Source organism: Ascaphus truei, chromosome 5 (genome assembly GCF_040206685.1).
Source record: "Ascaphus truei isolate aAscTru1 chromosome 5, aAscTru1.hap1, whole genome shotgun sequence".
NCBI lineage: Eukaryota > Metazoa > Chordata > Amphibia > Anura > Ascaphidae > Ascaphus > Ascaphus truei.
Genome location: NC_134487.1, coordinates 253,349,585 through 253,493,763, shown reverse-complemented (window position 1 = coordinate 253,493,763; position 144,179 = coordinate 253,349,585). Strand labels below are relative to the sequence as shown.

Genomic DNA, 144,179 nt, shown 5'->3' with positions numbered 1-144,179 from the left:
TGATAGGCAGTACAAGAGGCAAATCAGAAAAGGGCTACAGAGGACGGGGGGACAAGTTGATGAAAGTTACTGATAGAAGGTCAGAGTTTTAGGTTACATGCAATTTCTTAAGTATGCAGGTTGTTTAAAAGTCAGGTTTGGACTAACAAAGTTACTAGTTCATCGGCTGAGACGGCGGTCCTACAGTCGTCATGCGTGTCTACCCTGGGGCTGGGGCAGCTGCCCTAGAACCCGAGGAAGTCCTGGGGACGAGGTGGGGCAACACGGCCCTTTGGAGGAGGAAAGAGTTAGAGGGCGTGTTCCGGAGATCCGCAGTCCCACAGGCAAGGGAGAGACGGCGGTCCTATGCCGCTGATCAATCTCCCCAGTTGATGTGTGTTGTTTACGTGTTTTTCTTTTCCCTTATGTGTCCCACGTACCTACTGTGTCCACCCTCCCCCACATTATCTCCTATACGAGTGGCCCCCCGCTGAAGCCCTGCACAGAGCTGAGTACTGCAGAGGAACAGAAGCGGCACCGTAGCGACCCGATACATCCAAGAGCAACACTAAGAAAACAAGGTCAGTTCCCCACACCAACATGCCTTTAACCTTTATATCCCACAACACTAAGGGTCTAAACTCCCCATGCAAACGAAGGATAGCACTCACTAACTACAAAAAAAAGGGAGCGGACTTCATCCTACTCCAGGAAACACATTTCAGTACCACTAGTGCTCCCAAAAATTTTGATAAACAATATAAGCAAGTATTCCTATCCTCCGCTCCAGAAAAAAAAAGGGGAGTAGCAATCCTAGTCCATAATAGAGTAGGCCTAGTAGTGGACAAGGTAAAGAAAGATCAAGAGGGGAGGTTCCTGATGCTCATAGGGTCCATTAATATGCTCCCCATAACAATAGCCACGCTGTATGCCCCTAACACCCATGAAGCAGAATTCTTTACGAAGACATTCGGCATTATAAAAAAGTTTAGCGAAGGAGCCCTAATCCTAGGTGGGGACTTCAACGTGGCTATGAACACAACCCTGGATCGCTCAGGTCCCCACAGGCGCAGAACCAACCCCCGACCTTCCGCACTAGAACAAGGTCTGAAAGACCTTCAACTAATAGACGCATGGAGAGAAATCCACCCACTAGAAAAACTTTATACTTTCTACTCACACCCACACGACTCATTCAGTAGAATCAATTACTTCTTTATCTCTAGCAGACTGGTCTCCACGGTCACCCACACGGGGATCCATGATATTTCATGGTCGGACCATGCACCGATCGAGCTAAGGTGCGCGCAGATAGGGCTGGAAAGACCAAGAGCAAACTGGAAACTAAATGACTCCCTCCTAAAAATCCCAGACCTTGAGAGAAAGATCAAAGAGGAGATTAAATACTTTTTCAGTGAAAATAAAGACAGCGTTGACTCACACATAACCCTCTGGGAGGCTCACAAAGCAACACTGAGGGGGGTTTTGATTAGTATGGGAGCCCGCAAGAAAAAAGAGCGCAACGCAAAAATTATTAAGGTGCAAGCAGAACTAAAACAGCACTGGGAACAACATAGGCGGTCACCCGATGCAGAGACCCTGCAACAAATTAAAGACACCCAGACTAAGCTGAATCTTCTGCTCACCTCCCAGGCTGAGAAAGCGTTAAGTTGGTCAAAGAGAAGATTTTTCGAAAAAGCAAACAAACCAGATACCTTATTAGCCAAAATGATTAACTCCAAAACGCACAATTATAGTATCCAAGCGTTACGACGCGAATCAGGGGAAATTACTGCCAACCCCAAGCAAATTGTACGGGAATTTAAAGATTTCTACGCAAAATTATATGACGGGGATAGAGTAGCCAGATCACCAGCGAACAAGGTGGCCCTGGAGAACTTTCTAGCAAGTTCAAATATACCCTGTTTGAGCGGGGTGGACAGAGAGGTGATGGGCAGAGATTTTACAATGGAGGAATTATCGGAGGTTATGAAAAACCTGAAACCCTCTAAAGCCCCGGGCCCCGACGGGTACTCAAATCTTTACTACAAAAAGTTTAGGAAACAATTGGCCCCTTATTTACTACGTATGTTTAACCAAGTGTTGAACGGATCCCCATTCCCTAGCCAAATGCTCCAAGCATCCATTTCAGTAATACACAAAATAGGGAAAGACCCGCAGGACTGTAAGAGTTACAGACCTATATCCCTCATTAATTCGGACATCAAAATCTATTCCAAATTACTGGCCAATAGAGTGAGTCTAATCCTACCCAGACTGGTGCACCCAGATCAAGTCGGGTTTATCCAGGGTCGACAAGCATCGGATAATACCCGACGAATTATTGATCTGATAGAAATAGCCAATCGCAATGACATACCAGTTATGGCGCTCAGTCTGGATGCGGAAAAAGCGTTTGATAGGATAGACTGGCCATACCTGGAGGCCACGCTTGGAGCGTTCGGAATGGGCAACAAATTAATAAAAGCTATATTCGCACTATATTCGACCCCGTCGGCAAGGGTGACCCACCAGGGATTCGCTTCAGACCCCTTTCAAATTAAGAGCGGTACGCGACAGGGATGCCCGCTCTCCCCCCTCCTCTTTGCTCTGTGTATGGAGCCGCTGGCGGCCCAGATCCGGGATAGCAAAGACATTTCAGGTATTGCCATCGGAAACCAGACGCATAAAGTGGCACTCTATGCGGATGACGTGTTCCTGACAGTATCCAGGCCCTTCACCTCTCTGCCGAACCTGTTTGAGGTATTGGGACGGTTCAATAGGGTCTCCGGGTTCAAAATAAATCAGAGCAAATCGGAGGCCATTAATATAAATCTCCCCAAACACGTAGAAAAATTAATTGCCCTTAACTTCAATTTCCGCTGGCAGAAGCAACAAATCAAATACCTGGGAGTCAATATCACACGGACATATAATACCATCGGCCACGCCAATTACCCGCAACTGATGCGGACCCTGAGAGAGGATCTCCATAAGTGGGCTAAAAACAAGATCTCATGGATTGGCAAAATCCACTGCGTAAAAATGAATTTGCTCCCTCGCCTCTTGTATCTTTTTCAAATGCTCCCAGTGCCGTTAAATTTGAAGGAAACTCTCTCCCTCCAAACTGAGATAGATAAGTTTATCTGGGGAGGCAAAAAGGCGAGAGTGAGCAAACAGATAATGCGCACACAAACAGGGGCGGGAGGACTAGCGGTACCTTGTTTGTTATCATACTACCAAGCGGCTCAATTATGTCAAATTGTGCAATGGCACACTAACCCCGACTCTAAAAGATGGGTCGCGTTAGAGCGAGAGGCATGCTCACCATTGGAACTAGAGCACCTGATTTGGTACCCTAAGAAGGTGCGCAATAGCACCAAACTGCCGCTATCCTCAATGACCAACTCGCTATCTATCTGGGCAGGCGCCAGGCTTAAGTGTGGCCTGACTAGCAGGGCATCGGGTATGACACCAATTTGGAATAACCCCCTCTTTGCTCCGGGCCAATCCAGCACAGATTTCTCTATCTGGAAACAAAACAACATAAAGCGTTTGGTGGATCTGGAGGGGAGAAAGGGCATAACATTTTTCGAAATAGTCAAATCTGACCACCATATTCCTAATGCCGAGATCTTTAGATACCTCCAGATCAGGGCGTTCTATCAAAAAGTTCAGCCACAGTCCCCTATGACAAATTTCGAAAAGCTCTGTCGATCAGGGACATCCACGGTGAGACTTACATCGCAGATGTATAAAGAAGTGACCGTTTCTAGCACGACAGTGAACGACAAAACCAGATATATGACCCAATGGGAGACAGACCTAGGCGAGGAGCTAGAGGTAGAGGACTGGACAAAGATAGTGACGGCAACCTCCAAAAGCTCTATGTGTACAACCTTAAGGGAGAACGCATATAAGGTAATGATGCGATGGTACCATACTCCCGCTAAATTAGCTAAATTCCTGCCCAGTTACTCCCCATTGTGTCCGAGACAATGTGGACAGCAAGCAGACTTGTTGCACATGCTGTGGTCCTGCCCCAAAATCGTCCCAGTCTGGGACTCAATTAAAGACTGGTTGAACATAATTACAGGTAAACCCGTCCCATTAGACCCATGGCTGTTCCTCCTGAACAGGCCAGCAATCGGGTTCACCAAAGGAGAAAACAAACTGATAGCTCACTTTGCTATGGCGATGAGGGGGGAGACTGCAGCACGCTGGAAACAAAATATAATCCCTTCAATTCCAAACATTAGACATAGAATTTGGACCGTATGCCAGATGGAAATGCTAACAAGCTTAGTCAACGACACTGGCGAAAATTTTGAAAAAGTATGGGCACCGTGGTTAGCCCAGAAAGAAATTCGGGAAGTGGATAGGTCCTCAATTTGGCTTTAATAGGAACAAATGCGTTCTCCCTTGAGGGAATACCTAACGACGGAACCTACACCACACTAAGATAGGGATGCCCCCCGCCCCCCCCCCCCCACCCCACCCCACCCCACAACCCTGTATGACCAAGATGGGTCACACAAGACAATGAGAGAGACAAATCAGTTACGAACCAGATGGCCTACAGGGTACGCAGAAAGTCCTCGGACGCAGAGAACCAGCATGGGGGAGGCAGAAGCGGACCCACGTAAGGAGACCCCCCCAACTCCCATACTCCCTCCCCCCCCCCCTCCTCTCTCTCTGTCCTTTTTCGCGCCCCTTGTCTGTCTACCCCCCCCCCCGGCTCCTAGCAGGGGATCCCCTCCCCAGTATGTCTGTCGGTCTTCCCAGTTTGTCCAAAGACATCCACCAATTTACGAAAAGGATTGTCACATGCAGTAAACTGTTACGGTACGCTGCCGAGAGATTATCTACTGTATGTATATTATGTACTGAACAAAATAAAAAAATTTAAGTTGAAATTTTTTTTTAAACTATTACAGACACTGCACTTAAAGCATTCCTATGTTAGGATTTCTTAAAAAATGTGATTTGACATAATACTCTTTTAAATCTGCCTTAATTAACGTCTTTTCAATTTTGGCCTCTGCGGTAAGTAAACCTTGGCTGATTGACATAATTTCCGCAGTATCTCATAATTTTTTAGAATTTCCCAGTGTTAATTTATACTTTTCTTGATAACATTGTGGGCTGTTGTAAATTTTGTGACAATCGTCATTTCTATCATTGTCTTTAGCCAATGTGAAAATCTTAGGCACGTTCAATAGTGACGGGCACGTGCTAAGCCGTGCGCGCGCGCGTAATTTTTGTTGGCTGATGTTAGTCAGCCTTTCTATACAAGGGCCATGTGCGCAGATGGCAGGGAGAGGGGAGCCGACAGACAGCGGCGAAGATGAGGAAATTCATCTTTTCGTGCCGCTACCAGCGCTGAATGTATGTATATGTGTATATGTATGCATGTGTATGTATGTATATGTGTGTGTGTGTATGTGTGTATGTATTTGTGTCTCTGCACAAGTCTAATACATTTTTTATTTTAACCAAGTTTTTTTTTTAATAAATAATAAATTACACATAAACACACACACACACACACACACACACACACACACACACACACACACACACACACACACACACACACACACACACACACACACACACACACACACACACACACACACACACACACACACACACACACACATACACATACACACATACATATACACATAAACACACACAAACACACATAAACACACTCAACACTGTATACTTAAGAACACAGTATACTTACGAAAAGCATGCGGCACGTGCACGCGCGTTCGCATAGGCACGCGCGGCCGCACGGCCGCATGCTGTATATAACAGCCCTTAGGTACCTGATTGAAAGATTTTTGTATAACTTCTTTTGTATGCCCTCTTTCTAAGATGTGTTTCTATGTCTTTCAATGTTTTGTCCAGTTGTGGTTTTCTGTCCACTATTCTCGTTGCCCTTAGTTTTTGAGAAAATGGCAACATGCTCTTAAGTGATGTCGGATGGAAGCTGTTAGCATGCAATGTGCATGCAAAATGGCATTTCAATCCATTGGTTTTCTGTATAAATCAGTGGACAGTTTACCTTCATTTTTGATCAATAAAACATCTACAAATGAGATTTTGCTCACTGCTCCAATTTTTTGTAAAACATACCTTTATAAGCAAACCGTCTATGTACTCAAAAAATTGTGTTAATTCTTCTGATGTGCCATTTCAAAAATAACCATATCATCTATATATCTGGAATAACAAAACATTGTTTAATAGTACAGATGCAGCAGCTATTATTCGAACATTTCACGTGTTGTATACCTCAGAATACCCATGTCATGCCGCGTGATTTTTTCAAACCTTACCGCCTTAAGACGCGTGTTGACTCAAGTGCAGAAAATTGCATTTTAGTGTTCTGGTTTTAAACACCTGCAAATTGACAATGTAGCACAGTAGCACAGAACTGTACACATTACAATTCATTTCTGTCACGGAAACGCGAAGAATTACACCCAAAGAAATCAGAATCCATGAAATTCAAACAAATCAACCGGGGTAAACACAGGTGTGCCTGGTGTGATTGGTGGCATGAATGCCACATGGAATAAAGCAGAGCACACGAAAACGGCTCCATGAAATTTTCGAATAACATCCGCTGCATCTGTAAAAAGTGGGGAAAATGAATCTCTCTTCAAAATCTGTAATAAAAAGATTAGCGTAGGAGAAATGAATACACAAAAGAAAAAGGACTCAGCTGGTAGCACGCTATGGGGCCGATTCACTAAGCTCCGTTATGTGGCTTTAAGAGCGCAAAGTACCCTTTAAGCCCGATAAGGATGCAGTGAGATTCACTAAGCAGTGATAACTGTGCTTTATCGGTCTTAAAAGGGCTTTTTTTAGCCCTCTGCGCAAAATGCGCACGATCAGGCTATTGCGCTGCTTTTTGCCAGTACTAGAGATTCACTAAGCAGCGCTAAGTGAATCGGCCTTAAAAATCACGCCAAACAAATGTGCTAGCTAAAGGCAGGCACAAAATAAGCTGGACTTATAAAAAAATTCTTTGTTTACCTTTTTGCAGGCACACCATCCTTACAACAGGCCCGCGGGGGTGCCCGTGTAATCCCTGAGGGACTGTGGGGATCCCAGGGGGTCCACGGGTGTCCAGGGGTCCCCGCGGGGGTGTCCGGGGGTCCCCACGGCCATCCGCGGTCCTGCGGTACCAATGGGGTGCCCCCAAAAATTAAACAATACTCTAAAAAATACCCTCGTTCCCTAACACATACACTACAGTAATGGGCAAAATTACTATTATCCACATATGGATAATAATGTATTTGTATTTCAAACAATCCAGGAGGAGCAAAATAGAGGGAAATAAAAACAGAAAACAGTGCAAATTTAAGTGCAGACGTTGAGACTATGATGAAATAATAATGACAATATCTTGGCTCTGCCGGTCTATCTACTCACAAGATGTAAGTGGTAAGTATGCAGTTGGCAGATTGGGCTGCCACCCCAGGTAGTAGCTGTGTATTGTGGATATCCCTCCAGGCTTATCTCGTCAGGGTAACCATGGTGTACATATGGGAGGAAACAAAGCTACATAGCGCGATCTGTCTTTCCAAAAACTTTATAAAATGAATATGAGCATATAAAATGTGCACTTACAATGTGCCAGAATTAAAAATGCATTTATCACAATCACAGTGATTCTAGGGGTTTTTTTCCGATCTCACCGCCTCCTCTCGGGCTCTGGATGTCAGCCGTCTGCAACCTGGAACGCTCAGCTCCGTTTCTCCTCCGGCGCGTGTGACGTCACTGCTCAGTGGAAGGTACAGCTACGGATCCCTCACTAGACCAAAACACCACTATACGCGTTTCGCCCAGCTCAGCAAGCTGTCAATGGCTTCGTCAGGAGTGTGTGAGTTGTGGGGTTAATGAATATCCTTATATACCCTCTCTGGTCTAATTATACAATTAATGCAGATAATTACATCAGCGCTATGGTGACCAATCTTTACATGATTGTTCCAATTAGGATTTCTATATTACACATGTTACATACTTTGATTCTTGATGAAACATCATTCTCATAGGTGTTAATCTTTATATAGTGTTATCCATCTACAGGAAAATTATATCTATTCAGCACTTAGAATATATATATGGAGTATCAAGTGCAGTTTAATAGTATTTTGATTTATAATTAGCAATTTACATTTTATAAATGAAGTTAGGCTGATTTCTTTTAAAATTTTCCTTGAGACTTATGTTAGTCTCTATGTATACAATAGAGGCTGCATCACAAAAAAGGGGGGGGGTGGGAATTCGTTTTTGTTCAGGAATAAATGTATTAAGTCAGCAGTTGACAATGGGCAATTTTAGTTTATTTTGATGTAATTGAATAATTCAAGTTGCTGCTGTTATATTGCAACCTGATTTATTGTGACCCAATTTATATTCATGTCAGTATTAGTTTCATTATTATTTCATCTAGCTAAATTACTTAGAATCTGCTTCTGTGTGAATAATCCTAGACAACAATACAGATGCTTCTGGGATAGTTAAATTCGTATCTGGTGTTATAATTAATTGGTTTTAATGCTAGCTGACATTAGGGGGAAACTTCAAGTAGATATTACTTATAAGGTAATTAGGTTCTTAGTACTCATTATATAATTTTTAGTGTTTTAGTGTATATAAGTGACTACAAATTTGGGTGGAGAATGACATTTCATTTACATTATAATATACATATTTATGCAATTTATATATTTTTTACATTTTTAAAATTATGTTCTCAATGCATGTTTTTAACACAAACGCAACATACAACAGGACATGTATAATCTACTCTAAAGATCTATAATGATAGAGACTCATACACATTCCAACAAGTTTATACATTATGTCATATCAAAAGGTGTTATACAATCTCTGACTATCAGTGCTAATACACATAGTGTGATGTCACTATCTGAAAACACACGCAGATAGGATATATTGAGCCTAGAGGAGAGGAAAAAAGGAGAGGCAAAAAAAGGAGGGGAGAGGAGATTACATTCAGTTAGATATTCAGACTAGGAAGGGTGTCAGATCTATTTCTGCATTCAGGCCCCTTGGTGTCATAGTTTTTAGGCGGTGGATCCAAAACGCTTCCCTTCTCAATAGTTCTAAACCTCTATCGCCACCCCTCCAATGTGGCAGAACATGCTCTATAGCTTGATAATGCAGGCCTGTCGGTTCACCAGCATGGAAGTCAGAAAAATGTTTTGGAATACTATGATTCTGCAGCTTCCTGTGAATCCCACTAATATGTTCCAATATTCTTGTTCGTACAGGCCTTATGGTCTTTCCAACATATTGTAACCTGCAGGAACATTCCAAGAGATAAACCACATGGTCTGTCCTGCAGGTTATGAAGCTTGATATTTGGAAGCTTTCGCCTGTAACGTTTGATACAAATTGGTTTTGGTTAGGTGATTTAAACCGACAGGCTATGCATGTCTTGCATCCATAAAACCCCTTTGTATGTAGCCAACTATTATCTATACAGTTTTTCTTACTTCTCAGAGCACTTGGTGCAAGTTGATCTTTGAGATTCTTGGCTTTTTTATATACTATACTAGGTCTATTAGGGATGACTGGGCCTAAGACAGGGTCATTTTTTAATATATCCCAATGTTTAAATAGGATTTTTTTGATCTCATTTGCCTCCCTATTGTAACCCGTAAGGAAGGCATATTCAAAGTTCCTGTTCTCCTTTTTTGTCTTATCTTTTACTTTCAATAGGTCAGATCTATTCATGTTCCTAACTTTTTCCCTAGCACCATTTAATAGTTCCTCATTGTAATTCCTCTCCAGAAATTTGCTCTGGATCCTATCTGACTGTGTTTCGCACTCTTCTACATCGGTGCAATTCCTTTTAATGCGTATCAGCTGACTGATTGGAACGTTGTCCATCCAATTAGATAGATGGCAACTATCTCTCCTGATGTAGTTGTTTTTATCAGTGTCTTTGAAATGTGTTCTTGTCTTTAACATTTTATTTTCAACATAGATGTTTAAATCTAGATAGTTCACCGCTGTGTTGCTCCACTCATTGGTGAAAGAAAGATTACATGTGTTTACATACATATTGTCCAAAAATGTAATGAGTTTGTCTTCTCCCCCACTCCAAATAATAAAAATATCATCTATGTAACGGCGATAGGTGACAAGATCCGCGCCCAGCTCGTTATCACTCCAGATGTTGTCATTTTCCCAATCTGCTACAAATAGGTTTGCGTAGCTGGGCGCACATCTCGTCCCCATAGCCGTTCCACATTTTTGCAAATAAAAAGTGTTACCAAACAAAAAATAATTGTGGTGTAATATAAACTTAATGCTATCTATAATAAAATTAACTTGTGATTCTAATAAAGTGTCATCTCCTTGGAGGAACCCTTTCGTGGCAGCACATCCCTGATCATGCTGTATTACTGTATACAAGGATGCAACATCGCATGTCGCTAAGATAAAATGATCTTCCCATGTCACATCCTTTAACACATTTAGCAGATCTGTTGTATCTCGCAGATACGATTTCTGTTGGGTCACATACTTTTGCAAAAAGGTATCTATATACATTGAGAGCAATGCATTGGATGCAAGACATGCACAGCCTGTCGGTTTAAATCACCTAACCAAAACCAATTTGTATCAAACGTTACAGGCGAAAGCTTCCAAATATCAAGCTTCATAACCTGCAGGACAGACCATGTGGTTTATCACTTGGAATGTTCCTGCAGGTTACAATATGTTGGAAAGACCATAAGGACTGTACGAACAAGAATATTGGAACATATTAGTGGGATTCACAGGAAGCTGCAGAATCATAGTATTCCAAAACATTTTTCTGACTTCCATGCTGGTGAACCGACAGGCCTGCATTATCAAGCTATAGAGCATGTTCTGCCACATTGGAGGGGTGGCGATAGAGGTTTAGAACTATTGAGAAGGGAAGCGTTTTGGATCCACCGCCTAAAAACTATGACACCAAGGGGCCTGAATGCAGAAAGAGATCTGACACCCTTCCTAGTCTGAATATCTAACTGAATGTAATCTCCTCTCCCCTCCTTTTTTTGCCTCTCCTTTTTTCATCTCCTCTAGGCTCAATATATCCTATCTGCGTGTGTTTTCAGATAGTGACATCACACTATGTGTATTAGCACTGATAGTCAGAGATTGTATAACACCTTTTGATATGACATAATGTATAAACTTGTTGGAATGTGTATGAGTCTCTATCATTATAGATCTTTAGAGTAGATTATACATGTCCTGTTGTATGTTGCGTTTGTGTTAAAAACATGCATTGAGAACATAATTTTAAAAATGTAAAAAATATATAAATTGCATAAATATGTATATTATAATGTAAATGAAATGTCATTCTCCACCCAAATTTGTAGTCACTTATATACACTAAAACACTAAAAATTATATAATGAGTACTAAGAACCTAATTACCTTATAAGTAATATCTACTTGAAGTTTCCCCCTAATGTCAGCTAGCATTAAAACCAATTAATTATAACACCAGATACGAATTTAACTATCCCAGAAGCATCTGTATTGTTGTCTAGGATTATTCACACAGAAGCAGATTCTAAGTAATTTAGCTAGATGAAATAATAATGAAACTAATACTGACATGAATATAAATTGGGTCACAATAAATCAGGTTGCAATATAACAGCAGCAACTTGAATTATTCAATTACATCAAAATAAACTAAAATTGCCCATTGTCAACTGCTGACTTAATACATTTATTCCTGAACAAAAACGAATTCCCACCCCCCCCTTTTTTGTGATGCAGCCTCTATTGTATACATAGAGACTAACATAAGTCTCAAGGAAAATTTTAAAAGAAATCAGCCTAACTTCATTTATAAAATGTAAATTGCTAATTATAAATCAAAATACTATTAAACTGCACTTGATACTCCATATATATATTCTAAGTGCTGAATAGATATAATTTTCCTGTAGATGGATAACACTATATAAAGATTAACACCTATGAGAATGATGTTTCATCAAGAATCAAAGTATGTAACATGTGTAATATAGAAATCCTAATTGGAACAATCATGTAAAGATTGGTCACCATAGCGCTGATGTAATTGTCTGCATTAATTGTATAATTAGACCAGAGAGGGTATATAAGGATATTCATTAACCCCACAACTCACACACTCCTGACGAAGCCATTGACAGCTTGCTGAGCTGGGCGAAACGCGTAGAGTGGTGTTTTGGTCTAGTGAGGGATCCGTAGCTGTACCTTCCACTGAGCAGTGACGTCACACGCGCCGGAGGAGAAACGGAGCTGAGCGTTCCAGGTTGCAGACGGCTGACATCCAGAGCCAGAGAGGAGGCGGTGAGATCGGAAAAAAAAACCTAGAATCACTGTGATTGTGATAAATGCATTTTTCATTTTTAATTTAATTTTTAATTCTGGCACATTGTAAGTGCACATTTTATATGCTCATATTCATTTTATAAAGTTTTTGGAAAGACAGATCACGCTATGTAGCTTTGTTTCCTCCCATATGTACACCATGGTTACCCTGACGAGATAAGCCTGGAGGGATATCCACAATACACAGCTACTACCTGGGGTGGCAGCCCAATCTGCCAACTGCATACTTATCACTTACATCTTGTGAGTAGATAGACCGGCAGAGCCAAGATATTGTCATTATTATTTCATCATAGTATCAACGTCTGCACTTAAATTTGCACTGTTTTCTGTTTTTATTTCCCTATATTTTGCTCCTCCTGGATTGTTTGAAATACATCTTTCTACTTGGAACCCTGGAAACAGGTTCTACCAGAGGGTTTGAGCAGGGTTTATGATTTGAGCACTAATATTAATTTTTATTGCACTTGCACGTATCACTATTGTATGTATTTAAGTTGTTAGTGCCTTATATTCACAATAATAATGTATTTGCCCATTAAATATACATTAATCGCAATAAATACAAAAAATACATTTTGTACTCACCCTTGTCCGGCACCCACGATGAAGGCCACCCGCATATTGCTCCCCGTCCATACACTAGGGTGCTGAAAAATATACACAATAAGAATAGAGCCAAACTAATGTCCCCTAACCCCTTAATGACATTAGCGGGTTTTAACCGCTACAGTAATTAAGGGGTTAAGCCACCCTGACCCGATACCCACCCTTCACCCATTTATTTGTACAGTGGCTTCATCATGTATGTATATATATATATATATATATTTATATGTGATAAGAAATATTGGAGTTATGTGCTGTATTTAATATATTTATTTTCATTCAACTGAGTGCTGTCTCTTTTTTGCTGCTATGCGGTAATGTATACTCTTATATATATTTATATATATATACAGTGGCTTCATCATGTATGTGTATTTATATATATATATATATATATATATATAAATATATATATGTATATATATATATATATACCTATACACCTATAGGGACCACATAGTATCCACACACACTTTTAGTTGTGCTACAATCTCTCACATTTCCACACCTACCCACACCATTTATATCCACTCCCACTCCACACACACCTTTTGTAGAGCACTGTATATACTGTGGGCTCTCCATTCATTTATATTCACACAGATACACACACATACTCTTACATCACTTGCTTTCAGGAACCTTTTGACACCTCTAGCCATAAAACACATCCACACCGGGGGAAGGACTAGCACAGATAAAATTCCAAGAGACACTGTTTTTAAGTATACATTTTGCTTGCTTCATTCATTGTAACATCGCAGGAAAAAGAGATCAGTGTATCTCGAAAGCTCGCACAAATAAAAAGCATTTCGTTAGCCACAGAACGGTATCATCTATTTATTTTTTGATTATATAATATATAATACTGAAGATCACAGAGGCAAAATCTCACGAGAGCCGTGCTGGGCCAGACCACCTGATGCGGAAGCACCCGCCGGTGTGAGGAAGACTGGAAGTCGGCGTTCTGTACCACGAGTGTGAGAGACTCGCAAAATACTCTCTACTGCCCGTTTTTAACTCATAGAATGTGAGTTAAATACCTCTTTTTATCTTTAATTGTTTTTATTAAAAGGTTTTACCCATATGTTTCTCCTTTTATTCCCTACCTATCCTCTTGTATGAGATCCAAGTTCAAGGTATAGTCTGTTAAACAGACACAACGCGATTGCTGCAGGGATCCATAAGGACAACTTTACCAAAGACTCAGGAACCAAGAAAACAGACGGACTACAAGAGTTGAGTTTGCGAGTCCCCAAGTGGATTAAAGGCTTTAATTTACTTCAGTAGTGTAAGTGCATATCTCACCAATTTATATCTGATTGTTTTGATATACCCTATGATTTTCCTCTCTTGTTTTTCTTCTCTTCCCCTGCATATATGCGCCTAGGTCACTCTTCGCTATACATTCACAGCGGCATTGTGGAGCCGCAGACCTAATTTGGCTGCAAGTTTGTAGGGTTAGTAGATTGTAAGGGTATATACCTTTTTAATTGACTGATTGGGTAGTAGTGTGGTTTTTCAATATATTTTAACCATACTTAACATACTATTATATATTTGCGCTGTTGTCTCTTGTTTGTATGTATATATATATATATATATATATATATATATATATATATATATATATATATATATATATATATATATATATATATATAAGTATACATTACCGCATAGCAGCAAAAAGGAGACAGCACTCAGGTGAATGAAAATAAATGTATTAAATACAGCACATAACTCCAATATTTCTTATCACATATAAATATATATATATATATATATATATAGTCAGATAAGGCAGTTGGCACTCCAATAGGTGCTGGTAATCCACAGGTGCACGTCCCATATAGAGAATGTAGTTATACGTTACCATTACAAGGATTGGTAAACAAGAGACAGCACTCAATGTTGAAAATCAAAGTGTATTAGTGAAAGCAAAAATACATCCAGAAACCCAACGTTTCGGTCCTACAGAATGGGACCTTCCTCAGGGGAGTACTTTTGTACACCCCTGAGGAAGGTCCCATTCTGTAGGACCGAAACGTTGGGTTTCTGGATGTATTTTTGCTTTCACTAATACACTTTGAATTTCAACATTGAGTGCTGTCTCTTGTTTACCAATCCTTGGAACGGTAACGTATAACTATATATATATATATATATATATATATATATATATATATAAGAAGTAGGGAGGCATACATTATGTCAAACTTTTTTTGACAGGTACCATGCCCCTTTTCCCCCTAAGCCCCACCCCTTTTTGGCCTTAAACCCGCCATATGTCCCGCCCCTTCCGTATCCAGTCCCGCCCCTTCCGTATCCGGCCCCGCCCCCTGCGCCAATTTTTTTTAGGTTGACGCCCCCTGCGCAAAAAAACGCGGTTGACGCCCCATGCGCCAAAACAACGCGGTTGACGCCCCATGCGCCAAAAAAATTCCGTTGACACCCCCAGACTCCATTTTTTATTATGAGGTGTATTTTTTATTCTTTTTTGTGATTGGTGCGTACTGTTGACGTAGATTGGAGGGGGCGTATACATACGCGGGGCATGTCCGGGCATGTTTATAGGCATTTGGGGCATGCCCGAACATGTTTTTTTTCATACGGGGCATGTCTGGACATGTTTATTCTGAAATAACGCAGTGTGCATGTCAGAAAAGTTCAAAAGACGTTGAAAAGAGGGCATAGCATTTTTTTTTTTAATTCAGACAGAATACCGCTTTAAGAGGATAAACCCCTTAAGGGTCTGGGTGGCCGAGTGGTTTAAGGCGTTGGACTCAAGATCCAATAGACGTATGTCCGCGTGGGTTCGAATCCCTCCCCAAACATAATCTTTTTATATATTTTTTATTTGTATAGAGTCGGTACAGGGATTAGCCGCAACAGGGGCTACATAAAAATAAAAAGTACAAGTGTATAAGAGTCAAAAATATTTTTTATTTTTAAAAGCAACAACAGTTTCAAGCAGGAAATAATTACAAGACGTATTTACAAGTAAAATGGTAAATAAGGTATTAAACGACATTTAAGGCCTTAATAGACTAAATACATCTAGAGTCGTTAAGCTAGTACGATACATAGTATAGAGGGACAGCAATACAATGTCTTATTTTACAGAGGGAAAAAAATTAAACAGCTTATATGTCTTATTTTACAGAGGGAAAAAAATTAAACAGCTTATTTACAGTTTCAACCAGTCAGCCGATGGCATTAATAGACTACCCCTCCTCTTGTTTAGTAAATACCCCGGCGGTGATGTTAAGCCAGGGGCACTTAAAGAACTGTAACGCAAATCAGAGGTTCTTTTCTGAGGGGGTAAAAGGGTTGATGAAGGAGGGGGCGTTGTATCGGGGGCCCGTATTTTTAAGCGATCCAGGCTTTCTCTATTTGTCACATTACCCACAACCGATGAGGGTATATTCAGTTCAGCCATCGCAGACAGAAAAGGGCTCCATCCCTGTGGTATTTTACGCTTTGTAACAGTGTGACTTTGTGTAACACCGCGTACCAAATCCAGTAAATTAGAGCCCAGTATAACCTGTTTTTTATAAATAAACTCCCCTTTGTCATTCCAGCTTGTAATATGTTTAGCCTGAAACATTTTACTGAGCAATAACTCTGCATTTTTCTTGAAGCGGACATTCACATTAGTAACAACCTCACAAATCAAATTGTCAGTCGTATCTGATGAGGCAATATCCTGGAAGTGTAAAGGGTGAGAGGCTGTTTCATCAGTAGGCATTAAAAGGGTTATGCGGTTCTTCTCCCCTTCGCTCTGTTTAGCATGCACCAAGTATTTCTGCAGGACAGTAGTGTATCTTTTTATCTTTTCATCCTCTGATAAATTATTGCTGTTTAAGATAGCATTAATGTCTGTATCTATGCGATGCATGGCAACTTCACGTATGTCACCCTCTCGCTGTGGGGGGCGCTGTAAACGATCCATATCTTGTTTGGGGACCAGGTACATTTTCTCAGCATATTCCATTAGTGGTTAGTGAGAAGGCCAGTCAGCAACGGTATAGCAAAACCCAAAAGAGAGCCAATAAAGCCACGGACTGCTTCACCAGGCGTTTCTTTTTTACAATTGTAAATTTTTTATCGCTCAGCTTTTTTATCATTTTACGCCACTTTTTAAGTATGCCAATTTGCCGCTTTGATAAAGGTATTTTACCTTTTAGAGCATTGAGGGCTATCTCGCATATGGCAGTGACTAAATCATTAGACGCTGAACACAAAATAACTTTTCTTTGCTTTGGTGAAGCCCTTATTAATGCTTTTAAAGTATGCCAATTGCGGCGTAGTCGGTTAGACATGTTTACAACAGCGTTGCGGCTACAAGTAATGACAATTTACAGATAATTATCTCTTTTTAGAACCGTTTTTTTTAAAAACATAAACTGTGGGGTTGTCAGGCGGAAAGATACCGGTTCTTAAGCGGTACTCATCAGGGGTCGTGGCTCTTAAATCTACTAACAAAAAACCATAGGGGGACCGTGTGGCATCTTCAAATGCCTCTAAAAAGAAGTGTGATTTACCAGGATACATTTGACGAGCTAAGGTGTTAATTTGTAATTTATCCCTTGGATTTTTAAAAAGAACCATATATTTAGTCTTTAAATTTATGGTTCTGCTTTTTTTTACCCTGGCAAAAAACATTTTGTACGAGGTACATGATACTGAGGTTTCTGTGATGCACATACTTGGTGAATGCTTTTTCAATTTCAGAGCTCTGACTGGCGGCTTCCATCAAGTCATCAACGACTCTCAAATTCACTTTACCAGGGGGAAAAAGATCATCGTCATTAAATGTAGCGGGTATACCCTCGATAAATCAAATGTGGGGCACAGTGCTTAACAGTTCATCATAAAGATTTTGCCAGCAAGCATAAAACCATACGATATTATCAGGCCGGTGCGACAAGTGAGTGCTAGAATGTTGCAAAATCTGTTTAACAAAATAGCTTTTCCCTGAATTTGATGGTCCGGCTAAAATACACGAGAAAGGATGTTGAAGCCTGATATCCATTACAGATTTATAATTAGTAACCAAAGGGTAGGGTTGTGAAGTCGTTGGTCAGCTGTCGTTTCGTGTACACACACTTTTGTGTTTTCTGTAGAGGACGAGTCTCAATCTGCCAGTAACGTTTATTTCGGACAATCCCCGCCTGTTGTACCACAATCTTTTTCTGATCTTCAGGATCAGAGTGTAAGGGGTAGTCTAGGAAAATATCTTTTAAAGTGTCAAAGTTAATCAATTCAGCGTTTGCAGCGTTCAGTGTTATACCTTTAACTTTTAGACACGTTTTACCAGTGGAGAGCTTGTAACCGTAAGTCTTGGGGCCGGCGGAAACAAATTCTGTAATGTATGTACCAGTCGGTAGTTCACTAGTCAGCTCCCCTAAGTAGTCACCCAGAGGCGGATTCCAGTCACCTGTTTTGCTAACAAAAATGACAGAGTCAGTGTCATGGTAGAGACACCGCTCTTGTAGCTTGTCCAAAACATTGTACAGTTCAAGACGGGCATAGGCCGTCGTAAAACAGGCAATAAAAATATTGACATTACGACCTACAGTGTATCCCTCCTTTGTATACTTCCAGCTAACCATGGCCGTGTCATCATCTAGGAAGTCTAAAGATGACACATCGTATTGCGTTGAAAAGGCGTAACCAAAAAGTTCATCAGGGCTTGTTACAATGCTTGTATTTTGTAAATTAGTCTTTTGACTGAATTTACCCCACAAAGAATTTAGAAACAGTTTAGAAATTTGTCTTTTTGCCGGGTTAATGTCTATTTGATCAGCGCGTAAACGTATACCCTCTTTTGAAAAATACTCGCTGATGTATTTTTTTTTTTTGGCCTCGTCTGTACACCAGCTGGGGTATCCAGATGCCTCCTGTTTGTCCCTGAGGTGTACCTTAATGTATTTAGCAAACAATTTGTCTGTATAACATTCAAAGTGCCAAATTTCAAAAATTTTACACAACCGGTACCCTTTCTTCAACGCTGCCTGAATTTCAACGGTACACCACGTACCGGTCAATGAGCGCTCCTCATCCGTATGACAGCAAGGCGTCGTCTGGTTGGTGACGGCGCATGTGCTGCATAGTGGAAACATGAGCTTGCCATTCATTTTAACAGGAAGGATGGGGAAAAATAAGTCTCTAGGCGGATAGACTTTTACTTTATCAACCCCAAAGTACCTGTCAAAAGAGAGAAAATTCTCATAGATGATCTTAGGGTGACCGGTGGGATACATTTTGGTTTTGTTGATAAAAGGATACAAGCTGGTAAAATCATAGTAATGTATACTCTCACCGGGCGCCGCTTTGTGGTACAGCTTAATAGCATTTGTGCGGCCGCCGTAAAGTGCATCACGGGGGTTCATGGGTTGTGGAAAATCACTTTTAAGTAGAAACGCCTTTAGATCCGTATCGGTCTCTAACATGTGTTTCCACTCGTGCTCCCACAGCTCACGCACCGCATAGCCACATTTGGTTTTTAGAAAATGTGTTTTGATGGCTGTTTTATGGTACAATTGACCATATGTAAGAGATGTAACAGTGTTTGTATCTTTTTCATTGTAACACATGGGACAGCCATGGTAAAAGCAGCCGTTGAATTCAAAGGCTGTTTGAACCCCATTAATCACCGCAAAACTATCCAGAAAATAGTTACCCACCTTCTTTTCATCTCCCCTTAAAGCGTGTTGTATAACTCCTTGTTGTATATTCTCCTTGTAAGACACATACAGTAGCCACTGAGTGGCGGGCGTAGAGAAGCGTTTTTTTGTGATGTTGTAATTGTCACGGGGTACAATGGTGATGGTGTTACTTGGTAAAAATTTGAGCCAAAACATAGCCATGCACACAGAGGCGAGGGTTGTCAGCTGAAAGGGGTCCACATTATAGACATCGTCCTCACCAATCTGAGACTCACGGTCGCTCATTACCGTATGCTCTGTCATTTCTACACTGGCGACACACTTTATTCGAGCTCGGCTAGTCCCACGAATTCGGGTATACCCGGGTGTATTGAGGTTTGTGACTGTTTTCTGCCCGAGTATATTGGGTTATTTTCCAGGCAGTGATTAAAGCATTTTATTCCCACTGGCTGCAATACTGCACAGTATATATATATATATACTGCAGTACAATTCATGAATTTATGCCATCTGGTAGACACGCGAAGCATTGCAGCCTATTAAATCCTAATCATTATCATTTAACAGATCAGCCGCCCGTCAGCCAGGCATGAACCCAGGCTGGGAAGGCAAACACAACGGGGCTTGTCAGAGGTGAGGAGCGGCGCATTCCAGGTATCTGCCAGGTACATACTGGGTATTTGCTCGAATAAAGTGTGTCGGTGCAGTATGACTGTTTCTAAAGCAGATACAGGCTTTCTTCAAAATTTTTACATCCTCAATGCAATAGCTTTTAAGCTCAGCCTGAAAGTTGAAATCACAATGTTTGTTCGCTTCATACCATGTCATGAACCCCGTTTTCTAGTCGGCCATCATGTACTGGGGACCGTAATGCTCTATAGAGGGCATAGAACCGCTGTAATTTTGATTCTGTACAGTGTTAAAAAAGTGTGGGAAATGTCCTTTACTGCCTGTAAACTCCAGGGCCTGTGGCAACTTACTGAGCTTCATGGGGAGGAAATTTAAAGAGTCGATAAATCTGATATTCAGATCAGGTATTGTTACACATAATAATTTACCGCCTTGTGCTAATAATTCTATTTTTATCTTCTCTTTAAGCAGCTGTTGCACCACAAAATAGGAATCGTAACGGCCGGCATTATGTGCGATGAAAGTGTACTCCCTAAAGGGCCTGTCTATGAATTTTTTTACAAAATCAGCCAAACACTCTGGACCCTGGAACTCCCAACCCTCAGTGCCGTCTAAAGAATGGGCACGACTTTTTTCTTCATCATCCCTTAAAGGCATGGCGTAGACATAATTTGGTATGTTTATGCCCGTCTCCTGCATGCACTCAAAGTCATAAAAAATGTAGTTGTTAGTGAGGACCGGTGGTTTGTATGGGAGCATGTAGCATAGGTGATTGTCAAAACTGGCGATGTAAGCATAACAGACTCTACACTGCAAGCCTCTGCATTCCTCATGATCGTCATCTGTGTAGCGACCGCAACGGTTGCAGTATTTCTTGCGTTTACAATCTATTTTAACAGCTTGGGCTAGTTTCTTGTGTTCACTCAAACAATCCTGTGAATGACAAAATGCCCGACACATAGGGCACCTAGTCATGTCTGCTATGACCTCAACACAATTCCGTCTGTGGCACGATCGGCAAAAATAGCGGCATGAATGGTTATTTTTGTGAGCGAATGGAGTATGACAAAAATCGCAGAAGTAATTGGCACCGATGAAAGCGTTTATTTTTTTTACACCAAAGTAATGTGTGTCTTCATGGTATATAAATAAAACCCGCTCTTTGCAGGGCTCACTTGTATTAAAAAACGCCATTCTCCCCGATTGTGGTAGAACACTTTAATGGTTACATTCAAGTGCTTTTCAAAGTCGGTTATGTCGCTAAAACTGACTAGACGATCATCAGGAATACCCAGGGTGCGATGTATCAAACGTGCTTTCTCCAGTAACACCGCGTCAGCCGTATCTCTCTTTTCTAACATGGCACAAAGACTGGCTGCTAGACACAAGTTATGGCTGTCGTTATTTAAGTCAAAGAGTAATTGTCTTTTTTTGTTTACTATGCAACTGTAAGGCGTTGAATTAATTCGTCTACGGTGCATCACACCACCAACTCTGTTCTTAACAGTTATGACCAATAGTCTTAAAGTACCGTCACCAAGAACCTCTGCGTTGCTTTGTAACATGTTTGCCACATGTTCCAAAAACGTCTCAGCGCTTAAGACGTCCTTAGAGCGTTTAATAGAGTATAAAGCTCTATTTAACGTGTCACCGTCTAGACGTAATTGCACCATGTCATGGGGTCCTATGTCGGGCAGTAGTCTATTCAATGTACACTGTATAGAATCATGTACGCCTGTAATGCCATTGAAAATGATGTTATACGATCAAGATTTACAAATTGAAAATGTTCAAAATGTTCCACAGCATTAAAATTTTGTCGTACTCTTTGGTACTGCGCTACACGTTCCAAAAATACAGAATGATCCACCGCATCATTAGGGGGCTGTATTATCAGTGGTGTATGTATTTCAACACTATTTTCAACCGTCAGTACAGGTCTTTCAACATTAATTTCATTTACAGGCGGCTCTGTCTGTACAGAAATTAATGGCCGTATACCCCTCTGGGGCTGTTCGACCGCAATTAAGTTGGGGCTCATAACGGGGGTCGATAAATCACCTGTACTAACGGGCGTTAATGAGCTTTCTGGCGTGTGTTCTGGGTTGGTGTCTACAACATAATTTATATGCTGGCCGCTCTGCGTGTTTCTGTTTAACGTGAGGTGTTGATCTAAGCCCCTGCCCACCATATTTAGTCATGAATTGGTTAGTAATTGGGCCCCGTTGCTAAATACAGTCGTTAAACGATCAAGTTTTAGTTTGAACGCCGGCTCCATACACATGTTGCGTTCGACATGAGGCACCCAACAATGTGAATACAGTTCACGCATAAATGCGTTGATAGACCTCTTTACATCCACACAGAAAAGGTATTCAGTGCACCCCCGGCTCTCAATGTCAGATTCGTCCTCTATACACAGCGTTGTTGTGGCTTTTGGGTGTGTATTGTCAGTACACGGTGTTATTATTATTACGTCGTGTTTTATGTTTTGGTTGTTGGCACTTAAATCCCCCTTTAGCTGCATTACACCCTTGTGAAATATATCGCTTGAACGGCGAAGCCTTAATAACAAGGCTTTCAAGCGCTCTAAATCGCGTTCATGCTCTTTCACAAATATCAATGTTTTCAAGTCGCTTATTACATTTTCTATAAGCCGATTTAAATCTATCCAAAAAACAAAATGATTATAGAACCATCGCCAATAATGCGATGTATCAATGTCATTAATCGTCGTGCAGTTAACTGACTGACCTTTCTGCGCCCCATGATCATTGTTTGTGACAGTCGTGATGTCCTGTAAAGGAAACCCATGGCTTTTACTGTTTGTGACCGGTGTTATGTCATACAAGCATTGTAACAAGCCCTGATGAACTTTTTGGTTACGCCTTTTCAACGCAATACGATGTGTCATCTTTAGACTTCCTAGATGATGACACGGCCATGGTTAGCTGGAAGTATACAAAGGAGGGATACACTGTATGTCGTAATGTCAATATTTTTATTGCCTGTTTTACGACGGCCTATGCCCGTCTTGAACTGTACAATGTTTTGGACAAGCTACAAGAGCGGTGTCTCTACCATGACACTGACTCTGTCATTTTTGTTAGCAAAACAGGTGACTGGAATCCGCCTCTGGGTGACTACTTAGGGGAGCTGACTAGTGAACTACCGACTGGTACATACATTACAGAATTTGTTTCCGCCGGCCCCAAGACTTACGGTTAATAGCTCTCCACTGGTAAAACGTGTCTAAAAATTAAAGGTCTAACACTGAACGCTGCAAACGCTGAATTGATTAACTTTGACACTTTAAAAGATATTGTCCTGGACTACCCCTTACACTCTGATCCTGAAGATCAGAAAAAGATTGTGGTACAACAAGCGGGGATTGTCCAAAATAAACTTTACTGGCAGATTGAGACTCGTCCTCTACAGAAAACACAAAAGTGTGTGTACACGAAACGACAGCTGACCAAAGACTTCACAACCCTACCCTTTGGTTACTAATTATAAATCTGTAATGGATATCAGGCTTCAACATCCTTTCTCGTGTATTTTAGCCGGACCATCAAATTCAGGGAAAAGCTATTTTGTTAAACAGATTTTGCAACATTCTAGCACTCACTTGTCGCACCGGCCTGATTATATCGTATGGTTTTATGCTTGCTGGCAAAATCTTTATGATGAACTGTTAAGCACTGTGCCCCACATTAGATTTATCGAGGGTATACCCGCTACATTTAATGACGATGATCTTTTTCCCCCTGGTAAAGTGAATTTGAGAGTCGTTGATGACTTGATGGAAGCCGCCAGTCAGAGCTCTGAAATTGAAAAAGCATTCACCAAGTATGTGCATCACAGAAACCTCAGTATCATGTACCTCGTACAAAATGTTTTTTGCCAGGGTAAAAAAAAGCAGAACCATAAATTTAAAGACTAAATATATGGTTCTTTTTAAAAATCCAAGGGATACATTACAAATTAACACCTTAGCTCGTCAAATGTATCCTGGTAAATCACACTTCTTTTTAGAGGCATTTGAAGATGCCACACGGTCCCCCTAGGGTTTTTTGTTAGTAGATTTAAGAGCCACGACCCCTGATGAGTACCGCTTAAGAACCGGTATCTTTCCGCCTGACAACCCCACAGTTTATGTTTTTAAAAAAAACGGTTCTAAAAAGAGATAATTATCTGTAAATTGTCATTACTTGTAGCCGCAACGCTGTTGTAAACATGTCTAACCGACTACGCCGCAATTGGCATACTTTAAAAGCATTAATAAGGGCTTCACCAAAGCAAAGAAAAGTTATTTTGTGTTCAGCGTCTAATGATTTAGTCACTGCCATATGCGAGATAGCCCTCAATGCTCTAAAAGGTAAAATACCTTTATCAAAGCGGCAAATTGGCATACTTAAAAAGTGGCGTAAAATGATAAAAAAGCTGAGCGATAAAAAATTTACAATTGTAAAAAAGAAACGCCTGGTGAAGCAGTCCGGTGGCTTTATTGGCTCTCTTTTGGGTTTTGCTATACCGTTGCTGACTGGCCTTCTCACTAACCACTAATGGAATATGCTGAGAAAATGTACCTGGTCCCCAAACAAGATATGGATCGTTTACAGCGCCCCCCACAGCGAGAGGGTGACATACGTGAAGTTGCCATGCATCGCATAGATACAGACATTAATGCTATCTTAAACAGCAATAATTTATCAGTGGATGAAAAGATAAAAAGATACACTACTGTCCTGCAGAAATACTTGGTGCATGCTAAACAGAGCGAAGGGGAGAAGAACCGCATAACCCTTTTAATGCCTACTGATGAAACAGCCTCTCACCCTTTACACTTCCAGGATATTGCCTCATCAGATACGACTGACAATTTGATTCGTGAGGTTGTTACTAATGTGAATGTCCGCTTCAAGAAAAATGCAGAGTTATTGCTCAGTAAAATGTTTCAGGCTAAACATATTACAAGCTGGAATGACAAAGGGAAGTTTATTCATAAAAAACAGGTTATACCAGGCTCTAATTTATTGGATTTGGTACGCGGTGTTACACAAAGTCACACTGTTACAAAGCGTAAAATACCACAGGGATGGAGCCCTTTTCTGTCTGCGATGGCTGAACTGAATATACCCTCATCGGTTGTGGGTAATGCGACAAATAGAGAAAGCCTGGATCGCTTAAAAATACGGGCCCCCGATACAACGCCCCCTCCTTCATCAACCCTTTTACCCCCTCAGAAAAGAACCTCTGATTTGCGTTACAGTTCTTTAAGTGCCCCTGGCTTAACATCACCGCCGGGGTATTTACTAAACAAGAGGAGGGGTAGTCTATTAATGCCGTCGGCTGACTGGTTGAAACTGTAAATAAGCTGTTTAATTTTTTTTCCTCTGTAAAATAAGACATATAAGCTGTTTAATTTTTTTCCCTCTGTAAAATAAGACATTGTATTGCTGTCCCTCTATACTATGTATCGTACTAGCTTAACGACTCTAGATGTATTTAGTCTATTAAGGCCTTAAATGTCGTTTAATACCTTATTTACCATTTTACTTGTAAATACGTCTTGTAATTATTTCCTGCTTGAAACTGTTGTTGCTTTTAAAAATAAAAAATATTTTTGACTCTTATACACTTGTACTTTTTATTTTTATGTAGCCCCTGTTGCGGCTAATCCCTGTACCGACTCTATACAAATAAAAAATATATAAAAAGATTATGTTTGGGGAGGGATTCGAACCCACGTGGACATACGTCCATTGGATCTTGAGTCCAACGCCTTAAACCACTCGGCCACTGGCAGCAGCGAAAAGCTCCATATGCACCACCTTGAAGGAGAATGCATATAAAGTCCTAATGAGGTGGTACCTCACCCCCACACGATTAGCAAAGTTTGTCAAAGGTTACCCTCCATTGTGCCCTAAACAATGTGGGGAGCAGGCAGACTTGCTTCACATGCTGTGGGGTTGCCCCAAAGTGGCTCCTTTGTGGGAGGAAATCCAAGATTGGCTAACGAGTATTCTCGGACAGTCGGTCCCCCTGGACCCTTGGCTGTTCCTGCTGGGCAGGCGCACTCGGGGAATAGGCAGACCGGCTCAAAAATTGATTGCACATTTTGCAACAGCCATGCGGTGCGAACTCGCAGCCTTGTGGAAGCTCCCAGACATACCCACCATTCCGAAAATCCGAAACAGAATTTGGTATATTTGCCGGATGGAGCAGTTGACAAGTCTGGTCAACGACACCGGCACAAATTTCCTAAAAATCTGGACAAAGTGGCTAGACCACTCCGATATCCCAGGGGTGAGTGCCACCACCATCATGCCATAATACACCTAAATGCATTCTCCTACGATGTGCCAGTACGGCCGGCGCACAATAGGGGTACAGGTAGGGACGACATCCATGGAATTCCCGTAGTTGAGAGCTGCTCCTAAATAGGACAGAAAGAGGTGAGACGGTGAACAGGCAGAAGACACTGAGCGCCCCCCCCCCTCCCCCACCTTTCCTTTTGTATGTCTGTGTGACGTGGTTGATATGTGAGTTGGTCTACCCAGTTTGTCCTTGTAAGACCGGAGGAAGGTGGAAATAAGAAAAGTTGGATGTTGGTACATTAAAAAATGACATTGGGTTGGTAGACACTGTATGCAATGTACTGTTGTCCAACAATAAAAACCTTTTTGTGGAAAAAAAAAAAAAACACTCGGCCACCCAGACCCTTGAGGGGTTTATCCTCTTAACGCGGTATTCTGTCTGAATTAAAAAAAAATGCTATGCCCTCTTTTCAACGTCTTTTGAACTTTTCTGACATGCGCACTGCGTTATTTCAGAATAAACATGTCCAGACATGCCCCGTATGAAAAAAACATGTTCGGGTATGCCCCTAACACCTATAAACATGCCCGGACATGCCCCGCGTATGTATACGCCCCCTCCAATCTACGTCAACAGTACGCACCAATCACAAAAAAGAATAAAAAATACACCTCATAATAAAAAATGGAGTCTGGGGGTGTCAACCGTGTTTTTTTGGCGCATGGGGCGTCAACCGCATTTTTTTGGCGCATGGGGCGTCAACCGCGTTTTTTTGCGCAGGGGGGTCAACCTCAAAAAATTGGCGCAGGGGGCGGGGCCGGATACGGAAGGGGCGGGACCGGATACAGAAGGGCGGGACAAAGGGCGGGTTTAAGGCCAAAAGGGGCGGAGCTTAGGGGAAAAGGGGCATGGTACCTGTCAAAAAAAGTTTGACATAATGTATGCCTCCCTACTACATATATATATATATATATATATATATATATATATATATATATATATATATATATATATATATATATATATATATATATATTATATGCATGATTAACCAATATACAAATAAATACTGTACATGGCCAAATACAAATCTCTCCAAATATCAAACAGCACCAAGCATAATCAATATCTAAGAAATACAAATACAATCACTCAATTTGACAATGTGTACATGATACAATTAATCTGTGCATCATGTATACTATGTCAACCAATGCTCAAAATCAAATACACTAATCAAAATAAGATACAAATACAATTATTAAAGAAAAACAAAGCATCAACACAATTAAATTACCATCAATTAATCCAATCACCAATCAATTACAATCCATATCAATTACACACAACAAATCCTACAAACAAACCATTGTGAAAAATAATCTATGTCAAAGTAACCATCACACTAAATCTATCTTCCAAAAATAAGACAATAAAATAATCTATAGCAAACAGCCTTTAACTAAACATTTGAAAAAATGAAATGTTCATTAGCAACACATTTTTACACAAAGCAGCAAATTGCAATTCCAAAAAACATCCAAACAAGGCAAGCCAACAAGTTTTTATTATACCTGTATGTATGTCCACCTATAGTTTACAGACAAAAATACAGGTGCAATAAAAGAGCATCAAAAACAATTGAATCACATTAAAAATCAACATATAATACAACCACTGATTTGTCCTGTACGTATGTATATCCATAGTGATATACATAAATTCAGGGAAAATAAATGGACATAAAAATAAAATGGACGTCAGGAAAAAAAAAACAAAAAAAATGTAAAATAAAAATAAAATACATTTATTTTGTTTACTTACCATTAGATGAACCACTCATAGAAATCAAGGGGAACCGGAAGCACTGGAACAGGTAATCCAACAACAGGAACCAGGTAACCATAAAATAAAAAACCCTTACAATCCATAAGTGTCTGTATCTTCTTTCTTCTATTTGTAATCCATAGTGGGGGTCTTCTCCGGATTCTTCTGTCTTCTTCCGGGGTCTTCTTATCTTCATCCGCCACGCCCTGGTCTTCTTTCTTCCATAGGAGGTCTTTCCTAATCGGCGTCTATCTTCAAAATGAGACGACATAGGCTTTTATAGGCCTATGACGTCACATTTTCATCATATGGTTCTCACGGTCCTGATTGGGCCATGAAAACCATGTGCTTTGGCCGACAAAAAAAATGATGACATCATTTAAAGGCAATGAAAGCAGAGCCAATCAGAATGGCTGTGCTTCAATTGCCTTTAAGATGACGTCATGAAAAGAAAGATGGCCGGCCTCCATCCCAACTCTGATTGGCTCAAGTAGACTATGTGACAGAGGCTTTGAGGAGAACGGATGTGACGTCATTTAAAGCCTGTCACATGGTACTTTAGCCAATCAGAGTTGTGATGTATTTCCCATGCTCTAATTGGCTACCGTACCATGTGAGGCCAGCCTTCTTTCTTTTCATGACGTCATCTTAAAGGCAATTGAAGCCACTGTACAAATAAATGGGTGAAGGGTGGGTATATATATATATATATATATATATATATATATATATATAGATATATATATATTTATATATATATCTATATATATATATATATATATATACATACATACATACATACATACATACATACATACATACATATATACATACATACATACATACATACATACATACATATGCTAAGAGAAATGATGAAGCCACTGTACAAATAAATGGGTGAAGGGTGGGTAAGGTCCTATTCCAGGACCGAAACGTCGGATTGGGTGACTTATCTTTTCTATTCAGATGCCCAATACAATTTTTCATGATTACTGAACCGAGTGCAGTTTTTCTTTACCGGACGAGAGAATGGTAATGTTGTTTTTCTATATATTCCTTGAAATAAAAAGTCAGATTTTATGTTCCTTGAAATACAAATTTTATTATGTTAATGCACTAGGTGTGCGCCTGTTTTTTCTTTTCTTTTTTTTTCATATATATATATATATATATATATATATATATATATATATATATATATATATATATATAATATATATAATATATAATTGTCCCCAATAAACATGCTAATATGCCTTAACCCCTTCATATCCTTAGCGGATAGCCGCTAGGGTAATGAAGCTGCTTTAATGTATTTTTAATAATAGTGTGCGGGAGCAGGGAGTCCCCTGAGCTGAACCGCATTGATTTGTGGCTCAGGGACCCCCTGCTTCCTGAGTTACAGGCCCCGGTAAGGGGCATCGGATGCCAGTGTGGACGCCATCTTTATTGAGCCCACATCGCGTCTTTTACGCTATAAAGATGGCGCCGACACTGGCACCGATGCCCCATACCGGGGCCTGTAACTCGGGAAGCAGGGGGTCTCTGAGGCATTAATCAATGCGGTTCAGCTCAGGGGACCCCCTGCTCCCGCACACTATTATTAAAAAGTACATTAATGCAGCTTTATTACCATAGCGGCTATCCGCTATGGTAATGAATTATTATTTATTGTTATGTGTTTTTTAATACTAGTGTAGATGTGCAGGGGGTCTCCTGAACTGAACTGCATTGGTTTCAGGTCCGGGGGGGCCCTACTTCAGGAGATACAGGCCCCTTTATGGGGTGCCGGTGTCCCCAAGCTCCCGCGTCACGTGACCGGGACATTTAAATTCTGCAGGGGATACCGGCACCCCATAACTGGGCCTTTATCTAGCGAAGTAGGGGGTCCTCAGACCTGAAACCAATGCGGTTCAGCTCAGGAGACCCCCTGCTCATGTACACTAGTATTAAAAATCATATTTGGACAGCACGATCGCCTGTAAGAGCCATGCATTGAGATGCAGCGTCTCCATGCAGTTCTTACAGGCTGCTTTGTTTATAATAGTTATCGTGCTAAATAACTTTAAGCACGATATCAGGGGGGGAAGAAGGTGATTGCGCAATATGGCCCTTTTGGGCAAGGCAGGCCGTAAATGCGCCAAACAGCCTTAGTGAATAGCGCTTATGGCTTCAGCCTTTTGCGGCCGAGCGATATAACCCATTTCAGCACTAATTAACGGAGCTTAGTGCATAGGCCCCTATGACTCTAAAGTAAATAGTAATAGTAATGATAAGTGATAAGGATTAAAAATAATTTTAATAGTATATCTCTTAAAATAAGGGGGTGTACATAAATGAGAATAAAATGACCGTATATCCCAGTAAGAAGCCTGCTATAACCAGGGTGGGATGACGTACGTGCTAAATAACTGTATACACTACCGACACACTTTATTAGAGTGTGGCCGGTACCGCAAGCCGGGAGATTTCCCGGCTTGCTAGTGGCCGCCCCTCGGCGTGCCGCGCGTCATAGACGCGCGGTCACGCGTCTTCGGGAGCGTGCGCCCCCTGCACGCGCGTCCAGGGGCTCCCCGAGGGAGCCCTGGTGTCCCGCGATCGCGGGACAGCGGCAGGGGGTTCCGGGGGACCCGGCGGACCCGGCAGCGGTAGGGAGAGCGCCCCGATCGGAGGGCGCTCTTCCGCTGCTTCGGCGCGCGCCCGTCACTCTCGGGCGCGCGCCAGGCTACTGCTGCTGCCAAGAACGGGCAAATGCTCGAATAAACTTGGCCGCAGCAGTAGTTAAAAAGCTTGACAAACAGACCTGTACCACCATACACAGTGTATATGGGGTAATTTATAAGCACTAAGTGATCCCTCCTTATTGTAGTGTTGGAGGACTATTATCAAAGTTGAAGGGATATATTCCCTCCTCCTTAATGCAGCTGAATTAGTTAAATCATTTGTCAATCTGCTGCAGAGAAAAAAAGTGCAATCTAGTGGTAAAGTCTTCACTATTTGGAGGTAACTATGCTCTAGCGTATAAGCCTAATATACCCCTGGTTATTATAGGCTAAACACTTTAAAAAGATCCTGGATTAATATCAGGATATTGGATTAGATCAGTATTGCATAGGAACCACATACCATTTGTATGATTAGGCAGTGGTTACAAATGCATCCGATCAGTGTATCAGTTGCAGGTTCTATATACAGTATTGTCCTGCTAGTTCGAGCTCCTCTCAATAGATTGGGTATAAGTCTATGTGGTGTTCGGAACCACTAGCCACAATCGCAACATTAACTCATACATACGTAGGAGGGAGCAACACTGCTCCCCATTGCTGTTCATGCAGTCTGTAAGTAGAACACATTTTCAAACGTACAATATTTATATGGGTATATAAGACACTTTAGTATAAGCCTCTCACCACTTGAAAAAGACCACTTTGGTAGAAACGTTGCTAAGCTTTTGGCTCATTAAATAGCATTTAAAATCCGCCATGCCTTGTGTTATACTTTCATTTCTTTCTAGCTGGCATTCAAGACATGCCTCACCTAATTTGGCGATATCATTATGCATCCAACTTCAAACACCATATGCTGCAGTAAGTCAGCGAAGATGTGGGTGATCTGAATAGGCTTTTATTCAGTCAAAAAATTTACAGAGCTTTTCATTCAACATAGATAAACAAATGAGGAAACAAGTCCTGAAAAGGGTTTTGCCCCTTTCCCAGCAAGGGCGGTTTAAGTTCAGGATACACGAACAGCAACAAAAATGGAGAAAAAGCAGCCAGGAGCCCCTCAGCGATGGGACACATGACCGCAGGGACTAGGCTCCCCTCTCTTCCATCCCCCTCCCCAACACCTTTGGTGCTGGTTCACATGCTGCTTCCCCTCTCCCCTCCCAGCTTGGCTGGATTGCATGCTGTTTCCCCTCCCCTTCCCCAGTGTCACAGGGGGCGGAGCTAAGGGGATTCAAAGGAGCGCAGGGGAGGGAGGGCAGTCTGGTCCCTGAAAAGAAGTTCCCGCCCACCCACCCCTTTGTTTGGGTAATACCATGACAATCGTATAATATATTGTACATTATGTTGTATTTTCTTCTTTTCAGAAATAAGCATACATGGGAAGGATGTTGATCCAGGGAGTAATCTGATTGCCAATTCTTGGAGTCAGGAAGGAATTTATTTTTCAACTTGTGTTATATCACTGGGGTTTTTTGTTTGCTTTCCACTGGATTAAATATACTGTAGGTGAGGATACAGGGTGGAGTATCTGTCTGGATTTAGCGTGGGTTGGATTTGATGGACGTATATCTTTTCAACCTCATCTACGAGGTAACTATGTCTGCCATGTTTGAGGTGGGCACTGCATGGCATGTGTTGCCTATGTCACGGCGGCTGTTGCGGGGGGTAGGTGTTCGGTAACCTTGCCAGCGGGGGCTATATGGTGCAGATAAACCCTAAAGCCTTGTGGTGGCTGGGGTTAGTGAGTTGGCAGGGCTCATTTGTGCGTGATTCCCTGTGTCCAGTATCGCTTAACGGCCGGGCCATCGGACGCCCGGCTTGGTGGGTGTGCGGGCCATGGTGGTGTGCCATCGCCTTTTACCCGGGGGGAGAGCACGCTGGCAGGGTTGGCACTTACCAGGGTTTATTTGTGTAAATAAAGCCGTGGCCTTTGTACCTCCAGACCATTTGTTGTGTATTTATTTATATGTGGGTTGGGGGAGGGAGGGGGAGCTTCCTCACCGGCTCCAAGGTCAAGTATTCGAAGCCACTACAAATGAACCGGCAAAAAGCAACTAAAAACCCAAGTAGAAAAAGGCTTTTTATTGATTGCATAAATGCGAACAGGTAATACCATGTCCTCCCTCTACGTGTTTCATGCCGCAAGGGCACTTCGTCTCTCACTCTCTGTAAGGAATCGGGAAGCATGTCCCCCATGGCGTGTTCCCTCCTTACCTGCTGCTACACAAACCTCTGCGCTTCTTACAGAGCACGCGTGCCCACGGAGAAATTTAAATGTTTCCACGGAGCTTGGCTCTGCCCCCCGCTTGCGACGCACACCCGCCACGTGCGGCACGCACACGTGACATGCGTGCACTGCTCCCCAGATGTGGGTCAACCTTAATTATCATTCACACCTGTCTCCTGCATCTCCCAGCCTATCCCCGCCTCCATAGAGGCCGCTTCTCTGATCCACCCCCCCTGTCTCATTGGTCACATCCCTTCATTTATGCTCAGCCATTCCCTTAACTGCTTTGGCTCAGCATAGTTCTTGGTAGCCTTGTGTTTCCATGTCCCTGTTCCTGCTGCGTTTGTGTTGTATCTTGCCTTACCTTGCTTTGCTTTCTGATCTCCTGTGTACTGACCCGGCTTGACATAAGATCCTTCTCTTGATACTGACCCCGGCTTGCCTCTGACCTTCCATACATCTCCATCATTGACCACGGGACTCAAACACACTACTATCCTACCAGCTCCTATCTTTGACCACGGCACCCCGGACACCGACTACTCTCCTGGCTCCGACCCCAGCAAGTATCTAGTAAAAAAGTAGAATACTTCCGAGGTTCACAGCACCTTCACTCAGCCAATCATATGAATGTAAAAAACTTTATTAGCAACCAGCAATGTACAACAGCATGATCACTCTACCGGTACCGGTTTTCCAGTACCCCACTCCCCTTGTTAGTATCGGAGGTGCCCTAATATTGGTTTTATTACCTGTATCACTTATTATACTGGTGTCCAACCCTCGTTCCTAGACACACTCCATAGTGCCTGGTTAGTGGCCTCGATATATTGGGGTCCTCCCTATTTTTTTCTATCCAGCAAGTATCTACACTATCTATCTTCACCAATCCCGCCCCAACCACCTTGATTATCCACTCTCCAGACATGCCTCCGCTGCTGTGGGTGGCGCAGTATACTGCTGCGGCACAGTTTATTCGAGCATTTGCCCGTTCTGTGCCGCAGCAGTAGCCTGGCGCGCGCCCGAGTGTGACGGGCGCACGCCGAAGCAGCGGAAGAGCGCCCTCCGATCGGGGCGCTCTCCCTACCGCTGCCGGGTCCGCCGGGTCCCCTGGAACCCCCTGCCGCTGTCCCGCGATCGCGGGACACCAGGGCTCCCTCGGGGAGCCCCTGGACACGCGTGCAGCTGGCGCACGCTCCCGATGACGCGTGACCGCGCGTCTATGACGCGCGGCACGCCGAGGGGCGGCCACTAGCAAGCCGGGAGATTTCCCGGCTTGCGGTACCGACCACACTTCAATAAAGTGTGTCGGTAGTGTATACTTTCCTACCTCAGTACCAGGGCCCCGCCTTGTTCGTGGTGAGCGCATGCGTTACACTCTTTCTCTCTCTCTGTTCCCAAGTCAGCGAGTTCCTTTCATTTTACTGGACATAGATCAAATGTTGATCATTCTCCCTCCTAATAGAGGTACATGAGAATTTTAATCCTAATAGAGGTATTAGTATTTTATCTGATAGTGTTAGGACCTGTGGACAGGTGGGCGAGTACTGCACCGACACACTTTATTCGAGCAAATACCCAGTATGTACCTGGCAGATACCTGGAATGCGCCGCTCCTCACCTCTGACAAGCCCCATTGCGTTTGCCTTCCCAGCCTGGGTTCATGCCTGGCTGACGGGCGGCTGATCTGTTAAATGATAATGATTAGGATTTAATAGGCTGCAATGCTTCGCGTGTCTACCAGATGGCATAAATTCATGAATTGTAATGCAGTATATATATATATACTGTGCAGTATTGCAGCCAGCGGGAATAAAATGCTTCAATCCCTGCCTGGAAAATACCTCAATGCACTCGGGCAGAAAACAGTCACAAACCTCAATACACCCGGGTATACCCGAATTCGTGGGACTAGCCGAGCTTGAATAAAGTGTGTCGCCAGTGTAGATTGTTTGGCTCGGCGAGTAGATTTTTGGGTGATTTGTCGACCACTGATGAAAGAGTCCCAGTGTACTGGCTCTGACTTCTTCAGGGGTTAACCCCTGAAGAAGTCAGAGAAAGTCTGAGGAAATGCATAGGGATGGTATTATTGTACATGATTCAGTGCTCATTTGACTTTTATTAGCAGGCAAAAGGTTTAAGGAGGCCAAACTTTGCTCCGCTACACTGGGACTCTTTCATAAGAGGGAACCTACGCCACAGGACTGTGGTTGATGGAGGAATTTGAAACCAGTTACACCACTGATGAGGAGTGACGACATCCATTCCCAGCGGAAGAGCAGAGACACAGCGGCACCTCGAGGCTACTCCTGTATATGAGTATAAACTTATACAATGCTGTTTTATATCGTACTCTTGTGAGTTTTGAATTGTCTTCACACATGTTTTATAATTTTTTTATACGTTATCACACGAAGATCGGGCGCTTTTTTCTTCTCTTTTTTCTTATATATATATATATATATATATATATATATATATATAATTTAGTACCATTCTTTTCTTGATCGTAGATATCTGAATTACAGAACCCTTACCTTGCTCAGACTAAATTATAGGGTCTGTAACAAGGCTGAAACGAAAGCCTAGGAGTAGAAATGGGTGAATCTGTCCAAATCGTTTTCCCGGATTTTCTGACATATTCTCCCCAAAATCCGTTTCGTAGTGTAAAATCTGCAAATGGATTTTATTGGATTAAATCCACGCAGATTCATCAAAAGCTGGCATTTGATACAATTCATTGACGAATTTGTAAAATCCAATCCATGGATTCAGCAACTCATTGATGGATTCTACAAATCCATCAATGGATTGTGGAATCCGCAGAGTGATTTTTGAGATTGAGCTGCTGAAATCCGCAGACCAAATAAACCGGCTGATCCGCAGTGGATCCAAATCTAAACAAAAAAATCACCCATCTCTACCTAGGAGTATACAATATATGAGATATGTCTTTTTAAACTTAGTCAGAAGTGGAAAGAGATTGCTTAGCATGCATTACCTCCTATGGGACCCACCTGGAGACTTTGATGCAGGGACGCGTTCGGTGCTGAGAGCACAAGCAGACAAATTGCCTGCATGTGGGGGTAGCTATGGGGTTCCTAGGAATGCTAGCAGTAGTGCACAGAGTTCAGTTCACTGCATCAGAAGAGCTGGAGCAGTGGCAATTACGTAGCTTATCTGAAACTGGAAGTAATATATTTGGCGTCAACATTTTGAATTCTGTCTCACAAAAAAAAACAGTGTATGTGACACTGTTTGTATATGCTTCACAAAGAACCATGTAAGCTTGAAACAACCCAGATTTTAACCTTTGAAGAATTGGATACATTCAATTGATAACTTTTTAAGTATTTGGCGAGTGCTGTGGCTTCTTGGATGTTTGATATTTTCTTCAACTAGTAAGATATTCTTGGTTCATCTACTGTACCCCAGACATACTTTGGCTCTTTTATCATTTTTTTTAATGCACCAAAAGTAAACTTTCTTTTGGTATACAAATATTAAATCTAATTGAAAATAGTATTAGAATGTTATTCACTAAAATGTTAATTGTATAGTAATCATGTTTCAAACTTTTTTTTAAATGTGTTTATGGATGAGTGGGTACCGCAGATCCCAGAAATAATTCAATCTAAGGGTGTGCACTTGAGCATTACTAACTGATTAAATTGCAAGTGCTACAATTACTGATGAGCAAAAATACAATCCTGTGTACTTCTTGAGATTAGGTTATCCCCGAGACAATGCAAGGCATTATTGTGATAGGTTGCAAACAGTATTAGCCTTGGTTAGAGAAAGAGGAATAAGAAGGTCATATTCAATTCACCAGGGCTAAACATATATATAAATATAACTTTTTTTTAGATATAATGGAAACAATATTTGAGAAATCATTATAGTTTATTTGTGGGGGAAAAAAATATAACTGCAAAGGCTCAATTTGTATGATAGTCCCAACTTACATTTTGCTGATTGAATGGTGTATGAGTTTATAAAAAAAACACCACAGATTAAAGAGGGTAGCTACAAAAAAAAAAAGATTGACAGACAGTTTGCCTCATACTGTAGCTCATACATCACTGTAAAAAGTTATAGAACATATCTCACAAGTTCCTTTTAACAACAAATTGACCCATGTTTCATTAGACCAGAAAATCATGCTCACTATAGGGTGCAACTAATTTCAGTTTCAATTTTAGAACCTTTGATAGTTAAATCAAGTGGAAAATGTATTTGACCTACCATGTCAAGCATAACCATAACATCACACGAGAAAAGTCAAGTGGTATAGGATTCCACTTGCCTTTAGTTAATGAGTAGAAAGTATGACTTTTGTACATACCCTCCTCAACAAGATATTTATTAATATAGATTCTTCCACACTTACTCCTACAACCATAAAAATGAATTGATTACCATGAAAGGAGTGTGAAAGTGACTTTACATTGCTAGTCCAACGAAAAGTCGGAAAATAACTTTACTGTATTTCATTCAAATCAAAAATGAATGGAAACTTAGCAAGTTAACTTAAAGTTATTCTAAAATACTGGACACATAGTTGTTAATAATTGTAATTTATTATTTTTAAAACAAAGTTTGTCTGTCGCAGCAGTTGCAATTTTTTTTAAAAATTATTATATGGAAAGTTCTGTTCACAGGACAGTAAAAAAGGGTGGGTGTGGCAATCACACGCGATGTACTGTAAGTGAAATATCGCAGTAGTTTGTAAATTAAATAAAATGTACATAGGCATTTTGACGGATTAAATACAGACTGGTTTTAATGTAATCCATTTACTGTAGTACTGGTATTCCAGTTAAATATTATCATTTTGAATACATGAAATTGTAGATGTATGATAACTAAACTAAGAGACATTAATTTGGGATTGTAACGTATCGTGGCTGAAGAAGTATAACATTTGTGTCAGTACTATTGGAAATTATGGTAAGTGAAGTTATGAGATTTGAAAGGAGAGGCCCGAAAGGGAAGGATTGATAATGAGTGGTGTGTGTTGAATTTTTATTTTATATTTTTGTTTAGATTGAATTTTTGTTTTTGTTTGTAATGGTTAATATTTTTTTGTGTGTGTTATTAGTGAAGGAAAGGATGTGGTTGAGTGTAAGTTTGATTTTAATGTTACCTAATGTATGTTGTGTGGTTTAATAGGGAAGGGTGAAAGTATGACAGTGAAGGTAGTTTTAGAAGAAGAAATGTTAATGAGGTAGTGTGTGTGTGTGTGGGGTCAAAAATGTAGGATGAAGGTGGCAAATTGTGTTTAGGCAGTGTAGTTGCTGGTATGAAAAAGACACAATGGGAGGTGGGGTAATTCAATGGTACTAATGTGCTCTGTTGTGTAGCGCTCTGTCCAGAGTGGTTAGAGAGTGAAGGAGTTATATGAAGAGGGGCATCAGTTTGGAAAGAATGAAGTTAGTGAGTGTTTGAGCCTGCACAGAGAATGTACAGGGGAAATAGTACACAGAGGGGTATGTGCACACATGTGTGAATCGCGGGGTGCATTTGCCCATGTCCAGACTTGTGGGAAGTTAGGAATCTGTCTGCGCATGTGTCGTGGGGAAGGGGAATTATCGCGCTTGCATTGAGCAGTGACTATTGGCTCGATGCAGTAAGCACCGAAAAAGCACTTTCGGCAGGGGTTCAATATCGGCATGATTTTGGCGTGTTGCCCTCGCAGTATTCAGGAAGGGCTGAATCCCTGGCGAATCACTGCGAAAGCAACACGCTGAGTAGCCGGTGGCGAGACAGTCTGTCTGCCGATAACCAGGCGATACGCAGTCTCCTGCCGAGATGTGTCTGCAGCAGAGAGAGATCCGCTGCTCTCTTTGTGCAAACCTCGGCAAAATAAAACATATTTGAAATTAATTTTTATTCATAGTGTACATGGGCAGGGGTCTCCGGAGCTGAACCGCATTGGTTTCAGGTCCGGGGACCCCCTGCTTCCCGAGATACAGGCCCCTTTATGAGGTGCCGGTATCCCTCTGCATTTAAATGTCCCGATCTGGTGACCGCAGAATGTAAACAAAGCAGAGGGATACCGGCACCCCATAAAGGGGCCTGTATCTCGGGAAGCAGGGGGTCCCCGGACCTAAAACCAACGCGGTTAAGCTCCGGAGACCCTCTGCACATCTACAATATAAGTAAAACACACATATCAATAAAGAATAATTCCTTACCTTTGCGGCTATCTGCTATGGTAATGAAGCAGCATTAATGTATTTTTAATAATAGTGTACGGGAGCAGGGGGTCCCCTGAGCTGAACCGCATTGATTTGTGGATCAGGGACCTCCTTCTTCCCAAGTTACAGGCCCCGGTATGGGTCATCGGGTGCCAGTGTCGCCGCCATCTTTATAGCATCCCATACGCGACGTGCCCGCTATAAAGATGGCGTTGACACTGGCAACGATGCCCCATACCGGGGCCTGTTACTCGTGAAGCAGGGGGTCCCTGAGCCACAAATAAATGCGGTTCAGCTCAGGGGACCCCCTGCTCTCGCACAATATTATTAAAATACATTAATGCTGCTTCATTACCATAGCCAATACCCCCTTCCCCCACCCCCAGTACCCACAATAAAAACAATACACAGCCCCACAATAAACATCATTATATTTATTAAATACATAACCCACCCCCTGTGCCCCCCCATAAATACATGATTTACAATTTTACATAAAGGGTTAATACCCCAGGCCCACGGAAGTCCCCGGTTGCCCTGACGGGTGTCCGTAGACCTCACAGTAGCCCAGCACATGTTTAAAACAGGGTCTGGAGGTATCCGGGTGGTCCCCACCAGGCGCTGTGGTCCACCAGGTGGTTTCCGCGTGTCACCATGGGCCACAATGGGGTCTCCATGGGTAGGCCCGTGGCTGTCTGGGGGGCCCTGGGTCAGACCCACAGGTGTCAGAGTGGCCTCAGGTGTTTCCCACAGGGGTCTTGGGGCCCTCAGGTGGCCCTACGGGTCCGCGGTATACCCACAGATGTGGGGCCACCGGTTCTTCCCCGCAGGTGTCCCCCGTGGACCCGGCAGCCGTTTACCCATGAGAAGTCTGAGGAGACCTGAGGTGGTCTCCAGAGGTCCCCCACAGACCTGAGGAAACAACCCTGTATGTAAAAAAATAAACATGTCCTATACATTACATACATCAATCCCCCCAAAGACATACAGTACAATAATGTGCAAAATAACTATTATCCAGATAGGGATAATAGATTATTTGCCAATTATTAAACACATTAACTAGCATAATAAAATAAATAGAGTTCCACTAACCTCATCAATATGAAGCCCCCTCGACAGCAAATTCACTGTGTCCTCCGTTGCCAACAAAATACATAGCCAATACATTGCAATTACATTCTAATATCAATTAACCCCAATTAACCCCTTAATCACCTTATCGGATAATAACCACAAAGGTAATTAAGGGGTTAAGCCACCCTGGCCCGATACCCACCCTTCACCCATTCATTTGTACAGTGGCTTCATCATGCAAATATATATATAGTGCTTTGTGATACAATATTATCCAGTTCTATTCATTGTATTCCACTTCACCTTCGGGACTATATAATTTATTGGTATTCATTACAAAACGCCGCCATACACAGTGTTTATCTTGCGGAGACCGTCGCAGTCTATCTGGAGGAGCCCAGTGACGTCACCAAACCTCGCGAGATCGCTACCAGAGGCTTACTACTGTGACGAAGGTCTTGGATTAGAGAGACATCTCCTTCCTGCTCCGGTACACGGAGTGAAATTGCAGTGCTGCTGGTTTTTCTCCACACTAGACGGTTGTATTGGAGCTGCTGATATCCTGTTTCCTGGCTGGCGATTGAGTATAACTCATGAATGCTTTATTACCCGTTATGTTTGTGAGTGCATTTTTACCTATCCTACTCCATATAAATTTTGTAAACTTTATTACGCTATGAGTGCACCTGGTTTTTGTTTGTTTTTTCTGTAGATATATATATATATATATATATATATATAATATGTTATGGTGGGTAAAAAAAGTGACAAAAACCCTCCACAGTATAGCATATAGCAACTGTAAATATTCCTGTATATTCATTTGCATGTTATTTCCCAGAATCCCTTGCTGCAGTCAGTGGAAGTGCTGTGTGCTGGGCGATAATGGTGAAAGACAGGGTTGCAGACCTGTCTAAGACATGCAAATGAATATACAGGAATATTTACAGTTGATATATATATATATATATATATTGTGACAGAAACCAGGGGTTGGTAATAAACTCCATATACAGGGCTCCCAGGATACTGAACAGTTTCTGTCCTGTCTAAGCTGAACAGGGCAGCCTCGTGGTACAGGCACTCCATTCCACAGTTTGTCTGCTGCCTGTTTTCTGTCACCTGTCATGCTGATTAGAGTTCAGGTATATAAGACCTGTTTCCTGTTTCCTCTGGGCCCCCGCCCAAGAGCCTGGAAGGCTGCTGAACTGCAGAGGGGTGAGAAAGCCTCTTTCCCAAATCGCTTCATTCATTCTGTTAGTTTGTCTAAAGACTGCAAAGGTACTTATTTTGTTGGTGGAAGTGGACAAGCCACTTCCAACTCTGAGTCAGGGACATCTAAGTTTAAGTTATCGCTCAGACGAGCAGCTTTTTGTTTGGCTTTGTTTTCTGTTTAAACTGTGGCAGTCTCAGTGCCTGGGACTGAATAAACCAGGCATAGCCTGTTTAAAGGAACAGTACGTGACGTCTCATCATTTAACCTACCCTAAAAGACCGTGTTCTAACAGTCCCGGACAGACGGCGGAGCCCCGGAGTAAGCCGTTTGTCACATATGGTGGAGAATGCGGGCAGAACACTGAAAGGTCTGGGGGTTAAAGAACTTTAAAAAAAAAAAAAGAAGGTTTTTTTTTTTCTCTCTCTCCAAACAAGATGGAAGACGTGGTGAGTGCGCTGGTACGCAATGTCGCTGTCCAGAAAGACGCGAATGAAGCCCAGCAACAGGCGAGTGAAACCCAGCGACAGCTGTTAATAGCCCAGCAAGAGACTAATGCAAACCAGCAAGAGACAAACCGCCTGCTGAGAGAGGAGCAAAAGCGGTTCGCTCAGGGCTTACAGCAGGAACTCGAGATCCTGAGGGGGACTATCAGTAACCTTCCACTGGCAGAGGCAGCCCCAGTTCCGAAAATGACCAGGGCAAGCCACTACCTTCAGAAGATGGGACCCTCGGATGATGTGGAAGCCTATCTTCTCACGTTTGAACGCACGGCACAGAGAGAGGGATGGCCAGAAGCTGAGTGGGCTGGTCTAATCGCACCCTTCCTAAGCGGCGAACCCCAGAAGGCTTACTTTGATCTAGAGCCAGCCGAAGCTAACGTCTATGCAAAATTGAAGTTCGAGATCCTCGCCCGCCTCGGCGTAACCACGGCTGTTCGTGCCCAAAGGTTTCACGCATGGTCCTTCACGATGGATAAAGCCACCCGAAGCCAGATGTATGACCTCATCCACCTCGCCCGGAAGTGGCTACAACCCGAGATCAACTCAGCAAGCCACATCGTGGAACGGTTGGTCATGGACCAGTTCTTGAGGAAACTTCCCTCTGCCTTACGCCGTTGGGTCAGTCGGAGTGACCCCCACAATGCGGATGAGCTTGTGGCCCTTGTAGAAAGGTACAGTGCAGCAGAAGAGCACCCGCAACCCACAGTCGTGGAGCAACCCCACTATCCGAGGTTCCAGGACTCTTCCAGAGACGGTAAAAGGGTACCGGGGTTAAGGGGCGCTGAAGAGCGGCGACCACCTTCACGCCGCTCCAGCAACAGTGGTTCGCACACTAAGGGCAATAGCCAACATGGGGAGCCGGGAAAAGGCTCTAAGTGGGACACAGACTATGTACCTAAATGTGTAAATTGTCATGAGAGGGGCCACACAGCAAAAATCTGCCCACTAAATGATGAGCCCATGCAATGCAACAGCGTGGAACCTTATTCGCTGTTGTCCCAATGTATGGGCCCTAGCCCAGAGGACCCCTTGAATAACCATCTGTGGGCATTTGTAAAGGTTAATGGTAAGAGGGTTCGGGCACTTCTTGACTCTGGGAGTATGGTCACACTAGTGTCCGAATACCTATTGCCCATTAAGAAGAAACAGGTAAACAGTTCACAAAGAGTGGCAATTTGTTGTATACATGGGGATAATCATGAATATTCCACTGTTGATGTTTTTTTTGAAACAGAATTTGGTTCTTTAGATTTCAAGGTGGGTGTTGTACCCAAACTGGCACATGATGTGTTAATAGGGACCGACTTTCCCCATTTTCTAAAAATGTGGTCCCCAGCTCAGAATAGCGCCCAGAGTTCAATAGCAGACCATAACGAAGTGTTAGAAGAAACAAATCCTTTCCCTTTTTCAGAAATGGAGGTTGACGAGGGCCCAAATAAGAAGGGGGAAAAGGAGGAGTGCTGTGAAATTCCCTTCCCCATCACTACTTTGGTAGGGAATACCCCAAATCAAGATGTTGATCAGGCACTTACCACCCCAGTACAGGATAAGACCCTCGCTGACCTAGAGGTCAGTCCTGGGAGTTTTAAGAAGGCCCAGTGGGAGGACCCCACATTAGCGGTAGCAAGGGGAAATATACGGGACCAGAATAGTACTCATGGCCAACCAGATAGGTCACTTGCTTACCCCTACTTCGAGGTAGAGAACGACCTAGTATATCGGGTTGATAAAAGAAAATCAGTTACAACTAAACAATTGTTGGTACCACGGACATTCCGTAACGTAGTATTACACCTCGCACATAGTCATCCATTGGGGGGACACCTAGGGGTGGAAAAGACAAAAGAAAAGGTTCTCCGAAGCTTTTATTGGCCTGGGGTTCTGGCAGAAATTACAAACTATTGTTCCTCATGCCCAGAATGTCAGATCACCGCCCCGTTCAAAGCATACCGCAGCCCATTGGTACCCCTTCCCATAATAGAGGTACCATTTGACCGGATTGCTATGGATCTAGTAGGACCCCTAATAAAGTCTGCTAGGGGACATCAGCATATATTGGTAATATTAGATTATGCTACCCGATATCCGGAGGCAGTTCCCCTACGTAGCACCTCTGCTAAAAACATAGCAAAAGAGTTAGTACTTCTGTTTTCCCGGGTCGGAATTCCTAAAGAGATCTTATCTGACCAGGGAACACCATTTATGTCCCAAGTAACAAAAGAGTGTCCCAAGTAAACTCCTAAAAATCAAGCATCTCAGAACCCCAGTCTATCATCCACAAACAGATGGTTTAGTGGAAAGGTTCAATAAAACCTTAAAGAGCATGTTACGCCGGGCGGTCGATAAGGATGGGAAAACTGGGACTGTTTGTTACCATACCTGTTATTTGCCATTAGGGAAGTTCCCCAGTCATCCACAGGCTTCTCCCCGTTTGAACTATTGTATGGCCGACATCCAAGGGGCTTACTGGATATAGCCAAAGAAACTTGGGAACACGAGGTTACCCCTTACAGAAGTGTAATAGAGCATGTTGCCCAAATGCAGGACCGCATTGCTGCAGTCCTACCCATAGTGAGGGAACACATGGAGAAAGCTCAAGAAGCACAAAGGAATACGTATAATAAGGGTGCTAGGGTCAGAATTTTTTTTCCAGGTGATAGGGTACTAGTTCTGGTTCCCACCGTGGAGAGTAAATTCCTTGCTAGATGGCATGGGCCATATGAGGTCTTGGAAAGAGTGGGAGAAGTAAATTATAGGGTAAGGCAGCCAGGTAGGAGGAAACCTGAGCAAATTTACCATATAAACCTACTCAAGCCCTGGAAAGATAGAGAGGTCTTGTTAACCCTAGTACCCCCAGGTCCGTCAGAGAATCAAGAAACTGACCCAGAGGTTAGCATAGCTGAAACACTGTCCGTGCATCAGAAACGAGAGGTCCAGAGTTTAGTGAGAAGGAACAAAGAAATCTTCTCTACACAGCCAGGTAAAACTAACGTAATTAAACATGACATAGTCTCTGAACCGGGGGTCCGAGTTAACCTTAAACCGTACCGAATCCCAGAGGCCAAGAGAGAGGCTATAAGTTTAGAGGTTAAAAAAATGCTAAAACTAGGCGTAATTGAGGAATCCCAAAGTGGGTGGAACAGCCCTATAGTTTTAGTCCCAAAGCCAGACGGTACAACAAGGTTTTGTAATGACTACCGGAAACTAAACGCGGTGTCAAAATTTGATACTTATCCTATGCCCAGGGTGGATGAACTTGTAGAGAGACTGGGCAAAGCCCGATATCTCACAACCCTAGACCTAACAAAAGGGTACTGGCAGGTTCCCCTCACAGAAAGGGCAAAAGAAAAAACAGCCTTCTCAACCCCAGACGGCCTCTTTCAATATAAGGTGCTGCCTTTTGGCTTACATGGAGCTCCCGCCACATTCCAAAGAATGATGGATAAAATTTTAAAACCACATGTTCGGTACGCTGCCGCCTACCTGGATGATGTGGTAATCCATAGTGAAGATTGGCAGTCCCACCTTCCAAAGGTCCAAGCTGTGCTCGACGCAGTTCGGTCTGCTGGACTAACTGCTAACCCCGCTAAATGCACTATTGGTCTGGAGGAGGCCAAGTATCTGGGGTATTCTATTGGTAGAGGGTTACTCACAAACACTCAAAGTAGAGGCGATACAAAATTGGCCAAGGCCAGTCACAAAAAAACAAGTAAGGACCTTTTTGGGGTTAATTGGCTACTATAGGAAGTTTATTCCCAATTTTGCAACTAAGGCAACCCCACTAACCGACCTCACAAAAGCAAGAGGACCGCTAATGGTAAAGTGGTCCCCCGAAGCCGAACAGGCCTTTAGAAGCCTGAAAGAAGCTCTCTGTGCCCAACCAGTGTTGGTCACACCTGACTTCTCCAAAGAGTTCGTAGTCCAAACCGACGCATCTGAGGTAGGGCTGGGGGCGGTACTCTCCCAGGAGTCTCAAGGGGAGGAGCACCCCATCCTTTATTTAAGTAGGAAACTAAATCCCCAGGAGAAAAATTACTCCATAGTCGAGAAAGAGTGTCTCGCAATAAAGTGGGCTGTAGAGACACTCAAGTATTATCTGTTGGGGAGAAAGTTCCGATTGGTCACAGATCATGCACCCCTTACCTGGATGTGTCAAAATAGGGAGAAGAACGCTAGGGTGACCAGGTGGTTCCTAAGCCTACAGCCCTTTAAATTTTCTGTGGAACACAGGTCAGGGCACAAACATGGCAATGCCGACGGGTTGTCAAGGATGCACTCCCTAATATCCATGGTCGCTCACCCCTCGAGGTCTGAGCTGGGGGGGAGGATATGTGACAGAAACCAGGGGTTGGTAATAAACTCCATATACAGGGCTCCCAGGATACTGAACAGTTTCTGTCCTGTCTAAGCTGAACAGGGCAGCCTCGTGGTACAGGCACTCCATTCCACAGTTTGTCTGCTGCCTGTTTTCTGTCACCTGTCATGCTGATTAGAGTTCAGGTATATAAGACCTGTTTCCTGTTTCCTCTGGGCCCCCGCCCAAGAGCCTGGAAGGCTGCTGAACTGCAGAGGGGTGAGAAAGCCTCTTTCCCAAATCGCTTCATTCATTCTGTTAGTTTGTCTAAAGACTGCAAAGGTACTTATTTTGTTGGTGGAAGTGGACAAGCCACTTCCAACTCTGAGTCAGGGACATCTAAGTTTAAGTTATCGCTCAGACGAGCAGCTTTTTGTTTGGCTTTGTTTTCTGTTTAAACTGTGGCAGTCTCAGTGCCTGGGACTGAATAAACCAGGCATAGCCTGTTTAAAGGAACAGTACGTGACGTCTCATCATTTAACCTACCCTAAAAGACCGTGTTCTAACAGTCCCGGACAGACGGCGGAGCCCCGGAGTAAGCCGTTTGTCACAATATATATTTATATATATATATATATATATATATCTTAGCTGATTGGAGGGTGGCAACCTCCTACCTAATTGAAGCTCACTCCATCCCACATTTAAATGGTTAAAAGCTCACTCCATGGCATTTCCCACTCTCAGGGGAACTTGCTTGCTTGCAGTGTGATTGTGACAAATCTATTACAGAGTGCTTTTCCTGGTAATGTACAGGTTAATAAAAGCTTCAATCAGACTTAGAACTTTTGCAACTAATATTGACAGATTTATTATAAATCATTCTTCCTGGCAATGCACAGGTAATTAAGAATCTATATTAGTGTTAGGGACCCTTGAAATGTGGTCTGCCGTGCAGTTGGCTCAAGGGCTTACGACAATTTGGCCAAAATGTTAAACTAAAAGACCAATTTATTTATTAGTTATTTATGCATGTATATTTAGGCACTGTACCATATATAAGTTTTTCTGGATGTGCACTGAGCTTTGTCTGTGTTTTATGTTATGTCTCTGGTTTTAAATATATATAATGCCATGCTCAGTAGCACTCCTCTGTGAAACTTATATGCTTATATATATGTTGTGGGTATTTTGGGGGTTCAATATGAGCTTGTAGGTGTTCTGTATGATATACACTGGCGACACACTTTATTCGAGCTCGGCTAGTCCCACAAATTCGGGTATACTCGGGTGTATTGAGGTTTGTGACTGTTTTCTGCCCGAGTGCATTGCTTTATTTTCCAGGCAGGGATTGATGCATTTTATTCCCGCTGGCTGCAATACTGCACAGTATATATATATATATATATATATACTGCATTACAATTCATGAATTTATGCCATCTGGTAGACACGCGAAGCATTGCAGCCTATTAAATCCTAATCATTATCATTTAACAGATCAGCCGCCCGTCAGCCAGGCATGAACCATGGCTGGGAAGGCAAACGCAACGGGGCTTGTCTGAGGTGAGGAGCGGCGCATTCCAGGTATCTGCCAGGTACAAACTTGGCATTTGCTCGAATAAAGTGTGTCGCAGCAGTATATATATATATATATATATATATATATATATATATATATATATATACAGTGTTCGACAAACCTATACATTTGCTCGCCCCGGGCGAGTGGATTTAACCCCCGGGCGAGTAAATATTGGCCCAAGCAGCACACGTTTGGTACTAGGTGGCGAGTAGATTTTTTTGTGTGGCGAGTAGATGTTTTGGTGATTTGTCAACCACTGTATATATATATATATATATATATATATATATATATATATATATATAGAGAGAGAGAGAGAGAGAGAGAGAGAGAAGAAACACACAGCGCAAATCTAAACAGTATGTTCCAGTGGAAGATATTATTCACACCACTTATAGAGCCAATGTTTTAAATGAGGTACAGACCCTGGTGTACACCTATCCCTACAAACTGCAGCCAATTTAGGTCTGCGGCTCCACAATCGCCGCCTTGAAGATCTGTAGAAGAGTGACCTATGCGCAAATAAGACAGGGAAGAGAAAAAACACAAAAAGGGATCATAGGGCAGTATATCTAACAATACACAGACAATGAGATGGTAAGGGATGCGCTTACATAGATAGGATAAGTTTGAGCCTGTAATCCTCTATGGGACTCACGAACACAGCTTTTTCTGCTTTTCTCCTTAACTGCTGGATCTCCGGATTGCTTCTCCACGGGAACTTAGCTGCAGCTGCTGTATACACTTCTTGTCTCTGGCAATCACGTGTCTCTATGGATGGATCTCACAAGAGGGGGGGGGAGGATGGGGAGGAAATAATGGAAGGGAACAGAATATGTGTAAAACCTTTTAATCTAAAATAGACTCAATAAAAATATAGGTCATCAACTCACATTTTGTGAGTAAATAACAAGCAGTAGAGAGTGATTAGCGTGACCAGCGTTTGTTTGCAGCAGAGAGAGAGACATGCCGAGGTCCTATGTGGAGAGACATTCGCGAGGAGCTACGGCAGTGATCCCCTGCATTGGCAGACAGTAAATCTCGCGAGAGCCGAGCCGCGTCACACACCGCGTCACACGCCACGTTCAACCACGTGACACGGAAGTAATCGAGATTGCGGAGAGGACTGCTAATCGGCGCTTCTACACGAGTGTGAGAGACTCGCTAATCACTCTCTACTGCTTGTTATCCTATCTATGTAAGCGCATCCCTTACCATCTCATTGTCTGTGTATTGTTAGTTATACTGCCCTATGATCCCTTTTTGTGTTTTTTCTCTTCCCTGTCTTATTTGCGCCTAGGTCACTCTTCTACATATATATATATATATGAAACCAGGCCAGGTGTCCCACCAAGGAGACAAAAAACAGCGCTCAAGGTATATTGCAAAAGTGTATTTGAAAAAAAGCAGGCACATATAAATCCAACATTTCGGTCCTGTATAGGACCTTCCTCAGGGGCGTGCTGGAGAACACTGCCCAAGGAAAACATATATACCCAGCACCCACCTGTGTGAATAATCAAGAACCAGCTGATTGTAATTAAAAACAGGAGTACTGTAGGCGCATGGGAGCCCTGTCATCACTGTGCAGCAGCTCAGCCTCACCACTCCTCTGTTTACACTTAGCTATCAATGCCAGACACACCGCACATGTGCGCCTGCGGGTGGAGCCAGTGAGCACACCAGTCATTCTAAGGCATCCCCCGTTGCCATGGTGATGCAACTAAAGCGTCTGTAACCATGGGAGTGTAGGCAGAAGCAGACTGCAATAGGGAGCAGGGGCACTGAGCCGTTTGAACATGATGACGTCACATCACCAGCAGCAACAGGTCCTGTAACCAAAATGAAAGTGCAGTATTAAAAACACATGAAGAGGTGAAAATATATACTCCAGATGCACAATATTACTAAAAATCACTATCAATAGTGCAACAATAATAAGTTTTTAAAGTGCCTCGCAACTGGTTGCAATTTATGGTCCTCCAATCCAGTGTTGTCGGCCAATGCCTTCCTAATAGATGATCTATGCAGACTAATCCGCTCCTTTAGCATGCGCGTCGTTTTACCGACATAATATAGTCCGCAAGGGCACCGGATAAAGTAGACAACATATCTACTTTCACAGTTCATATAGTCCTGAATAAGGCGTGGTTTGCCACTATGGGGATGTGAATACTGCGTGCCAAGAATAAGGTATTGGCAGTTGGTGCATCCATGGCATTTAAAGACACCTTTTTTCTTACTCAGCCAAGTTGTAGGTTTACCATATTTTTCCACCGGGTCTGCCCTAGTTAATGTATCGCCGATATTTCGCCCTCTTCTGTAGCAAAATAGTGGGGGACGCTCAAAATTCTTGCCAATGGTGGCATCATTCGCCAATATATTCCAGTGTTGTTGGATCGACGTCTTAATCATTCTTGATGCAGTACTAAATGTACTAGTGACATGGAACCTATCTTGCTTCTGTGCATTCGAAGAGGGCAGCAGGAGCTGTTCTCTGGGGACATCCTTGGCTCTCTTAAGTGCTGCATCAAGGTCCTTACATTCATATCCCCTCTCCTTAAAGCGTTTATACATTTTCACAAGGGCTTGATCATGCTCACCACTATCACTAGTAATCCGGCACACTCTAAGAAACTGGGAGTAAGGTAACCCTTTCTTAAGAGGTATTGGATGATGACTGGTTGCCAGGAGGAGTGAATTCTTATCAGTATCTTTCTGATGTATCCTTTTCCGAAGTACTCCTTCAGTTAGATATACTTCTGTGTCAAGAAAAACAACCTTACTTGGACTATAGGTCAATGTGAACCGTATGGTGAATGCAATTTGGTTCAAATAATCCACAAATGCAATCAGTTCTCCTTCTGTACCGTCCCATAGAAGGAAGACATCATCAATGTAGCGCATATATTCAACAATGTGTTGTGACAGAGGTGCGTCATGGAGGATATGCGTCTGTTCGTATTGATGCATAAAAAGGTTAGCGTATGATGGGGCCATATTAGACCCCATCGCCGTACCCATTAGTTGGAGGTAGAACTTATCCTCAAACTTAAAGTAATTTTTGAACAATACAATGTTCATCAAAAGTAGTAGGAACTCAGTCGGTGGTCCTGTCCGATATTTTTGACCCCGTAACTGTGTGGCCACCGCCTCCAAGCCTTCTGTATGCTCGATGTTCGTATAGAGGCTTGTGACATCCATAGTTACCAGCAGCAATGCACCATGTGTCACTTGTATTTTAGCAAATCTGTTGATAAAATCTGTGGTGTCCCATATATAACTGGGCATTTTGGTAACAAGAGGTTGCAGGAAAAAGTCAAGGAATTGTGATATGGGTTGGCATATGGATCCCCTCGCTGAGATGATTGGTCTCCCCGGAGGCAACGTCTGCGACTTGTGGATCTTCGGTAGAATGTACATAACCGGGATAATTGGGTACGGTTGTACTAAAAATTTCCCAATCTCCTCTGTGATCCACAAATTGTTAACACCCATTTGAATCACCGCATCAACCTCTCGCTTGTAACCGGTTGTAGGGTCTCCATTCAAAGATTTATAATGTTGGGTGATGTTCAATTGTCGCAGGACCTCTGTACGGTATTGGCTGTAATCCATTACTACAATACCGCCTCCCTTATCGGCGGCACGTATGATTATTTCTTTATTATCACGGAGGGCCTTGAGTGCCATTTGCTCCTCCCCCGTAAAATTGGAATAACTCCTCTTGAAGTTCCTCACACGCTTCCTAGTGTCAGTTTCCACCAGACTGATAAAGGCTGAAATGTTGAAATTGTGTACCTGTGGTTCAAAGGTACTGGGTTGATGGAATTGGTGCATTGTCAGTTCCTGATAGTCATCAGCCTGCAAAATATTGGTCTTGTTCCCAAAAAATTATTTTAGGCGTAGCTTTCTATTCAGTTTGTATAAGTCAACCTCCCAATCAAACGGTTTAAGGGTATGAGTAGGAATAAAAGACAAACCTTTGCTTAACACACTCCTCTCTGCTTTAGACAAAAGGTGTGTGGAGATGTTGAAAATCATCGCCTCTGCGATCACCCCCTCTTTGCTCCCCTTGTTTTAGAGTCCCTTGCAAGAAATCTTGTTCCCCCAACCGCCTCTCCGGATCGGTCGCCACCGACGTGATCGTGTGAGGGTGGCTTCACGTGTAGTGGCGCAGCCTGTTCTAAAAAAGGCGCCGCCAGCGTTGCATCTGGACCATCCGAATGATCTGTGTCACTGGTATTGTATGTACTCCCAGTGTTGGCTGCATGTCTGGACTTAGAATAGTTCCTCCTTGTGCCCGCCTTCCCTTGAGACGTCTCTCCAATCCCCAGCAGCCAGTTATAAATGCGACGTTCATTGTAATCTGAGGCTACTTGCTTCAGCTTTTCTCTCTTGTACTTGATCAAGCCATCCCTCTAGACATCAATGGTCACTTGTAGTTTGTCCACCCAATTGGTGTCACCTTCAGTGGCTAGGCTCTGCTCATGTTTGGTTTCAATAACCGTAATTTCACTCCTTATCTTAGTCAGTTCCTTGGTAGCTTGCTCTATCACAAGAATCATGAGATCGAACGAACACTTATTTAAGATACAGATCCACCGTTTGCAAAAATCCGGGTCATTACGACCGATTGTTGGCTGATTTTTAATTCTAAAGCCCCTGGGTAATTGTTTTTCACGATGATAGTACGACAGGGTAGCTCCGTGTAGATAATAATCCACCTCTTTCTTTTTTAACTTCAAGAGATCATTATATACATCAAGGGCTTTTTCTGGTCCAAAAATGTCATCTACGGGATCCGTGTATCTAATGTTAGTGATCTTAGCTTCACTGTAACTCAGCGTGTAAGAGATAGAAGAAAAAATACCGGCACATCTGGAAAATATTCCATGACACAATGTCTCTGAGAGTAAAGAATAAATAGAAAAAAAGCAGGTATATGCTCAAAAAACTGTTGTGGCCAACCAACAGTGAGTAAAATGTCCGAGTGCTCCACTCATAAATGTAATAGATAAAGATAACAGCAGGCACTTCAAAGGCTCCAAAGAAATAGGTGCTTGTTCATCAAAAATAATAGGAAACCAGGTGTCCCACCAAGGAGACAAAAAACAGCACTCAAGGTATATTGCAAAAGTGTATTTGAATAAAAGCAGGCACATATAAATCCAACGTTTCGGTCCTGCCTTCCTCAGGGACGTGCTGGAGAACACTGCCCAAGGAAAACATATATACCCATCACCCACCTGTGTGCATAATCAAGAACCAGCTGATTGTAATTAAAAACGGGAGTACTGTAGGCGCATGGGAGCCCTGTCATCACTGTGCAGCAGCTCAGCCTCACCACTCCTCTGTTTACACTTAGCTATCAATGCCAGACACACCGCACATGTGCGCCTGCGGGTGGAGCCAGTGAGCACACCAGTAATTCTAAGGCATCCCCCGTTGCCATGGCGACGCAACTAAAGCGTCTGTAACCATGGGAGTGTAGGCAGAAGCAGACTGCAATAGGGAGCAGGGGCACTGAGCCGTTTGAACATGATGACGTCACATCACCAGCAGCAACAGGTCCTGTAACCAAAATGAAAGTGCAGTATTAAAAACACATGAAGAGGTGAAAATATATACTCCAGATGCACAGTATTACTAAAAATCACTATCAATAGTGCAACAAGTGTGAACAGAGGAGTGGTGAGGCTGAGCTGCTGCACAGTGATGACAGGGCTCCCATGCGCCTACAGTACTCCCGTTTTAAATTACAATCAGCTGGTTCTTGATTATGCACACAGGTGGGTGATGGGTATATATGTTTTCCTTGGGCAGTGTTCTCCAGCACTCCCCTGAGGAAGGTCATATACAGGACCGAAACGTTGGATTTATATGTGCCTGCTTTTTTTCTTTTTTTGTTTTACTGTGGCTATATAATATTGTAATTTTCATATGCAAGGCGATGTATTGATTTGGAGAAGTGGTATTATTATTTGTGCATGTGTTTGTTAACCCTTAAAAATTTCTTTGTATATTGGTTAATCATGTGTATATAAATTTTGTAAACTTTATTACGCTATGAGTGTGCCTGTTTTTTGTTTGTTTTTTTCTGTAGATATATATACATATATATAACACAACAAAAGAAAAAATTGGCGCCAACCTGAACCACTATATATATAACCTCTAAAGGATATATGTAAACCCTATACTATGCACAGTGGAACAAATACAAAATATATAGCTAATACAATAAAACAATAAAAAACATACAAAATGAAACAAACAAAATAAAGGAAAATGTCCAGAAAAATAAATATATAAAAAATACAAATCCTAAAAAATACTCCAATTGCTATCCAAAAGAGTCTCTGCAGCCCGAGTGAAGGGAACACCACTTCCTTGAAGATATCTATAAAAACACAGAAAAAACAGGCGCACTCATAGCGTAAAATAGTATAACTATAAAGTTTATGGAATGAAGGATTTAAAAATACACACTCACAAACATAGCTGAATATAAAGCATTTTTGTGTAAAACTCAGCCCGTCAGACGCAGGAACCCGGTATGGAGGACTTCGCTGTGATGTCCGTGGTATGTCCTACTGCAGTAGCCCCTCTGTGTCCTTGCAGGGACCGAAATGCACAAGGGACTCTGCCTTCCCCTTGCTCCGGCATCACACAGTGAGTTCTCTGATCCAAATCTCGCGAGAATTCGGTGACGTCAGTGAGTTTCAACCGGAGAGGATTCACAATGGAAAACGGGCTGTATGGCTGGGCGGCTGAGTAAATGCTATCAGCACAGCAAAAATATGCTGTAGCACATGAGTGAAAGCAATAAAGATAAAAACTGGACAATAACCACCACTGCACTCTCTATGCGTTTCGTCTCGAGCGAGGTATATATATATATATATATAGTAGGAGAAAGTAAAGCCCCAAACAATAGCACTCTAGTATACCTTTAAAGTACAAATTCACAAAATCTTTATTAAATAACTGTCACAGAACAAAAATAAAAGAAAGCACAAAAAATTAAAACAAGGCATGGATCCCCTGTACGTAAAAAAACTTGACATAAATCCTCCAGCAGTTAATTCCAAATGGGAACAAAACCCATATCAATAGTGACAGAAAATACACTCTAATGTACCTGACAAGGTTGACAAAATAATACAGACAAGACGCCAAAAATGTTGTGGCTATGGCCAAATGGTCAAATCACATGATATCAACACATTCTTATTCCCACATAATCTCAGGGAATGTCTCAAGTGACACAGTGTAGCAATATATGATAGGGCCACACAATATACAACCTTAGGAAGCACACATCAAAAAACTTGTATGCTAATTGTCATACATCACCAAATGTCAGGCATACTACAAAATCATGGAGGAGACAAGGAGCAAAACGCTCAGAACATGATTACGTGTCCCTAGAGGGGGACAAACCAGGGGGTCCTGCTTACTACACATGCTCCTACGCGTTTCGGCCAAGAGCCTTCTACTGGGAGTGGTGAGGTAGGCAGGGTGACATGCATGCTTAAAAAGGATATGTAATTGGGCCCATGAATATAATCAGGTGAAGGAATTGGGGTGCTCAAACCCGCAGTAGCTCCATCCAAAGGCATAAATCTTAATAACCCCTGGAGATACCAATGGGAGTGGGTAGGCATAATAAAGACATGTAGGTATAATAATGACTGTTTGCTGTCAAACCCAACTATAATAGTCTAAGCCAATAAACCCCACTCACGTCATCTCCAGGTTTTTTCTGCCGGCGTGCAAGCCAAGAAGGATCCAAAGTCCAGAGAATTCAATAGAAAAAAACGAATGGCGCACAGCCAGGGAGCCAGGTGTGGAATAAAAAAACTTTTCTTTTATTGCAGCATGATGAGAGACAAATTCACCCCCTTGGGGGACACAGATAGGGACCTCCTACGCGTTTCAGACCAACAGGTCCTTTATCAAGGACCTGTTGGTCTGAAACGCGTAGGAGGTCCCTATCTGTGTCCCCCAAGGGGGTGAATTTGTCTCTCATCATGCTGCAATAAAAGAAAAGTTTTTTTATTCCACACCTGGCTCCCTGGCTGTGCGCCATTCGTTTTTTTCGTTTTTTTCCCATGAATATAATCACCTGGTGAAAATCTGCCAATTACATGGTATACAAATAGCAAACAGGAGTGTGCATAATAAACTTACTGCGTGGGTATGTAAACGTCACAGTGGAGGAACCAATAATATGATTGTATCATGAGGACGCCTTCCCCCACAGAAGAGGGCAGTACTGGCAAATCTACCTCTCTTGTGCATCGTGCGCATGCGCATGACGTCATCGGGAGGCACCCGATACGTAGCTATTTCACATAGTGCTGTAACAGGTCTGGGTAGTGGATGTCACACTCGATATGACACCTCCCCCTATAAGGATGGAAACTGAGGTCAGGTCGTGCCTCACGGATGCAAATGCGCATGCCCATAACGTCATCGGGTGCCGTCCCATGTATTACTGTGGCGCCCCGCACCGGCTCACAACCAAGCAGACAGGTGATTCGCAGAATACGCCCCACTGCGCACGCGCGCCCAGACACCAAGGAACCCCATGCAGTCTAGCACTCTCCTCGCGCCGCGCCACGCACATGCGCAGCAAACGTGCATTGATCCTGCCCTTAAAGCAAGACCTATGGCTTTCACGAAATTAATACAGCAGTCAGTATACATATGTACTTAAAAAGTGCTAGTAGCACAGCTGATAACCTCTCCCTGTGCAGGGAATCACTCAAATACCAATAGCATGATAAGCACCACTGTTGTTAACACAATTGAAAGATGGATACTGCAACAAGGCACACAGAAACAAAATAAAGCTAGCAAATGTGTACAGATTAACATCAAAGAGAATAAATACGAGGGATATATATATTCAGTTCCTCTCATAGCAGAGGAAGTCTCATCCACCATAACACTAAGGTCTCTTGAGCACATAAATTGTGCAGAGATGATGAAAAAATACATCCATAGACACAGCTATAGATTAGAGCATGCAGTTATATTCTTGCAGTAGGAACGTGACTTGTGTCACAAACATATAAGAGAGCATAATATCACATACATATATTAATCGTAACTTTGATGTGGAAGATAACTAATTCCTTAGGAGTCAATTAGAATAATCCCAACTGTTAATAGAATTCATAATGTGTGTCCGTGTTGTTCCTTGGAAGAATTAAACATGATGTTGTCCTTGAATTTATTTGTAACAAAACAGAGGTATATGATGGTAAGTCTCTCCTGAGTAACACTGCACATATGGAGTAAGTCAATCCGATGATATGGAGACCCAGGATAGAGTATAGATATATTCCAATCTTCTGGCGGACTGATAGTGTACAAACCCAGGACCCTGTAAGTGAACAACGAGAGGGAGGGGGGAGCGAGAGAGGGAGGTGTATGAGATTCTCATCGTGATACATAGAGGATCTACAAGTCCCAAACTAACCACCAAAATGAAGACAAATAGGCGGATGTAATGGATAATAGTGGACCTACAGAAACATAGGGAAGCCCAGGTTGTCATTAAAACCCCGTGGAATCATTGAGTCCATCTGGACAATCCACCTGGACTCCCTACGCAAAAGGGCCCTCTCTAAATCGCCATCCCTCATCCCTAAACTTACTCTCTCTATCGCAAACGCCTGGAGGAGATTAAAATCAGATGCATGTACCAGAAGAAAATGCCGGGCCACCGAAGTAATTTTCTTAAAATTTTGGAGGTCTCTCGAGGCATTTTTGATATTCCTCACATTTTCGAGGACTCTGAACCTGAGTTCCCATGTGGTCATCCCTATGTAGGGGAGGCCACAGGGACAGGTAATGCAATAAATTACACCCTTTGATTTGCACCCAAGGTTCTCTTACAAAAAAAAAAAAATATATATATATATATATATATGCAAAAGAGAGAGAGGAGAGAGCGCACGCCCCAAAGTGTAAAAACGTAAATTTATTGAGGGGAAAGGAAAGGGGGGGTAAAAAATGCACTCACAAGGGTACAAGTTTTAAAAGCATATTGTGATATAATCACCACCATCCGGTAACTGCAACAGGTGCTGGAATAGACCCTCGGTCCCGAGATATTGTTGAACCACGCTGTTTGCAAAATGTCCTGGGCTTTGTGATGGTAAGAAGCGATTTCCAAAGATCCCAGGAATAACCGCCTTGTTTGGAGTTCTCTGCGATATCCGGCGCTCGATTTAGTTACTTGCTGCGCTCCGTGATGACGTAATGTCCATGCGTCGACGTAATGACGCTCCCTGACGCGTTTCATCACACACGGGTGACTTTTTCAAAGGGCTGTGAGACAGAGTGGTATGTCCACATATATACCCTAATGGGTAATTAGTAGTCCCTACAGGCAGCTGGGTATAATCATTGAAGTAATAAGAGCTTGAGTGGCTTTTAGGTGAATCAATTATTGTAATGAGAGAGACACATACTTAATGAATATATATAATAAATAAATACCATATATTAATAAATAATATAATGATAAGAACCGTTAGATTCTATCTACACTCTGGTGAGTATGTTAACCAGATTATGCAATGATATCAATTTTCAGTGGACATGACAGTACAAACAATTTATTTAAACAATTTAAAAATAATATAGATAACAATTGGCACTTATATATCATGAAGGTGTTAGAGCTATAATAAATATAACTTAATAGGGAATTTATACACATGCCACTAATTTCCTAGATTAACAAGTGCCAATTGATTAATGCAAAATATAACAAGTAATAAATTAATCCTAGAACATCTATTGCAACTTAAAACATGTCCCAAACATAATAATACATAAATATCTTGTAAGTAAGGCTTATATGCCTCTATGCATCAAAACATACAATGCAGACTAAATGCCAACTGGCATTTGAACATATATATATACTCATATGTACACATAGTTACTAAGTATACAGATCGATGAAAGAACAATTGGAACAACAAATGTATAACAAATATATTGGCAAAGGATGTAAGTAAACAGATATTTATCTACATACAACAGTTATCTCCCATATAGACTATAATGGTCTGAACAAAAATTATAAATTACTGGTTTAATAATTATGAACCCTGGGGTCCTGTATACTAATATAATTAATAGAATAAGTTACTCCATTAATATTACTGTCTATTGGTTTTTATCTTTCCATATTAAATCAAACCTGATAATGTTAATAAGGACCCTAACATGTATAATATTATGTATAACTAATTGTAGTAAGGGGGGGTAATTGAATTTAAATACCACTATATAGGACATACAGTAAGGGTGATGTGGTGCTCAAGCACGAAGTCCCATCATGTTGTAATAATGTAAGAGGTATACTTCTGGGACATAATAATTGTACCAAACCTAAAAAAGGGGCTCCAGGGGTAGATGCACAGAGACACCCCCCCTAAACCTCATTAGGCTGGCCCCAGGTATGTACTCACGACTAGTTGTCACCAGAGATCCTCTCAGTCTGCGTGCTGTTGCTCAATCAGGAGAAATCCAATGCAGTGTTTGTTGGTGCAACGCACAGCATAAAAGGTGATAGCAGGTCTGGCAAAAAAATCTTTATTGAAGGGACATAAAAACGGAAGGCTGCAACCTTCTACGCGTTTCGTGCAGTCAAATGCACTTTATCACTTGATAAAGTGCATTTGACTGCACGAAACGCGTAAAAGGTTGCAGCCTTCCGTTTTTATGTCCCTTCAATAAAGATTTTTTTGCCAGACCTGCTATCACCTTTTATGCTGTGCGTTGCACCAACAAACACTATATAGGACGAATGATCTCAAAGAGCCCAAATGGATGACTTACATGAAGTGCAAATGCACACACATATACAATATACATGTACATATATATACACACATGTATAATACCTGATTATATGGAATAAGAATCATGACCAATGCTTAAGGGACAAGGATGGATCTAGGTGAGATCCAGACAAATGGATGGCAGAGGAAACAGAGGAGACAGTTGAGCAGGAAGGGGTGTCCGCGGGAAGAACTATACTAAAGTACTAACATCTAAGCATTCATTCAATCCTCCAGGGGTCAGGGACCCAACTGGTGGATCCAGAATGTTTCTCACCTGCAGAGAGTCTTGAAACGATCTCCCCCCAAGGCACAAGGAGAAATGGACTCAAGTCCCATGATAGTCAAGGATTTAGGATCCTGACCATGGTGTGATTTAAAGTGTCGTGAGACGCTATGTGAATTTAAGCCCTTAATCACATTCCTCCTGTGATCTAGGAAGCGAGTACCAAGTGACCTAGTGGTGCGGCCTACATATTGTTGACCGCATCCACACTGGATCAAGTAGACAATGTACGTACTGAGACAATTTATTGAAGTAGTAATAGTATGTATTGTTCCTCTGCTGGCAGAACAAAACTGGGATTTTTTGACAATGTGTCTGCAGGTGATACACCGGCTACGTCCACATGGGTGATTACCTAAAAGGCCTGGACGAACAGGGACTTTGGATGTACCTACTGACCTCAGTTTGGTAGGAGCCACAAGACTCTTGATATTCCTAGCCTTCGTATAGACTATAGCAGCTTTCTCTGGTATAGTGGCTTTCAAATGTGTGTCGCATCTGAGGATACTCCAATGGTTTCTCAAGATTGCATTAATTAATCTATATGACTGATTAAATGTAGTTATAAACCTGACTATGGATGGTCCTGTTTTCATATGTTCAGTCAAAGCATTATAACTTGAACGTACCCCCCTATCTGATTTAATTTTGGATTTCTTCAGTAAAGCTGACCTCTCCATGGAACTGGCTTTGTTGAGTGAGTCGGAGACCAGATCCGGATCATAGCCTTTAGATATAAATTTTTCACCAAGTGCTGTATGCTGGTGATAATGGGGAAAGGTGGGGTTGCAGACCTGCCTAAGACATGAAGATGAGCATACAGTTGTATTTGCATATTTGCTTTCCTGTGGAGGGTTTTTTTCACTTTTTTTACTCACCATAACTTAACTCAGTATTATGGTATAGCCTATCCCATAGCCTCTTATGCATATCCAGTTAAAATCAACCCTACACTGATGAGACCCATCAAGGTCCAAACAGCTGTCTGTGGGTGGTTTTCTGGGTATGCACCTTAACCCTGGCAGTGCTCAAAGCTGTGACCATGCAGCAAGCTTAAGCCTATAGGGAACCATGTTAAAAATGGTTTTTGAGGCAAAAAGTGACACTGTGTGCTCATTTGCATGTCATTTCCCAGAATCCCTTGCTGCAGTGGAAGTGCTGTATGCTGGGTGATAATGGGGAAAGGTGGGGTTGCAGACCTGCCTAAGACATACAGATGAGCATACAGTTGTATTTGCATATATATAGATATATAGATATAGATATATATATATATATATATATATATATATATATATATATATATATATCTATATATATAGATAGATATATATATATCTATATATATCTATATATATATCTATATATATTTATATATATATATATATATATATATATATATATATATATATATATATATATATATATATATATATATATATATATCAGGAAACCAGGTGTCCCACCAAGGAGACAAAAAACAGCACTCAAGGTATATTGCAAAAGTGTATTTGAAAAAAAGCAGGCACATATAAATCCAACGTTTCGGTCCTGTATAGGACCTTCCTCAGGGGCGTGCTGGAGAACACTGCCCAAGGAAAACATATATACCCATCACCCACCTGTGTGCATAATCAAGAACCAGCACTCCCCTGAGGAAGGTCCTATACAGGACCGAAACGTTGGATTTATATGTGCCTGCTTTTTTTCAAATACACTTTTGCAATATACCTTGAGTGCTGTTTTTTGTCTCCTTGGTGGGACACCTGGTTTCCTGTTATTTTTGTTGAACAAGCACCTATTTCTTTGGAGCCTTTGAAGTGCCTGCTGTTATCTTTATCTATTACATTTATGAGTGGAGCACTCGGCCATTTTACTCACTGTTGGTTGGCCACAACAGTTTTTTGAGCATATACCTGCTTTTTTTCTACTGCTGCGGCCAAGTTTATTCGAGCATTTGCCCGTTCTTGGCCGCAGCAGTATCCTGGCGCGCGCCGCAGGGTGACGGGGCGCGCGCCGAAGCAGCGGAAGAGCGCCCTCCGATCGGGGCGCTCTCCCTACCGCTGCCGGGTCCGCCGGGTCCCCCGGAACCCCCTGCCACCGTCCCGCGATCGCGGGACACCAGGGCTCCCTCGGGGAGCCCTGGACGTGCGTGCAGGGGGCGCTGGCACCCGATGATGCGTGACCGCGCATCGGTGATGCGCGGCACGCTGATGGAGTGCGGCTCGCAAACCGGGACATTTCCCGGCTTGCGGAATGAGCCGCACTCGGATAAACTGTGTCGGCAGTGTATTTATTCTTTACTCTCAGAGACATTGTGTCATGGAAAATTTTCCAGATGTTGCCGGTATTTTTTCTTCTATCTCTGACACGCTGAGTTACAGTGAAGCTGAGATCACTAACATTAGATACACGGATCCCGTAGAAGACATTTTTGGACCAGAAAAAGCCCTTGATGTATATAATGATCTCTTGAAGTTAAAAAAGAAAGAGGTGGATTATTATCTACACGGAGCTACCCTGTCGTACTATCATCGTGAAAAACAATTACCCAGGGGCTTTAGAATTAAAAATCAGCCAACAATCGGTCGTAATGACCCAGATTTTTGCAAACGGTGGATCTGTATCTTAAACAAGTGTTCGTTTGATCTCATGATTCTTGTGATAGAGCAAGCTACCAAGGAACTGACTAAGATAAGGAGTGAAATTAATGTTATTGAAACAAAACATCAGCAGACCCTAGCCACTGAAGGTGACACCAATTGGGTGGACAAACTACAAGTGACCATTGATGTCTAGAGGGATGGCTTGATCAAGTACAAGAGAGAAAAGCTGAAGCAAGTAGCCTCAGATTACAATGAACGTCGCATTTATAACTGGCTGCTGGGGATTGGAGAGACATCTCAAGGGAAGGCGGGCACGAGGAGGAACTATTTTAAGTCCAGACGTGCAGCCTACACTGGGAGTACATACAATACCAGTGACACAGATCATTCGGATGGTCCAGATGCAACGCTGGCGGCGCCTTTTTTAGAACAGGCTGCGCCACTACACGTGAAGCCACCCTCACACGATCACGTCGGTGGCGACCGATCCGGAGAGGCGGTTGGAGGAACAAGATTTCTTCCAAGGGACTCCAAAACAAGGGGAGCACAGAGGGGGCGATCGCAGAGGCGATGATTTTCAACATCTCCACACACCTTTTGTCTAAAGCAGAGAGGAGTGTGTTAAGCAAAGGTTTGTCTTTTATTCCTACTCATACCCTTAAACCGTTTGATTGGGAGGTTGACTTATACAAACTGAATAGAAAGCTACGCTTAAAAGAATTTGTTGGGAACAAGACCAATATTTTGCAGGCTGATGACTATCAGGAACTGACAATGCACCAATTCCATCAACCCAGTACCTTTGATCCACAGGTACACAATTTCAACATTTCAGCCTTTATCAGTCTGGTGGAAACTGACACTAGGAAGCGTGTGAGGAACTTCAAGAGGAGTTATTCCAATTTTACGGGGGAGGAGCAAATGGCACTCAAGGCCCTCCGTGATAATAAAGAAATAATCATACGTGCTGCCGATAAGGGAGGCGGTATTGTAGTAATGGATTACAGCCAATACCGTACAGAGGTCCTGCGACAATTGAACATCACCCAACATTATAAATCTTTGAATGGAGACCCTACAACCGGTTACAAGCGAGAGGTTGATGCGGTGATTCAAATGGGTGTTAACAATTTGTGGATCACAGAGGAGATTGGGAAATTTTTAGTACAACCGTACCCAATTATCCCGGTTATGTACATTCTACCGAAGATCCACAAGTCGCAGACTTTGCCTCCGGGGAGACCAATCATCTCAGCGAGGGGATCCATATGCCAACCCATATCACAATTCCTTGACTTTTTCCTGCAACCTCTTGTTACCAAAATGCCCAGTTATATACGGGACACCACAGACTTTATCAACAGATTGGCTAAAATACAAGTGACACATGGTGCATTGCTGTTGGTAACTATGGATGTCACAAGCCTCTATACGAACATCGAGCATACGGAAGGCTTGGAGGCGGTGGCCACACAGTTATGGGGTCCAGAAGATCGGACAGGACCACCGACTGAGTTCCTACTACTTTTGATGAACATTGTATTGTTCAAAAATTACTTTAAGTTTGAGGATAAGTTCTACCTCCAACTAATGGGTACGGCGATGGGGTCTAATATGGCCCCATCATACGCTAACCTTTTTATGCATCAATACGAACAGATGCATATCCTCCATGACGCACCTCTGTCACAACACATTGTTGAATATATGCGCTACATTGATGATGTCTTCCTTCTATGGGATGGTACAGAAGGAGAACTGATTGCATTTGTGGATTATTTGAACCAAATTGCATCCACCATACGGTTCACATTGACTTATAGTCCAAGTAAGGTCGTTTTTCTTGACACAGAAGTATATCTAACTGAAGGAGTACTTTGGACGAGGATACATCAGAAAGATACTGATAAGAATTCACTCCTCCTGGCAACCAGCCATCATCCAATACCTCTTAAGAAAGGGTTACCTTACTCCCAGTTTCTTAGAGTGTGCCGGATTACCAGTGATAGTGGTGAGCGTGATCAAGCCCTTGTGAAAATGTATAAACGCTTTGAGGAGAGGGGATATGAATGTAAGGACCTTGATGCAGCACTTAAGAGAGCCAAGGATGTCCCCAGAGAACAGCTCCTGCTGCCCTCTTCGAATGCACAGAAGCAAGATAGGTTCCATGTCACTAGTACATTTAGTACTGCATCAAGAATGATTAAGACGTCGATCCAACAACACTGGAATATATTGGCGAATGATGCCACCATTGGCAAGAATTTTGAGCGTCCCCCACTATTTTGCTACAGAAGAGGGCGAAATATCGGCAATACATTAACTAGGGCAGACCCGGTTGAAAAATATGGTAAACCTACAACTTGGCTGAGTAAGAAAAAAGGTGTCTTTAAATGCCATGGATGCACCAACTGCCAATACCTTATTCTAGGCACGCAGTATTCACATCCCCATAGTGGCAAACCATGCCTTATTCAGGACTATATGAACTGTGAAAGTAGATATGTTGTCTACTTTATCCGGTGCCCTTGCGGACTATATTATGTCGGTAAAACGACGCGCATGCTAAAGGAGCGGATTAGTCTGCATAGATCATCTATTAGGAAGGCATTGGCCGACAACACTTGATTGGAGGACCATAAATTGCAACCAGGTGCGAGGCACTTTAAAAACTTTAAGCATAGCCTTGCAACGCTGAGATGCATGCCTATTATGCAAGCGCACACGTCCATTCGTGGTGGTGACAGAGGAAAATTATTACTGCAATTGGAAACAAGGCTCATCTATGAACTTGATACTATGGCACCCAGAGGACTTAATGAGGATTTTAAACTGGGTTGCTTTTTGTAGCAACAGTAGTATCACTTTAGGGAGATACATTTATGAGTTAAAGTTGGGGATCCCACTGCCATCTGTCACCTCTGTGTAATTAGAATGATCTGTTTCTGTATTCATCTTTGGGCTTATTTTTGCCATATTATGTGACCCCACTTTTGCTCCTACGTGCCCCTTCCCCTCCCTCCTTCCCTTCCTTCCCCTTTCCCCCCCCTTCCTCCCCCCCCTTTCCCTCCCTCCATCTTCCCTTTTCCCCTCCCCCCTTTCCCTCCCATCCCCCTTTCCCTCTTCCCTTTTCCTCCACTCCCCCTTCCTGTTCCTTCCCTTCCTTTATGTCTGCTTTTTCAACTCTTACAAGCAAATCTGCATTCACTATCCATTTCTCTTGGTAGCATGTTAGAGTGATATTAGTATATTTATTATTGTTGCACTATTGATAGTGATTTTTAGTAATACTGTGCATCTGGAGTATATATTTTCACCTCTTCATGTGTTTTTAATACTGCACTTTCATTTTGGTTACAGGACCTGTTGCTGCTGGTGATGTGACGTCATCATGTTCAAACGGCTCAGTGCCCCTGCTCCCTATTGCAGTCTGCTTCTGCCTACACTCCCATGGTTACAGACGCTTTAGTTGCGTCGCCATGGCAACGGGGGATGCCTTAGAATGACTGGTGTGCTCACTGGCTCCACCCGCAGGTGCACATGTGCGGTGTGTTTGGCATTGATAGCTAAGTGTAAACAGAGGAGTGGTGAGGCTGGGCTGCTGCACAGTGATGACAGGGCTCCCATGCGCCTACAGTACTCCCGTTTTTAATTACAATCAGCTGGTTCTTGATTATGCACACAGGTGGGTGATGGGTATATATGTTTTCCTTGGGCAGTGTTCTCCAGCACGCCCCTGAGGAAGGTCCTATACAGGACCGAAACGTTGGATTTATATGTGCCTGCTTTTTTTCAAATACACTTTTGCAATATACCTTGAGTGCTGTTTTTTGTCTCCTTGGTGGGACACCTGGTTTCCTGTTATTTTTGTTGAACAAGCACCTATTTCTTTGGAGCCTTTGAAGTGCCTGCTGTTATCTTTATATATATATATATATATATATATATATATATATATATATATATATATATATATATACAGTGCTCGACAAACCCGGTCGCCAACTCGCCAGCTGCGATCGGATATTGGCTCGTGGCCAGTAACCTTTCCCCTGCTCTGCAAAAAAAAAATCCCGTTCGAAAAAAAAAATTTTTTTGAAAAAAAAAAAATCGTAGCTGATTGGCTGTGACGCGGGATGGAGTTGCCAGGACTTCAAACCACCCTTTCTGCATGGGTAAGTAATGGGGGGGGAGGGGGGTTGAGTGCGTGCGCGTCTGCTGCTGCTGCTCCTCCTCCTCCTCATATCCTGCTGTATAATTCTGTCAGCTCCTATAATTTACAATTTACTGATCCGGTCATGGAGGAGTTTGGACAGATGCTTCAGGTGGGGGGAATTTAATGCACTTTAAATATTTATATACTGTATACACTAATACATCCTTCCCCCTCTCTCCGGTGCTCCCGCTGCCCGCGCGGGTCTCAACATACTGTAGTGGCCGGGGTGTTTCCCTCCCCTCCTCCCGGTGCTCCCGCTGCCCGCGCGGGTCACATACTGTAGTGGCCGGGGTGTTTCTCTCCCCCCCCCCCACCCTGTGTTCCCGCTGCCCGCGCGGGTCACATACTGTAGTGGCCGGGGTGTTTCTCTCCCCCCCCCCCACCCTGTGTTCCCGCTGCCCGCGCGGGTCACATACTGTAGTGGCCGGGGTGTTTCTCTCCCCCCCCCACCCTGTGTTCCCGCTGCCCGCGCGGGTCACATACTGTAGTGGCCGGGGTGTTTCTCCCCCCCCCCCCCACCCTGTGTTCCCGCTGCCCGCGCGGGTCACATACTGTAGTGGCCGGGGTGTTTCTCTCCCCCCCCCCACCCTGTGTTCCCGCTGCCCGCGCGCGTCACATACTGCAGTTGCCGGTGTTTCTCTCCCCCCCCCCCCCACCCCATCCTGTGTTCCCGCTGCCCGCGCGGGTCACATACTGTAGTGGCCGGGGTGTTTCTCTCCCCCCCCCCCACCCTGTGTTCCCGCTGCCCGCGCGGGTCACATACTGTAGTGGCCGGGGTGTTTCTCTCCCCCCCCCACCCTGTGTTCCCGCTGCCCGCGCGGGTCACATACTGTAGTGGCCGGGGTGTTTCTCCCCCCCCCCCCACCCTGTGTTCCCGCTGCCCGCGCGGGTCACATACTGTAGTGGCCGGGGTGTTTCTCTCCCCCCCCCCACCCTGTGTTCCCGCTGCCCGCGCGCGTCACATACTGCAGTTGCCGGTGTTTCTCTCCCCCCCCCCCCCACCCCATCCTGTGTTCCCGCTGCCCGCGCGGGTCTGAAGATACTGCAGTTGCCGGTGTTTCTCTCCCCCCCCCATCCTGTGTTCCCGCTGCCCGCGCGGGTCTGAAGATACTGCAGTTGCCGGTGTTTTTCTCCCCTCGGTGCTCCCGCTGCTCGCGCGGGGCGGGAGGAAGTAGCGGGGTGTTCCCCCCCCCCCTCTCTCTCTCCCCTCCGGCGCAGGTCCCTTCCTGTGTGTGTGTGTATGGGTATGAGAGAGAGATTGTGTGTGTGTGTGTGTGTGTGTGTGTATGGGAGAGAGAGATTGAGTGAGTGTGTGTGTGTGTGTGTGTGTGTGTGTATGAGAGAGAGATTGTGTGTGTGTGTGTGTGTGTGTGTGTGTGTGTGTGTGTGTGTGTGTGTGTGTGTGTGTGTGTGTGTGTGTGTGTGTGATTGAGTGTTTGTGTGTGTGTATGGGAGAGAGAGAATGTGTGTGTGCAGGACACCAGAGGTAACCCCCCAGTCAGTCACCCCCCACCCAGTCACCCAGTCAGTCACCCCACCCAGTCACCCCACCCCCCCACACAGTCACCCAATCAGTCACCCCACCCCCCACCCAGTCAGTCAAAAGTCCCCCAGTCAGTCAGTGTCAGTCATACCACCCCCCCCACCCAGTCACCCAGTCAGTCATCCCATCCCCTCACCCAGTCACCAAGTCAGTCATCCCACCCCCCCAACCAGTCACCAAGTCAGTCAAAAGTCACCCAGTCAGTCAAAGTCAGTCATCCCCCCCCCCCCAGTAAGTCAGTTACCCCCCCAGGTCAGTCAGTTGCCTCCCCCCGTCAGTCAGTTACCCCCCGTCTCTCCCCTTCTCTGTCTCTCCACCCCCTCTCTGTCTCTCCCCCCTCTCTGTCTCTCTCCCCTCTCTCTCTCCCCCCTCTCTGTCTCTCTCTCCCCCCTCTCTGTCTCTCTCTCCCCCCTCTCTGTCTCTCTCTCCCCCCTCTGTCTCTCTCCCCTCTCTTTCTCTCTCCCCTCTCTGTCTCTCTCCCCTCTCTGTCTCTCTCCCCTCTCTGTCTCTCTCCCCTCTCTGTCTCTCTCCCCTCTCTGTCTCTCTCCCCTCTCTGTCTCTCTCCCCTCTCTGTCTCTCCCCTCTCTTTCTCTCTGTCTCTCCCCTCTCTGTCTCTCTGTCTCTCCCCTCTCTGTCTCTCTGTCTCTCCCCTCTCTGTCTCTATGTCTCTCCCCTCTCTGTCTCTCTGTCTCTCCCCTCTCTGTCTCTCCCCTCTCTTCCCTCTCTGTCTCTCCCCTCTCTTCCCTCTCTGTCTCTCCCCTTTCTGTCTCTCTGTCTCTCCCCTCTCTGTCTCTCTGTCTCTCCCCTCTCTGTCTCTATGTCTCTCCCCTCTCTGTCTCTCTGTCTCTCCCCTCTCTGTCTCTCTCCTCTCTTCCCTCTCTGTCTCTCCCCTCTCTGTCTCTCCCCTCTCTTCCCTCTCTGTCTCTCCCCTTTCTGTCTCTCTGTCTCTCCCCTCTCTGTCTCTAGGTCTCTCCCCTCTCTGTCTCTCCCCTCTCTGTCACTCCCCTCTCTGTCTCTCCCATCTCTGTCTCTCTCCCTTCTCTGTCTCTGTCTCTCCGTCTCTCTCCCCTCTCTGTCTCTCTGTCTCTCCCCCCTCTGTCTCTCTGTCTCTCTCCCCTCTCTGTCTCTCTGTCTCTCTCCCCTCTCTGTCTCTCTCCCCTCTCTGTCTCTCTGTCTCTGTCTCACACACTCTCTGTCTCACACTCTCGATCTGGATATCTTATTTACCCTGTATATCTTAACTGCCCTATACTACACCGAAATAACCTATACTGCTTTCTTCCAGATCTCACTCAAGCTTCACCCGGGAGACATCGGAATCCCCCCCAACCCAGAAGACAGGTAAGGAACACCTCCCCTCCAATGTATAACATTGCGGGAATGAGGGTACCTGGACATTGAGGGACTGTGGATCAGGTAAGATCCCAGGCGGGATTGCTGCTTTAAATATTGTGAAGCGGGGACGTCCAGATACTGGTTAAGGGGTTCAGGAAACTAGTCATTCACATCTGGCTTTTTTTTCTAGATCTGACATTTATTCACACAAACACACACACACATACTCAATCTCTCTCTCCCATACACACACACACACACACACACACACACACACACACACACACACACACACACACACACACACACACACACACGTAACAAGGACCAATTGTAGTATAATGTAATACAATAAATAAACTTATGTCAAAAACGAATGTTCTTACTAGGAATTTATTCAATTTATTTTATTTATGTATTTTTTTTAAAGCGGGGGCGGGACTAGGGGCGGGGTTGTGGGCGGGACTAGGGGCGGGGTTGGGGGCGGGACTAGGGGCGGGACTAGGTGGCGAGTAGATTTTTTGGTTCGGCGAGTAGATTTTTGGGTGATTTGTCAAGCACTGTATATATATATATATATATATATATATATATACAATTGCAGCAACCAGCACTCACATATCAAAAGGTATCCAGATGCTTATCCATAGATATTCAATAGAAAAGATATTACCAGATTGAAGTCGAGTAATAAGGAGACAGCACACCAAGGGTATATTCCAAAAGCAGTATGTATTGTAGAAAATACAGGCACTTCAGCCAACGTTTCGGTCTGCAGAGAGCGACCAACCTCAGGGCTTTTTATATATTTATATATATATATATATATATATGCGTGATGAAGCCACTGTACAAATGAATGGGTGAAGGGTGGGTATCGGGCCAGGGTGGCTTAACCCCTTAATTACCTTTGCAGGGATTATCCGATAAAGTGATTAAGGGGTTAATTGATATCAGAATGTAATAGCAATGTATTGGCTATGTATTTTGTTGGCAACGGAGGACACAGGGAATTTGCTGTCGAGGGGGCTTCATATTGATGAGGTTAGTAGAACTTTATTTATTTTATTATGCTAGTTAATGTGTTTAATAATGGGCAAATAATCTATTATCCCTATCTGGATAATAGTTTTTTTGCACATTATTGTACTGTATGTGTTGGAGGGGGGGTTGTTTCCTCAGGTATGAGGTTGACCTCTGGAGACCACCTGAGGTCTCCTCGGACTTCTCACAGGTAAATGGCTGCCGCGTCCACGGGGGACACCTGCGGGGAAGAACCGGTGGCCCCACATCTGTGGGGCACCGTGGACCTGTGATTAAGGGGTTAGGGGACAATACATTGGCTGTTTTTATTCTTGTTTATGTTTTGCAGCATCGGAGGAGGGCATGGACGGTGATGAAGATGAGGATGGCCTTCATCGTGTCAGCCGGACAAGGGTGAGTGCAATATGTATTTAATGTATTTATTGTTCTTTATGTATTATAAATGGGCAAATGCACTATTATCCATTAGGGGGGGGGGTGTATTTCTTTATAAGTATGTATGTGTTTTTAAATTCATTTGGGGGGAACACAATTGGTACTGCAGGCCCGCGTGAGTAACACCCGAGGGCCACCGGTGGCCTATAGTGTCATTGCTGTGTGCATATATGTACTGTATGTTAGGGGGCTATAGGGGTTGTTGGTGTAATATATATATATATAACAAACAAAGAATAGACTGCGCTCCTCAGGTGTAAAATCAGACTAATTACCAAATGATTGTATTAAATGGATATAGCAAAGGTGAATGGCAAAAGTGAATGCAACAGTATTATGGATGATATGGATGAAATCACTTTATGTGAAGAAACGCGTAGAGAAGAGCGTTTTTTAGCTGCTGTCACACTGTGATATATATTTTGACTCTATCCTCACTGCCCACCTCATTACGGACTGCCTTTGGGAGTGCAGAGAGACTTCTCTGATCAGCCCCTGCATCGCGGGGTCACGGACTACAGACCTCATATCCGGATACACTAACATTGTGGAGGACTTCCGGGTCACATTGTGGTGAGCTTTTTCCTGTATCCCCTGCTGGATGTCGGTTCAGCAGAGCTGAGAAAACCCAGACAGAGAGAGGGCGCGCCATCCAAGGCACAACGTGGGCGGTTGGCGAATGAGTATACTCATTATATGCATTTATTTATCCTGTGTTTGTGAGTTCGCATTTGTTGGTTTTATTCATATTCATTTTTATTAAATTGTATTTTTTCATGCTGCACTAGGATCGGGCGCTTTCTTTTCTTGTTGTTCATATATATATATATATATATATATATATATATATATAACATACACAGGGGGTGAATACCACATCAACTGCCAATTAATATATGCAATGTCTAAACCTATCTTAACCAGAAAAAGTAAATCTGAGAAAGAAATCACAGAAAACACGTTAACTGCTAGGCGGTGCTAGCGGAAAGGGTAAATATATAAACACAAAAAAGAAAACCTCTAAAAAGCACTCAGGCAAGTATATGCAAAAATAGTAATGGTAATTTATTAAATAAAAAAATAATGAAAGACACAAACAGCTGACTGAAGAGCCTGCCTGACTGAATAAATCAGAAAATCATACAGATAAACCAAAAAAAAAAACACAAATGTACAATATTGTAAACCCAGCATGAATGATACAGTATTAAAAAAATGAGTGATCACTTATGGGAACATAGTTCCCAAAGTGAAGACAAAAGACCGGCCGGCCATAATCAATGATACTGAGCTGAAGATAGTTGAATATTAGCCCTTGAAAATTAAGCAAAATACAATGTTGTGAAGTAACATAGCAAGCACACCTGTTATTTATTTCTGGGTATGCACCTTAACCCTGGCTGTGCTCAAAGCTGTGACCATGCAGCAAGATTAAGCCTATAGGGAACCATGTTAAAAATGGTTTTTGAGGCAAAAAGTGACACTGTGTGCTCATTTGCATGTCATTTCCCAGAATCCCTTGCTGCAGTGGAAGTGCTGTATGCTGGTGATAATGGGGAAAGGCGGGGTTGCAGACCTGCTTAAGACATGCAGATGAGCATGCAGTTGTATTTGCATATTTGCTTTCCTGTGGAGGGTTTTTGTCACTTTTTTTACTCACCATAACTTAACTCAGTATTATGGTATAGCCTATCCCATAGCCTCTATGCATACCCAGTTAAAATCAACCCCACACTGATGAGACCCATCAAGGTTGAAACAGCTGTCTGTGGGTGGTTTTCTGGGTATGCACCTTAACCCTGGCTGTGCTCAAAGCTGTGACCATGCAGCAAGCTTAAGCCTATAGGGAACCATGTTAAAAATGGTTTTTGAGGCAAAAAGTGACACTGTGTGCTCATTTGCATGTCATTTCCCAGAATCCCTTGCTGCAGTGGAAGTGCTGTATGCTGGGTGATAATGGGGAAAGGCGGGGTTGCAGACCTGCCTAAGACATGCATATGAGCATACAGTTGTATATATATATACAGTATATATATATATATATATATATATATATATATATATATATATATATATATATATATATATATGTAGCGCCACGGTATTAATAGTGAAAAACATAATACTGACTAAAGTGTTAAATAAATAAAGTGAACTTGAAAATGAAATAAATACAGTGTGACTATTTCTAAAATACACATAAAATATTTAACAAAAATGCATCACACAAAACTTCACAACATATATAAAAAATGTGAAAGTGCAAAAAATGTATGTAGAGAAAAGGTAGAGTCCAACCAGTCCTTTTAAATCAGTCCATGAGAGATGTTGATAATTAGTGATGGTGTGGGGGGTCTCCAGCTGCTCTCAAATAGGATGAACCACATCCAAGATTGCCTAAAAAAAAAAAGAAGAGAGAGTGCACGCCCCATAGCATAATACTGTTGATTTAATAATAAAAGGGAAGGTAAAGGGGGGGGGACAAGAAACGCACTAACAGGAGTAAAATTCAATTAAAACATTGTGTGAATAAATCACCACCATACGGTCTCTGCACTGCAAACATCCACAGATCTTGGCTCTCTCAGGGCTGCGTGGAGATGATATTGTTCACAGGAGTCCAGTGGTGTAGTTCACCGAGAAGGATTCAGTCCATATGTTTCAAAAAATCGCCTCTTCCACTCGGATGGCTGCCAAGTCAATCTCGCACTTCAAAGCTGCCTCGTGCGCATGCGCAGCGTCATAATGACGTAATTGCGCATAATGGATTCCCTGACGGTTTCGTCACCAGAGGGCGACTTTCTCAAAGGGCTGATGCTGAATGGACAAAGCTCCTAGTATTTAAAGCCGGTTGGTTGCTTAGCAACCTGTAATTGGAATGAAATAGATAAATTAACCTGTTAGGTACTGGCAGAGACTGAAATTCCCATAGAGAAGTCAGTCTTGAATAATAACTGGCTCAGAGGTAAATGATAAGGGAATAAGGAGCACATGATAGAAAGAAAAGTCACTAACATCAGATCATAAAAATGTGGCCGTAAGGAAAATTAGGATAACTCTAAATACAATAAAAAATACAATAAAAAATACAATAAAAAAGAATGAACAAATACAACCATAAATGGACTAAGCTCATAATACCTTCTATCAATTATATAGGAATATGAGGTGAGGAAACCCTTTCATGACATAGCAGTATATATAATAACATTTAAACTCATTAATGCAATACCAAATATTTATTAAACATAATAACACATTAGAATAAAAAAAAATATATATAAGAAGAATATATATAAAAAATTATTATATATAAAAAAATTAATTAGTTAAACATAACTTCATATGAACATATTAAACACTGCATATACACCTTAAATAGACCAGTATAATAGACAAATAACTACTCATATGGCAAAAAATATATATGTTATTCAAACCTACCAAACAATTTATTCTCATGAATGACATGTATACTTACATATATATATATATATGCACATCAATATAAAAAAAAAATGATACTCATAATTTAAAATAAATTAATAAACATAAAAATAATAAGAAATAAAATACATAAACACAAATTAATCCAACATGTGCACATATATACATACATATACATACATGCAAATATCCCTAGACAGTTGAATAAGAAACATTCAATTCAGTTTATTGGTGAGAAAAACCAAGAAAGGCCCCCGATATATCCAATATATCAATGAGGCCCAAAATATGAGAAAATGAGAGAAAAAAAGAGTTTTATACCAAGGACAGACAAATATTGGATGAAACCGGATAATGGGAATGTATGTGTGATAGACGTTATATGTAAAAAATACAAATAAAATAAGTTGATATAAACAAACTGTTTAGGTATGATCATATATTCTATATGATGGGGAGGATTGGGAAGAGGGGAAAGGGGGAGGGGGGGAAAGGGGTGGGAGGTAGGGGAGGGGGAGGGGGGAGGGAATGGGAGGGGGAAAGGGAAAATGAGACTAACAAGGAAATAACATCCCTACAGTAGAGCGTGGAGAGTCCAAAAAAGAAAGAAGTCAAACCAGTGTACTAACATCCAGACACTCATTTAGTCCACCAGGGGTTAAGGTCCCCAACTGGTGGATCCAAAAAGTTTCCTGTCGGCATAAGATTTTAAAACGATCACCCCCTAGAGCACAAGGAGAAATGTGTTCTAGGCCCATAACTTTCATAGATTTTGGGTCCTGATTATGTACAGATTTAAAGTGATGGGAAATACTATTAGAAATAGTACCCTTTATAACACTTCTCCTGTGCTCCAGGAAGCGGGTGCAGAGAGGACGTGTGGTGCGGCCTATATAATGTTGACTGCAACCACACTGGATGCAGTACACTGTAAAAGAACTCTGACAATTAATATAGTTTTTTACCTGGTAGATGATATCTCTATTGGGAGAACTAAAGTCGGACCTGGTCTCCAGGTGTCTACAGGTGATGCATCGACCACGTCCACACCTATGGTTACCATTTGGACCAATGGTGATGGACGCGGTGGACGCATCCCCTGTTTTAAGTCTAGTTGAAGCCAAAATACTCTTCATACCTCTAGCTTTCCTGTAGACAACTGAAGCCCTGTCCGGATGAATGCCTTTCAAATGGGGATCACACCTGAGAGCTCCCCTATGGTTGCTAATGATCCTTTGAATTGCTCTAACGGACTGATTATAGGTTGTTATAAATCTTAAATTACAAATATCAGTATTCCTAGCAATCACCGGGGAGTTGTACCCCAGACGTGGCCCCTTCCGATTAACCCTTGACCTAGATAACAATTGAGACCTATCTAAGGAACTAACTTTCCTGAATGACTCAGAGACTAATGATTCACTGTAACCCTTATTGTGAAATTTAAGACTAAGCTGTTCTGACTGCAGAACAAAGTCATTATCTCTGGTACAGTTCCTCCTGATATGGTGGAACTGTCCCAGAGGAATGTTTTGTAACCATAGTTGATGATGGTTACTAGGTGCGTGTACATAATTGTTAACAGAGACTTCTTTAAAATGGGTGGATGTCACAATATTTGAATCTACATCGAAAGCAAGCACTAAATCCAGAAAAACAATAGAGACTGCATCTATTTTAAATGTGAATTTCAATCCTAAAGGATTATTATCAAATGAATTCAAAATATCAAATAAATCAGCCTTTTCTCCATCCCAAATCAATATAATATCATCTATGAAACAGCCATAGTACACGAGGCCCGCCCCAAGTTGTTCATTTTGCCACTCAAACCTCTCCTCCCAAAAACCCATGAGGAGATTTGCGTAGCTGGGGGCGAACCTCGATCCCATGGCCATTCCACAGATCTGTAAATAATATAGATCTTCAAACAGAAAATAATTGTGATTTAAAATAAATCTAACACTATCCAAAATAAAGTTTTTATGTTTCCTCAGAATGCACAAATCCTTGTCCAGCCAATATTTTAATGCTTCAATGCCCCTGACATGGTCAATACAAGTATATAATGAGGCCACATCACATGTGGCCCACAGATAGGTGGATTTCCATTTTAAATTCGAGGTGGAATCGATGACGTGGAGCGTATCCCTAATATGAGACTTGAGCTTTGCTACAAAAGGTTAAAGATGGTAATCAACATACTGGGATAAGCTCGACGTCATCGACTCCACCCCAGAAATAATGGGCCTGCCAGGGGGGCTGCCCAAGGATCTGTGCACCTGTGGTAAATGATAAAAAATAGGTGTACGTGGATGAGAATTAAATAAAAACCATTTTGGAAATAATCCCATCTGTTAGTGCTTGAAGAAGAAGTTCCTTTAAACTGTTTTGATAACAAATAACAGGATCAGACTCAAGAGTTATATAGGAGGCAGGGTCACCCAGGTGTCTGCGAGCTTCAAAAAGATACTGCTGCGGCACATCTGAGTCTAACACATCTCCGGATTTTCCCTGGCTTTTTCATGGAATGCGACGCACTTTACCTGGAGCATGCCGCAATCATTTTGCGTTCTCAGCCACGGGTCATGCGCGGTTGACGCGCGGTTGATGCGTTTATTGAGAATGGTTCGGATTTAGTAGGTTGCAATTCTCCGCGTGTCCGCCATATGGCAGATATTCATGAATTATAATGCGCATGCGCTTCAGTAATGTGTCGACTTGCAGGTGTTTCGTTTAAAAAAGATACCACAGTGTGCTATTGTAACTTGGCCTTGAGACTGAAGGAAGAGGTTACAAAAATTTATCAATTTAGGCTTTTTATTTTAAAGGAAGACAAAGACCAGTTTCGGTTACAGTATTCTCCAGAGACCCGCGGCCCGCCATGAGTGTTCAAGTGCAGCCCGTTTTCCAAAAACCGAACAGAAGTTATGCGTATTTGATATGGGCTGCGATTAATGCAATAGATGATAAGATGGCAACAGTTCTTCAAATTTATCAGTATTTTATCGAAAACTATGACTTTTACAAATTTTCGCCAGCTCCTCATACATGGAAGCGTGCAATAAGGAAAAGGTTATGTAGCGATCCCTGTTTTTATCGTATTGAGCCACAATTTGTTGGAGGGTATTGGTGTGTATCACCGGCTTTTTCCTGTATCTATGATCATGCAGACGGCAAAAGGCAAAAGGTCGTGTTGAAACCAACTAAGAAACGACAGTCGCTGCCAAGCAATACACCAGCACCGGCTTCCAATAACGGTCCCACCGTCAGTGACATCCCTTGCTGTCTATTCAGAACGCCTGAGCCGGATTTCGCGTGCAGTTTCGATCAAGCTTGCATGTACCTAAGCAATTTCCAGCCTCATCAGCTGACTACAGGTGGACTAGTCACGCTGCAAACAATCGATGTGGATGATCAAGAAAATGGACTGGCAGTGGACCGGCGCCGGCGCCAGCTGAATGGGAAATTCTATGGTGAGTATTGTTGCCGTATTATTTTCTGTGTTTTTTTTATTTTGACAATACAGTATCAATATCGGTGCGATTCAAAAGTCAAGCGACTCTCCTGTAAGCAATATCATTGGCTGAGCGGCTTCTACAGTACTGTACTGCAGATACTGAACAATTGGTTGAACGCTAGGTGCATGCACATTGGAACCTTCTTGAAACGCATACAGTATGCGTGTCATTACATCGACAGTAGGCGCATGCGCATGTGAATAGGAGACTCCCCCCGAGAAAATTATTGGTGGGACTGGCTGGGAACTTCTTTAGGGGGCTGAACATTACAGTAAAACTTTTCTTTTTGTTTTTCCTCAGAAAAGAAAACGGCTAATGGAGGGATTTCGATGGATAATATCGATTTGTGTAACAATGCCTGCACATTGCTGAATCGGATTTAAAAACCCACGTACCGGAGTCTACAGTTTAGTGGCCGTTGTTATTGATTAGGATAGAATACTGTACCTGAAACCGTATGCTGATGTTTTCCGGCCGTACAGTATACAATACTTATTTATAAACAGTATACTGTGTAATAAAGCCGAAAAAATAAAAACTATGCATTTATTCTACATGTATTACAGTACTGTACATACAGTATGTGTCTTCTATACAGTGCCAGTACATACAGTACAGTATTGTATGTGTCAAGGATTGGACTTCGGCTGAAGTGGATCCCAGTGGCAGGAACAGCAGGGAGCGAAGTAGGGGTCACAAGCAGAGATCAGAGGCAGGCAGCAGGTAGCAAAGTCAGGAAACAAGCAGGGGTCCGAGGCAGGCAGCAGGTAGCGAAGTTAGGAAACAAGCAGGGGTCCGAGGCAGGCGGCAGGTAGCGAAGTCAGAAAACAAGCAGAGGTCAGCAACGAGGAAACTGGAACAGGATGATAGCAATAGCTAACACAGCAGTAAACACAGGAACCTTGCAGGAGCTAAGGAACCAGTATAAACAGGCAAAGAGGAACAGGAAAGGTAGGTTTATATAGGCAGGCTGAGAGATGGAGCACAGGTGCAGAGGTGTCAGGTATCAGGTTCTGGAATGTTCCTTAGTTTAGCAGCAGCAATCCCGGTGGACAAGTTTAGGTACTGCAGGCTAGAACAAGACATTGAGAGTGGCAGCAGTCCCGGTGGCCAAGCATGGGTACAGCAGGCTAGAGAATATGACATTACTCCCCCTCCCAAGAGCGTTCTCCGGACGATCCTTGCTAGGCTTGTCTGGATATCGTCGATGGAAAGCTTTGACTAGTCGCGGAGCATGAACAAAATCTTTGGGTTCCCAAGACCTCTCCTCTGGGCCATAGCCCTCCCAGTGAACCAGGTATTGTAGTTTCCCTCGGTGTAACCTGGAATCCAAAATTCTTTCCACAATGAATTCCTCCTCGTTATCCACGAGGACGGGTTCAGGGGGAGGAAGTCTCCGTCCAGGAAACGGGTTCTCACAGAAAGGTTTCAGCAGAGAAGAGTGAAACACAGGGTGTATTTTAATGTTCTCATGAAGCTCTAATCTGAAGGACACTGGATTTATTAGTGCTGAGATGCGAAATGGCCCGATGTATTTTTGGCCCAATTTAATGGTTGGAACCTTTAAACGTAGATTTTTTGTAGAAAGCCAGACTTTATCCCCGACTTGAAAGTCTGGGGAGGGTCTGCGGTGTTGGTCTGCTGCTCTTTTGTACTTTACTTGAGTCTCACGAAGTGTCTCTTTGAGGGTCTCCTTGATGTCTCGCAGAGTCTCCAGTTTCTCTGTAACTGCCGGAATGGGGCCCGAAGATGGAAAACGAGGAATAAAGGTTGGATGAAATCCATAATTTGAGAAAAAGGGGCTCTTCTGAGTCGATGAATGATGTGAGTTGTTGTATGAAAACTCAGCTAATGGTAGGAAATCAATCCAGTCATCCTGGAGATGACAAACAAAACATCGTAAGTATTGTTCCAAAGTCTGATTGGTCCTTTCTGTCTGGCCATTGGATTGTGGATGATAGCCAGACGATACATTTAAACGAATTCCTAAAGAGGAACAGAAGGTCCTCCAAAATTTTAAAGTGAATTGTACCCCTCTATCGGATATGATCTCATCAGGAGCCCCGTGAAGTCGAAACACCTCTTTCACAATCAACTTGGCTGTCTGGTCTGCAGAAGGAAGATTCTGTGCTGCAATGAAGTGAGCCATCTTTGTAAGTCGATCCACCACTACCAGGATGGTATTATGTCCATTTGATCGTGGCAGGTCAACAATAAAATCCATTGATATGGACCCCCAAGGACAAGTTGGAACCGGAAGAGGCTGCAATAAACCCACAGGTGATGCTCGAGGGTTCTTGGTCCTAGCACAAGTCTCACAGGAGAGGACATAGTCTTTAAAATCTTGTGCTAATTTAGGCCACCAAAAAGAGCGAGACAACAGTTCCTGTGTCTTGAGGACACCTGGGTGACCAGCGGGTCGGGAGTCGTGCATTAATTGGAGCACCTCTAATCTTACCTCCTTAGGGACGAACAGACAATCCTTACAGTTCCAGAGGCCATCACATAGAAATAGTTCTGCTTCCGGAGGATGGTTTTTAAAAAAAGTGTCATTTGAGTAGGCTCCCTTTATTCATGTGAGGAGATTGGCAGAGAATGTGACGCCCAAAAAATTTCTTTTTGGAAGAATAGTTTCTTCTTGCTCTTTGTCTGAACTAGGATTCGGAAAGGACCGTGACAAGGCATCGGCTTTCCCATTCTTGGAGCCAGGGCGGTATGAGATGTGGAACTGAAATCTTGCAAAGAAGAGAGCCCATCTGGCTTGTCGCGCAGACAGTCTCTTTGCGGATCGAATGAATTCTAAGTTCCTATGATCCGTAAAGACCGTAATTGGATGATTGGCCCCCTCCAGTAGATGTCTCCACTCAGAGAATGCAGCTTTTATAGCCAAGAGTTCTTTGTTTCCGATGTCATAATTTCGTTCAGCTGTTGACATTTGGTATGAATAAAAGGCACATGGATGAAGGAGCATCTTGGGTCCAAATTCTTTGTGACAGAATGGCACCAACAGCGGAGTCGAATGCATCCACTTCCCAGATGAATGGTAATTCTGGATTTGGATGGATGAGGATAGGGGCAGATGTGAAGAGTGACTTCAATTGTTCGAATGCCGCATCTGCTTTAGGAGACCATTTGAAGGGGAATTCTTTCCGTGTGAGTTGGGTGATTGGAGCAATAATGCCAGAGAAATTTTTAATAAAACGTCAATAGAAATTGGCAAAACCCACAAATCTCTGAATGTCCTTTTCATTTCGAGGGATTGGCCATTCCACCACGGCTTGAATCTTGCCTGGGTCCATACTCAAACCCTCGGGAAAGATGATGTAACCAAGAAATTGCATGTTGGTCTTTTCAAATTCGCATTTTTCTAACTTGATGTACAATTTGTACTTACGGAGACGCTCAAGGACAATTCGGACATGTCTCTGATGATCCATGATGTTATCTGAGAAGACAAGGATGTCATCCAGGTATGCCACTACGAATTGGTCCAATAACTCTAGGAGGACATCATTAATTAAATGCTGGAAGGTAGCAGGGGCATTACAGAGTCCAAAAGGCATCACCAGATATTCATAGTGCCCATAACGGGTTCGGAACGCTGTTTTCCATTCGTCACCGGGTCGAATGCGGACCAAATTATACGCTCCTCTGAGATCTAATTTGGTAAAGATTTTGGCTGACCGAATTCTTTCCAATAGTTCAGGTATCAGAGGTAATGGGTACCTGTTCTTCACCGTTATCTTATTTAGTTCCCGATAGTCAATGCAGGGGCGTAGAGAACTGTCTTTCTTTCCCACAAAGAAGAGCGCAGCGCCTGCTGGAGAAGTAGAGTGTCGGATAAAACCCTTTGATAGGTTCTCCTGTAGGTAGTCATTGAGGACCTTCAATTCCGGTTCTGAGAGGGAATAGATTCTTCCAAACGGAATGGCAGCACCCGGTAATTATTCAATGGGACAGTCATAAGAGCGATGTGGGGAAGCGTATCTGCATTCTTCTTGTCACACACACCTAAAAACTCAGAATAAGGAGCCGGCAGAAGATTTTCTTGAGACGAGGAAATCGTATGTATTCCTACACACTGTGGTATAGGAGTTTTAGGTAGGCAGGCTAGCTGACAGTGCTCCGAGGGAAACGTGAGGGTCTTTGTCTTCCAGTCAATTAGTGGGTTATGGATCATGAGCCATGGAATTCCCAGAATCACTGGAAACAAAGGTGATGGAATGAGACCAAAAGAAATCTTCTCCCGGTGATTGGGCTCCATGATTAGTGTTAAGTTACTGGTTTCATGGGTAACAGGTCCAGAGCTCAAGGGAGAACCGTCAACGACTTCCATCCTTTCTGGCGATTCCTTGGCTACAAATGATACTGAATTGTTCTTGGCGAATTCTATGTCCATAAAATTCCCTGCCGCCCCTGAGTCAACCATTACTGTGGTTGAAAAATGATGTGTTCCTTCCTCGATTATAATAGGAACCAGGAGGTGAGGGTGTAGCGAAGGAGGGTTATCTTTCCCTTGAGAAGCAGAGAAAACAGTCTTTGAAATAGCGTGCAGCTGATTTCTCCTGGGGCTCTGGAAAGAAGACCGCCTGGACTTGTTTGGGCAATCAGCGAGATAGTGCCCATCATTTCCGCAATATAAACAGAGATCTTCGGTTCGGCGTCTATTCCTTTCCCCGGTTGAGATGGGTCCCCGCAGTGTATTTACTTGCATTGGCTCCTCCTCAGTCTCCCTGGAACGTCTTGGGGTACTGACATCTCTAAACCTAGGGTTGCTTGGCATGAACCCTTGTCTCTCCAATCGTCTTTCCGTAAGCCTGCGATCAATTTGGATGCATAAACGGACAAAGTCCTGAAATCTTACTGGGGGCTCCACCCGGGCTAGTTCGTCTATAACTTGCTCCGAGAGACCCTGCCGAAAATGATATTTCTGCGCGGCCTCATTCCAATCAGTATCGTTAGCCCATCTGCGGAATTCAGCGGCGTATTCAGCTGCTGAGCGTCTTCCTTGACGAAGATTGTTCAGAGTTGCCTCAGCGGTTGCACTACGATTTGGGTCATCAAAAATAAGACTCATGGCTTCGATGAACTCCTCCAGGTCCCTTAGTAGTGGGCTATTTGTTCTAACATAGGGGAGACCCAAGCAAGGGCCTCATCCTTGAGCAGGGTTATGATCAGTCCAACTTGGGCTTCTTCGGTATGATAAATGATGGGCTGAAGCTTGAACACAAGTCTGCATTGATTAAGGAAATTCCGGAAAGATTGTTTTTTCCCCAAAAAAATTTCTGGAAGGGATATACGGGGTGCGGTTTGCACAGGCACAGTGTTTTGACCAGACAAGGTGATTAAGGCTGCACGTAGTTCACGATTCTCAGCTTCCGCAGTGGCGGCTTGTTCTTCCAAGCGGCCAAGACGATTAAACACGTGTCTTTGTTGTTCCTGGTAACCAACCATGATATGTTGTAAGTCATGGAGTGTCTGAGCCTGAGCCAGGTCTGTTCCAGCGGAATCCATGGTAGGTCCTGTTTATTCTGTCAAGCATTGGACTTCGGCTGAAGTGGATCCCAGTGGCAGGAACAGCAGGGAGCGAAGTAGGGGTCACAAGCAGAGATCAGAGGCAGGCGGCAGGTAGCGAAGACAGGAAACAAGCCGGGGTCCGAGGCAGGCAGCAGGTAGCGAAGTTAGGAAACAAGCAGGGGTCCGAGGCAGGCGGCAGGTAGCAAAGTCAGGAAACAAGCAGAGGTCGGCAACGAGGAAACTGGAACAGGATGATAGCAATAGCTAACACAGTAGTAAACACAGGAACCTTGCAGGAGCTAAGGAACCAGTATAAACAGGCAAAGAGGAACAGGAAAGGGAGGTTTATATAGGCAGGCTGAGAGGTGGAGCACAGGTGCAGAGGTGTCAGGTATCAGGTTCTGGAATGTTCCTTAGTTTAGCAGCAGCAATCCCGGTGGACAAGTTTAGGTACTGCAGGCTAGAACAAGACATTGAGAGTGGCAGCAGTCCCGGTGGCCAAGCATGGGTACAGCAGGCTAGAGAATATGACAGTATGTGTCTTCTATTTTTTTTAATACTCTTGTACTGAGCATGCCTACAGTATACAGTACAGTGTGCCTGGACAGTAGTGTACATTCTAGAAACATTGTATTTTATTACAGTAGCAAAGGAGCCAATGGAACAATGTAAAACAAATCAACATGTTCTTTTATTGGTGGAGTAAGTACAAAAACATTTATTTACAAATACTGTACAATGTAGAAACATTTTAAGTGCACAGCAATTCAAAACATCAATGGTTTATGGTTTACTGCTACAGTTGTGATAACATTTATGTATAGAAAGTAAAAACATTTACAGTCAGTCAGTATGGTTTACAGTCACATGTTTTAAAAACAAATTCTTTATTCATAAAATGTACAAAACGCAACATCTCCTTTATTAAAGAACGACAAGTCAAAACATATAAAGTGGGATTGTGTGCAAAACAGTCTGCACAAGTACAGTCCTTGAGGGCAGCAAACAGGCCTGGTTTTCAGGGTAACCTTTGAAAACCGTGCCTGTTTGCGGCACTCAGGGACTGGAATTGTGCAGGTCCTGTGTGTGTGTACAGCAAGTTAAAATATTTCTGTATAAATACAAGTTAAAAAACACACAACAACATCTCTTTTATTTAAGTACAGCAGGTCAAAACATGTACAATACAGTTCAGCACAACAGTATGGTCTTACCTGTGATTAAAAAAAATCTTTATTCATAAAATACAGTAAACAAAACGCAACATCTCCTTTATTAAAGAAACATACAGTATACAGTACAGTGGGATGGTGTGCAAACAGTCAGTCAGGCTTGCACCACTACAGTCCTCGAGGGCAGCAAACAGGCCTGTTTTCAGGACAACCTTGAAAACCGTGCCTGTTTGCGGCCCTCAGGGACTGGAATTGTGCAGGTCCTGTGTGTGTGTACAGCAAGTTAAAAAAGTAAGTTAGATACAGTACAGCAGGTCAAAACATCTCCTTTATTTAAGTTCGGCAGGTAAAAACATGAACAGCACAGTTCAGCACAACAGTATGGTCTTACAGTTCCAGTGCTTAAACCAGAAAGTTCACCACATTGTCCGTCCATGGCCGATTCCTTGCATGGTGCAAAACGCCATTTTCTTTACAGAGAGAGCAGCACCAGCCATCAGGTTACAGTACATAGTATTTAACAGTAGTCAGAGTATACAGTAGTTCCAGTATAGACTAGTTTGACAGTACTACAGTAACTGCCTACTAACTGCTCAATTTTTTTCTTTCCAGAGAAAGCAGCCAAACCATGTACAGTAGTACTACACATCACACAATGCCATAATACAGTACGCACATAACTGCACTAATTTTTTGTTTTCTTGTCGTTTCAGGAAAAAAGGGTGGCCTGGGGGGAGGTGGGGTGTTGTGTCCAGTCTAATCTGTTTGTACAGTCAAATGTACAGTATGTAAACAGCAGTAATGATGTACACAAAACCTCTCCTCTCTCAATGAACTACTGTACTGTACACAGAATGAGGAACAAGATAAAGACGGAAAAAATAATATTACTATATATATATATATATATATATATATATATATATATATATATATTATACATTACAGTATATATTATTAAATAATATTCTTATAAATGTGCATTATTCATGTTTCCCCATGTTTTACAAATGTTTTCTAAATGTTTATCCAATTTCAATCTGCCAGAAGAACTTAATAAAGACTGCATTATGTATTATTCATGATTATTTTTATATTTGTATTTTTTGGTTCCTGATAAAATAAAATAAATATTTATTCACATTCCTGCAAATCATAATCATTGACAACAACCACAACCCCCCCCACCCCTACAGTACACCAATGAATAAGAATGAATGACAAAACAACATGAATCAGTTAATGGTTTTTTTAACTCTCAATTCTCACAATGCTGTGCAAATCAGATTTACATTTCAAAATCGAGAAGAGATTTTCCAAAGCATTACCATAAACAAAGCCTCAAAGGATTGGGGGGGGGGCTGGGGTGAGTCATATGCAGTAATCAGGAAGAAGGGGGTAGGATGGTCCGTGGTTCACAGCAACTTCAGCAGCCAACGCATGGATGTCTAAAAAAACTTTATTGATCGCTAGCAGCGATCAATAAAGTTTTTTTAGACATCCATGCGTTGGCTGCTGAAGTTGCTGTGAACCACGGACCATCCTACCCCCTTCTTCCTGTGTCATCATTTCCGGAGGAGCACGCTGACGCCAGCTACACTAGAGGAGGAAGCCGCTGCAGAATTCCCTGCACCAACAGGGACGGCTTTTTCGTGAGTACTCCTAACCTCCACGCGGTATTTCAGGGAGATTATTGAGGTGGTTAGTGCCGGGCTGTGATTTACTTGGGGGCGCCCCCTAGGGAGGTGTCCCCCTGTACCTCTATCCGGCTTACTATTACCCAACTCCCTGTTCTCAATACCGGAGGCTTATTGTTTCATTAATCATTGCTGGGTCTCTCTTCAATCAAGTTGCCAAAAAGTGTGTGCACTACCTGTTAGCAGCCTCGGTATACTGGGTAATTCCAAATTCTATATGCAGTAATCAGCTAGCTCCCATCTCAAAGAGGATTACACGCAGGCGCACTGAGGCTTTGTAGCTCGGATATGGACGGATTAAGAACACAATGGTAATATTCAGAAAATTAATGACTCTGTGGAGAGAGGGGGTTGGTTGACTCATGCGCAGTAAGCAGCAAGCAGCAGCAAGCTCCCATCTCTAAAAGGATTAGAGTACACGCAGGCGCAGTGAGTTGATTGACGCTCGTCTAGGGACGGATTAAAAACACAATGACTGACTAAGTTCAGAAAATGAATGACTCTGTGGAGGTGTCTGTCGATAAGAGTTTGTGTGTGCGTGGGGGAGGGATGAAGGATTAGTTGTGCAGCAGTTCAAAGAAATAACATACTGTAGAGTCCAGTAATTTCAAAAGGCAGTTCATCATAATACTGTAATTTGATCCCTACACCTCCCAAATAGAGTACATAAAAAGCACACAAATCAACCATGTGCAGGCAAACGCACAGATTTAATATCGTAATATCAAGATTGTTTTTGCAGGCTTGTGGATAAAATAACAGTTACAAAATCATAATTTTTTTTGGGGGGGGACTCAAGCAAGCAGTGGTGGGTGAAGCTACAGGTGCATGAGCAGTTATAAACTATCTCCCATCCGAAAGAGGATTACACACAGGCGCATAGAGAGGTGATGCTCTATACAAATCAAATTCGAGAAGGGATTTTCCAAAGCGTTGCCATAAACAAAGCCTCAAAATTCCCATCTCATAGAGAATTACACGCAGGCGCAGTGAGGCTTTGTAGCTCGGCTATGGACGGATTAAGAACACAATGGCAAGATTCAGAAAATGAACGACTCCGTAGAATTACAAATCCTTGAGCTAGCGTTCGTGGGGGAGGGGGCTACAGGGTACAGCTGCATGAAGTTCAAAGCTAAAGACATACTTTAATTTCAAAAGGCATAATAATACACCCCCAAATACAGAATGTAAAAAGCACACAAATCAACCATGTGCAGTCAAACACACAGGGTCGCAGTCAAAAGCTAAAGCACAGATTGAATATCGTAATACAGTAAGATGGTTTTTGCAGGCTTGTGGAGAAAAAAAAAATTACAATAAAAAAAAAATTTAATTTTTTTTTTTGGTCACTCACTCAGGCAAGCAAGGTGGGCGAAGTTACAGGCGCATGCGCAGTAAATTCCTGCTGTCAAGCAGGAATGGGATTGAAACCAGACACACATTCAAAGGAATGGTGTGGGAGAGATGTAATGCATTGTAGAGAAGATAACAAGTTGAAATACCCTGCAGTGCAGTTAATTATCCTGAGCAAGGGGAGCGCGCTGTATATGCCGAAATGTGACACTGTTACAGTACAGTACACGCCTATGCGTTTCAACAATTTTCAAATTAGACATACTGAGACATACTGTACTGTAGAACAGCACTGCAAATGCATGTATACTTTAAATATGCAAATTTACAATTAATGAGCGCGCACACACAGACTGTGTACTGATGTAGGTTGAACCGCGAAGGTATTAGACTTCCAAGACAACAGCTCGCAAACGCCCCCTGAGTTTTTACACGGCATTGCAGTATTGCAGACAGCGAGAATAAAATGCTAATATCACGAGCGCGAAAATAATGCAGTTCACTCCGGGCGAAAACGACAAAAAAACGCACCTAACCGGGATAATCTGAGAGCCGTGGATCTAGCCGACTTAGACACAGATCGGCCGCCACTGTACGCAGAAGTGTCCTGGATGACCACGCCCTCCCCTGGTCAGCCTGCCTGATAACAATAGATTTATTATTTTTAAAATTATTCAATGCGTCCAATTCTCCCTGTGCGAGATTCTTATTCATTTTAACTTTTTTACAGCACAATGCCTCAAAGTCCCGAAGTACTAGACTATAAAAGGCTTCAACGAAACCCCCTTTAGACTGATAGGGGAAGAAAACTGGTGAATACTCAATTTTTAGATCTTCCTTCAAATCTAACTCAACCATATCAATAGAGTGAGTAGATAGATCAAGACCACCAATACACTCTTGTGATACATCTGAGATTCCTCCTGACTCTGCTAGGAGTGGGGTAAGGGCTCTACACACACATTTTCCTGTGTGCTCATGGTGCCAGTGTCCTCTGTCAGTCTAATGTTTGTTTCTTGTATGTTATAGTTTCTCTTTAGAGTGATTTTCCTAATGAAACTATTTAAATTAACAAATAGTTGAAAGGCATTGCGGCCTGTATTCGGAGAAAATGACAGGCCCCTCTCCAATAGAGATACATCATAAATAGATAATTTGATAGAAGATAAATTAAAGATACTGCTATCCGTCTCAGGGGAAATCAATCATCTTTTATTCTCCTTCTTCCTCTGTTGGACTCTCCCCGCTCTAACTCCTCTGCTCCTCTTTTTCCCTGCCCCTCTTATTTGTTTGGGGCCTCGCGGTCCCATAACAGAAACTGTAGAAGGTAAGGGAAGGGTTCCCTATAAACAGTGCTACAGCAAAATGGGGTACAATTGCAATTATTGCTTAAAAATATATATATAAACAGGTTAGGACAAGGTCTAAATAAATGATTGAGAGTATTGGACCCAGTGCATCATAAAGCAGGAAGTGGTATAATAGAGTATTCTGTCTTTAGTGAGGGTACATTTGTAATGCTAGAAAAGCACCTCACCAGACTAGAAAGAACTCTCTTACCTGCGGCACTGTTACTGGTCAGCAACTCCCCCTGAATCCATAAGTAGGGAGAATCAAAACTCTTCTTTAGAACCTTGATCCATTTTTTGCGTGCATCACGCTGGGTAAGTAAGCATAGTGATGATTATCCAAGGATAGCAGCGGAGCACAGCTGAAGGATGGGGTCAACACCAGCAATGAAGGGGTTAAAAACACTTCTTTAATGAAACATGGTGCAAAACGGTGGGAGACAGCAACAACTCTAACGCGTTTCAGGCTATGCAGCCCTTTTTCAAAGAGTGAAATCGCGTCTCCACTACCCGCAGTTATGAAGGGGAAACCCCGCCCACCTTTCCCAGAGATGTCGCGCGGTTTTCGCGCGGATGCTAGCCAGCTCTCTCATTGGTCAAGATAGACCTCCAACCAAGAACTGATTCGGAGGGGCGTCTCTGGTAGCTGTGAATATCGCGCGATTTTCGCGCGAGTACCAGCTAGCGTTCTGATTGGTCAGAATTGGTTTCCAATCAGAATATTGATTTGGAGATGCGTCTCTGGTAGTCAGGGTTACCCGTTCAGCCGCGGGAGTGGGAGAGACAACAAAGGGTATAACACACAATTATAAATGGAAACAAACATATAATATAATAAAAATCAATGAATACGCAATCAGTTTCCTCATATGGATAGACTCAGGATATGAAATAGCCTACGGCTTATTAATAGTACACAGTGTATAGTTTGATCAGAAGAATATAATTGAATCAAGCCCCTAATTTGTTTCTAATCGATATACAGGGCAAAAGATTATTCATAATAACATTATAGTGATGAACAGTTTGTTCCTATTCTGTGCAGAATAATAGATATATACTGGATCCATAGGGAATTAAATACACAGATGCAAGAGAAGGAAAAAAGGAAATAGGTGGGAAGAAGATTAGGAGGGGAAGGGGGGGGGGACAAGGGAAAAAAATGAATAAGAACATAATGTACATAAAGAAAACAAATCGTTATAATAGATATAAACCTATAAACCTTATGGGTATATTATACATAAACCATAAACAAATCAAGTAAGAAAGTGTTTCAATTCCCAGTCCTGGTTCATGCCCCTGGGTTCCATTGTCCCAAGGGCATAAATCCAGAACATCTCCCTACGGTTGAGCAAAGCTTCTCTATTGCCTCCCCTGACATGAGTCTGAATGTGCTCAAGAGCACTGTATGTAAAAGATCTTAATGTTCCTAGAGGGCAGTGATTGAAGTGGCGTGCGACCGGGTATCTGTCATCACGTTTCTTTATACTCCTGATGTGCTCATTAATTCGGACTTTTAGCGGTCTTATTGTACGGCCCACATAATTACTCCCACAGGGACAGTTAAGTAGATATATTACAAAGTTGGTGTTACATGTAAGAAATTTCTCAATACGATAAATCTGATTAGTATGTATATTTTTGATAGATTTATGTTCTTTAGCGTATCTGCATGTGTTACAGTTCCCACACTTGAAAAATCCCCTTGGTGTTGTGGGGGTGGGTTTCTTGGTAGAGCAGAACAAACTCGGTGATATATGGTTCCCAATAGTTTTAGCCTTTTTAAAGACTATTTTGGGGTTAGATTTAACTAAACTCTCTAGATCTCTATCTAGTTTTAGGATAGACCAATGTTTTTGTAGGATACACCTAATCTGTTCTGCCTGTTTGGAATAAGTGGTTATGAAGAGTGGTACCTGGGGGGTTGTGTCTTCCTTAATGCTACTTACCTTCTACTGTGAAATATACAAAACAGTTGCTCGCTCAAGGGAGACACTCATGATATATGGACTATACTATTGGGGATCATCATACATCACATTGTGATTATTGAATCACGGTTTCAACCTATTTTTTAATATTGGTTGCTAGGGGCGAGGCACTTTGTTTCCACAATATGGATGAGGATGCACAGGACTCAGATACAGTGGACATGATGAACAGTACATTTGTCCAAAAATGTGCAGACAATACCACCAGAAAACGTAGAGCAGCGTATTTATTTGACAACACAGTACATGATGTCTGCGAAGATACAGCTGATCTTGGCTTCTACTTCAACAAATTGGAAAGGATCCTTCTCACCAATATTAGGTTGTGGTGGGACATCACCACGCTTGATAATTATATTATTACCAAACGAATACCAAGGGGACTTCGCGTTAAAAAAGCGCCCTCCTTTGGCTTCCCCTCCAAAGATTTTGAACTGGAGTGGACGAGTATCCTCAACGAATGTTCTCTTAAATTGATGGACCTAATAATAAAGACAAAGGTACAAGAGCGGATTAATGTTAAGAAAGATATTAAAAATATACAGCAGTAACTCAATCAATTCAAGGAAATTAAAGACTTTGAGACTATGGATGAAAGGTTATCTAACAATATAGAAAAGGCTGAGAAAGAGATCATGGTCAAAAAACAACAAAAATTCGACCGAGATAGAGTCGATTACGAACGGAACCAGGTGTATATGTGGCAACGATTACCACCACCTAGGACACCTACTCGCCAAAATCCTTCATATAGAAATCCTAAATCACAAAAGGAACATCCTAAGAAATCAACACCTAAGAGATTAATCCTAAAGAAATCATCTGAAACATCCAGTATCTCTGACATCTCGGACGTAGAGACCCGTCAACAAATAGTGTCATTTTCAACTGACGAGGACACAGACAGATGCCGGGATAGCACTGATTATGAATCAAGACAAAGAGGAGAAGCGTCTACTTCCTATGAATTACGAAGAAATAAGTCCTCAAAAAACTATCCAAAAGGACTAGGCGCTCGCCAAAAAGACGTGGCAATAAAGAAACGAAAGATCGATCCATAACAAATATTAATAATGTTTTGAATATTTCAGGTGTTCCTATCTCGGATGGAGAGCTGGCGGTCCTGAATAAGGGCCTCAATTTTGCCATCATGAATGACTTTGATTTATTTAGCACAATTATAGATCTCCAGAGATTCATTAGGAAACTTTCTCTAAAAATGTTTTTTTCATCAAAAGAAGTTCAGATCCCCGTGTCTCCTCTATCAGATGCTGGGGACATTATTGATCCCCACCATCTGATCGATGACACACGGGGGGATAGACTATCTTTTAGAGAGTATGGAGCCCTCTAAGACCTTACTGACCTTATAGGTGAAGAAGAGATTGCAGACTGTATAGATAAGGAAGAACAACTGGCATTACTCACTGGAACCAAGCACACTTCCTTTAGGAACAAGTCAATCTTCTGCCCGAACTTTACTAAAGGCCCTCATTTAGAGACGTTTGAGAAATTGGTTGAGAAAGATCTACAACTTATGGCCAAGGGTTACTCATTTACCACATCCCCCTTTAATAACATGACAAAAGAGGAACATTTACATCTTTCCACACTCAAGAAAAGATCAAATATAGTTATAAAGAGTGCGGACAAAGGGGGTACAGTGGTCGTGATGCACTCAGAGGCTTATCATTTAGAAGCCCTAAGACAGCTTAGTGATGTTAAAGCATATTGTAAGTTGAATAAAGATCCCACACAAGCCTTTTTGGTGGAAATTCGTGACCTGTTGGACCTGGGCAGCGTATTAGGTGTTCTCACAAAACAAGAAGTCGCCTATTTATATAACCCATTTCCCAACGTGCCTATTTTTCACCATCTCCCAAAGATCCAAAAAATCTTTGGTTAGCCCTCCTGGCAGACCTATTATTTCCAGTATTGGATCTTTGGGAGATGGTTTATCTAGGTACGTTGATTATTTTTTGCAGACATTTGTAAAAGAACTCCCTTCTTACCTGAGGGATTCTTCAGATTTGCTTCTAGATATTCAAAATATAAAATGGTCTAACACTTTCATGTGGGTCACACTGGATGTGACCTCACTGTACACCATAATTGATCACACTTTGGGCACTAAAGCTATAAGTCACTTTCTTAATCACTCTAACCTTAACCTAGCACAGAGCACTTTTTTACTAGATGCACTTATGTTTTTGTTACAACATAATTATTTTATGTTTGACAAACAATATTATTTACAGTCACACGGCATAGCAATGGGCACGTCATTTGCACCTTCGTACGCGAATTTATTTATGGGTTTTTGGGAGAACACTCATATTTTTGGTGATAAAAATCCTTTCAGGCACAATATTATGTTTTACCGTAGATTTATAGATGACTTAATATTAATTTGGAATGGTGATATGGACACTCTACACTTCTTTTTTGAATATCTGGAGGCAAATACTTATAATTTGAAATTTTCCCATACTTATCATGAAACCAAGATCGACTATCTTGATTTACACCTGTACATAGACACTGATCTAAATATACAGACCAGTGTATTTAGAAAAACAAATTCTAGGAATTCGCTGCTCAGGTCCAACAGTGCTCACCCGAGATCCCTTATTTGGGGTATTCCAAAGGGACAGTTTCTCAGACTAAGGAGGATTTGCTCCACGGAACAATCTTTCCTCCTTCAGTCTGAGGAACTCCAAAAAAGATTTCTGAGTCGGGGTTATGGAGAGAAGGACCTAGAGATCGCGTTTGAGAACGCACTCAAAATGGATAGAGCAGAGCTCCTAAATAAGAATAGAAAAAACACTAGAAAGAAAAGAGGAGAAATTAGCATTAAGGGAGACACAACCCCCCAGGTACCACTCTTCATAACCACTTATTCCAAACAGGCAGAACAGATTAGGTGTATCCTACAAAAACATTGGTCTATCCTAAAACTAGATAGAGATCTAGAGAGTTTAGTTAAATCTAACCCCAAAATAGTCTTTAAAAAGGCTAAAACTATTGGGAACCATATATCACCGAGTTTGTTCTGCTCTACCAAGAAACCCACCCCCACAACACCAAGGGGATTTTTCAAGTGTGGGAACTGTAACACATGCAGATACGCTAAAGAACATAAATCTATCAAAAATATACATACTAATCAGATTTATCGTATTGAGAAATTTCTTACATGTACACCAACTTTGTAATATATCTACTTAACTGTCCCTGTGGGAGTAATTATGTGGGCCGTACAATAAGACCGCTAAAAGTCCGAATTAATGAGCACATCAGGAGTATAAAGAAACGTGATGACAGATACCCGGTCGCACGCCACTTCAATCACTGCCCTCTAGGAACATTAAGATCTTTTACATACAGTGCTCTTGAGCACATTCAGACTCATGTCAGGGGAGGCAATAGAGAAGCTTTGCTCAACCGTAGGGAGATGTTCTGGATTTATGCCCTTGGGACAATGGCACCCAGGGGCATGAACCAGGACTGGGAATTTAAACACTTTCTTACTTGATTTGTTTATGGTTTATGTATAATATACCCATAAGGTTTATATCTATTATAACGATTTGTTTTCTTTATGTACATTATGTTCTTATTCATTTTTTTCCCTTGTCCCCCCCCCCTCCCCCCTCCCTTCCCCTCCTATTCTTCTTCCCACCTATTTCCTTTTTTCCTTCTCTTGCATCTGTGTATTTAATTCCCTATGGATCCAGTATATATCTATTATTCTGCACAGAATAGGAACAAACTGTTCATCACTATAATGTTATTATGAATAATCTTTTGCCCTGTATATCGATAAGAAACAAATTAGGGGCTTGATTCAATTATATTCTTCTGATCAAACTATACACTGTGTACTATTAATAAGCCGTAGGCTATTTCATATCCTGAGTCTATCCATATGAGGAAACTGATTGCGTATTCATTGATTTTTATTATATTATATGTTTGTTTCCATTTATAATTGTGTGTTATACCCTTTGTTGTCTCTCCCACTCCCGCGGCTGAACGGGTAACCCTGACTACCAGAGACGCATCTCCAAATCAGTATTCTGATTGGAAACCAATTCTGACCAATCAGAACGCTAGCTGGTACTCGCGCGAAAATCGCGCGATATTCACAGCTACCAGAGACGCCCCTCCCAATCAGTTCTTGGTTGGAGGTCTATCTTGACCAATGAGAGAGCTGGCTAGCATCCGCGTGAAAACCGCGCGGCATCTCTGGGAAAGGTGGGCGGGGTTTCCCCTTCATAACTGCGGGTAGTGGAGACGCGATTTCACTCTTTGAAAAAGGGCTGCATAGCCTGAAACGCGTTAGAGTTGTTGCTGTCTCCCACCGTTTTGCACCATGTTTCATTAAAGAAGTATTTTTAACCCCTTCATTGCTGGTGTTGACCCCATCCTTCAGCTGTGCTCCGCTGCTATCCTTGGATAATCATCACCATAACAGAAACTGCCTGTCCTTGTCTTTCTCTAAATAATAAATTAAAGATACTGCTACTGGTCTCAGGGGAAATCAATCATCTTCTGTTCTCCTTCTTACTCTGTTGGACTCTCCCCGCTCTAACTCCTCTGCTCCTCTTTTTCCCTGCCCTTGAGATTTGTTTGGGGCCTCGCGGTCCCATAACGGAAACTGTCTGTCCTTGTCTTTCTCTTTTTCTCTCTCTTTCTCCTTGGCCTTCTTCTCTTGTTTGACTTGTTTCTGTGCTCTGTCTAAAAAATGAGGAGATTTAGTAGTAGCCTTGGAATCTTTTGGTCTAACGACCTTATTTGCATCAGTACTGAAAACTGTATTTGCCTGGCCTTCAAAAGCCTCAACTATGGTCTCATCCTCCGGCAGTGTCTCAACCTCAAGGGCTGAGTATCGACTGCCGGGGCTGAGACCGGTCGAGACCCTTCCTGGGTGGAGAGGGAGTCCAACCTGTTGGTCCGGGGGTCAAAAGAATGCCCCTCCCTATCCCTAGGTGTATAGGGGTGATGACCTCCTCCCCCACCCCCCCCCATCTGGAGCCTGAATGAAATTGTCCACCTCTCCTATAATAACTATTGGCCCGTTTCCAAACTCTAACTTTATCAGTAGCATAATCTTCCTTGTCTCGATTCATTTTGAGATCCTTCCTATCTGCTACTTCCTTCTCAAAAGTGATCACACTTCTACTAGAGATATCATTGTATTCTTTGAAATCACTAGTATCAAAGTATGGTTTTAATATTTCTTGGATTGAATCAATCTCTGATTCTAATTCCTTCACTTTAGTTTCCCTAAATTGAATTAAAAGTCTCATTAAAGAGAAGGAGCATTTATCCATGGTATCATTCCATTCTTTAGTAACTTCCACATTGGTTTCAAAAGTTGGGGCTTTGGTAATTCTCAATCCTCTCGGGATTATTTTTCTATCCACATAGTCCTGAAGGGAATATGCGTCCCACCAATTGCGCATCTCATCTTTCATAAATTTTTCTAATTTAAAAAAGTTATTTTTGATATCTACATTATTATCAACTACCATATCATCATTAACCTCTGTTGCTGAGATAAGACCACTCCATCTAATACTCCTCTCTCTAGCTGTTTGCATCATGGTTATGACTTTAGTCGGTAAAGTCATAACCGCTTACCTTTAAAAATAAAAGATACTAAAATATCTAATTGTGTATAGTACTAGGCTGCTACTATAGGCAATAGTCAAAAAGACATACAAAGAAACAAAAAATGTAGCGCCACGGTATTAATAGTGAAAAACTTAATAGTGACTAAAGTGTTAAATAAATAAAGTGAACTTGAAAATGAAATAAATGCAAAGTGTGACTATTTATAAAATACACATAAAATATTTAAAAAAAATGCATCACACAAAACTTCACAACATATATAAAAAATGTGAAAGTGCAAAAAATGTATGTAGAGAAAAGGTAAAGAGTCCAACCAGTCTTTTAAAATCAGTCCATGAGAGATGTTGATAATTAGTGCTGGTGTGGGGGGTCTCCGGCTGCTCTCAAATAGGATGAACCACATCCAAGATTGCCTAAAAAAGAAAAAGAAGAGAGAGCGCACGCCCCATAGCATAATACTGTTGATATAATATTAAAGGGAAGGGGGGGGGGGGGAAAGAAACGCACTCACAGGAGTAAAATTCAATTAAAACATTGTGTGAATAATTCACCACCATCCGGTCTCTGCACTGCAAACATCCACAGATCTTGGCTCCCTCAGGGCTGCATGGAGATTATATTGTTCACAGGAGGCCAGTGGTGTAGTTCGCCGAGAAGGATTCAGTCCATATGTTTCCCAAAATCGCCTCTTCCACTCGGATGGCTGCCAAGTCAATCTCGCACTTCAAAGCTGCCTCGTGCACGTGCGCAGCGTCATAATGACGTAATTAGCAATATGGATTCCCTGACGCGTTTCATCACCAGAGGGCGACTTTCTCAAAGGGCTGATGCTGAATTGACAAAGCTCCTAGTATTTAAAGCTGGTTGGTTGCTTAGCAACCCGTAATTTGAATGAAATAAATAAATGAACCTGTTAGGTTCTGGCAGAGACTGAAAGTCCCATAGAGAAGTCAGTCTTGAATAATAACTGGCTCAGAGGTAAATGATAAGGGAATAAGGAGCACATGATAGAAAGAAAAATCACTAACATGAGACCATAAAAAGGTGGCCATAAGGAAAATTAGGATAACTCTAAATACAATAAAAAATACAATAAAAAATGGTTGTATGGTTGTATTTGTTCATTCTTTTTTATTGTATTTTTTATTGTATTTTTTATTGTATTTAGAGTTATCCTAATTTTCCATATGGCCACCTTTTTATGGTTTCATGTTAGTGATTTTTCTTTCTATCATGTGCTCCTTATTCCCTTATCATTTACCTATGAGCCAGTTATTATTCAAGACTGACTTTTCTATGGGACTTTCAGTCTCTGCCAGTACCTAACAGGTTAATGTATCTATTTCATTCCAATTACGGGTTGCTAAGCAACCAACCGGCTTTAAATACTAGGAGCTTTGTCCATTCAGCATCAGCCCTTTGAGAAAGTCGAGAAAAGCTTGTGGGGAGCGCAGATATCACCACATACAAGGAGAAAAAAAATATATATAGTGTAGAGTGTATATACAAATAGGCACTTGAAAAGTAAATCACGATTGGGGACTTACACTCTCCCAGTGAAGTTTAGGCAATGGATACAACAATGTAGACCCAGTCAGTGGATGGTAACAGGAATCAGCGGTATATTCCCTCGGTGTGAAAAGATAACACACTTAGTGCAAGAATGCATGTACTAGTTAAGTGTTTATCAAGGCAACAATTATTGCACTTACATTAGGCACAATGTGCTAATACACATAACAAAATCGATGCGCAGCTCTTAGGTATCTCCAGCCCTGCTCCCGAGATGGCATCGCGTCACTTCCGGTCGCTTCATGACGTCACTTCCGGTCGCGCTCGATCCGGGGGCCAAAAGAATGTCCCTCCCTATCCCTAGGTTCGAACTCCTGACGAAGCTGCTGAGCCAGCGAAACGCATAGAGTTGAACCTGCAGCAGCTTGAGACATTACTGCACCGACACACTTTATTCGAGCAAATACCCAGTATGTACCTGGCAGATACCTGGAATGCGCCGCTCCTCACCTCTGACAAGCCCCGTTGCGTTTGCCTTCCCAGCCTGGGTTCATGCCTGGCTGACGGGTGGCTGATCTGTTAAATGATAATGATTAGGATTTAATAGGCTGCAATGCTTCGCGTGTCTACCAGATGGCATAAATTCATGAATTGTAATGCAGTATATATATATATACTGTGCAGTATTGCAGCCAGCGGGAATAAAATGCTTCAATCCCTGCTTGGAAAATACCTCAATGCACTCGGGCAGAAAACAGTCACAAAACCCAATACACCCGGGTATACCCGAATTCGTGGGACTAGCCGAGCTCGAATAAAGTGTGTCGCCAGTGTATATAGCATCTCCCCTGCTATCCTGTGAGTTTACCATCTCGATCGAGCGCGACCGGAAGTGACGTAACGGAGCGACCGGAAGTGACGCGACGCCATCTCGGGAGCAGGGCTGAAGATACCTAAGAGCTGCACATCGATTTTGTTATGTATATTAGCACATTGTGCCTAATGTAAGTGCAATAATTGTTGCCTTGATAAACACTTAACTAGTACATGCATTGTTGCACAAAGTGTGTTATCTTTTCACACTGAGGGAATATACCGCTGATTCCTGTTACCATCCACTGACTGGGTCTACATTGTTGTATCCATTGCCTAAACTTCACTGGGAGAGTGTGAGTCGCAAATCGTGATTTACTTTTCAAGTGCCTATTTGTATATACACTCTACACTATATATATATTTTTTCTCCTTGTATGTGGTGATATCTGCGCTCCCCACAAGCTTCTCTTCACCATTCCATGATAGGAGTACTGGATCTCCTCCACAGAGGGTCGAGCAGCGAAGTTCACCATTTATTTAACTTATTTTTTGTATCACAATTGAGCACCTTTAATAATTGTTCACAGAGTAATTCACAGTTTATTTTGTCCCTATTAGAAGCGCCTCACATTTTTCTGTTTCACCTTTGAGAAAGTTACCCTCTGGTGATGAAACGCGTCAGGGAATCCATATTGCGCAATTACGTCATTACAACGCTGCACATGCGCATGAGGCATCTTTGAAGTGCGAGATTGACTTGACAGCCATCCGAGTGGAAGAGGCGATTTTTGGAAACATATGGACTGAATCTTTCTTGGCGAACTGCACCACTGGCCTCCTGTGAACAATATCATCTCCATGCAGCCCTGAGGGAGCCAAGATCTGTGGATGTTTTCAGTGCAGAGACCGGATGGTGGTGAATTATTCACACAATGTTTTAATTGAATTTTACTCCTGTGAGTGCGTTTCTTCCCCCCCCCCCCCTTCCCTTCCCTTTTAATATTAAATCAACAGTATTATGCTATGGGGCATGCGCTCTCTCTTCTTTTTCTTTTTTAGGCAATCTTGGATGTGGTTCATCCTATTTGAGAGCAGCCAGAGACCCCCCACACCAGCACTAATTATCAACATCTTTCATGGACTGATTTAAAAGGACTGGTTGGACTCTTTACCTTTTCTCTACATACATTTTTTGCACTTTCACATTTTTTATATATGTTGTGAAGTTTTGTGATGCATTTTTGTTAAATATTTTATGTGTATTTTAGAAATAGTCACACTTTGCATTTATTTCATTTTCAAGTTCACTTTATTTATTTAACACTTTAGTCACTATTAAGTTTTTCACTATTAATACCGTGGCGCTATATTTTTTGTTTCTTTGTATGTCTTTTTGACTATTGCCTATAGTAGCAGCCTAGTATTATACACAATTAGATATTTTAGTATCTTTATTTTTAAAGGTAAGCGGTTACCGACTAAAGTCATAACCATGATGCAAACAGCTAGAGAGAGAAGTATTAGACGGAGTGGTCTTATCTCATCAACAGAGGTTAATGATGAGATGGTAGTTGATAATAATGTAGATATCAAAAATAACTTTTTTAAATTAGAAAAACTTATGAAAGAGGAGATGCGCCATTGGTGGGACGCATATTCCCTTCAGGACTATGTGGACAGAAAAATAATCCCGAGAGGATTGAGAATTACCAAAGCCCCCACTTTTGAAACCAATGTGGAATTTACTAAAGAATGGAATGATACCATGGATAAATGCTCCTTCTCTTTAATGTGACTTTTAATTCAATTTAGGGAAACTAAAGTGAAGGAATTAGAATCAGAGACTGAGTTAATCCAAGAAATATTAAAACCATACTCCGATACTAGTGATTTCAAAGAATACAATGATATCACTAGTAGAAGAGTGATCACTTTTGAGAAGGAAGTAGCAGATAGGAAGGATCTCAAAATGAATCGAGACAAGGAAGATTATGATACTGATAAAGATAGAGTTTGGAAACGGGCCAATAATTATAATAGGAGTGGTGGACGATTTCATTCAGGCTCCAGATGGGGGGGGAGGAGGTCATCACCCCTATACACCTAGGGATAGGGAGGGGCATTCTTTTGGCCCCTGGACCAACAGGTTTGACTCACCCTCCACCCAGGAAGGGTCTCCACTGGTCTCAGCCCCTGGCAGTCGATACTCAGCCCTTGAGGTTGAGACACTGCCGGAGGATGAGACCATAGTTGAGGCTTTTGAAGGCCAGGCAAATACAGTTTTCAGTACTGATGCAAATAAGGTCGTTAGACCAAAAGATTCCAAGGCTACTACTAAATCTCCTCATTTTTTAGACAGAGCACAGAAACAAGACAAACAAGAGAAGAAGGCCAAGGAGAAAGAGAGAGAAAAAGAGAAAGACAAGGACAGACAGTTTCCGTTATGGGACCGCGAGGCCCCAAACAAATCACAAGGGCAGGGAAAAAGAGGAGCAGAGGAGTTAGAGCGGGGAGAGTCCAACAGAGTAAGAAGGAGAACAGAAGATGATTGATTTCCCCTGAGACCAGTAGCAGTATCTTTAATTTATCTTCTATCAAATTATCTATTTATGATGTATCTCTTTTGGAGAGGGGCCTGTCATTTGCTCTGAATACAGGCCCCAATGCCTTTCAACTATTTGATGATTTAAATAGTTTCATTAGGAAAATCACTCTAAAGAGACACTATAACATACAAGAAACAAACATTAGACTGACAGAGGACACTGGCACCATGAGCACACAGGAAAATTTGTGTGTAGAGGCCCTTACCTCACTCCTAGCAGAGTCAGGAGGAATCTCAGATGTATCACAAGAGTGTATTGGTGGTCTTGATCTATCTTCTCACTCTATTGATATGGTTGAGTTAGATTTGAAGATCTAAAAATTGAGTATTCACCTTTTAGACCCAAGTCAGTTTTCTTCCCCTAACAGTCTAAAGGGGGTTTCGTTGAAGCCTTTTATAGTCTAGTACTTCAGAACTTTGAGGCATTGTGCTGTAAAAAAGTTAAAATGAATAAGAATCTCGCACAGAGAAAATTGGACGCATTGAATAATTTTAAAAATAATAAATCTATTGTTATCAGGAAGGCTGACAAGGGGGGGGGACCAAGGGGGGGACGTGGTCATCCAGGACACTTCTGCGTATCTTTTTGAAGCTCGCAGACTCCTGGGTGACCCTGCCTCCTATATAACCCTTGAGTCTGATCCTGTTATTTGTTATCAAAACAGTTTAAAGGAACTTCTTCTTCAAGCACTAACAGATGGGATTATTTCCAAAATGGAATTTAGGTTTTTATTTAATTCTCATCCACGTACACCTATTTTTTATCATTTACCAAAGGTGCACAAATCCTTGGACAGCCCCCCTGGCAGGCCCATTATTTCTGGGGTGGAGTCGATGATGTCGAGCTTATCCCAGTATGTTGATTACCATCTTCAACCTTTTGTAGCAAAGCTCAAGTCTCATATTAGGGATACGCTCCACGTCATCGATTCCACCTCGAATTTAAAATGGAATTCCACCTATCTACACTGGCGACACACTTTATTCGAGCTCGGCTAGTCCCACGAATTCGGGTATACCCGGGTGTATTGAGGTTTGTGACTGTTTTCTGCCCGAGTGCATTGAGGTATTTTCCAAGCAGGGATTGAAGCATTTTATTCCCGCTGGCTGCAATACTGCACAGTATATATATATATATACTGCATTACAATTCATGAATTTATGCCATCTGGTAGACACGCGAAGCATTGCAGCCTATTAAATCCTAATCATTATCATTTAACAGATCAGCCGCCCGTCAGCCAGGCATGAACCCAGGCTGGGAAGGCAAACACAACGGGGCTTGTCAGAGGTGAGGAGCGGCGCATTCCAGGTATCTGCCAGGTACATACTGGGTATTTGCTCGAATAAAGTGTGTCGGTGCAGTATGGGCCACATGTGATGTGGCCTCATTATATACTTGTATTGACCATGTCAGGGGCATTGAAGCATTAAAATATTGGCTGGACAAGGATTTGTCCATTCCGAGGAAATATAAAAACTTCATTTTGGATAGTGTTAGATTTATTTTAAATCACAATTATTTTCTGTTTGAAGATCTATATTATTTACAGATCTGTGGAACGGCCATGGGCACGAGGTTCACCCCCAGCTACGCAAATCTCTTCATGGGTTTTTGGGAGGAGAGGTTTGTGTGGCAAAATGAACAACTTGGGGTGGGCCTCGTGTACTATGGCTGTTTCATAGATGATATTATATTGATTTGGGATGGAGAGGAGGCTGATTTATTTGATATTTTGAATTAATTTGATAATAATCCTTTAGGATTGAAATTCACATTTAAAATAGATGCAGTCTCTATTGTTTTTTTGGATTTAGTGCTTGCTTTCGATGTAGATTCAAATATTGTGACATCCACCCATTTTAAAGAAGTCTGTGTTAACAATTATGTACACGCGTCTAGTAACCATCATCAACTATGGTTACAAAACATTCCTCTGGGACAGTTCCACCATATCAGGAGGAACTGTACCAGAGATAATGACTTTGTTCAGCAGTCAGAACAGCTTAGTCTTAAATTTCACAAGAAGGGTTACAGTGAATCATTAGTCTCTGAGTCATTCAGGAAAGTTAGTTCCTTAGATAGGTCTCAATTGTTATCTAGGTCAAGGGTTAATCGGAAGGGGCCACGTCTGGGGTACAACTTCCCGGTGATTGCTAGGAATATTGATATTTGTAATTTAAGATTTATAACAACCTATAATCAGTCCTTTAGAGCAATTCAAAGGATCATTAGCAACCATAGGGGAGCTCTCAGGTGTGATCCCCATTTGAAAGGCATTCTTCCGGAAAGGGCTTCAGTTGTCTACAGGAAAGCTAGAAGTTTGAAGCGTATTTTGGCTCCAACTAGACTTAAAACAGGGGATGCGTCCACCGCGTCCATCACCATTGGTCCAAATGGTAACCATAGGTGTGGACGTGGTCGATGCATCACCTGAAGACACCTGGAGACAAGGTCCGACTTTAGTTCTCCCAATAGAGATATCATCTACCAGGTAAAAAACTATATTAATTGTCAGAGTTTTTTATAGTGTACTGCATCCAGTGTGGTTGTGATCAACGTTATAATGGCCGCACCACACGTCCTCTCTGCACCCACTTCCTGAAGCACAGGAGAAGTGTTATAAAGGGTACTATTTCTAATAGTATTTCCCATCACTTTAAATCTGTACATAATCAGGACCCAAAATCTATAACAGTTATGGGCCTAGAACACATATCTCCTTGTGCTCTAGGGGGTGATCGTTTTAAGATCTTATGCCGACAGGAAACTATTTGGATCCACCAGTTGGGGACCTTAACCCCTGGTGGACTAAATGAGTGTCTGGATGTTAGTACACTGGTTTGACTTCTTTCTTTTTTCGACTCTCCACGCTCTACTGTAGGGATGTTATTTCCTTGTTAGTCTCATTTTCCCTTTCCCCCTTCCCTTTCCCTCCCCCCCTCCCCTACCCTCGCCTTTCCCCCCCTCCCTCCCCCTTTCCCCTCTTCCTAATTCTACCCATCATATAGAATATATGCTCATACCTAAACAGTTTGTTTATATCAACTTATTTTATTTGTATTTTTTACATATAACGTCTATCACACATACATTCCCATTATCCGGTTTCATCCAATATTTGTCTGTCCTTGGTATAAAACTCTTTTTTTCTCTAATTTTCTCATATTTTGGGCCTCATTGATATATTAGATATATTGGGGGCCTTTCTTCGTATTTCTCAACAACAAACTGAATTGAATGTTTCTTATACAACTGTCTAGGGATTTTTGCATGTACATGTATATGTATGTATATATGTGCACATGTTGGGTTAATATGTGTTAATGTATTTTATTTTTTATTTTTTATTTTTTTTACGTTTATTAATTTATTTTAAATTATGAGTATCATTTTTTTTATATTGATGTGCGTATATATATGTAGGTATACTTGTGATTCATGAGAATAAATTGTTTGGTAGGTTTGAATAACATATATATTTTTTGCCATATGAGTAGGTATTTGTCTATTATACTGGTCTATTTAAGGTGTATATGCAGTGTTTAATATGTTCATATGAAGTTATGTTTAACTAATTAATTTTTTATATATAATCATTTTTTATATATATTCTTCTTTTATATATATATATATATATATATATATATATATATTTTTTTATTCAAATGTGTTATTATGTATAATTAATATTTGGTATTGCATTAATGAGTTTAAAGGTTATTATATATACTGCTATGTCATGAAAGTGTTTCCTCACCTCATATTCCTATATAATTGATGATATAGGTATTATGAGCTTAGTCCATTTATGGTTGCATTTGTTCATTCTTTTTTATTGTATTTTTTATTGTATTTTTTATTGTATTTAGAGTTATCCTAATTTTCCTTATGGCCAGTTTTTTATGGTCTCATGTTAGTGATTTTTCTTTCTGAGCCAGTTATTATTCTTGACTGACTTCTCTATAGGACTTTCAGTCTCTGCCAGTACCTTAAAGGTTAATTTATCTATTTCATTCCAATTACGGGTTGCTAAGCAACCAACCGGCTTTAAATACTAGGAGTTTTATCCATTCAGCATCAGCCCTTTGAGAAAGTTGCCCTCTGGTGACGAAACGCGTCAGGGAATCCATATTGCGCAATTACGTCATTACGACGCTGCGCACGCGCACGAGGCAGCTTTGAAGCGCGAGATTGACTTGGCAGCCATCCGAGTGGAAGAGGCGATTTTTGGAAACATATGGACTGAATCCTTCTTGGCGAACTACACCAATGGCCTCCTGTGAACAATATCATCTCCACGCAGCCCTGAGGGTGCCAAGATCTGTGGATGTTTTCAGTGCAGAGACCGGATGGTGGTGAATTATTCACACAATGTTTTAATTGAATTTTACTCCTGTGAGTGCGTTTCTTCCCCCCCCCCCCCTTCCCTTCCCTTTTAATATTAAATCAACAGTATTATGCTATGGGGCATGCGCTCTCTCTTCTTTTTCTTTTTTAGGCAATCTTGGATGTGGTTCATCCTATTTGAGAGCAGCCAGAGACCCCCCACACCAGCACTAATTATCAACATCTTTCATGGACTGATTTAAAAGGACTGGTTGGACTCTTTACCTTTTCTCTACATACATTTTTTACACTTTCACATTTTTTATATATGTTGTGAAGTTTTGTGATGCATTTTTGTTAAATATTTTATGTGTATTTTAGAAATAGTCACACTTTGCATTTATTTCATTTTCAAGTTCACTTTATTTATTTAACACTTTAGTCACTATTAAGTTTTTCACTATTAATACCGTGGCGCTATATTTTTTGTTTCTTTGTATGTCTTTTTGACTATTGCCTATAGTAGCAGCCTAGTATTATACACAATTAGATATTTTAGTATCTTTATTTTTAAAGGTAAGCGGTTACCGACTAAAGTCATAACCATGATGCAAACAGCTAGAGAGAGAAGTATTAGACGGAGTGGTCTTATCTCATCAACAGAGGTTAATGATGAGATGGTAGTTGATAATAATGTAGATATCAAAAATAACTTTTTTAAATTAGAAAAACTTATGAAAGAGGAGATGCGCCATTGGTGGGACGCATATTCCCTTCAGGACTATGTGGACAGAAAAATAATCCCGAGAGGATTGAGAATTACCAAAGCCCCCACTTTTGAAACCAATGTGGAATTTACTAAAGAATGGAATGATACCATGGATAAATGCTCCTTCTCTTTAATGTGACTTTTAATTCAATTTAGGGAAACTAAAGTGAAGGAATTAGAATCAGAGACTGAGTTAATCCAAGAAATATTAAAACCATACTCCGATACTAGTGATTTCAAAGAATACAATGATATCACTAGTAGAAGAGTGATCACTTTTGAGAAGGAAGTAGCAGATAGGAAGGATCTCAAAATGAATCGAGACAAGGAAGATTATGCTACTGATAAAGATAGAGTTTGGAAACGGGCCAATAATTATAATAGGAGTGTTGGACGATTTCATTCAGGCTCCAGACGGGGGGGGGGAGGAGGTCATCACCCCTATACACCTAGGGATAGGGAGGGACATTCTTTTGGCCCCTGGACCAACAGGTTTGACTCACCCTCCACCCAGGAAGGGTCTCCACTGGTCTCAGCCCCTGGCAGTCGATACTCAGCCCTTGAGGTTGAGACACTGCCGGAGGATGAGACCATAGTTGAGGCTTTTGAAGGCCAGGCAAATACAGTTTTCAGTACTGATGCAAATAAGGTCGTTAGACCAAAAGATTCCAAGGCTACTACTAAATCTCCTCATTTTTTAGACAGAGCACAGAAACAAGACAAACAAGAGAAGAAGGCCAAGGAGAAAGAGAGAGAAAAAGAGAAAGACAAGGACAGACAGTTTCCGTTATGGGACCGCGAGGCCCCAAACAAATCTCAAGGGCAGGGAAAAAGAGGAGCAGAGGAGTTAGAGCGGGGAGAGTCCAACAGAGTAAGAAGGAGAACAGAAGATGATTGATTTCCCCTGAGACCAGTAGCAGTATCTTTAATTTATCTTCTATCAAATTATCTATTTATGATGTATCTCTTTTGGAGAGGGGCCTGTCATTTGCTCTGAATACAGGCCCCAATGCCTTTCAACTATTTGATGATTTAAATAGTTTCATTAGGAAAATCACTCTAAAGAGACACTATAACATACAAGAAACAAACATTAGACTGACAGAGGACACTGGCACCATGAGCACACAGGAAAATTTGTGTGTAGAGGCCCTTACCTCACTCCTAGCAGAGTCAGGAGGAATCTCAGATGTATCACAAGAGTGTATTGGTGGTCTTGATCTATCTTCTCACTCTATTGATATGGTTGAGTTAGATTTGAAGATCTAAAAATTGAGTATTCACCTTTTAGACCCAAGTCAGTTTTCTTCCCCTAACAGTCTAAAGGGGGTTTCGTTGAAGCCTTTTATAGTCTAGTACTTCAGAACTTTGAGGCATTGTGCTGTAAAAAAGTTAAAATGAATAAGAATCTCGCACAGAGAGAATTGGACGCATTGAATAATTTTAAAAATAATAAATCTATTGTTATCAGGCAGGCTGACAAGGGGGGGGACCAAGGGGGGGACGTGGTCATCCAGGACACTTCTGCGTATCTTTTTGAAGCTCGCAGACTCCTGGGTGACCCTGCCTCCTATATAACCCTTGAGTCTGATCCTGTTATTTGTTATCAAAACAGTTTAAAGGAACTTCTTCTTCAAGCACTAACAGATGGGATTATTTCCAAAATGGAATTTAGGTTTTTATTTAATTCTCATCCACGTACACCTATTTTTTATCATTTACCAAAGGTGCACAAATCCTTGGACAGCCCCCCTGGCAGGCCCATTATTTCTGGGGTGGAGTCGATGATGTCGAGCTTATCCCAGTATGTTGATTACCATCTTCAACCTTTTGTAGCAAAGCTCAAGTCTCATATTAGGGATACGCTCCACGTCATCGATTCCACCTCGAATTTAAAATGGAAATCCACCTATCTACACTGGCGACACACTTTATTCGAGCTCGGCTAGTCCCACGAATTCGGGTATACCCGGGTGTATTGAGGTTTGTGACTGTTTTCTGCCCGAGTGCATTGAGGTATTTTCCAAGCAGGGATTGAAGCATTTTATTCCCGCTGGCTGCAATACTGCACAGTATATATATATATATACTGCATTACAATTCATGAATTTATGCCATCTGGTAGACACGCGAAGCATTGCAGCCTATTAAATCCTAATCATTATCATTTAACAGATCAGCCGCCCGTCAGCCAGGCATGAACCCAGGCTGGGAAGGCAAACGCAACGGGGCTTGTCAGAGGTGAGGAGCGGCGCATTCCAGGTATCTGCCAGGTACATACTGGGTATTTGCTCGAATAAAGTGTGTCGGTGCAGTATGGGCCACATGTGATGTGGCCTCATTATATACTTGTATTGACCATGTCAGGGGCATTGAAGCATTAAAATATTGGCTGGACAAGGATTTGTCCATTCCGAGGAAATATAAAAACTTCATTTTGGATAGTGTTAGATTTATTTTAAATCACAATTATTTTCTGTTTGAAGATCTATATTATTTACAGATCTGTGGAACGGCCATGGGCACGAGGTTCACCCCCAGCTACGCAAATCTCTTCATGGGTTTTTGGGAGGAGAGGTTTGTGTGGCAAAATGAACAACTTGGGGCGGGCCTCGTGTACTATGGCTGTTTCATAGATGATATTATATTGATTTGGGATGGAGAGGAGGCTGATTTATTTGATATTTTGAATTAATTTGATAATAATCCTTTAGGATTGAAATTCACATTTAAAATAGATGCAGTCTCTATTGTTTTTTTGGATTTAGTGCTTGCTTTCGATGTAGATTCAAATATTGTGACATCCACCCATTTTAAAGAAGTCTGTGTTAACAATTATGTACACGCGTCTAGTAACCATCATCAACTATGGTTACAAAACATTCCTCCTGGACAGTTCCACCATATCAGGAGGAACTGTACCAGAGATAATGACTTTGTTCAGCAGTCAGAACAGCTTAGTCTTAAATTTCACAATAAGGGTTACAGTGAATCATTAGTCTCTGAGTCATTCAGGAAAGTTAGTTCCTTAGATAGGTCTCAATTGTTATCTAGGTCAAGGGTTAATCGGAAGGGGCCACGTCTGGGGTACAACTTCCCGGTGATTGCTAGGAATATTGATATTTGTAATTTAAGATTTATAACAACCTATAATCAGTCCTTTAGAGCAATTCAAAGGATCATTAGCAACCATAGGGGAGCTCTCAGGTGTGATCCCCATTTGAAAGGCATTCTTCCGGAAAGGGCTTCAGTTGTCTACAGGAAAGCTAGAAGTTTGAAGCGTATTTTGGCTCCAACTAGACTTAAAACAGGGGATGCGTCCACCGCGTCCATCACCATTGGTCCAAATGGTAACCATAGGTGTGGACGTGGTCGATGCATCACCTGAAGACACCTGGAGACAAGGTCCGACTTTAGTTCTCCCAATAGAGATATCATCTACCAGGTAAAAAACTATATTAATTGTCAGAGTTTTTTATAGTGTACTGCATCCAGTGTGGTTGTGATCAACGTTATAATGGCCGCACCACACGTCCTCTCTGCACCCACTTCCTGAAGCACAGGAGAAGTGTTATAAAGGGTACTATTTCTAATAGTATTTCCCATCACTTTAAATCTGTACATAATCAGGACCCAAAATCTATAACAGTTATGGGCCTAGAACACATATCTCCTTGTGCTCTAGGGGGTGATCGTTTTAAGATCTTATGCCGACAGGAAACTATTTGGATCCACCAGTTGGGGACCTTAACCCCTGGTGGACTAAATGAGTGTCTGGATGTTAGTACACTGGTTTGACTTCTTTCTTTTTTCGACTCTCCACGCTCTACTGTAGGGATGTTATTTCCTTGTTAGTCTCATTTTCCCTTTCCCCCTTCCCTTTCCCCTTTCCCTCCCCCCCTCCCCTACCCTCGCCTTTCCCCCCCTCCCTCCCCCTTTCCCCTCTTCCTAATTCTACCCATCATATAGAATATATGCTCATACCTAAACAGTTTGTTTATATCAACTTATTTTATTTGTATTTTTTACATATAACGTCTATCACACATACATTCCCATTATCCGGTTTCATCCAATATTTGTCTGTCCTTGGTATAAAACTCTTTTTTTCTCTAATTTTCTCATATTTTGGGCCTCATTGATATATTAGATATATTGGGGGCCTTTCTTCGTATTTCTCAACAACAAACTGAATTGAATGTTTCTTAAACAACTGTCTAGGGATTTTTGCATGTACATGTATATGTATGTATATATGTGCACATGTTGGGTTAATATGTGTTTATGTATTTTATTTTTTATTTTTTATTTTTTTTACGTTTATTAATTTATTTTAAATTATGAGTATCATTTTTTTTATATTGATGTGCGTATATATATGTAGGTATACTTGTGATTCATGAGAATAAATTGTTTGGTAGGTTTGAATAACATATATATTTTTTGCCATATGAGTAGGTATTTGTCTATTATACTGGTCTATTTAAGGTGTATATGCAGTGTTTAATATGTTCATATGAAGTTATGTTTAACTAATTAATTTTTTATATATAATCATTTTTTATATATATTCTTCTTTTATATATATATATATATATATATATATATATAATTTTTTTTATTCAAATGTGTTATTATGTATAATTAATATTTGGTATTGCATTAATGAGTTTAAAGGTTATTATATATACTGCTATGTCATGAAAGTGTTTCCTCACCTCATATTCCTATATAATTGATGATATAGGTATTATGAGCTTAGTCCATTTATGGTTGCATTTGTTCATTCTTTTTTATTGTATTTTTTATTGTATTTTTTATTGTATTTAGAGTTATCCTAATTTTACTTATGGCCAGTTTTTTATGGTCTCATGTTAGTGATTTTTCTTTCTGAGCCAGTTATTATTCTTGACTGACTTCTCTATAGGACTTTCAGTCTCTGCCAGTACCTTAAAGGTTAATTTATCTATTTCATTCCAATTACGGGTTGCTAAGCAACCAACCGGCTTTAAATACTAGGAGTTTTATCCATTCAGCATCAGCCCTTTGAGAAAGTTGCCCTCTGGTGACGAAACGCGTCAGGGAATCCATATTGCGCAATTACGTCATTACGACGCTGCGCACGCGCACGAGGCAGCTTTGAAGCACGAGATTGACTTGGCAGCCATCCGAGTGGAAGAGGCGATTTTTGGAAACATATGGACTGAATCCTTCTTGGCGAACTACACCAATGGCCTCCTGTGAACAATATCATCTCCACGCAGCCCTGAGGGTGCCAAGATCTGTGGATGTTTTCAGTGCAGAGACCGGATGGTGGTGAATTATTCACACAATGTTTTAATTGAATTTTACTCCTGTGAGTGCGTTTCTTCCCCCCCCCCCTTCCCTTCCCTTTTAATATTAAATCAACAGTATTATGCTATGGGGCATGCGCTCTCTCTTCTTTTTCTTTTTTAGGCAATCTTGGATGTGGTTCATCCTATTTGAGAGCAGCCAGAGACCCCCCACACCAGCACTAATTATCAACATCTTTCATGGACTGATTTAAAAGGACTGGTTGGACTCTTTACCTTTTCTCTACATACATTTTTTACACTTTCACATTTTTTATATATGTTGTGAAGTTTTGTGATGCATTTTTGTTAAATATTTTATGTGTATTTTAGAAATAGTCACACTTTGCATTTATTTCATTTTCAAGTTCACTTTATTTATTTAACACTTTAGTCACTATTAAGTTTTTCACTATTAATACCGTGGCGCTATATTTTTTGTTTCTTTGTATGTCTTTTTGACTATTGCCTATAGTAGCAGCCTAGTATTATACACACTTAGATATTTTAGAATCTTTATTTTTAAAGGTAAGCGGTTACCGACTAAAGTCATAACCATGATGCAAACAGCTAGAGAGAGAAGTATTAGACGGAGTGGTCTTATCTCATCAACAGAGGTTAATGATGATATGGTAGTTGATAATAATGTAGATATCAAAAATAACTTTTTTAAATTAGAAAAACTTATGAAAGAGGAGATGCGCCATTGGTGGGACGCATATTCCCTTCAGGACTATGTGGACAGAAAAATAATCCCGAGAGGATTGAGAATTACCAAAGCCCCCACTTTTGAAACCAATGTGGAATTTACTAAAGAATGGAATGATACCATGGATAAATGCTCCTTCTCTTTAATGTGACTTTTAATTCAATTTAGGGAAACTAAAGTGAAGGAATTAGAATCAGAGACTGAGTTAATCCAAGAAATATTAAAACCATACTCCGATACTAGTGATTTCAAAGAATACAATGATATCACTAGTAGAAGAGTGATCACTTTTGAGAAGGAAGTAGCAGATAGGAAGGATCTCAAAATGAATCGAGACAAGGAAGATTATGCTACTGATAAAGATAGAGTTTGGAAACGGGCCAATAATTATAATAGGAGTGTTGGACGATTTCATTCAGGCTCCAGACGGGGGGGGGAGGAGGTCATCACCCCTATACACCTAGGGATAGGGAGGGGCATTCTTTTGGCCCCTGGACCAACAGGTTTGACTCACCCTCCACCCAGGAAGGGTCTCCACTGGTCTCAGCCCCTGGCAGTCGATACTCAGCCCTTGAGGTTGAGACACTGCTGGAGGATGAGACCATAGTTGAGGCTTTTGAAGGCCAGGCAAATACAGTTTTCAGTACTGATGCAAATAAGGTCGTTAGACCAAAAGATTCCAAGGCTACTACTAAATCTCCTCATTTTTTAGACAGAGCACAGAAACAAGACAAACAAGAGAAGAAGGCCAAGGAGAAAGAGAGAGAAAAAGAGAAAGACAAGGACAGACAGTTTCCGTTATGGGACCGCGAAGCCCCAAACAAATCACAAGGGCAGGGAAAAAGAGGAGCAGAGGAGTTAGAGCGGGGAGAGTCCAACAGAGTAAGAAGGAGAACAGAAGATGATTGATTTCCCCTGAGACCAGTAGCAGTATCTTTAATTTATCTTCTATCAAATTATCTATTTATGATGTATCTCTTTTGGAGAGGGGCCTGTCATTTGCTCTGAATACAGGCCCCAATGCCTTTCAACTATTTGATGATTTAAATAGTTTCATTAGGAAAATCACTCTAAAGAGACACTATAACATACAAGAAACAAACATTAGACTGACAGAGGACACTGGCACCATGAGCACACAGGAAAATTTGTGTGTAGAGGCCCTTACCTCACTCCTAGCAGAGTCAGGAGGAATCTCAGATGTATCACAAGAGTGTATTGGTGGTCTTGATCTATCTTCTCACTCTATTGATATGGTTGAGTTAGATTTGAAGATCTAAAAATTGAGTATTCACCTTTTAGACCCAAGTCAGTTTTCTTCCCCTAACAGTCTAAAGGGGGTTTCGTTGAAGCCTTTTATAGTCTAGTACTTCAGAACTTTGAGGCATTGTGCTGTAAAAAAGTTAAAATGAATAAGAATCTCGCACAGAGAGAATTGGACGCATTGAATAATTTTAAAAATAATAAATCTATTGTTATCAGGAAGGCTGACAAGGGGGGGGGGGGGGGACAAAGGGGGGGACGTGGTCATCCAGGACACTTCTGCGTATCTTTTTGAAGCTCGCAGACTCCTGGGTGACCCTGCCTCCTATATAACCCTTGAGTCTGATCCTGTTATTTGTTATCAAAACAGTTTAAAGGAACTTCTTCTTCAAGCACTAACAGATGGGATTATTTCCAAAATGGAATTTAGGTTTTTATTTAATTCTCATCCACGTACACCTATTTTTTATCATTTACCAAAGGTGCACAAATCCTTGGACAGCCCCCCTGGCAGGCCCATTATTTCTGTGGTGGAGTCGATGATGTCGAGCTTATCCCAGTATGTTGATTACCATCTTCAACCTTTTGTAGCAAAGCTCAAGTCTCATATTAGGGATACGCTCCACGTCATCGATTCCACCTCGAAATTAAAATGGAAATCCACCTATCTACACTGGCGACACACTTTATTCGAGCTCGGCTAGTCCCACGAATTCGGGTATACCCGGGTGTATTGAGGTTTGTGACTGTTTTCTGCCCGAGTGCATTGAGGTATTTTCCAAGCAGGGATTGAAGCATTTTATTCCCGCTGGCTGCAATACTGCACAGTATATATATATATATACTGCATTACAATTCATGAATTTATGCCATCTGGTAGACACGCGAAGCATTGCAGCCTATTAAATCCTAATCATTATCATTTAACAGATCAGCCGCCCGTCAGCCAGGCATGAACCCAGGCTGGGAAGGCAAACGCAACGGGGCTTGTCAGAGGTGAGGAGCGGCGCATTCCAGGTATCTGCCAGGTACATACTGGGTATTTGCTCGAATAAAGTGTGTCGGTGCAGTATGGGCCACATGTGATGTGGCCTCATTATATACTTGTATTGACCATGTCAGGGGCATTGAAGCATTAAAATATTGGCTGGACAAGGATTTGTCCATTCCGAGGAAATATAAAAACTTCATTTTGGATAGTGTTAGATTTATTTTAAATCACAATTATTTTCTGTTTGAAGATCTATATTATTTACAGATCTGTGGAACGGCCATGGGCACGAGGTTCACCCCCAGCTACGCAAATCTCTTCATGGGTTTTTGGGAGGAGAGGTTTGTGTGGCAAAATGAACAACTTGGGGCGGGCCTCGTGTACTATGGCTGTTTCATAGATGATATTATATTGATTTGGGATGGAGAGGAGGCTGATTTATTTGATATTTTGAATTAATTTGATAATAATCCTTTAGGATTGAAATTCACATTTAAAATAGATGCAGTCTCTATTGTTTTTTTGGATTTAGTGCTTGCTTTCGATGTAGATTCAAATATTGTGACATCCACCCATTTTAAAGAAGTCTGTGTTAACAATTATGTACACGCGTCTAGTAACCATCATCAACTATGGTTACAAAACATTCCTCCTGGACAGTTCCACCATATCAGGAGGAACTGTACCAGAGATAATGACTTTGTTCAGCAGTCAGAACAGCTTAGTCTTAAATTTCACAATAAGGGTTACAGTGAATCATTAGTCTCTGAGTCATTCAGGAAAGTTAGTTCCTTAGATAGGTCTCAATTGTTATCTAGGTCAAGGGTTAATCGGAAGGGGCCACGTCTGGGGTACAACTTCCCGGTGATTGCTAGGAATATTGATATTTGTAATTTAAGATTTATAACAACCTATAATCAGTCCTTTAGAGCAATTCAAAGGATCATTAGCAACCATAGGGGAGCTCTCAGGTGTGATCCCCATTTGAAAGGCATTCTTCCGGAAAGGGCTTCAGTTGTCTACAGGAAAGCTAGAAGTTTGAAGCGTATTTTGGCTCCAACTAGACTTAAAACAGGGGATGCGTCCACCGCGTCCATCACCATTGGTCCAAATGGTAACCATAGGTGTGGACGTGGTCGATGCATCACCTGAAGACACCTGGAGACAAGGTCCGACTTTAGTTCTCCCAATAGAGATATCATCTACCAGGTAAAAAACTATATTAATTGTCAGAGTTTTTTATAGTGTACTGCATCCAGTGTGGTTGTGATCAACGTTATAATGGCCGCACCACACGTCCTCTCTGCACCCACTTCCTGAAGCACAGGAGAAGTGTTATAAAGGGTACTATTTCTAATAGTATTTCCCATCACTTTAAATCTGTACATAATCAGGACCCAAAATCTATAACAGTTATGGGCCTAGAACACATATCTCCTTGTGCTCTAGGGGGTGATCGTTTTAAGATCTTATGCCGACAGGAAACTATTTGGATCCACCAGTTGGGGACCTTAACCCCTGGTGGACTAAATGAGTGTCTGGATGTTAGTACACTGGTTTGACTTCTTTCTTTTTTCGACTCTCCACGCTCTACTGTAGGGATGTTATTTCCTTGTTAGTCTCATTTTCCCTTTCCCCCTTCCCTTTCCCCTTTCCCTCCCCCCCTCCCCTACCCTCGCCTTTCCCCCCCTCCCTCCCCCTTTCCCCTCTTCCTAATTCTACCCATCATATAGAATATATGCTCATACCTAAACAGTTTGTTTATATCAACTTATTTTATTTGTATTTTTTACATATAACGTCTATCACACATACATTCCCATTATCCGGTTTCATCCAATATTTGTCTGTCCTTGGTATAAAACTCTTTTTTTCTCTAATTTTCTCATATTTTGGGCCTCATTGATATATTAGATATATTGGGGGCCTTTCTTCGTATTTCTCAACAACAAACTGAATTGAATGTTTCTTAAACAACTGTCTAGGGATTTTTGCATGTACATGTATATGTATGTATATATGTGCACATGTTGGGTTAATATGTGTTTATGTATTTTATTTTTTATTTTTTATTTTTTTTACGTTTATTAATTTATTTTAAATTATGAGTATCATTTTTTTTATATTGATGTGCGTATATATATGTAGGTATACTTGTGATTCATGAGAATAAATTGTTTGGTAGGTTTGAATAACATATATATTTTTTGCCATATGAGTAGGTATTTGTCTATTATACTGGTCTATTTAAGGTGTATATGCAGTGTTTAATATGTTCATATGAAGTTATGTTTAACTAATTAATTTTTTATATATAATCATTTTTTATATATATTCTTCTTATATATATATACATATATATATATACAGCTAAAACCCGTTATAACGCGCCTCGTTATACCGCGATTCGGTTATAACGCGGTTTTCCCGTGGCTCCCGTTTAAAAAAAAAAAAAAAAAAAAAAAAAATTTAAAATTTTTTTTTTACATTTTTTTTTTGCACACTGCACACACTGCACACACTCACTGCACACACACTGCTCATTGCTCACACTGCCACACTGCACACACACTGCACACTGCACACACACTGCTCATTGCTCACACTGACACACTGCACACACACTGCACACACACTGCACACACACTGCTCATTGCTCACACTGCACACACTGACACACTGCACACACACTGCACACACACTGCACACACACTGCACACTGCACACACACTGCACAACACTGCTCATTGCTCACACTGCACACACTGACACACTGCACACACACTGCACACTGCACACACACTGCTCATTGCTCACACTGCACACACTGACACACTGCACACACACTGCTCATTGCTCACACTGCACACACTGACACACTGCACACACACTGCACACACACTGCACACTGCACACACACTGCTCATTGCTCAGACTGCACACACACTGCACACTGCACACACACTGCTCATTGCTCACACTGCACACACTGACACTGCACACACACTGCACACACACTGCACACTGCACACACACTGCTCATTGGACACACTGCACACACACTGCACACTGCACACACACTGCTCATTGCTCACCCTGCACACACACTGCTCATTGCTCACACTGCACACACTGACACACTGCACACACACTACTCATTGCTCACACTGCACACACTGATACACTACACACACACTGCACACACTGCACACACTCACTGCACACACACTGCTCATTGCTCACACTGCCACACTGCACACACACTGCACACTGCACACACACTGCTCATTGCTCACACTGACACACTGCACACACACTGCACACACACTGCACACACACTGCTCATTGCTCACACTGCACACACTGACACACTGCACACACACTGCACACACACTGCACACCCACTGCACACTGCACACACTGACACTGCACACACACTGCACACACACTGCTCATTGCTCACACTGCACACACTGACACACTGCACACACACTGCACACTGCACACACACTGCTCATTGCTCACACTGCACACACTGACACACTGCACACACACTGCTCATTGCTCACACTGCACACACTGACACACTGCACACACACTGCATACACACTGCACACTGCACACACACTGCTCATTGCTCACACTGCACACACACTGCACACTGCACACACACTGCTCATTGCTCACACTGCACACACTGACACTGCACACACACTGCACACACACTGCACACTGCACACACACTGCTCATTGGACACACTGCACACACACTGCATACTGCACACACACTGCTCATTGCTCACCCTGCACACACACTGCTCATTGCTCACACTGCACACACTGACACACTGCACACACACTGCTCATTGCTCACACTGCACACACTGACACACTGCACACACACTGTACACTGCACACACACTACTCATTGCTCACACTGCACACACTGATACACTGCACACACACTGCACACACTGCACACACTCACTGCACACACACTGCTCATTGCTCACACTGGCACACTGCACACACACTGCTCATTGCTCACTCTGACACACTGCACACACACTGCACACACACTGCACACACACTGCTCATTGCTCACACTGCACACACTGACACACTGCACACACACTGCACACACACTGCACACACACTGCACACTGCACACACTGACACTGCACACACACTGCACACACACTTCTCATTGCTCACACTGCACACACTGACACACTGCACACACACTGAACACTGCACACACACTGCTCATTGCTCACACTGCACACACTGACACACTGCACACACACTGCTCATTGCTCACACTGCACACACTGACACACTGCACACACACTGCACACACACTGCACACTGCACACACACTGCTCATTGCTCACACTGCACACACACTGCACACTGCACACACACTGCTCATTACTCACACTGCACACACTGACACTGCACACACACTGCACACTGCACACACACTGCTCATTGGACACACTGCACACACACTGCACACTGCACACACACTGCTCATTGCTCACCCTGCACACACACTGCTCATTGCTCACACTGCACACACTGACACACTGCACACACACTGCTCATTGCTCACACTGCACACACTGACACACTGCACACACACTGTACACTGCACACACACTACTCATTGCTCACACTGCACACACTGATACACTGCACACACACTGCACACTGCACACAATTATTATATAGAAATAAACAGACAACTGCACTTTAACAGATGTATTTTGCCTGTACAACATCTTGTGACTTTTGTTTCACAAAGTTAAGGGGGTGGGAAGTCATTGTGCTGTGGGGGTTGGGGGGGTGGCAGGGCCCTGCGCTGCGGCTACGGCGGGCCCTGTACTGCGGCGGGGGGGGGGGGTTAGCGGTCTGTGTGTGTGAGTGCGAGTGCCTGTCTATGTGTGTGTGTGTGTGAGTGCGTGAGTGCCTGCATGTGTGTGCGCGCGTGTGTGTGTATGAGTGCGTGAGTGCCTGTGTGTGTGTGTGTGTGTGTGTGTATGTGTGTATGTATGAGTGCTCAAGCCCAAGTCCGTGGAGGGAGGGGGGGGGGGAGAGTAGCGGGTCCCTCCTGCAGCCAGTGGAGGGAGGGACCCATAGAAATGAACAGCACTTGTGTTACCAAAAGATGAAGATGCTCATCTTGGCAATGAGGCTAGGCAGATTTCTGTACCAAAGATAGATTACATGTCAGCAAGATTGTCATTTGTTGTTAAATACCCCACACGTTGCACATAGTGTTAGCATATTAAAGCGAGGCCTTTTTACCATGCATAAGTTCTAAATACCTGGTCCCTACTGCAGTCCGGGGAGGGGGGGGAGAGTAGCAGCTCCCTCCTGCAGTCCGGGGAGGGAGAGTAGCAGCTCCCTCCTGCAGTCCGTGGAGGGAGGGGGGGGGGAGAGTAGCGGGTCCCTCTGCTCAAGCCACGCCCCCCCTCCCTGTCAAACATCCCACCTCCCGCTCCGGCTCTTACACTTACTTACACACACACTCAGACACTTACACACACTCACAGACACTTACACACACTCACACCCACATACACACACCCATATACACACACACACTTTCTCTCCCATATATACATACACACACACACTCTCTCACTCTACACAGACGGGGGGTGGGGTCGGAGCAGAGGAAAGGCCGCGACCAGCACCACCACCCACTCCCCCCCCTCCTCCCACGCAGGCAGCGGGAGCACCGGGGACAGCGGTGGGGAGAAGAAACCCCCCCGCTACCACCTCCATGCAGGCAGCGGGATCTGAGGTAAGCGGCGACCTGAGGGACATCCCCGCTCCCATCTCCTGCCCCGCGGGCTGTCACGCGGTGACAGGGGGAAGCGGGGACAGGAGGGACATCCCCGCTCCCATCTCCTGCCCCGCGGTCTGTCCCGCGGTGACAGGGGGATGCGGGGACAGGAGGGACATCCCCGCTCCCATCTCCTGCCCCGCGGCCTGTCCCGCGGTGACAGGGGGAAGCAGGGAGCGGAGGGACATGCCCGCTCCCATCTCCTGTCCCGCGGGATGAATATGCGCTAAAGCGCGGCGGCCATTTTTTTTTTCGCGACCCCGTTAGTAACGCGGTGGTCTCGGGGTGGACCCCGAGACCCGCGTTATAACGGGGTTTAGCTGTATTTATATTTTTTTTTTTTTTTTTTTTATTCAAATGTGTTATTATGTATAATTAATATTTGGTATTGCATTAATGAGTTTAAAGGTTATTATATATACTGCAATGTCATGAAAGTGTTTCCTCACCTCATATTCCTATATAATTGATGATATAGGTATTATGAGCTTAGTCCATTTATGGTTGCATTTGTTCATTCTTTTTTATTGTATTTTTTATTGTATTTTTTATTGTATTTAGAGTTTTCCTAATTTTCCTTATGGCTAGTTTTTTATGGTCTCATGTTAGTGATTTTTCTTTCTGAGCCAGTTATTATTCTTGACTGACTTCTCTATAGGACTTTCAGTCTCTGCCAGTACCTTAAAGGTTAATTTATCTATTTCATTCCAATTACGGGTTGCTAAGCAACCAACCGGCTTTAAATACTAGGAGTTTTATCCATTCAGCATCAGCCCTTTGAGAAAGTTGCCCTCTGGTGACGAAACGCGTCAGGGAATCCATATTGCGCAATTACGTCATTACGACGCTGCGCACGCGCACGAGGCAGCTTTGAAGCGCGAGATTGACTTGGCAGCCATCCGAGTGGAAGAGGCGATTTTTGGAAACATATGGACTGAATCCTTCTTGGCGAACTACACCAATGGCCTCCTGTGAACAATATCATCTCCACGCAGCCCTGAGGGTGCCAAGATCTGTGGATGTTTTCAGTGCAGAGACCGGATGGTGGTGAATTATTCACACAATGTTTTAATTGAATTTTACTCCTGTGAGTGCGTTTCTTCCCCCCTCCCCTCCCCTTCCCTTTTAATATTAAATCAACAGTATTATGCTATGGGGTGTGCTCTCTCTCTTCTTTATATATATATATATATATATATATATATATATATATATATATATATATATATATATATATATATATATATATATATATAAATATATATGAGCTCCTTACCAGGCAGATCCAGAATCCCAGGGCCACATAGCAAGGAAGAGACAGCATACTCAGTAGTATAAAAAAATGTGTATTAGAAGAAAAACTGGCACATTCCCTTGAGAAAGGTCCTGTTTCTAGGACCGAAACCTCGGTGAATGTGCTAGTTTTTCTTCTAATACACTTTTTTTGATACTACTGAGTTTGCTGTCTCTTCCTTGCTTTGTGGCCCTGGGATTCTGGATCTGCCTGTTAAGGAGCTCTTTTATACCTACTTGTTGTATGGGATAAGCACCTACTTTTTTGCTTTATGTGTGTGCCATCTGCCTGTTTACATATATATATATATATATATATATTTATTTATATTTATTTATTTATTTATGTATTGTGGGGCTGTTGTGTGTGTATTTTTTTTATTGTGGGTAGCGGGGGTGGGCGAAGTGGGTATTAGCCCCAACTGTGGTTGTTTAGGGCTTGTGGATGGGTAGTGGGAGGGCTTAACCCCTTCATGACAGTAGCGGTATTAACTGCTAAGGTCATGAAGGGGTTAAGTTCACCTGCAACCCCTCTGCAAGCCCTTTACAACCACCATGGGCCAAATACCCCCTTCACCCACCCCCGCTACACACAAAAAACCTGGCACGGCTGGTTAATCCCTTCATTGTCTTAGCGGTTAGCCGCTAATGTAATGAAGTGGGCTTTAAATGAATTTTTCCTGCCTCGGATGCATGCCTGATTTTTTCTAAGTGTCGACCTTGCCGATGCTTCTCCCCCAGCAACTTGCCTACTTTAGTTGGTGGGCCGGATTGCCGTAAAAATCTTAATTTTAGAGTTCTGATCAGCAGCGGAAAGCTGGTTGGGGCTACTAGAATTGAGCGCGTTTCAGAAAGTGCCGGTAAGTGGCGAAAAGTGGATTATGTCGATTTTTGGAGCTTATCGGCGCTTTCTGAATCGGAGAGGCAATATTGGCGAGAAAATGGCGAAAAATGGCTTTTCGGTGCTTACTGCATGAGGCCCTATGTGTTCTCGGGCGGACACCTCCATGCATGTGTGGAGGCGGAGGAGGCACAGACGCATTTCCCTTCTACGCATGCGTGGATCGCGTATAACAGCCTTGTGACCAGCGCATGAAGGGAGTACTGCAGTGGCGAATACTGGAGCGGTTTATGCGCATGCGCAGAATAATTTGCCCGGCACTGCAGCGGTGAGTACTGGAGTTGTTAATGCACAGGCGCAGGAGATTTCGTCCGTCGCATACGCAGGAGATTTCACCCGATGCTTCCACACATATACAATTGGAGACATGCGCTGTGAGTAAGTTCCGTTATTATTCTCATGACCATTTGCAGGTTTTTTCCTTATGAGAATTTTGTGGAGAGCAGTGCCATGAAAAAGTTTCAGCTCAAAAAGTCAAAATGTTCAGTATTGTATGTTTTAGCAGCAGAATAAGACATTCTAATGAATGTATTTACAAGATCACAAAGAACAGTATATGAAAGAATGAAAAGCATATTTTACAGTTTATAGCTAATGAAAGATAAGCCATTAAGTATGTTTTACAGCATCAAAGTAAGTATACCTTTTACTTTATTTTGTAATTTTATGAATGTCTTGTAGATTAATGTTTTCCCTTGGTAGCATTCCCATGTGATTTAATGTGGATATTTTGCAATTATATTTGTTCTCTTGACAGAAAAGGTTTATTTCTAAAATGACAGACTCCATCTCAGGTAGAAGTCTCAAAGGAGCTTTAATGATAATGTTTCATATATTATGTATCATGTAAAATAGATTGTAAACACCTTCAGTCCAGTTTTTAAAATGATAGTTAAAAGAAAGTCATCCGAGGTATATAATACACATAGGACACAATAATTAGATATTAATATTGTAAATCATTAGAATTAAAATGATTCAGAGATATGTATGTATCTGTGTGGAAAATAGTATTATCACAAAACAAAGAGACATGTCTGCATTGCAGCTCATTACTCTACTGAGTATGGCATTGACTTAATGCATTATAAGCCCCTTTTATGAAATAATTTAAAGTGCCTAGTGCACTAAATAATCAACACATACACTATATAACTATTTAATAGTTAGGATATATATTATTTTGAGATGTATTCATAAGCCTAAGTCTGTGATGTAAAATATATTGAAACTAATAAATAACATACAGCCGCGGCCCCTTTCATTCTCCAACATCTCCGAATTTTTCCGGGATTTTATTCCGAATGCCACGCACTTGGTTGCAATTCTTCGCGTATCCTCCAGATGGCAGATATTCATGAATTGTAATGCACATGCGCTTCAGTAATGTGTCGACTTGCAGGTGTTTAAAAAAATACCACAGTGGTCTATTGTAAATTGGCCTTGGGACTGAAGGAAGATGTTACAATAATGTATCAATTTAGGCTTTTCATATTAAAAAAAGACAAGCCCAGTTTCTGGTCTGTTTATTGTCCTGAGAGTCCCGCCATGAGTGCACAACTGCAGTCAGTGTTCCAAAAACCCGACAGAACGTACGCTTATTTATTAAAGGCCGCGATCAATGCAACAGATGATAAGATGGCAACAGTTGTTCAAATGTATCAGTATTTTATCGAAAACTAAGACTTTTACAAATTTTCGCCAGATGCTCATGTGTGGAAGCGTGCAATAAGGAAAAAGTTATGTAGCGATCCATGTTTTTTTCGTATTGATCCCGATGTTGTTGGAGGGCATTGCTGTGTATCACCAGGTTTTTCCCGTATCTATGATCATGGAGACTGCAAAAGGCGAAAGGTCATCTTTAAACCAACTAAGAAACGTCAGTAGCTGGCAAGATATGCGACAGCGACAGCGGCAGCTTCCAATAACGGTCCGACCGTCAGTGAAAACCTGGTGACCGGCAACCCTTGCTGTCTGTCCCCGCCCGGATACCTGCAGCCTGAGCCGGATTTCGCGTACATATTCGAGCAAGCTTGAATGTACCTAAGCGATTTCCAGCCATATCAGATGACTACAGGTGTAGTTGTCCCGCTGTCACCTGTCAACGACGTGTATAATCAAGAATACGGGACTGGCAGTGGCTCGGCGCCAGCTGATTGGCAAAGTCTATGGTGAGTAATGTTGCCGTATTTTATTCTGTTTTTTTTATTTTGAAAATATCAATACAATGCGATTCAAAAGTCAAGCGATTCTCCTGTAAGCAATATCATTGGCTGAGCAGCTCCTACAGTAGATACTGTACTGTACAATTGGTGAAAAGCTAGGTGCATGCACATTGGAAAATTCTTGAAACGCATATGCGTGTCATCACATTGATGGTAGGCGCATGAGCATGTGAACAGGAGACGCCCCCGCCCCGGAAAAAAATTGTTGGTGGGACTGACTGTGGGAACTTCTTTAGTGGACTGACTGACTGACCATTACAGTAAAACTTGTACTTTTTTTTTGTTCCTCAGCAAAGAAAACTTTTTCATCTCATGCGGAAAATGGCAAATGGAGGGATTTCGATGGATTATATCGCTTTGTGTTACAATGCCTGCACATTGCTGAATCTGATTTAAAAAAAATGGAGTCTACAGTTTAGAGGCCGTTGTTATTGATTAGGGTACAATACTGTAACTGAGAGCTTCATAGAAAACCGGAAACAGTATGCTGTTGTTTTCAGACCGTATACTATAGGAAACAAACAGGTATTGCTATATCCAACAATCAGGCTGGCTGCCTATGATATAACCCTGACCCCTGGTCAGGCAATGGAAGTGGAAAAAATTTATATCTGTGGCGCTCTGCACTAATATAATGAATAATAAATAAATAAATAAATATTATACAACAAGTATCACGGAAATCGCCCGTCCATACAAGTGCTCCACGTGGTGTTGTGGTACATGGAAAAATAAAAATTCAGGATCATAGCATAATACTGTAACAAACAAACATGCAACATACACTTAACACTAGACAAACGCTGAGATCAACAGGTGACAATTAATAATACAAACACATTTAATTATGACATATCATATATAAAAATACATATATAAAACATATATAAAATAAGGTTCTATCAAGACTCTCCAACTCAGGTGGGGGTACCTGCTTACCAGAGGCAAGAAGGCATCAAGCGTTGGATAGATTAAAGAGTATCCCCTCTTATGGATAGCTTCTGCCGTCGCTGACGTCTGTGCTTGAATGTGTAGTTCTCCTGTGTACACAGGGACAGGCTTCTCCAACCCGCAGCGTCTGCTTCTGTCTGCAATCAGCACTGTACACGTGTAGTGGTGGCTGTGGAATGGTAGCCGCAGATTCGTCCTGCCCTGACCCCGCCAAGTGATGTAATTTCAAAATGCGGGAGATTCATGCACAAACGAAAGTCAGCCTGCAGATATCAGCTTCCAAGGAGGATGGCAATCACACCGGAGTGTAGAGAATCACGTAGAACCACCCTACACATTTCGAAAATCCTGCTTTCTTCTTCAGGGGTAAAACGTAATAATGATAAAGTCCCTGTAAGTCCCGGTATAAGTAGTTCCAATTTAAAGACACAGTGCACAATTACAAAAATGGGTCATGCGCAGGAGGTGGATAGATGGACTGGGACACTCAGCGCTTAACAAAACAACACAGCACATGGGAACAAAAACATAAAACAAAAACCAATGAGTGAAATGTAATAGAAGAATCAATAAATAATGCAGATAGGCAAATAATTGTTTTCATTGTCAATTACATCAGCAAATTTACAGATTATATATATTTGATCAAATTGTTTATGATAAATAACAATAAGGGACCCTATTGGTCATATTTATTAATCTATAGAGAGCCAACAATAGAATGTCCAGTGGTTTGCCAGAGAAATATGTTGAGCAAAAGATAGGATATTCAAATAATGTGACTATCAAGTAATATTTACCTATAAAAAAGTAAATACTTGTAGACTATTGTAATGTGGTTACTAAAAAAAGTATACATGAATAACTATGTGATAATGTGACAAATGATGTCTATTTATATAGTGATATATATAGGTGTAAACGTGTTTATAATATGAACAGTGAAACTATGTGTATAATACTGTATAAAGAAATAGGGAAATGGGGGATATTACAATAGGTGAAAATAATAGAGAATATATGGAATGAAGGTGAATAAATTAATAAAATAAATACATAATCAAAAAGAAATAAATATTATTGTGTACCTATAAGTGTCACTTAGTGCTATAATATAGTGTCAATTAATGACATAAGACTAACCAGAAATGATTAAACCAATTGCAGCGATTACTGTCTGTCATATCTGCCCAAAGGATGTTTCATTTATCAAGAAGGAATGGCTTCAGGTCAAATTCTATATTTAGTCCTGACGGTGCTAGAGTTTGCAATTCGTAAATCTAAAAGGATTCTCTCTTATTTAACAGGCTTTTCATATCCCCTCCACGCCAGTTGGGCATCACGGCCTCTATTGCTACACACTTAAGACCTCTAGGATCTTTACCGTGCACTTGGAGAAAATGGCTCGATACATTATGTGAATCCAGGCCCCATTTGATGTTGTAAATATGTTCGTAAAAACGACGTTTGATGGGTCTGGTGGTCATCCCCACATACTGCAGACCACAAGGACATTCAAGGAGATAAATAATATTAGTGCTATTACATGTGATGTGCTGTTTTCTGGTGTATGTTTTCATTGTTTTAGTAGAAGTAAAAGATAATTGTTTGGTACTAAATTTACAGGCTATACATGTATTACATATATAATAACCTTTAATGGCATTTTATTTTTATTTCGATGACAGTTTAGTTTGAGAGGACAGCTTGGAGCCAACCTTTGACCTATGTTAGGTGCTTTAGTAAATATTATCTTTGGTTTTAAAGGCAGTATCTGTGATAGGTCTTTATCTTTTCTCAGAATTGGCTAATGTTTTTGAATGATTTTCTTAATGCCTGGGGCCATTTGTTTATATTGTGTTATGAATGGTATTTGTAACTGAGTAGTGGGTTGTTTCGGTTTGTACTGTAAAAGTGTTGATCGCTCTACTTATTCAACCTCTGATATAATTTAATCTAGATGATTTGGTGAATATTTTCTGTCGATTAATCTATTCTTGAAATCTTGTGCTTGTTTTTGAAATTCATCTAGAACTGTTTCTTTTGAGTCTGATGATTTGTAATGAGCCAGACCAAATGAAAAAAATGTCATCGATGTAGCGCCGCCATAGTAATGCTCCTAGCTATGCTAATTTATTTATGGGCAGCTGGAAAAACAAATTCATCTGGTCCAGCTGCCCTTTCAGAGCAGACCTGGTACTATGGCGGCGCTACATCGATGACATTTTTTTCATTTGGTCTGGCTCATTACAGGAGCTAGAGCAGTTTCAAGAATACATTAATAATAATCCATTTAATTTGTAATTTTCATTTGTATCGAGTAATATTTCTTTAGAATTTTTAGATTTGGTTATATATATTTTTAATAACACCCTACATACTAAAACCCACTTTAAGAAAGTTCAGGCTAATAATTATCTACATGCCAATAGCCATCACAACTCTGCGTGGATCGATAACATTCCCAAAGGACAATTCATCAGACTCAAAAGAAACAGTTCTACACTAGATGAATTTCAAAAACAAGCACAAGATCTCAAGAATAGATTCATTGACAGAAAATATTCACCAAATCATCTAGATGAAATTATATCAACGTTGAATTAGTAGAGCGATCAACACTTTTACAGTACAAACCGAAACAACCCACTACTCAGTTACAAATACCATTCATAACACAATATAACCAAATGGCCCAGGGCATTAAGAAAATCATTCAAAAACATGGGCCAATTCTGAGAAAAGATAAAGACCTATCACAGATACTGCCTTTACAACCAAAGATAATATTTACTAAAGCACCTAACATTGGTCAAAGGTTGGCTCCAAGCTGTCCTCTCAAACTAAACTGTCATCGAAATAAAAATAAAAATGCCATTAAAGGTTATTATATATGTAATATATGTATAGCCTGTAAATTTAAAACCAAACAATTATCTTTTACTTCTACTAAAACAATGAAAACATACACCAGAAAACAGCACTAATATTATTTATCTCCTTGAATGTCCTTGTGGTCTGCAGTATGTGGGGATGACCACCAGACCCATCAAACGTCGTTTTTACGAACATATTTACAACATCAAAAGGGGCCTGGATTCACATAATGTATCGAGCCATTTTCTCCAAGTGCACGGTAAAGATCCTAGAGGTCTTAAGTGTGTAGCAATAGAGGCTGTGATGCCCAACTGGCGTGGAGGGGATATGAAAAGCCTGTTAGGTAAGAGAGAATCCTTTTGGATTTACGAATTGCAAACTCTAGCACCGTCAGAACTAAATATAGAATTTGACCTGAAGCCATTCCTTCTTGATAAATGAAACATCCTTTCCTTTGGGCAAATATGACAGACAGTAATCGCTGCAATTGGTTTAATCACTTCTGGTTAGTCTTATGTCATTAATTGACACTATATTATAGCACTAAGTGACACTTATAGGTACACAATAATATTTATTTCTTTTTGATTATGTATTTATTTTATTAATTTATTCACCTTCATTCCATATATTCTCTATTATTTTCACCTATTGTAATATCCCCCATTTCCCTATTTCTTTATATTATATACATAGTTTCACTCTTCATATTATAAACATGTTTACACCTATATATATCACCATATAAATAGACATCATTTGTCACATTATCAAATAGTTATACACGTATACTTTTTTAGTAACCACATTACAATAGTCTACAAGTATTTACTTTTTATAGGTAAATATTACTTGATAGTCACATTATTTGAGTATCCTATCTTTTGCTCAACATATTTCTCTGGCAAACCACTGGACATTCTATTGTTGGCTCTCTATAGATTAATAAATATGACCAGTAGGGTCCCTTATTGTTATTTATCATAAACAATTTGATCAAATATATATAATCTGTGAATTTGCTGATGTAATTGACAATGAAAACAATTATTTGCCTATCTGCATTATTTATTGATTCTTCTATTACATTTCACTCATTGTTTTTTGTTTTATGTTTTTTGTTTTTGTTCCCATGTGCTGTGTTGTTTTGTTAAGCGCTGAGTGTCCCAGTCCATCTATCCACCTCCTGCGCATGACCCATTTTTGTAATTGCGCACTGTGTCTTTAAATTGGAACTACTTATACCGGGACTTACAGGTACTTTATTATTATTACGTTTTACCCCTGAAGAAGAATGCAGGACGTTCGAAACGCGTAGGGTGGTTCAACGTGATTCTCTACACTCCGGTGTGATTGCCATCCTCCTTGGAAGCTGATATCTGCAGGCTGACTTTCGTTTGTGCATGAATCTCCCGCATTTTGAAATTACATCACTTGGCGGGGTCAGGGCAAGACGAATCTGCGGCTACCATTCCACAGCCACCACTACACGTGTACAGTGCTCATTGCAGACGGAAGCAGACGCCGCGGGTTGGAGAAGCCTGTCCCTGTGTACACAGGAGAACTACACGTTCGAGCACAGACGTCAGCGACGGCAGAAGCTATCCATAAGAGGGGATACTCTTTAATCTATCCAACGCTTGATGCCTTCTTGCCTCTGGTAAGCAGGTACCCCCACCTGAGTTGGAGAGTCTTGATAGAACCTTATTTTATATATGTTTTATATATATATATATTTTTATATATGATATGTCATAATTAAATGTGTTTGTATTATTAATTGTCACCTGTTGATCTCAGCGTTTGTCTAGTGTTAGGTGTATGTTGCATGTTTGTTTGTTACAGTATTATGCTATGATCCTGATTTTTTATTTTTCCATGTACCACAACACCACGTGGAGCACCTATATGGACGGGCGATTTCCGTGATACTGGTTCTATAATATTTATTTATTTATTTATTATTCATTATATTAGTGCAGAGCACCACAGATATAACTTTTTTCCACTTTCAGACCGTATACAATACTTTTTTATATACTGTATAATAAACCCGAAAAAATAAAAATGATGCATTTATTCTACATGTATTATAGTACATATGTGTATTCTATACCCGTACAGCATGTATTGTTGTAATACTCTTGTGATGTACAGTACTGAGCATACCTACAGTATGCCTGGACAGAATGTACAGTATGTTCTAGAAATACTGTATTTTGTTACAGTATAAAAGAAGACAATGGAACAATTTTAAAAAAATCAACATTTTCTTTTATTGGTGGAGTAAGTACAAAAACATTTATTTACAAATACAATGTAAAAACATTTTAAGTGTACAGCAATTCAAAACATCAACAGGTGTATGGTTTACTGCTAGTGAAAACATTTATGTACAGAAAGTAAAAACATTTACAGTCAGTCAGGCCTGCACAACTCCAGTCCTCGGGGGCTGCAAACAGGCCCGGTTTTCAGGATAACCTTGAAAACCGGGCCTGTTTGCGGCCCTCGGGGATTGGAATTGTGCAGGTCCTGTGTACAGTAAGTAAAAACATTTCTCTATTAATACAAGTTAAAACACGCAGCATCTCTTTTATTAAAGTACAGAAAGTCACAACATGTACAGCACAACAGTATGGTGTTATTAAATTTTTTTCTTTATTCATAAAATTTTATAAACGCAATATCTCCTTACTTAAAATACAGAATGTCAAAACATTTACAGTATGATGGTGTACAGAACAGTCAGTCAGGCCTGCACGACTCCAGTCCTCGAAGGCCGCAAACAGGCCCGGTCTTCAGGATAACCTTGAAAACCAGGCCTGTTTGCGGCCCTCGGGGGGGGGGGGACTGGAATTGTGCAGGTCTTGTGTACAGTAAGGAAAAACATTTTTTTATTAATTCAAGTTAAAACACGCAACATCTCCTTTATTAAAGTACAACAAGTCAAAACATTTACAAAAACATTTACAAAAAATAAACAACAGTTGAACTGTCACGCAAATTCAATCCCCACCAGATTGTCCTTCCAGGGCCGATGCCTTGTTTGGCGCAAAATGCCATTAATGGAGTCCCGAACGATTTTCATTAAAGGAACTGTAATTGAAAAATAGCGCCGCAATTCCTCCACAATAGTCCTTCTTAAATTTTCAGGAAGCGCCCTTTTTTCGCAATTTCCTTCGTAGTTCACATTGTAGGCCCACCCGCAGTACACCAAATAGGACACGTGGTGCTTAAAAATTAACATGGCATACTTCTGGGGTAAACCAGTACTCATCACCTTATACTTCTCCCTGAGTGCCGGTGGCAGCTCACGCAGGATGATGTCGGGCACCGTATCGATGCAAGTGTATGTAGGTTGGGTTCTGGGAGCGGGTGTGCTTCTGGGAGTGGGTGTGCCTGTGGTGGCGGGTGAGGGTAGGTTGTCTTGGAGGAAGCTTTCCTCCTGTCTTGGTCGCCTTGTTGTCTCCTGGTGTGGTCTTGACGGGGTTGTCATGTTATCCTCCTCCTCCTCAACGGCATACATGTACACAAATTCTTCTGGTGGAGGGGGTGTGAATGGTGTTGGAAGGTGGTCGAAGGTCCCATTCATCACATCCATGCCACCCTCCTTCTCCGGCGTCGGGGATTCAGGGGCATGAACACCGATCAAATTATGTATCCCCGCTATGTCAGTCTCAATCTTCTCCATCCGTTGATCCATCTTCTCCATCCGTTGATCCATCTTCAACATCCGTTGATCCATCTTCTGCATCCGTTGATCCATATTTAGCATGGTCTCTAAAAGCAGATCTATCTTTACCAGCATAGTAAAGTTCCCGCGGATATCCACACTTAACCCATTCAGCATGCGGTCTAACGAGCTGGTTCTTGTGCATGGCGTGCTGTGGACATCTGGGTGGATGGGTGCTACAGAGGATGAGATGGGGGTTCCATGGAGAGAAGCAGCAGCATCGTCGAAGAAGGATGGAGGAGGTTACCTGTGGATTTCCGGGAGAGAAGCGGCAGAGTCGTCTAAGCGTAATGGAGAAAGTGACCCGTGGATTTCAGGGGCACCAGCGGCAGCGTCGTTGAAGAGCAGTGGCGAAGATGGGCTGTGGGTTTCCGGAAGAGCAGGGGCAGAGTCTTCAAAGCATAAATGATTAAGTGGCCTGCAGGTTCGATGGGTTGGCTGCCATTTGTTTTGCGTTGTGTGTACATTTTCGAATTTCTTCTTGACATAATAAGGCTTAAGTGTATTAAAACCCTTAGCCTTTGGGGTCAGCAGAAGGTTTTCTTTATTGGCCTTAGCCTGACGCTTTGGCCTTGGCTTGGAAGCGGCTGCCGCCTTTCGCTTTTTCTGCGTGGCAGGCACGGCAGAGGCGAGTGGCTTCTTGCGTCCGTAGAATCAGGGTTGATCCATGGAAGCAGATGGCACAATGCAGTATCTGGACAAGGGAAGTTCAGATACAGATAATCGAGTGGGAGGCTATGCAAAGTGTGTAATCTTTTATGCATGGCGACGAGATACAGGTGTTGAAAGTGGGCGTACTCTAATGTGAGTCATTAACGTATAAGTACACCGTCCATTTTGTGGATTCACTGAACATTGAATACACATTGACTAAACATCGAATATACATTCTTGTTTTTGTATTTCTTTCTACTCGCAACAATGCCTATTAAAAAGATTTCAAAGGATCTCAGCATGAGAATTAAGGAGATGTACACGAGCGGACACTGAATTGCAGATATCCAACGCTGGTTAGCTGCTTCTGGCCTCATTGTGCCATCAACCACCGTGTGCTATCATGCACACGAAAAAAACAAACAACGCACGAGGACACCAATATAACTAACGCGTAAGTATATTTATATGACTATATAATACAGTATATCTATTATTGTTTATATTGCTGCATATTAATAGAACTATATATTGTATAGATCTATCTAATTTTATAGTTATTTCGGTATATTTTTATAACTACAGTATATCTATTGTTTATATTGCTGCATATTAATAGAACTATATATTGTGCAGATCTATCTAATTTTATAGTTATTTCGGTATATTTATTTAACTACAGTATATCTATTGTTTATATTGCTGCATATTAATAGAACAATATATTGTGTAGATCTCTCTAATTTTATAGTTATTTCGGTATATTTATATAACTACAGTATATCTATTGTTTATATTGTTGCATATTAATAGAACTATATATTGTGTAGATCTCTCATTTTATACTATTTTTACTGCAAATGATGTGCTGTACTTGTGGCCTACTGCACTGTAACTTACCGGATTGTTGTTTTTCTGTACACTGTAGGGAGACAACTCTTCTGGTCGACAAAATAAGTGAAGAGAATGATGTGAAGAGTGTCTTAAGGGTCAAATACACTCTGCAGCAAAATCACAATCTCACTGTATCCGAGACCAGCATAAAGAAGATGAGACGTAGAATTGGATGGAAATATGGACATGTGAGGTTAGTACTGGACAGTACAGGAGGTAAAAGTGTTGTTTAAGAAACTGTACTGTACCTATAAAATTATTCCTTGTCATTACAGAGTGTACCCTATGATAAGGGACGTTAACAAGATCAAGAGAGTGGTCCAGGCCCAGGCATGGATCGACAGTGGAGAATCTATCCAGGATTGCATCTTCACTGACGAATCTATTGTTTCGCTTTAGAGATTTGCCACCTTTGCATTCCACAAAAAAGGTTGCATATCTTTGAAGCTGCCTCCAAAACACCCAGTGAAGATGCATGTGTAGGGAGCCATCTCTAGGTGTAGACCAGGATGCATCGTCATCTTTGAAGGTACAGTAAAATGTATGTCACACGCTTGTGCCTTATGCACTGTACTGTACTAGTGTGCAGTTTTTTGAGCACTATTCTTTTCTTGTTATAGGAATCATAAATTAAGCTTTCTTCCAAGAGAAAATTGGGCCTGAGATTGTGGAATACATCACACGTGAGTTCCCGGATGGTCACCGTTTCTACCAGGACAACGATCCGAAGCACACCACATCAACCGCACATATCCTTGAGTGCGGTATCAACTGGGTGAAGATGCCAGAGGAGTAAGTGCGGTAACCGTGTCTCATTTTTCCCCACTGTTTTTACTGTGTACTGTATCTCTTTAACTAATTGTCCTTTTTTCCCCCCTCCAATGATAGATCACCAGACTTCAATCCTATCGAAATGGTCTGGCATGAGCTGAAGGACCATATCCGAAAAGTCGTGAAACCCTCCAAAAAGGATGAGTTGGCGCAAGGCATACTGAGTTTTTGGAACGATGTACTCACCGTGGAACGATGCAATAAATATATTGACCATATTGCGACTATGTTGCCCATTGTGATCGTGCATAATGGGCAAGCATCAGGAAGATAGTATGGTATAGTACTGTACTGTAGTATTGTAAGTACAGTATGATACAGGTAAGTATGGCACAGATTTATTTTCCCCTTAGAGAGCAGCACTAGCCATCTACACTACCGACACACTTTATTGAAGTGTGGTCGGTACCGCAAGCCGGGAAATCTCCCGGCTTGCTAGTGGCCGCCCCTCGGCGTGCCGCGCGTCATAGACGCGCGGTCACGCGTCATCGGGAGCGTGCGCCCCCTGCACGCGTGTCCAGGGGCTCCCCGAGGGAGCCCTGGTGTCCCGCGATCGCGGGACAGCGGCAGGGGGTTCCGGGGGACCCGGCGGACCCGGCAGCGGTAGGGAGAGTGCCCCGATCGGAGGGCGCTCTTCCGCTGCTTCGGCGCACGCCCGTCACACTCGGGCGCGCGCCAGGCTACTGCTGCGGCACAGAACGGGCAAATGCTCGAATAAACTGTGCCGCAGCAGTAGTTACAAAGTATTTAACAGTAGTTACAGTATACAGTAGTTCCAGTATAGACTAGTTTGACAGTAGTAACTGCATACTGTTGTCCAATATGGAGTAGCTATACAGTACACAATGCCATAATATGCACCTAACTGCTTAATTTTTTTCTTTCCAGAGAGAACAGCACCAGCCATCTGGTACAAAGTATTTAACAGTAGTCACAGAATACAGTAGTTCCAGTATAGACTAGTTTGACAGTACTATACAGCACACAATGCCATAATACATTATGCACATAACTGCACACATTTTTTGTTTTCTTTTCTTTTCAGAAAAAAAGGATGGACTGGGGAGAGGGGGGTATCGTGTAAAGTTTGTGAACTGTTTGTACAGTTAAGTGTACAGTATCTAAACTGCAGTCATGATGTACACAAAACCTCTCCTCTCTCAATGAACTCTGTACTGTACACAGAATGAGGAAGATGATAAAGACGGAAAAAATTATATATATATATATATATTATTATATATTATAAATTATTAATTAATATTTTTATCATTGTGCATTATTCATGATTATCGCCGGCCCTCAATTTTCATCTGACAGAAGAACTGAATAAAGACTGCATTTTGTATTATTCATGATTATTTTTATATTTGTATTTTTTGTTCCTGATAAAATAAAATAAATATTTCTTTACATTCATGATAATCATAATCATTGACAACCCCCCCCCCACACCTACACCAAAGAAAAAGAAAGCATGACAAAAAGTGGTAATTTACTGCATCAACAACATGAATCAGATAATGTTTTTTTTAACTCTCAATTTCACAGTGCTGTGCAAATCAGATTTACATATCAAATTTGAGAAGTGATTATCAAAAGCGTTACCGTAAACAAAGCCTCAAAGAGTTGGGGGGGTGGATGGGTGAGTCATGCGCAGTAATCATCAGCTAGCTCCCATCCCAAAGAGGATTGCAGAGAGGTGACTCTAAGGCAACAATAGGAAAATTAGGCACGTAGGCGCATAGAGGTGATGCTCGGCTAGGGACGGACGATTAAAAACACAATGGCAAGCTTTAGAAACGGAATGGCTCTGGAGAGGTGTCTGTAGATAAGAGGTTCAAATCCTTGAGCGAGCCTTGTGTGTGTGCGTGGAGGAGGGGGGTACAGGGTACAGCTGCATGAAGGATTAGCTGTACTGCAGTTCAAAGAAATGACATATTTTCAAAAGTCAGGTCATCATAACAATTTGATTCCTAAACCCCCAAATACATAAAAAGCACACAAATCAACCATTTGCAGTCAAATTGAATATCAGATTGAATATCGTAATATCAAGATGGTTTAGGCAGGCTTGTGGAGAAAATAAAAATAAAAAATAAGGAGAAAAAAATTATATATTTTTTTTTGGTCACTCACTCTTGAACTTCTCAAGCAAGCAGTGGTGAACTTACAGACACATGCACAGTAATCATCAGCTATCAAGCAGGAATGTGATTGAAACCAGAAAGAAACACATTCAAAGGTGTGGGAGAGGTGCACTGTACTGTAGATAACATACAGTTAGAAGTTGAAATACTGCAGTGCAGTAAATTATCCCGTGTGTGTGTGGGGGCGAGCGAGGGGAGAGCGCTGTATATGCCGAAATGTGATACTGTTACAGTACTGTACACGCCTATGCGTTTCAACAATTTTCAAATGAGACATACAGCACTGCAAATGCATGTATAAATATGCAAATTTACAATTACTGCGCACGCACACGCAGACTGTGTACTGACGTAGGTTGAACTGCTAAAGTATTAGACTTCCAAGACAACAGCTTGCGAATGCCCCCCTGAGTTTTTAGACGGTATTGCAGTATTGCAGACAGCACTAATAATATGCTAATATTACGAGCGCTAAAATACCGCAATACACTCTGGAAAAAAAAAACATACTGCATCTGCCCGCGGTTATCAGAGTTGCACCGCTATGGCCGCACTAGGGTAAAGGCGGCCGCAGCTGTATTAAAATATATCTTTATAAATACACGAGTAAACACTTACTGTAGATGCTCTCTCTCTTTTTCTCTTTTCTCTAAAGAAACCAATTTTCCATAAAAACTAAATGAGCGATATCTCCCCTCCCAGCTTTCTAATGCTAATATGGCTCAAAAGGAAAAACAGCACACAAGATTAAGTGTTATTTGTGCATTAAATGGCACATTTTTTTATTATATTTATATTTGATTGAATTGTGGAATTGTTTTTGGGTGCTCATTGACTTCCAATGTGTTAATCTATGCCCCTTTTGGGGTATAAATAAACACAGTGGCACGCAATGCAATTTTAGGCAACATTTGTTTTTTATTTCATTGCATGTATTGTGTTTTTCAAAAATAGGGTGCCCTTTAACTGCCAATGTGCTTATATTTGCCCATTTAATGGTATAGATATGTACAGTGACAAGTAATGCATTTGTTTCCAAGTGCTTATTTTTATTTAATTGTAATGTATTTAATTTTTGGTGCTTTTTTTTTTAGGTTCCTCATTGACTGCCATAGTGGCAAACCATGCCCATGTTATATGGGCATGGTGTACCACTGTGCCAATAGATTGGTTTAATGGCATTTCTAAAAAAAAAAAATCAAATGTAATGTGTTTTATTTTGTGGCTGTTTTTTTTAGCTTGCCCATTTATTGCCATAGTGGCAAACCATGGCCATATTATGGGCATGGTTTACTACTGTGCCAATCAATGAGTTGTGGGGTTAGAGGGTGGGGGTAGTATCCCTGGGAACAGAGGTAAGGCTTCCCTGTTGGGTAGCAGGGGAGGGAGGATAATCCCGTAATTACTTTAGCGGTTACTAACCGCTAAGGTGGTTAAGAGGTTAGTGGCCATTAGTTTGTTTTCTATTGTATTGTTGTTGTCCATGGAGGGCACGGACGGTGATGAAGATGAGAACTGTGATGAGGACGGCCTTCATCCTTGCAAGGGTAAGTAGAAATTTATTTACTTTATGCTGGCTGATTTTATTTTTAATGGGAAAATATACTATTATCCATATCTGGATAATAGGAATTTTGCCCATTACTGTACTGTATGTGGAAAAGTACAGTGCACAGCTAAATTAACCTCTAGTACTATAACTTACTAGTGCAAACGTAAATAAGTGCACCCTTGTATAAACCCTTATAGAGCAAATTCTGTGTTAGAAAGTATAGATAATAAGTGTCATTGGCGGTTGCAGCTGTATAAAGCGAGGTGGCTCAGCACTCTGACAGCATTAAACAGTAAATGACAAAAAACAACAGCGCAAAACCGCAATAGTGAAGTATATCAAATTTAGTTTCGTAAAATAAAGGTGAGTATTCTGCGTACATTTGATAGATAGATCATAGGCATATAGTGTATAATTACACAACAGGTTACCACGCGATCGAACTGCAGCAGATGGAATAAGCCCTCTGGTGATCTGGATTGGAATCGTGACATCAGCTCCGCGACCCGTGCAGAGGACGCGCTGTGAACTCCGTCTTCCCCTTAGGCCAGATCTCCTTGGTTGGAACTCCCTCTCAAGGACGGATGTAGTCGGAATCCCAGAGTGCAAAGCAGCGTCACCACTCGATGGTTAGTGGTCACGTAGTGGAAAATCCCTTGCGCATGCGTGATGCGGAATATCAGTCCCAATAGTACAGGCTCAAATGAAGCCCTTCAATGGCACTTAGGCGTTTGGCAGTGTCTCGGTATAGGTATCAAAATGCAAACCGATCTTCCGTTAATGCAAGAAAGTAGCACAATAATCATAAAAGGCTGATATAAGCACTAGTACAATAAAATCATTAATCCTACGCGTGTCGTAGCTGTAAATGCTACTTCATCAGGGCAAATAAATCAGCACCAGTGGTTAGAGACACTAAATAAACCCCCTGCCTCTCGTATTGGCAAAACAATTAAGTACAGATAGCCAATCAAGTCAACAGCGGCGGCAGTGGCGTTTTTCAGAAATCAAAACCTTCCTGTGATGTCTATGGGAACCTGGTAACAATATATCATTAACAGTGCAAAACTATTATTTCCCTATGTAGCACTTGTTTGTGTAATGTTTTATTATATGTATGTGATGGTGGAGGTAGCCAGCCTTCATAATAAAGATGAAGCCCGGCTAGTTACCCCTAAAAAACGTGACTTCTGGAGCGGGACTCTAATAGTGGATACTGGGGGGCAAAATGTATTAAAATGTGTGTAAAATGTTTTGGGGCAACATTACCGCTTGTCTCATTTTACCCGCAAATCGTGTCTGATTTGCGGGTACGAGTGTGCATATTAATACCCCTATGCTTCCCCCAATTAAATATTGTTGTCCCTGCCAGCAAAAGTTAAGTTTTATCCTTTAAAACCCTGACCCCAGTTAGAGAAAGAAATGTACTTTAAAATGTGGATTCATCACTATACACACAGTCCTGGTAATTCGATAAGACAGGATGTCTGCATAGAGATGAAGGATCAAAGTGGAGGATGGAAGTTGAGAGGTGGCGAGCCATTTGATGAGCAGGGAAGGGTGGAGTACCATGTCCAGAGGAAAAGACTCCCCGCAGGGGAGTCTCTTTGTTTTCCCAGACTTGGTGGAGTCCCCCTCCTTTAACACGTGCCGCAAGCCGAGCTCCCAGCTCCTGACTTTTGCAGTTACGATCCGTTCTCTGATTGGTAGCCAGCCCCTTCTCCATGTTAAACATTGGACAAAGAGGTCTATGTAAGGGGACTGCCCGATCAGAGAACCAGACAACTTTGGGACTTGATCCGGGGAAGCGCTGGTGGGCTTTTCAAAAGTGCTTTGCTCAGAATAGCAAAGCACTCAGCATGAAGTTTCCGGAGAAGCCTGGGCTAGCTAAGGACAAGTTTTATAGTTGAGGCCAAAGATCCAACCAGCGGGGAAAGCAGAAAAGAGTACAGTGGTGTTCCTGTTCCTGGATGTGGAGTGAACAGGGTAAGCCTTCTGAAGCAGGCTCTCTGCAACTAGTTAGGCTAGAGACTCCCCCTAGACCCCCAGTAAGCATGTATTAATTGTATTTTGTGATTCATTGTATGTCTGCTGATTTTACAAGAACAAACCCCATTTTATTCCACTACCTTGTTCTGCCTAGTGAATTGATCCGGAAGGTAAAAGGTGTTAAAAGTACTGGTCTCCTGTGACAATGTATTTAATATTTACTAAAGTTTTAATATGTGAACTTTGCACTGATATTATTCCTTACCAATATAGCCTTATGGATTGTCACGCTGCCCTCACAAAATCTGCCATTGTAACATCTGAGCCGCATGTGCTCGTGAAGTATCAGTAAGGAGACTAAAGGGCAATTAGGATTAACACAGCAGGGGTCCCTGCTTCTGAATGGGACGCTCACTGTGTGAATCCTACCGGACCGCATCACCTCTAACAGGCAATCATGCTGCTTTAATTTCATTTTAATAACACAGTATTGAAGCTGGGGGTTCCCCGGAGCTGAACCGCATTAATGCAGCACTGGGGACCCTCTGCTTCCAGAGTTACAGGCCCTGGTATGGGGTGCCATATCCAATCCCATTTTCACCAAAAGACCTTCACTATCAAATCGCAAAAACAAAAATACTTTAACACCTCTATACCCTGACAATAAGCTCATCCACCCTAAACAATCTGCTACGACCCTCCCCATTTCTCTCGCCTAATCCTTTCTCCCCCTCTCAGCCATGGATCTTGCCTCCTAATTCTCACAAAAAATTAACAACATCCGTGCTTCTTTCCCACTATTGCCCCCCTTCCCCTCCATCCACCACCCCTACTCCCTCCTCCTCCTTCTGCCCAACCTCTGACAATGATCTCCTCTCAATCATCAAACACTCTCATTCCATCACATCCCTTCTGACCCCATTTCACACTCCCTTATCCCACTCCTCCTCCTCTATCTCTCCTCCTACTCCAACCTCTCCCTATTCTGCAGACAATTCACTGACTCCTTCAAAACTGCGGTATTCATCCCTCTTATTTTTTTTAATATCTCTCAACCCTGCCCTCCCCTCCAACTTTTGCCCTATCTGACACCTTCCATACTTCGCCAAACCTTCATGCACACCCATTCTGTCTTCCCATTGTCCAATCTGGTTTCCTTCCTTCACACTCTACTGAAACTGCCCTCTTCACCATCCACAACTTTCTCTCCCAAACTCTCTACTCCAAATTCTCCACCTTGACCTCTCTTCATCCTTTGACACCGTTGATAACCCTCACTCTCCTCAACATCATTCTCTCCTCTATCACCTTCAACAATTCATTCTCTCCGCCCTCCAGCCTCCAAGTGGATATGCCCCAAGTCTCCATCCTTGGCCCTCTCCTCTTTTCCTTCTACAGTGCCTCCCTTCTTTGAACTCATCTCATCACATGGATTCAACATCCATTTTTTTGCAGACAAAATTCCTCTGACTTTGTTCAAATTAACCCAGCTAAGACTGAAGTCCACTACTTTCCAGCTTCCTTCTCCCTTCCATCCTCCCCAATGCCAACCATCTCCTTCCCTCTGCTAACCATCTCCCTCTCCCCTTCTGCTCACAAACTTGGAGTCACCTTTGACCATTCCCTCTTCTTTGCCCAACACATAACCTCCATCACAACCACATGTTGATACCCCCTATACAGCATAAGAAAAATGTTCCCACTCATTTCTCTCTCTTCAGTCAAACTTCTCCTCTACTGCTTATTTTCTCCTGTCTCGATTACTGTAACTCCCTTCTCCTCAGTCTTCCCCTCTACTTCTCTACTCCTCCATACCCTTCCATCAAATTGAAAACATTGCAGCCTATACACTTTTTAATCTCCCCCTCTCTGCCCTCACTACCCCTCTCCCGACTCAACTGACTACACATCCAACAATATTCCCTCTTCAAATTCCTCACCATGGTCTTTCCCCCCTTACCATTCATGACTCATCTGTCGCTACACCCTTTCAAGTAAATTTCACTCTCTGACTGCCACTACCCTAACTTCCCCCCAGCCCCCTGTGCCTCCTCTCATTTCCGATAATTTGCCTTACTCGCCCCCCGCCATTGGAACAAGCTGCCCCACCACATCCAATCTGCCGCCTCTCTAACTATCTTCAGAAGCCAACTCAAAACTCATCTCTTTTCCATCACATTCCATGATCTACCATTAACCTCCTTTACAATCCCCTCCCTCAACCCACACTCCCCAATGGCCATGATCTCCCCTACCTTCACCCCTTCCTACAACTTTTCAAAGTCTCTCCAAAAATCTTCAAAGTCACCCACCTCACTGATCCAATTGCCTCCACTGTTCCCACTTTCAGAACCATCACCATGCCACCAAAAAGCCTAAATCCAGACCTGACCCCAATCTTTACCCATCAACCAAGCAAGCTCTCAATACACCTAACCAATAGCCTGACCATATTGTTCACTATCCATCACAATGACATCATAACAATTACTCTATAATCAAATCTATATGTAACCAAATCTTTTTTTTATTACAAGGAATGTCAAAGATAAATGGGCAGTCTTTAACACATTGTTAGAAAAGCATAATTGTCAGTGTATA

General features: G+C 42.0%; 1 non-coding gene across 1 annotated transcript; it reads left to right on the top strand.

The window, feature by feature from the left end:
* Positions 1-15,791: 15,791 nt before the first annotated feature.
* Positions 15,792-15,875, top strand: TRNAL-CAA (transfer RNA leucine (anticodon CAA)). The gene has a single exon. It is a non-coding gene; the product is annotated as a tRNA-Leu (tRNA).
* The last annotated feature ends 128,304 nt before the right edge of the window (positions 15,876-144,179 follow it).